Source organism: Lissotriton vulgaris, chromosome 4_1 (genome assembly GCF_964263255.1).
Source record: "Lissotriton vulgaris chromosome 4_1, aLisVul1.2, whole genome shotgun sequence".
NCBI classification, from domain to species: Eukaryota; Metazoa; Chordata; class Amphibia; order Caudata; family Salamandridae; genus Lissotriton; species Lissotriton vulgaris.
The window spans coordinates 946850526-946994704 of NC_141691.1; positions in this window are offsets into that span (position 1 = coordinate 946850526).

Below are 144179 nucleotides of genomic sequence, written 5' to 3' on the forward strand. Positions count from 1 at the left end.
ACTGAAGAGCCAAATCTCTAAGTCCAATCTCCTCCAATCGCCTACAAGACAGTTTCTCTCTGTCTGGTAGCTAAAGACCTCTTGAGGACCTTTACAAAAACTTACACTGGACTTAGTCCCACCCATTGTTTTCCATTGATTGGATGTATTGTCACTCTCATATTCGTACTGCATTTATGATAGCTTGCCTACCTTGTCTTGATTGTACCTCCCCTGTGCACAGTTACTTTACAATCTTTTGATTGGATAGCCTGCATATTTTCACTGCCCTCCTTCATGGAACTACTTTTTTCTTTTTTCCAAGCTCTCCATGAGAGTTCACATGTTTTCTTGATTTGTCTCTCATGTGCTGTAACCCTCTTTAAATGTACACCCCCAGCCTCTGTGTTTCACCCCCTCTCCTCTCTGCTTTCCTGTTGAAGTACAAGTATAGTATTCCCAAGGTATAACTGAAGAACGCATTTTAAGGATTGCTTTTGCTTTATTTCCTTCATTTTACATATTGCATGAAAGCACAGGTGCCGGAGGAGGTGCTGGCTTCTGGACTCAGCTAGAGTTTCAATCAGAAACTATGCCTAGCTTGACTAAAAAGGAGACATTTCTACTCTTGGATGCCCGAAGATCTTCTCCCTGGGCTAAAAAGAATTTATCAAATGGTAAAAGGTCAATAATTTGATATACAGATAAAGTTAATTAAAAAATAATTAGGTCTGCAGGTATATAAAAAATACATTGACAAGTGACTCACCAGAACCTAAATACACCTATCCAAAATCAATATAGATTTGAACTATTTTTGAATTAACTTTATCTGTATATCAAATTATTGACCTTTTACTATTTGATAAATTCTTTTTTCAATACACCTCTGTGTTTGTTATTTATGTTTTGTGTATGTGTTTTCTTAATCAATGACTATATATATATATATATTATTAATTATTTTATTTCTGATGAATTAATTTCACAAAAGGATCATTTATTCATCCTATTAAGTCCGTCCAAGCCTCCAATTGTCATTTAAACAAACTCCCTTGACGGCACTTTTACCCTTTCACTTAATCACCCAAGCCCTCAAGGGTGTTTTGGGTTGCTCACTGTTTCTCAAGCATTTACAATGTGGCGCAATGATTGACTGATTCATGACGCATCTGTTGGCGTAAAGGCAACGCTTTTCTGGAGTCATGTCGCAAGCACGACTCCAGCAATGCTCAAGAATGCCTATTCCTATTATGATGTGTCACTTCTTATGCCTGTTTCAAGCAGGTGTAAGGTTTTGACGCAGTTGAGTCGTAGACATGACGCAGTGAAATCTGGTAGATTTTACTACGTTTCTTGCATCGGAAACCCACTCTGCATACATTATACCTGACACAGGTATAATGTGACGCAGGGCTTTACAAAGTGACACATCTCCCTGGATGCATCACGTTGTATATGTGTCGCAGGGTGGTGCATTGTTTACAATGCTGCTACGTCACAAAAGTGATGCAAACGTGGTGTAAAAGTGTTGCAAGGGGCTTGTAAATCTACCCGAAAGAATATAACATACAGTCCTGTCCTGGTGCTGGAGAAGTTTCTCTGTTAGGCTTGCGGATAAGTGGCCCGAAAGCTAGCATTAAAGTACAGTGTCTCTTTTACACACGGAGCTCTGGAAGACAGGTTTGAATGATTACATTACCACCCTCTCATAAAAAGGGCATTTTCAGGCTTACCCTATTATCAAAAGTGGGAGCCCTAAACGCTGGGGAAATAATCACTTCTGCGCATTTATTTTTGTATGCCAGAGGACAGACATCTAGGGACTCTGATTTTGCTATTTATGCGGTGCAGGAGCGATCATTAATAAAATATGAACCGTTAAAGAATAATTAGACATATGTATTTATATAAGATATTAGTGCAATTCTGTCCCTCTGAGGACTGCTCAACGGGTGTGGGGCTAGGTAGCTAGAGCCTGCAGTAAAGTTCGGCTCAGGATCGATAAGTAAATAATCGTACGTCACTACATTCACAATTGTGCTTCCAAATGTTTGGATCACTTAATGAAGTCGACAAACTAATAAATTAATACATTTTACAAGTCAAAGATTTATTGAATGCACACTCTAAAAACAATGTAATCAAATATTCTAGCAAAGCTAAAGCAACATTTGTTGCTGATATATTTACTACCGTGCCAGATTTTCCGCTCTTCAGAAGCTGTCGGAAATAAATTATGTCACTAATAAAGCAAGCTTTCATTTATATTGCACTTACAATGTGCTAAGTGCTGTGCAAAGGGCGTATAACAAAGTCATGATTTCTGTCCGGAAGAATTTACTGGGTTGTATCCCCGCTCCTTTTCCTTTGGGTGATGTTAGAAGCATGGAGATATATTGTCGTGCTGAAAGTACAGACAGAATAATCAGTGCCACGAAAGAGGACTTCTGAAACAGGCTTTGTAGAGTCCGATAGCTAAAGTAAAAAGAGAAAACAAAAAAAAATTACATTAATCTCTTGACTACAAAGCTCCGACTCACCCCAGCCCCTCCTCCTGCCCAGGTGCTAAGTTCGCTCTTGATATTTAAGGCCTGATTAAAAGGGTGTTGTTATTTTTCGACCCCTGGATAAACCCCTGTTTGTGCAGAGGTTGGAATCACGAATTGAGTGTTATTTAACGCATCCGATAATTATTGCATGGGTTAATACCTCAACTTTCATTACATTTGGCAGGTCAAACCTGCCGAAATTTAACACGGGAAAAGCATTCAGTGTTTACTGTATCATGCGGATTTTGGTGCGTTAAACACCAAAGTTCATATGTTATTAACCAGAAACTTGTGCAATGTGTTATTTATTGAACGCAATAAATAAATTATGCCATGTTATAGCTATTTATCAGGTGCAATACATAGCCCCTATACTGGTAATTAGGTCCTTAGTGTAGTTCATGCTTAAACGTTCATACATTTTCTTCCATAAAAGGCATTATTAGACCTAACAGCATTGGGAAGGCTTCCATTAATTTTTTGTTTACCTCCTCCACTTTTCTTACCTCGTTTTTGCTGACTTTAAGGTTCTATGCACTTCACCACTGCTGACCAGTGCTAAAGTGCTTGCACTCTCTCCCATAAACATGGTAACATTGGTTCATCCCCAATTGGCATATTTAATTCACTTATAAGTCCCTAGTAATGTGGTACCCCCTGTACCCAGAGCCAGTGCTAGGCTACTGATGGGCCTGCAGCACTGATTGTGCCACCCTCTAAATGAGCCCATTAACCATGTCTCAGGCCTGCCTCTGCAGAACCTGTGTGTGGCATTTTACACTGCCATGTCAACATGGCAAAATAAAACATTTGCCATGCCCAAACCTTTCCTTCTCATACATATATTACCCCTAAAGTAGGTCTTGGATACTCCATAGGGCACGGTGCAATGTATTTTAAAAGCAGGGTATGCACTTGAAAGTTTTACATGCCCTAGTAGTGAAAAATTCCCTAAGTCATTTTTCACTACTGCAAGCCGTATCTCGCCCAAAGGATAGGATTGAGATTACCTTATTACATTTTATAAGGGCAATTTCTAATTGGGAAAAGAGAAGACCCCAAAGTCTGGTGTCTCTGCAATCCACATCTAAAATTCTAACTTATGGTGAAGTTAGATTTTAAATTACAATTCGGAACATGCTGCTTTTAGAAAGTTGGTGTTTCCTTACTTTTGCTATTTGGTCTCTGATGCCTGACTCTGATCATATGTCCGGGGTGAGTGACAACTGGGCTCTGTATTCCCTCTAGACAGCAACACACATGGGAGCTTAAGTTTGACTTGATTGTCCATCCTGAGATGATGGGAGGGAAGAAATGGACTTAGCCTCACTTACACCTGAATAGGTTGTGTCCTGTCCCCACGCAAAGGGCTGCATATCCCCATGTGCTGAGTCTGGAGCCAGGGGAGAACTTCTGTGCACTCGAAATAACTGTCTTTAAAATCTCTCCCACTTCAAAGGCCCAATTGCGTATAAGTACTGGGCCTCTGACACCACCATTTCATTACATTTCTGGACCTGTGATGACTTTGCCAGGGAGGTGGGCTGCTGTGCTGTTGAAGGACTGCCACTCTGCTGAACTGATGCTTTGCTGTACCCCTACCTTGATATGGTGTCCTGCTTGCTGCTGCTATCCTGCCTTGGTGAGAAGGAACGGGCCTGGATCACTAGAACTCAGAGTAACTCAAAGTGATAGCTGAGTTGGCTCCTGATCTGAAGTCTAAGAGACATAAAAGACTTCCAACCATCCTACTTCTGCATCTGGACTCAGCCATCTGTGAGTCTGCCCAGCCAAGTGGTGCCGCCCTAGTCCTGGACCCTTGGAAGTTTGTCTAAGGTGCTTTTTCTAGCCGAACTGATGCATCCACTGTCAAACAAATGTACTGCCACTTCTGTGCGGATCAGAACTGACGCATCACCTCTGCTGTGTGGATCAGAACCAGCACATTGCCTCTGCTGCTTGTATCAGCACTGATGTATCACAGCTGCTGTGTGGATCAGATCCAATAAATCCCCTTCTGAACCACCAGTGCATGATGCTTTTTCCGGCCCAAGGTCCTCACATCTCCGTAGACAGCAACCACTATACCAACATTGAACCTCTGCATCTCAGCTCACCGCTCATCAGAACTGATACATCGCCGCTGCTGCATGGTCAGGACCAGTGCATAGATGCTGATGCATGGATCGGCACGGACACATCGCCTCAACTGTACCAGGTACGTATGAAGGTGGTCGGAGTCTATTGCTTTCATAGACATCAAATGTCAACAAATATCACAAATCAAGATTATGTAACTTAAATCATAAGCAGTCCATAAGTGCAGTGCATAATTTATTTAAGCACATTGTAAGTAGGATACTTAGTATCAGTCATTGAGTATCAGAATTTAAGAAATCAAAACTTAAGACATATCAATTACTTCATTTGATCAAGGATACATTAGAAAAGACAAATTGGAAAAAACAGGTGTGCTCATCATATCAAGAGCCAATTACATTCTGGTGTATCAACGCGCTCTTTAGTGAACAGGAAAAAGAGGTAGTTAGAGGGGATGGGTGTGATGGGATAAAAGTGGGGACCGGGTAAAGGTGTTGTGACCATGAAACAATCACAGTAAAATTCAATGCAGCCTTTACAGTCTGGTTTAGATCAGTAATTCCATACTGCTCTTAAGCACAGGATCTGTATTAATCCATTGGTTCCTCCTATGCTCAGAGAAATGCCGTGGGCTAGTTGTCTACGTTTCGACCCCTGGTTATAAGGGTTGTTGGGAACCTCATGATGGGGTCTTCTTTAGGACACAAAAGGAGCTGGAGCGCCTACAAATAATACAGTTACAATGAATGTATCTACCCACTGAAGAGGAACAGTCGTGCACTGAGACTAGAATGAAAATAAAGAACATACTTTACGTGGGGCCAATTCAATGGCCGTTAAGATAGGACCTTCCTGGGTTCCTATGTTGTGGGATATAGCCTGCAATTATTTAAAAGGATCAAGATTACAATAGGATGTACAAGGGGGTTCCTTGACTCCCTAATGAGCGATGAAAATACCATGAGGGCACTTACTGGGACGTAGTTGCTTTCCAGATAGTTAATCTGTGTATTTCAAAGTCGTCGTCTGTCCACCGCTGGTCGTGGGGGTGCGTGGAAAGACTCACTGACCCGATGGTTCTAAAGAATGGAGTAATGACATGGGTCAGTCAGTTGTATTGTTAGAAATGAAAAAGGAATGGTCCTGCCCGCATTGTGCTTAGGACGAGGACCACGCCAGTAGTTAATATAAAGATTGAGAGGCCAAATTGCGAGGTAAAACGGGCATGGTCTGGAGCCCAATCATGTGTGTTAAATCTAGAAGCGCATGGAGGCTGTGGGTTGGAACGTGAGTGACTCAGAAAAAATCCAGTCTCTCGGCCAGTGTGGCTCGCGCTAATAATTTATGGCAATCTGACAGATATAGTTTTTGAAACACGGGGCATTAGGAGCTGGCTATTGCCGTTGGGAGCTGACTCGCTATGCGAATCGTATCGCGCCTAATAATGGAAACACTTTAAATGCTGAAGTTAAAAATCCTCGCGACAGTGGGAGTGAGATAGGGCGGCTGGTAGCTGAATCCGGAGGAACAAAGAGGATTCGTGTCTTACCTAATCTCCACCCAGAAGTGCACAAATGCATCTCACTCTGACGGCAGCCGATGGGTGTCTAAGCTGCCTCGAGGTGCAGACGCTGGATACTACTCGGAGGCTCGTCGCCAGACGGCCAATCACCAGAGAGTACTCGACTCGGTCTCAGGGAGTGAGGCAAAAGGTCCCGTGTACTAGGTGTTGGGCCTTGGGGAGCGTGTAAAACAATCTCATTTTGTTCAATAAGTAACGTCAAAGCTCAATTCTCAGAGAGGAAACCGCATTGCGTTCAGAGAAAGTAATGGGGGAGAGAGGTTCGTCTCTCTGCATCCCGATGACAAGTATACAGTTTCAATGTTTCAGAATCAAAGTTAGGAATATCCATTGCACAAGAATACATATATATACATAGGATCACAAAATAGTTGTAGATTATTACTGTATACATATCGATTGCATTTAGAAAGTGATTATAGTGGTCCATTGCGCACAAAGGCATACATATAAACAGGAACACATGGCAATTATGCATTAGTATTCTGTTCTGTATAGGTTATGGTGGTGTATACCTACGGATCAACACCTGTAATGTGGAAGTGATCATTCAGGGTCAATCAGGGTCAATCAAGGCCATCTGGGCAAATGTGGTCTCCAGTTCATTTAAACCATTCTGGGCAGAGTCAAAACACTGCATCCATTTGCATTCTCTTCAATTCAGAACTGAATTCAGATTCCCTCCTCGTGGGCCTAGTGTAATTTTCTCAATGACTACCCACTTCAAAGATTCTGGTGTGTGAGTGTTCGCTAAGAAATGTTCTACCAGAGGGGCCCCTGGTGTTTGGCATCTTATTCTACTGCAATGTTGCAGCAAACGGTTCTTGATTTTTTGCTTAGTTTGTCCTATGTAGATGAAACCGCAAGGACAGAAAATTGCATAAATGACTCCATGGCTATTACAGTTCGTAAATGATTTTAGGGTAACGTTTAGGTTGTTATGCGTGATTGTCTTAGTTTCTAGACATAATGCACAAGCTTTGCAGTTGCTGCATTTGTAGTTGCCGAGTGTGATGGGCAAGTTCCACATTGTTTGAATGGTAGGAGCCAGTGGGCTATCCAGCATGGAGCAGACTACGTAGTCTCTGACACTCTTCGCTTTTTTGAAAGCGTGCATTGGCAGATTGGGCATTTCAATTGCATCTGATACAACATTCCAATGTTTATTAACAATCTTGCGTATCTCATTGCTCTTAGTGCAATAGGTGGTGACACAGATCATTCTGTCTTCTGAGGACTGTCGATTCTTAGGTACAAGCAAGGTTTCTCTATTACTGAACCACGCCCTCTTGCGTGCCCTCTTTACGAGCCTTTTGGGATAGCCTCTTTCCAACAGTCGGGAGATGAGTTCATCTGATTTAGAAAAGTAATCCTCCTTCAAGGTGCAGTTCCTCCGAATCCTGAGGAACTGGCCAAAGGGTAAATTGTCCTGTAAGGCCCGGGTGTGGTGACTTGAGTACTTGAGCAGTGTATTTCTTTCGGTCGGTTTTCTTTACAGAGTGGTGTAGAGGATCCCTTCCCGTTCTTTAATGCTGATGTCCAAAAAGTCAATTGACTTGTTACTGCAATTACTGGTAAATTTAATGTCATGTGATTGGGTGTTGAGCCATTGAGTAAATGGTTCAAGTTCTTGTTGTTGTCCTGTCCATATGATGAAAATATCATCTATGTAATGGCGGTATTCAGAAATTTTGTTGAGGTAGGGATTCTTGGGGGAGAGAATGCAAAGTTGTTCGCACTCATTCATGTATAGGATTGCCAGGTCCGGGGCAAAAGCTGCCCCCATAGCTACTCCTTTACTTTGCATGAAAAAGTTATTCTGAAATATAAAAAAGTTCTTCGTCATCGCAATCTCTAATAGATCAATTAAGAACTCCATAGGGACTTCTGCGGGTTGTGGTCGTGAAGCCAAGACTCTTCGTATTGTTGCCTGTGCTGGTTCTTGAGGAATGCTTGTATAAAGGGACACAATGTCCATTGTAACCAGTAATTGGTTGTCTTTGTCAAAAGGTCGTTGGTCTACCAGATTAATCATCTGCATGGTGTCTCTCAGATAGGTGGGAGTCGCTTCGTCCAGCGGTTTCAAGAAGACATCAATGTACTTGCAGACGGGCTCCAAAAGGGACCCACACACCCCGATATAATCGGTCGTCCTGGAGGTTTTGTGGGGTTCTTATGGACCTTGGGTAGGACATAGATGGTCGGGATGCGTGGCTGATTAACATTCAGATATAGGTATTCTTTTTCTGTTAGAAAGCCAGCTTCTTTCCCTTTTTCCGTGATGGCAAGGATCTGGAGTCTGATCTCATTTGTCGGATTCGTTGCTATCGGCCGATAGCTAACGTCATCTCTCAATTGTGAATATATCTCTTGTTTGTAGTCATCAACATCCATAATGACTATTGCTCCCCCTTTGTCCGCTGGCTTGATGACCAGCGATTTGTTGTTCTTCAATCCATCAAGGGCGGCACGTTCGTTCTTTGAGATGTTATGCTTCACATAAGGTTTTTTCTCACACATCTTAAGTACATCCTTCAAGACAAGGCTCTCATAGGTTAAGATCCGATAGTTAATCATGGCGGTGTGGGGTGTGAAGGTAGAAGGTGGTCGTAGACTCGTCAATGCTCTAGTTGTATTAGGTGGTTTATGTAGGAAGAAGTTCTTCAGACGAATCTTGAGGAAGAATTTGGCTAGTTCAGTTTTGATATTGAACAAATTGCCTTGTGATGTAGGAACAAAAGAGAGGCCCTTACTCAGGACCCTGATTTCATCTTGTGATAGTGTCTGTTTGGATAAATTCATAATGGGACTCCCTCTGTTTACCAGCGATAAGTTTTCCTCCGGGTACTGATTTCTCCGTGGTTGTCCTGCTGGAATCTCACTTGCTTGTTGTTGTGGCCTTGCTGCCTCGTGTCGTCCCAATTCTGAGGGTTGTGACCTCTGGTCAGTTGTTTGGTCCATCCTCCACCTCTCCCCCGGGGGGGTCTCCACGTACTGTCCTCTAAAAAAGGCTGTTGTCGTCTTTTCGAAGGATCCTGTGGGGGTTGGTACCATTGATCTTGATTTTGGTAATTGCCACTGGGTCCAGCTGTCTCGTTGTCACTGCTCCCACTGTATGAAGAGTCCGAGAAGTTTGTGTATCTTCTTCCACCTCGTTGACCACCCCTGTAACCGCCTCTGCCTCTATAGAAGAACCGGCCCTGGTTATCTTGTTTGAAGTAGTCCTCCGCCAAGTATGGGTAGGTTTTTTTCTTGTTATAATATTGGATATCTTTCGCCAATTTCTCCAATTTTTTGTTTTGTGTTTCAACGTCAAAGTCTTTCAATGTTTTATTAAGACGTTCAAGGGTGTCCTTTGCACTTGCAAAGGCCGAATGGCTGGTAATTTCCACCTTAAATTCCTCTATCTCCTTGGTTAACTGCTCCACCTGGTCCCGTGCGGTCTCCACCCCAAGGACCATCCAATGGCGGGAACAGTTATTTGCCACAAAACTGAAGCCCTCCTTGAATTTAGGATTGTCCACAAATATGGCTGGCTCGTTGCGGACCTGTAGCCCTGTTGGTATGACGTTAGCCTTGAGGTACCCAGTTAGGAGATGGCCATGCAATTTGGTGCGTACTAATTTCTTTTCCAGCAGCTCTAATTTGTTGATCTTCTCATTGAGCGAAAAATCAACAGTGGTGATGTTTGTTGAGAGGAAAGCTGTCCCTGTCTCGCCCCCAATGAGCTCTCTAATGTGATCCTCAGTGTAAGAGAGGGTTTCAGATTCAACATGATAATGCCCTCAATATAATCATAGAGCGTGAATGCAGATCTATTAGTGAAAAACCCTCGCAAGACAGCTCTTGCACATAGAGTAATGAGTTATAACGGGGTAAACCCTAAGAAGTCTCTGACCTGGGTCAGTCAATCAGGTACGTATGAAGGTGGTCGGAGTCTATTGCTTTCATAGGCATCAAATGTCAACAAATATCACAAATCAAGATTATGTAACTTAAATCATAAGCTGTCCATAAGTGCAGTGCATAATTTATTTAAGCACATCGTAAGTAGGATACTTAGTATCAGTCATTGAGTATCAGAATTTAAGAAATCAAAACTTAAGACATATCAATTACTTCATTTGATCAAGGATAAATTAGAAAAGACAAATTGGAAAACACAGGTGTGCTCATCATATCAAGAGCCAATTACATTCTGGTGTATCAACGCGCTCTTTAGTGAACAGGAAAAAGAGGTAGTTAGAGGGGATGGGTGTGATGGGATAAAAGTGCAGGCCGGTTAAAGGTGTTGTGACCATGAAACAATCACAGTAAAATTCAATGCAGCCTTTACAGTCTGGTTTAGATCAGTAGTTCCATACTGCTCTTAAGCACAGAATCTGTATTAATCCATTGGTTCCTACTATGCTCAGAGAAATGCCGTGGGCTAGTTGTCTACGTTTCGACCCCTGGTTATAAGGGTTGTTGGGAACCTCATGATGGGGTCTTCTTCAGGACACAAAAGGAGCTGGAGCGCCTACAAATAATACAGTTACAATGAATGTATCTACCCACTGAAGAGGAACAGTCGTGCACTGGGACTAGAATGAAAATAAAGTACATACTTTAAGTGGGGCCAGTTCAATGGCCGTTAAGATAGGACCTTCCTGGGTTCCTGTGTTGTGGGATATAGCCTGCAATTATTTAAAAGGATCAAGATTACAATAGGATGTACAAGGGGGTTCCTTGACTCCCTAATGAGCGATGAAAATACCATGGGGGCACTTACTGGGACGTAGTTGCTTTCCAGATAGTTAATCTGTGTATTTCAAAGTCGTCGTCTGTCCACCTCTGGTCGTGGGGGTGCGTGGAAAGACTCACTGACCCGATGGTTCTTCGGAATGGAGTAATGACATGGGTCAGTCAGTTGTATTGTTAGAAATTAAAAAGGAATGGTCCTGCCCGCATTGTGCTTAGGACGAGGACCACGCCAGTAGTTAATATAAACATTGAGAGGCCAAATTGCGAGGTAAAACGGGCATGGTCTGGAGCCCAATCATGTGTGTTAAATCTAGAAGCGCATGGAGGCTGTGGGTTGGAACGTGAGTGACTCAGAAAAAATCCGGTCTCTCGGCCAGTGCGGCTCGCACTAATAATTTATGGCAATCTGACAGATATCGTTTTTGAAACACGGGGCATTAGGAGCTGGCTATTGCCGTTGGGAGCTGACTCGCTATGCGAAGCGTATCGCGCCTAATAATGGAAACACTTTAAATGCTGAAGTTAAAAATCTTCGCGACAGTGGGAGTGAGATAGGGCGGATGAGAGCTGAATCCGGAGGAACAAAGAGGATTCGTGTCTTACCTAATCTCCACCAAGAAGTGCACGAATGCATCTCACTCTGACGGCAGCCGATGGGTGTCTAAGCTGCCTCGAGGTGCAGACGCTGGATACTACTCGGAGGCTCATCGCTAGACAGCCAATCACCAGAGAGTACTCGACTCGGTCTCAGGGAGTGAGGCAAAAGGTCCCGTGTACTAGGTGTTGGGCCTTGGGGAGCGTGTAAAACAATCTCATTTTGTTCAATAAGTAACGTCAAAGCCCAATTCTCAGAGAGGAAACCGCATTTCGTTCAGAGAAAGTAATGGGGGAGAGAGGTTCGTCTCTCTGCATCCTGATGACAAGTATACAGTTTCAATGTTTCAGAATCAAAGTTAGGAATATCCATTGCACAAGAATACATATATATATACATAGGATCACAAAATAGTTGTAGATTATTACTGTATACATATCGATTGCATTTAGAAAGTGAATATAGTGGTCCATTGCGCACAAAGGCATACATATACACAGGAGCACATGGCAATTATGCATTAGTATTCTGTTCTGTATAGGTTATGGTGGTGTATACCTACGGATCAACACCTGTAATGTGGAAGTGATCATTCAGGGTCAATCAGGGTCAATCAAGGCCATCTGGGCAAATGTGGTCTCCAGTTCATTTAAACCATTCTGGACAGAGTCAAAAGACTGCATCCATTTGCATTCTCTTAAATTCAGAACAGAATTCAGATTCCCCCCTCGTGGGCCTAGTGTAATTTTCTCAATGACTACCCACTTCAAAGATTCTGGTGTGTGAGTGTTCGCTAAGAAATGTTCTACCAGAGGGGCCCCTGGTGTTTGGCATCTTATTCTACTGTAATGTTGCAGCACACGGTTCTTGATTTTTTGCTTAGTTTGTCCTATGTAGATGAATCCGCAAGGACAGAAAATTGCATAAATGACTCCATGGCTATTACAGTTCGTAAATGATTTTAGGGTAACGTTCAGATTGTTATGCGTGATTGTCTTAGTTTCTAGACATAATGCACAAGCTTTGCAGTTGCTGCATTTGTAGTTGCCGAGTGTGATGGGCAAGTTCCACATTGTTTGAATGGTAGGAGCCGGTGGGCTATCTAGCATGGAGCAGACTACGTAGTCTCTGACACTCTTCGCTTTTTTGAAAGCGTGCATTGGCAGATTGGGCATTTCAATTGCATCTGATACAACATTCCAATGTTTATTAACAATCTTGCGTATCTCATTGCTCTTACTGCAATAGGTGGTGACACAGATCATTCTGTCTTCTGAGGACTGTCGATTCTTAGGTACAAGCAAGGTTTCTCTATTACTGAACCACGCCCTCTTGCGTGCCCTCTTTACGAGCCTTTTGGGGTAGCCTCTTTCCAACAGTCGGGAGATGAGTTCATCTGATTTTGAAAAGTAATCCTCCTTCAAGGTGCAGTTCCTCCGAATCCTGAGGAACTGGCCAAAGGGTAAATTGTCCTGTAAGGCCCTGGTGTGGTGACTTGAGTACTTGAGCAGTGTATTTCTTTCGGTCGGTTTTCTATACAGAGTGGTGTAGAGGATCCCATCCCGTTCTTTAATGCTGATGTCCAAAAAGTCAATTGACTCGTTACTGCAATTACTGGTAAATTTAATGTCATGTGATTGGGTGTTGAGCCATTGAATAAATGGTTCAAGTTCTTGTTATTGTCCTGTCCATATGATGAAAATATTATCTATGTAACGGCGGTATTCAGAAATTTTGTTGAGGTAGGGATTCTGGGGGGAGAGAATGCAATGTTGTTCGTACTCATTCATGTATAGGATTGCCAGGTCCGGGGCAAAAGCTGCCCCCATAGCTACTCCTTTACTTTGCATGAAAAAGTTATTCTGAAATATAAAAAAGTTCTTCGTCATCGCAATCTCTAATAGATCAATTAAGAACTCCATAGGGACTTCTGCGGGTTGTGGTCGTGATGCCAAGCCTCTTAGTATTGTTGCCTGTGCTGGTTCTTGACGGAATGCTTGTGTAAAGGGACACAATGTCCATTGTAACCAGTAATTGGTTGTCTTTGTCAAAAGGTCGTTGGTCTACCAGATTAATCATCTGCATGGTGTCTCTCAGATAGGTGGGAGTCGCTTCTGCCAGCGGTTTCAAGAAGACATCAATGTACTTGCAGACGGGCTCCAAAAGGGACCCACACTCCATTATAATCGGTCGTCCTGGAGGTTTTGTGGGGTTCTTATGGACCTTGGGTAGGACATAGATGGTCGGGATGCGTGGCTGATTAACATTCAGATATAGGTATTCTATTTCTGTTAGAAAGCCAGCTTCTTTCCCTTTTTCCGTGATGGCAAGGATCTGGAGTCTGATCTCATTTGTCGGATTCGTTGCTATCGGCCGATAGCTAACGTCATCTCTCAATTGTGAACATGTCTCTTGTTTGTAGTCATCAACATCCATAATGACTATTGCTCCCCCTTTGTCCGCTGGCTTGATGACCTGCGATTTGTTGTTCTTCAATCCATCAAGGGCGGCACATTCGTTCTTTGAGATGTTATGCTTCACATAAGGTTTTTTCTCACACATCTTAAGTACATCCTTCAAGACAAGGCTCTCATAGGTTAAGATCCGATGGTTAATCATGGCGGCGTGGGGTGTGAAGGTAGAAGGTGGTTGTAGACTCTTGAATGCTCTAGTTGTATTAGGTGGTTTATGTAGGAAGAAGTTCTTCAGACGAATCTTGCGGAAGAATTTGGCTAGTTCAGTTTTGATATTGAACAAATTGCCTTGTGATGTAGGAACAAAAGAGTGGCCCTTATTCAGGACCCTGATTTCATCTTGTGATAGTGTCTGTTTGGATAAATTCATAATGGGACTCCCTCTGTTTACGAGCGATAAGTTTTCCTCCGGGTACTGATTTCTCCGTGGTTGTCCTGCTGGAATCTCACTTGCTTGTTGTTGTGGCCTTGCTGCCTCGTGTCGTCCCAATTCTGAGGGTTGTGACCTCTGGTCAGTTGTTTGGTCCATCCTCCAGCTCTCCTCCGGGGGGGTCTCCACGTACTGTCCTCTAAAAAAGGCTGTTGTTGTCTTTTCGGAGGATCCTGTGGGGGTTGATACCATTGATCTTGATTTTGGTAATTGCCACTGGGTCCGGCTGTCTCGTTGTCACTGCTCCCACTTTATTAAGAGTCCGAGAAGTTCGTGTATCTTCTTCCACCTCGTCGACCACCCCTGTAAACGCCTCTGCCTCTATAGAAGTACCGGCCCTGGTTATCTTGTTTGAAGTAGTCCTCCGCCAAGTACGGGTAGGTTTTTTTCTTGTTATTATATTGGATATCTTTCGCCAATTTCTCCAATTTTTTGTTTTGTGTTTCAACGTCAATGTCTTTCAATGTGTTAATAAGACGTTCAAGGGTGTCCTTTGCACTTGCAATGGCCGAATGGCTGGTAATTTCCGCCTTCAATTCCTCTATCTCCTTGGTTAACTGCTCCACCTGGTCCCGTGCGGTCTCCACCCCAAGGACCATCCAATGGCGGGAACAGTTATTTGCCACAAAACTGAAGCCCTCCTTGAATTTAGGATTGTCCACAAATATGGCTGGCTCGTTGCGGACCTGTAGCCCTGTTGGTATGACGTTAGCCTTGAGGTACCCAGTTAGGAGATGGCCATGCAATTTGGTGCGTACTAATTTCTTTTCCAGCCGCTCTAATTTGTTGATCTTCTCATTGAGCGAAAAATCAACAGTGGTGATGTTTGTTGAGAGGAAAGCTGTCCCTGTCTCGCCCCCAATGAGCTCTCTTATGTGATCCTCAGTGTAAGAGAGGGTTTCAGATTCAAACATGATAATGCCCTCAATATAATCATAGAGCGTGAATGCAGATCTATTAGTGAAAAACCCTCGCAAGACAGCTCTTGCACATAGAGTAATGAGTTATAACGGGGTAAACCCTAAGAAGTCTCTGACCTGGGTCAGTCAATCAGGTACGTATGAAGGTGGTCGGAGTCTATTGCTTTCATAGGCATCAAATGTCAACAAATATCACAAATCAAGATTATGTAACTTAAATCATAAGCAGTCCATAAGTGCAGTGTATAATTTATTTAAGCACATCGTAAGTAGGATACTTAGTATTAGTCATTGAGTATCAGAATTTAAGAAATCAAAACTTAAGACATATCAATTACTTCATTTGATCAAGGATAAATTAGAAAAGACAAATTGGAAAACACAGGTGTGCTCATCATATCAAGAGCCAATTACATTCTGGTGTATCAACGCGCTCTTTAGTGAACAGGAAAAAGAGGTAGTTAGAGGGGATGGGTGTGATGGGATAAAAGTGGGGACCGGGTAAAGGTGTTGTGACCATGAAACAATCACAGTAAAATTCAATGCAGCCTTTACAGTCTGGTTTAGATCAGTAGTTCCATACTGCTCTTAAGCGCAGGATGTGTATTAATCCATTGGTTCCTCCTATGCTCAGAGAAATGCCGTGGGCTAGTTGTCTACGTTTCGACCCCTGGTTATAAGGGTTGTTGGGAACCTCATGATGGGGTCTTCTTCAGGACACAAAAGGAGCTCGAGCGCCTACAAATAATACAGTTACAATGAATGTATCTACCCACTGAAGAGGAACAGTCGTGCACTGGGACTAGAATGAAAATAAAGTACATACTTTACGTGGGGCCAGTTCAATGGCCGTTAAGATAGGACCTTCCTGGGTTCCTGTGTTGTGGGATATAGCCTGCAATTATTTAAAAGGATCAAGATTACAATAGGATGTACAAGGGGGTTCCTTGACTCCCTAATGAGTGATGAAAATACCATGGGGGCACTTACTGGGACGTAGTTGCTTTCCAGATAGTTAATCTGTGTATTTCAAAGTCGTCGTCTGTCCACCGCTGGTCGTGGGGGTGCGTGGAAAGACTCACTGACCCGATGGTTCTAAAGAATGAAGTAATGACATGGGTCAGTCAGTTGTATTGTTAGAAATTAAAAAGGAATGGTCCTGCCCGCATTGTGCTTAGGACGAGGACCACGCCAGTAGTTAATATAAACATTGAGAGGCCAAATTGCGAGGTAAAACGGGCATGGTCTGGAGCCCAATCATGTGTGTTAAATCTAGAAGCGCATGGAGGCTGTGGGTTGGAACGTGAGTGACTCAGAAAAAATCCGGTCTCTCGGACAGTGCGGCTCGCACTAATAATTTATGGCAATCTGACAGATATCGTTTTTGAAACACGGGGCATTAGGAGCTGGCTATTGCCGTTGGGAGCTGACTCGCTATGCGAATCGTATCGCGCCTAATAATGGAAACACTTTAAATGCTGAAGTTAAAAATCCTCGCAACAGTGGGAGTGAGATAGGGCGGCTGGGAGCTGAATCTGGAGGAACAAAGAGGATTCGTGTCTTACCTAATCTCCACCAAGAAGTGCACAAATGCATCTCACTCTGACGGCAGCCGATGGGTGTTTAAGCTGCCTCGAGGTGCACACGCTGGATACTACTCGGAGGCTCATCGCTAGACAGCCAATCACCAGAGAGTACTCGACTCGGTTTCAGGGAGTGAGGCAAAAGGTCCCGTGTACTAGGTGTTGGGCCTTGGGGAGCGTGTAAAACGATCTCATTTTGTTCAATAAGTAACGTCAAAGCCCAATTCTCAGAGAGGAAACCGCATTGCGTTCAGAGAAACTAATGGGGGAGAGAGGTTCGTCTCTCTGCATCCCGATGACAAGTATACAGTTTCAATGTTTCAGAATCAAAGTTAGGAATATCCATTGCACAAGAATACATATATATACATAGGATCACAAAATAGTTGTAGATTATTACTGTATACATATCGATTGCATTTAGAAAGTGATTATAGTCGTCCATTGCGCACAAAGGCATACATATACACAGGAGCACATGGCAATTATGCATTAGTATTCTGTTCTGTATAGGTTATGGCGGTGTATACCTATGGATCAACACCTGTAATGTGGAAGTGATCATTCAGAGTCTATCAGGGTCAATCAAGGCATCTGGGCAAATGTGATCTCCAGTTCATTTAAACCATTCTGGACAGAGTCAAAATACTGTATCCATTTGCATTCTCTTAAATTCAGAACAGAATTCAGATTCCCCCCTCGTGAGCCTAGTGTAATTTTCTCAATGACTACCCACTTCAAAGATTCTGGTGTGTGAGTGTTCGCTAAGAAATGTTCTACCAGAGGGGCCCCTGGTTTTTGGCATCTTATTCTACTGCAATGTTGCAGCACACGGTTCTTGATTTTTTGCTTAGTTTGGCCTATGTAGATGAATCCACAAGGACAGAAAATTGCATAAATGACTCCATGGCTATTACAGTTCGTAAATGATTTTAGGGTAACGTTCAGGTTGTTATGCGTGATTGTCTTAGTTTCTAGACATAATGCACAAGCTTTGCAGTTGCTGCATTTGTAGTTGCCGAGTGTGATGGGCAAGTTCCACATTGTTTGAATGGTAGGAGCCGGTGGGCTATCCAGCATGGAGCAGACTACGTAGTCTCTGACACTCTACGCTTTTTTGAAAGCTTGCATTGGCAGATTGGGCATTTCAATTGCATCTGATACAACATTCCAATGTTTATTAACAATCTTGCGTATCTCATTGCTCTTACTGCAATAGGTGGTGACACAGATCATTCTGTCTTCTGAGAACTGTCGATTCTTAGGTACAAGCAAGGTTTCTCTATTACTGAACCACGCCCTCTTGCGTGCCCTCTTTACGAGCCTTTTGGGGTAGCCTCTTTCCAACAGTCGGGAGATGAGTTCATCTGATTCCGAAAAGTAATCCTCCTTCAAGGTGCAGTTCCTCCGAATCCTGAGGAACTGGCCAAAGGGTAAATTGTCCCGTAAGGCCCGGGTGTGGTGACTTGAGTACGTGAGCAGTGTATTTCTTTTGGTCGGTTTTCTATACAGAGTGGTGTAGAGGATCCCATCCCGTTCTTTAATGCTGATGTCCAAAAAGTCAATTGACTCGTTACTGCAATTACTGGTAAATTTAATGTCATGTGATTGGGTATTGAGCCATTGAGTAAATGCTTCAAGTTCTTGTTGTTGTCCTGTCCATATGATGAAAATATCATCTATGTAACGGCTGTATTCAGAAATTTTGTTGAGGTAGGGATTCTGGGGGGAGAGAATGCAATGTTGTTCGTACTCATTCATGTATAGGATTGCCAGGTCCGGGACAAAAGCTGCCCCCATAGCTACTCCTTTACTTTGCATGAAAAAGTTATTCTGAAATATAAAAAAGTTCTTCGTCATCGCAATCTCTAATAGATCAAGAATAAGGTACTTTTGTTTATTAGGCCTCACTGGGTCCCTGTATTCAGCCAGCGCTTCATCGTGGTCAGCCTGAATTTTTGACTTTGCCCTGGTCCGGTGTAATCAGATATCTTATTTAGCGTTTTTTGCTTCTAATTGCTATTTGTAACCAAAAACATTGAATTTAATATCTTTAGGTATTTTCCTTTTGTTTTTCTTTTATTTATTAGATGAAGTCCTATTGCTCTAAAACAGTGTGGAATCTTTTTGTATGGTGTTTTCACTGTTTTACTGTTTGAAGCGTTGCACAAATACTTTACACATTGACTTTAAGTCAAGGTTGACTGCTCAATTTTGGTATTGTCTGCTTCTTACACTGACTAGGATTGTGGTTGCTGCTTGATTAAGGCTCTGACCCCAGTCAACCTACAACTCAATTGCTAACTGCAAAATAGGAATCAAATCGAAAGGTGATTCAGTACAATAGATAAATCAATACATACCCCAACACACATCCACATGTCTACAATCACACTCATTTAGAAAACACCCATACAAGTCAAGCATATGCTTGACTTGTATGGGTGTTTTGTAAATGAGCATATGTTTGACTTGTATGGGTGCTTTCTAAATGGGTGTGATTGTTGCACAGGTTGATTGTAGACATGTGAGTGTGTGTTGGGGTATGTATTGATTTATCTATTGTACTGAATCACCTTTCGATTTGATTCCTCTGACAGGAAATTGCATACTAAAAATTGAATGTAAAAGAAATAAAAGAATGTTTATATTTTTCTAAATATGTGGTCTTGTTTCTGGTATGAATGAGCTCATCTTTGCACCTTGTGAAACCAGGACTCTAATTGAGCCTATATATTAAACAGAGGGGGCAGGCATTTTTTCCGTGTTTTTGAAGTATTTGAATTTTCCTCTGCTTGTCTGCCCCATATCATTAACTTCAGGGGACCCCTTTTCTTATTGACTGCTGTGGATATTGATCCTGGGCTTGGATGTCATCCGGACAAACGTACCCAACCCAGACATTTCTGAAAACCAGATCACAATAGGAGTACAGGTGGCATGCCCCCTTGTGTTTTTACAGTATCCATGGCATTTAGTGTACTTTCTGCCACCCGGTTGGCAACAGAATAGGTGCAAACCTCCTGATATGCCTCCCATGGAGGGCAGATAGACTGTATTACCCCCTTTGAGTTGAGGGCATGACCAATGCCATTGTGGCCCTCCCCTGCCTCTTTGTATTTTTCTAGAATTTCCATGGTGTCCAGTGGATTTTCTGTCCCTGGTTGATCGATTGTAGTGAAATCCCAATCTGCCTCCAGGCTGAGCAGAGACTGTATGACACCATTTTAGGGTGTGGCCATGGCCCTAGATCAGTGTGGCCGCCCCCACCTCTTTTCTTTTTTGGTGGAAATATATCCCTGGTATCTAGGAAGGTTCTGCCTCTGCCCGAGGGTCCGATTATAGGATACCCCCAATTTGCCTACTTAGGGGCACAAAGACTATTATGCCCCTTTTTGGTATGGGAACATAGTCTCAAGCATGGTGATATGACTCCACCCCATTGTTTTTAAGACATTCCTTAGAGTCTAGTCAAAAAATTGCTCTCCCCACAAGTGACAGAAACGCAATAACACCCCCTTTTGGAGTGGGGGCATGGATCCAAATATGGTATGCTGCCCCATCCCTTTTTTCATTTTATAATTTCACTGGTGTCTAGTGGGCTTTCAGCACCTACAGGACGGCAGAGTGATACGAAACAAACTCCTCTACCCCAAGAGGCAGAAACACTGACAATATTGTGTGTTGGGGAGAGCACAGGGACAAGCCCAAGGGAGTCACCCACAATCAGAAAATCCCTTTTGTCTAGTGGAAGCGCCAGGTTATTACATCGGAATGTGGTCTCCTGCCTTTTGCAGGCCAAGAAAAGAATTGCTTCAAAGCTGAGTTTTTCAGATATCTTGTGATATAACCCTTTTGGCACATTTCCCCACAATCATGAGCAATGGTGTTATTTTCAGCCCCTTTGGCAAAGCAGGGAAACTAAGAAGATATTCCTGGTGCAAGTCCTGAAAATCACAATTACTTATAACTGATGCTACTGCCTCCATTGCAAAACTATCGCCTCCCCTGGGCCAGAGCGACAGAATCTCCTGCTCCAACACTTGGGGGGTGACAAGATGGAGGGGCACCAAAGCAGCACATAACAACTGCTCCTCCAGCACCACGTGATTGGACTTGCCTCCACATTGAGAGCACTAGGCTTCTGAGCGCTATGGACAGGGAGGTCATGCCTATACCTCCTACAGTAGGGCTGAGTCCCAAAGCTTTCCTCAAGTGAATTGGCAAAGTTGGGATTTTATTTTGTGAAACAAACAAAATTATTGTGGAAATGATGCAAAATTATTAAATTTGCTTGATATGGACTTGGCAGTGTCTTACATCAATTTTGAGTGCACCCCTCACTTACAAAAGTCACACGAAATACAATCCAGTCTCGTACAATCATAAATTATGTGAAATGGTGTGAACGCATAGCAGCCAAAACATTTCTAAAATGTGCAATAATGCAAAATAAATATGTTTTATGATATTTTACTGGGGCCATAAAAAATTCACAAGGGCCTTTTGTAACTATGACTATATCTGGTAAAAGTTGCAATTCATACATGCATAATTTACACCCAATACATTGACTAGAGTACCACACATTGGGTGGTAGTTACAACTGTTATTAATAGTGTTAAGGACAGAAGAAGTGCAGCATGGTGTGTTATAGTATTACTTTTTTATTGGTTTTATTGTTACATCACAGATGCATACCTGTGCTACGGATGGTAGTAATGTATGACACTTGTGTGCACATTACAGAATTTTTTTAATTTTAACTTACACCAGAATAAGGGACATAGCCAACTTAGGAGCGTTCAGGAAACGCAATGTAATTTCAATGAAAACTGACAAAGTAGTTATTCTGTGGGTATTCACAAATGTTTTGAGCTTATTTCAGACAATTTTCTGTATCTAAATGGAAAAGGCAAAATTAAGTAAAAACAATTTGAAATAGTACACTGTTATTTTCACTTTTTGCTAACTTAGGGGCCCATTAGGATCGCGGACGGACTTGCGTCCGTCCGCGACCCCTGAGTAGGAGGGAACCTCCGCATGGCCTGCGGAGTTCCCTCCTGTAAAATTAGGATGTGACCCCCACCCTGGCGGTCACATCCTCTATTTTTACCATTGCGGCGGGTGCGGCTTGAAGCTGCACCCGCCGCAATGGTAAAAATGCATACATTGCATTTGTAAGCAGAAAGCAGCAGGCACCGTGCGGTGCCTGACGATTTCTGCATACAAATGCAGGGGGTACCATAGGTACCACCCATGTGCACCCCCCCCTCCTTCACACAGGGGGCCCGCAACGGGCCCCCGCAGTGAAGTTCCACATGCTTTTCCACGGAGGAAAACCTGCCCCGGAAAAGTATTTTTTTAGACACATCCTAATATGGCTGGTGGTGTCTGAGAGACACCGCCACCATATTAGAGCTTTTCCGCCGTGGTTGTAAGCCAACCGCGGTGGAAAAGCAACAGACTGAAACCAAGACCCACCAGCCATCCTAATGTGGCGGTGGGTCTTTGGTGGGACCGCAGCAGATTTTCCGCATTCTCCGGGCCGGCGGTGGCTTCCGCGGGCCCAGAGGATGCGGAAAATCCGCAATCCTAATGAGCCCCTACATGTGTGAATGATTAATTCTTAATACACACGCCATTGAAAATAAATTACTAATCAAATTCAACAAATTTCTTGTCCCTATGCCAGAGTTAGGTATACAGTGCATACATTGTGCTCCTGCAGTAACCGAAAACAGGCCTGTGTCAAAGTACTTACAAATAACATATTGTAGTCCCAGTATCTCTATAATGAGCTTCAGTAAACAGAGCCAGCACGTTGTGTTGATTTCAGATGAAAATGAATTTCAGAAACCAGGATGTGATAAGGGAAGTTTGTGGAACGTATTGTTCCTACATCACAAGAGAACACATTGTAGAGCAATATTTTATGTTGATAATTTGATATACAGGGGTATGAAGTCACATGCCCCATTTGTAGGCAAAGGCCTGAGCCTATATCAGATGTCAGGTACTGTATGATGTTCTTATGCACCAGCACTTCAAGGGTCACTGTGCTCCTGTTTTATTTTGCTGTCATGACTATGATGGCAGTGCATGCACTAACACACCAATATTGTATGTTAGATCATGCAGTGGAAACATTCAAACATTTGGGCCCTTTAAACCTATAAGGTAGTGCCTGCATCTAAGCCAGTTTTAGAACTGGGCTTCGTTGCAAAATCACATGGTTTGTGACCACAAAAACACTTATCATTATGTACAAAACCCTTTTTCTGAGTTGGAAATTTCTTTAGTCTTGTAAAAGGACTTTTGTGATTGTCTCTGAATTGCAAAGAGAAGGGCTCTTGAAAGGGATTTCCTTCCTCTACTTTTAATTTCAGAAAATAATTTACTGATAGTTTATGAATTGCAATTGCAAACCATCAGAGTTGTGATGGTAACTAATTTTCAAAGTGGATTTGGTCCCCTTGGGACAGGATGTTGGCAGCCTTGGGGGGGGGGGGGGTCCAAAACTACTGGACAAATAATGCAGAATCTCTATGATTTAGACAGCAACCGGATACAACGTGAAAATGTTCTGCTAACTGCACAGCTGCCAGCCAAACAGTGCTGAATGTCTACCATTTAGCCAGCAGGCGAGTGAACTGGGAAGTTTTTCTGACATTTGCACGGCTGCCAGCTGCACAGTGCAGAATCTCTACCGTTTCAGTGACCTGCGAAATAGTGACACTTTTCTGATAGTTGCACGACCGCTAGCCTAACAGTTCAGAATTTCTACTGTTTTACCAGTAGCTGGGGAAATAGTGAAGTTTTTTCACTATTTGCATGGGCACTGGCCAAACAGTGTTGAATCTCTACTATTTAGCAGACAGTGAGGTAAGGCTTGAAGCGTTTCTGCTATTTGCACAGCCACCTGCCATACAGTGCAGAAGCTCTACTATTTAGCTAGCGGAAGGTAAATAATCAAATATTTCTGCTACTTTTGTGGCCACCAGTCGTTTTGTGCAGAATCCCTACTACTTACCCAGTAGCCATATAAATAGTAAAGTTTGTCCACTATTTTCAAGGATGCCAGCCAAATAATAAATCATTTCTACTATTTATCCAGCGGCTAGGTAAATTGCAGAAAGAAAATTACTATTTACCTAGTGGCTGGGTCAATAGCCACTACCATTTTTTAATCATGAACTGGCTAGATAGTTGTAATAACTGTTAATATAAATAGGGCAAGTGGGGTCTTTTAACTGGGCTAGTTTCAACTGTAAGGAGTAAAACATTGTCTAATGATATGATCAGAACGTCTTATTTAGTAAAAATACCTAGGAAAACACCTAACATAGCACTTTTTCCATTTCCATTTGTTGTTAAGGTGATTCAAATGGCTCCATGTCACCATGTACCCCATTTTTATTTAATAACTTGGTGCATTCTGGGTGTTGTAAATAGTAGTCTCAGTGCCTTCCAGAAATAAGTTTAGAACGAGAATAGAATAGACTACACTACACTACATGGGACACAGATCTCTTTTTTATCTCAGTGCTGATGTGTCATCGATTGGAAAAAGTGCTCAACTAACCTGAATCTATGGGGAAAAATGAGATCACATCTCTCCTTACTTATTCTGCTGAAGGATAATTGCCAGTTCACCTATATGCTCCCAAAACTCATTATCATCTGATTAAACACAATAGACGCATTCCAGTGAATTTGGAAACAGCTCAATTATCGTTTTAACAAGCATTTGAAATCAGCATACACCGAGTCATTGAATTATAAATCAATCTCCAATTTTCTACTCATAATAACTAGTATAGAGGAAAATTGAGATAATTATCCTGGAGTCCATCTAGCAAATAACAACTCTGTTTTAACTGTACAAATAGAAGTCAGAGTTCTGCCTTATGGAGCGAATATGAGCTGCTTTGGCTCTCAAGTGGATATACCTAGGTAACTGAACATAAGGAACCACTGCTGTTACTTTTCCATCAAGGACTCTGAAACATTCCAAATCAGAGACCATTTTATGATTTCCGATTGTTGTCCCACCTTTCTGATTTTCTTACCCAGTGTTTTACATTTTTTATCCTTGCTCTGGGGTTAGGTGCAGGGTTTTACTAAGCAAAACATCCACCTACATTTTGCTGGATATACTTTTAAGATGCTACATTGCACTACTTTTGCCAAACAGATGCTCTAATTCAATATTTTTGCAAAATTCAGTTATGTGCACGTGGGCTTATAAAATAGTAAGTACATTGACTCTGTCTTTGCTATTGCGTTGCGCCAAGTGAATCGTGCACGTTTCCTGATAAATGAAGTCCAGAATGGCGACAACACTAGAAGTCTTCTTAAAATAGCCTCACCAATTCACTTCTGATAGTATCATTAGAAAAGCAAAGGGATTGATGTTGGCAGATATCTCAAAAAGCTACAGTGCATTTTTTACATTAAAATGTCTTAAACATACTGTTATGAATTACACTGTAATCTGTGTGTGCACACTATGACAACATTGCTTCTTTGGATCATCTATGAAATGAAATAGTTGTGTTCAGTTAAGAACAATGAAACTTGTGTGGTCTTTTTGTGTAAATGGTGTATATGATGAAGGAAGAGTTAATGTGCAAATATACATACCTACTCAAGGGCATATTTACAAAGGCATTCGGCAACCTGAGCGTCACTTTTATGACGATCCTAGGATGCAATGCGCTGCTCCATATTTACAATGCAGTGCTAAGCCGCTTTGCGTGGCTTAACACCTAATTTTACAGATTGTACCCATTCATGCAGTTTTCTGAGTCAAAGGGGTGTGCAATAGGTGTTGCTGTGGGTGTTCCACCGCACAACCCATTGTTTTTTTAAGCTGCTGCAGATTTACAAGGATCTGTAAATCAGAGGCAGTGTCAAGAACTAATGCCAATGAAAAGCAGGCATTAGCGTGGCACAATGAGGAGACACAGTTTTATTTCTCCTCATTTTTTGCTCTTTCTATATGTGCTGCACTGTGCATCACACATAAAGGGAGCAAATCCCTTTAACAAGTGTTTATGTGCAGGTAGGTGTCCCTTCCTTCACATAAACAATCATCCCTGGAACTCAAAATCCCTTGCACCATGGTGCCAGGGTGTCTGAGGTGGTGCTAGGCAGCTTTTATAGCACATGGGAAAACACAGGGGTGTCCCTATTCTTGTGAATACGGTTCATCCCTGCTTGTTTTTAGATTACGCAGTGCGCGCTGATAAACTGGTTGCATCTGCACATGGCATCATTTCTGTGTAAATATGCCTCCATGTTACCTAGAGGCACTTAGATCAAATAAAACTGTGTAGCTCTTCAATTTGTATAGATCACCACATCAAATTAAGGTGCATATTTACTTGAAGGGAAACAGCCTTTACACAGCATCCATTACAATGCATGCATTTACCCCGCAGACCGTTGCAACGAAAAAGATGTGTAGCAGTGGGTAGAAGGTGTTGGACTTAACTCTAACAGCTTCCCTACTGTTGCACACATTGGAGTTGGAATAGAAAATTAATTTATTCCAACTTCCAGCACTCCCCCAACAGCAAGTCGGGGTACAGTTTGGTGTTGCAACGGCATGCGGGGTAATAGCATGCCTTGTAACGTCACATAACCTTACATGAATGGTGGCGCAGGGCAGAAATGAGCTGTATTTATCCAATACTGTCCTTCCCTCCTTCGCAGGCGCTGTTTTGACAGCTTCCAGCTACAGCAGGCACATTTGCATCATGGTGCAAGGGTGCCTGTGTTGTAGGCAGGATTGTCGTTGTGCAGGAAGGGGTACCTTCCTGCACGAAAACAATCGGTAGAGGCGTTTTTTATCTTTCTAAAAGTGAAGAGAAATAAAAAATATTGCTCCTCGTTACCCCTCTGCTGGGAGGCGTAAGATTTTGATGCATTCCAAGGTTTACAAATCCTTGTAAATCTGAAATTTGTCAAAAGCTTTGGTAGTTGCACTAGAGCAGCCACCACAATGCCCATTGAACATCTCCCTTCTGCAGAGTAAGGCAACAAAGAGGGCCCGATTCACAGAACCAACTTAAGACAAAATGCATTTAGTAGTAGTAAAGTTTTGATTTTCTCTTAAGTCTGTCCTAAGTTTGTCTTAAATCTGTCTTAAGTCTGTCCTAAGTTTGTCTTAAGACTGTCTTAAGTCTGTCTTATGTCTGTCTTAAGTCTCAGTTCCTAGCATACATTCATTTTGTGAAAGGGTGCCTTGAGCAGATCAAATTCTCTTAACTGGTGCTGATCATTCTCCACTCACAGAAGTATGAGCAGTGCAGATTCAGGTGGAGAACTGTACTCTGCTGCTGGGACAGAAGGTTATGCCAGAGTGGTAGCTTAATTAGACAATGGATGCTCATGCCCAGGAGCTCTAGGAGAACCCTCTCCCAGCCCAATCTGCAATCACTAAGATGACCTGGGTTTGGTCATTCCAAATTTTATTCAGAACTCATGGCAGGAGAGGGAGTGATGGGAAGGCTTACACTGATCCCTTGTTCCATCTCAGCTGGACTGCTTCTCCTATTTGGTGTTCAATATAAAAAATCCTTGACACTGCACATTTGCGACAATGGTGAAAAGATCTACCCAGGTATCCTCTTACTGGTGGAAGAGGTCCTGGACCATCTTACCACTTGTGATCTGCTAGGCAACATCTGCTCAGTTTCCCCAGATCCCCCTAGATGGTTGGGGACCAGAGAGATGCACTGCTGCTCTATCCACCAGAAGTACAGAGCCTCCTGCTGCAGGACTCCACTATGCCCTACTTCTTCCTGAAGTACCACTAGGCAATAATGTTGCAAATGAGAACCTGTACCAGCATTTATTAGATGGACAGCAATAGGCCTTCAGAGTCAGACAAATGGCCCATAGCTCCAGAAGCTCTACTTGGGACAAGACCCTCTAAACTCTACCTCGACTAGCAGATCACTAGCATGAAAAGTGTACAAGACAACATTTCATTTTATCAACATTAAAAATGAAATGTATGTTAATAAAAAAGGAATTTATTATCTGTAAAAAAGTTTATTTATACACATACAATATTTATCACATATTAATATGTACTAACACTCCTCCCAACGTAGGGTACAATCTAAATAAATCAAAACATGTCGACCATAAAACACTGATTTAGCCCAATTCAAGGTTAAATAGCAGTGTTACCCCATTTTAATATACCAAACTAGGAGCAGAATAAATTGTTGAGGCCCACTAGAATGGTATTTTTAATCACACACCCACTCCACCACCACACCACTTCACACCATGCATAGCCTTTCACATAAACAGTGCTCCTGCGTAGTCCGCTAGTCGCAGCACGCCCCTTTTCGTAGAGAACTGGGATGGCCCCAATGATGAAGCATGTCACCGTGGGGAAACCCCGGTGAGTGAGGGGACTCTAGAAAGAAATTTTTCTTTCTCTTTTTGGTAAGCACTGACATAATTTATGCAGTAACCATACATACAAACTAGGTCTCTGGACCCATTACTGTGGGTTCTTGCATCACTGAAGAAACCTGCCCGCGGCTCAAGAAATCGCTGCACACCGCATTGAGTGTACTGATCTATGGAGTCCAAGATCACCATTCAGATTCTGACGCAGGCCCTGCTGGGAGTTTCAAAAAACAAATATCATGGGGCAGTGGCTGGAGATACCAATCCAGCACTGTTGCCGTCACTGCATCGAGAATTGGCGCATCCCTGATCCTCATGCATTGCACCAGGACACCAAGTCTACATCAATGCTGTGGCTGCAGTAAGAAACCAACACATCACGCATTACCTCCCCTGGAGTAAGGAACCATTGCATCACCTTACCTGACGGTGAGGAACCGACAAATCACCTTCCCTGTGGCTGTTTTTGTTCATGATTTTGACGAATCCAAGGTACTTTGTGTTGAAAATGTTGCATCTCTGTAGCTTGCTACGGACATAACTGTTTCCACCTTTTAAAAGGCATATTTATATTACTGTATTATGGATTTTTGTCTTGTTTGGTTTAGATAAAGATTACTTATTTTTCTAAACTGGTGTGTTTTCCATTTGTAGTGCTTTGACTGTATTGCTGTATGCATGCACACATTATTTACACACTGCCTTTGAGATAAGTCTTTCTGCTTGTGCCAAGCACCAACTGGTTGAGTAGGGATTATTTTAGAAGTGTATCCCCCTTACCCTGACTAGGAAGAGCGGTCCCTACTTGGACAAAGGTGCAAACCATTGCCAACTAGAGTTCCTAATTTCTAACAAAAGCCATTTAAAAGGAAATACAAATAGCCGACCATAATAAGGTAATAAACAATAAAACAAATTATACATAGTCATTTCATTTACCATAATTTGGCAAATACAGCTTGATATTGATCATGTTCAGAAAAACAATACAATCATAAAACACTCACTTTTGGTGGAAAACAAAATAAAACGTTAAAGTGCCTGACAATCTGCAGATATGTACCTGGTGTCACAAATTTAGATTTACACATATAGATTCACTCAAATGCTATTCTACTTCTGCACCAATAAGTAAATTTACAATTCATTGTTTTTCCCAATTTCTGAGTGTAAAGATAGTCCTGGGTGCAGACTTACATGCCTCCCCCCCTGATGGAGCACCCTAGAACATAATTTACAAGTGTGAAGTTACTATTAGTAACTTTTCACATTTGGCGGAGGTTCTTGACATCGGGGCAGAGATCTGCCAGTGGAAAGATAAAGGAAAATGTACTAAAGTTTATGAAACAAAAAAATAATTAATTAAGAAATGTTCCAGCACATTATCCTTAATGTGTATTAAAGAATTAAATATTTAAAACATTTTTATTCAATTAAAAATTATCACCCTGAAGAATTTTAATTTTTTTAAACAAATCCAACCAAAATTTTAATTTTTGTTAAAAGTTATATAAAGAAATTAAAAATACAAATAAGTAGTCACTCATATTTATTATAGTTTAAATTAAGGGTGGGTAGCAAACTCTGCTTCGCCAGCGGAGTTTGCAGGAGTTTGCAGACCTCTGCCAACTCCACGCTCAGCTGGGAGCATGAAGTTCAGCAAAGCAGTTCTGATTCCACCGCATGACGGAGTTTGACCTTGCTGCTGCCCACCCCTAGTTGTAAACACCCTTGGCGCACCTCAATCCTGCACTACAGATCTCACTCCTGGTGTGGTACGTGAATCTCTCAGATCTCTGCCCGCACATCTCAGTTCTGGGTTGTAAACGCCCCTGCTATTCCTATATTAGGACCTCAGTCCTCAGCATGCCTCTGAAGAACTAGTGAGGGCTCATTCTCATTTCTGGCGTGTAGCCGCTCGATTGTTGCAAGAATAGGAACTTAAGGTATCTGTCAGTCCTCCTCAGCCTTGCATTGCATGTTGTCCGGGTGCTGCTGTTACTAGAGTATCAGCCCCCATAGCAGCGAAAAGGCAAGCCATTAACCGTCGGAAAAAAAGTATTTTTAATACATCTGTTGGTGACTGTGGCTCATTTCCTAGAATCTTGAAATATATATTTCTTGGAATATTGAAACATGTTCCCTGACGCGGCTCAGTGCTGCTTTCTAATTGAGCATTTTATTATTGTCTCATATGAGAGGTATTGTTTCAAAGCTGGGTTACATCTCAAATCTAGTAATCAGCTCATATATCCGTAACATATAAGAATGTGATTGAAACCTGGTGAGGTTATTACATCAAAACGATATTTGTACGAGTGAATATGGTTTTTAACAATTGGAAAAGAACACTGATGGAGCAGCAGGAAAATACAGTGTAAGTGGTTTGTGGCCACAGAAATCCTATTTAAAGAATAGCGATGACAGAATGCATATCAGATGTCAGCAAATATTGGGTCGCTCACACTTGATGTGTATGTGAAATAGTAAGAGGTGTAGGTCTGTTTCCGCAGAAGCCTGTGGTGTCAGTGGGAGGAAATGAGGAGCAAATGATTAGGCAAGTTAATCCATGGAGAGGGTGCGTCCTTCTGAAACCAAACATGCAGAAACGGTGTGCAAGGGATTGTGTGTTTGCTTACAATAGGAGCAACATGCACAACAATACCCTTGATCTCCTTTATTGACAGTGTAAGTAATAGGAAATGATAATGGACAAACTTTGACCTCTAGTGGCCACTGAGAGGAACACTGCTGTTAATCAAACGGGTCTATTGCTCTTCACTCATCATTTCGTTACCTGCAGGTGGTAGTCTGGGGTCCGGAACCTTTCAGTTCGGCAGTCATAGGGCGGAGCGGAATTCCACAGATTTTTTTAGGGCAACTGCCACTCCACCAACTCTGCCCATCCTTAGTTTAAATATTAAAATGGGGGGGGGGGGGGGGGGGTATGTCCAAGAAGGCTGACGGATGAGGCATGACTCTAAGTCTCTCCATGACTCCACCACCTTAGCATGGCATTGCTGCCCTCCAACCCTTCTCTGCGTGGCTGGCAGACAGAGGTATGCATACATTGAAACCTCCGGCCTGTGGGGAAGTCAGTGGCAGAGGCGCAGGCTGACAGTGAGACCTCGCTAAGCTAGCGAAGGATTCCTAAGGTAGTGGTGCGGGCGTAGGAAGAACCCATGCCAGAGGCCGTTGCCTTTTAAAATTCGGAGAGCATGGTGAAGCAGGAGAGGAGCGTGCGGTTGCCGACACAAGGTGCGGAAGATGGTGGAGGCCCGGCTCGACCTGCAGTTGCTCCCTGAGGGCGGCAAAGTGGACCAGAGCTGTCACGGTTAATAAGACACAGGGCTCCTACATATAAACGGACACATGGTGAGAAGACCCTGGGGAGCGCTCTGACCACTAGGCCTACCGTGCATATGAAGGTGAGGAGAAAGGGCCCTGAACAGGGAGCAGGCTACCCCTGATGGTAAGCAGAGCAGTGCGTGGACAGAGAAGAAGGCCTCCCAAGGTGCCCTTGACGCTCTGCTAGTGCACAGGAGAGAAGAGATAACTAGGCTGTGACAAACTGTACCAGTGAGGAGCACCCTGGCCTTGTACACAGATGGCTGACACCTGGGGGCCTGGCTACCCGGTCGAGCCCCGCAAGTGTGCTGTCCCACTGGGTCCTGCACTGAGGTGGTCACCCGCAGGCTGCGAACCAATAAGCCTGGAGTCTAGAAAGGAGGAGAGGTGTTCTGGGGCTCCCCTCCCCCCAACACCCACCACTGCTGACATCTCCAAAAGGAAATAACAGGCTCAGCACACTGCAGGGGCTTTGAGACAATGAGGACAAACTCGCTTGTCCAGAAGAGGTGATGGCAGATTGACCCTTCAGTGGTGCTCAGCCTGGAGCACTAGAGAAACTCAGCTCTCCCCCCTACTGCAATGCGACAGGCTTGGCCCTCAGCCAGAAGAAGAGTGGCACGGACTATGGGGAGAGGGGAAAAATAGGCGACCGATCAGCAGATATCAGGGGCGTGGCAATGCAGTCGGCCCGGCAGAAGACAAAGACTCCTGGCCTCCACCCCAGTTGCACCCGCAGTTGCCTCCCAATACACAGCTGTCCCAAGGAGAGAACTAGAAATACAAATCCCTGACACACAAGCGCGGACCCTTGCAGTGGCTTCAGGACCTTGCTTGGTCAGCCGACTCCCAGAGAGGTAGCTTGTAGCTATGTGGCATTGAAGCTCCCCTGGCGGGCCTGTAAGGGAGGGCCTGGCACTTTGGCTCATTACTCTAAACCACGCCTGAGCTCCTGTGTGGAAGGTGACTCCCACTGGTTCATTAGGGCTGCTAGTCCTGAACCCTCTTATATATTTGCCTTCTTGATCAGTCGCTCCAGAAGCCTAGCGCCATGTCTGAGACCGCGCTACAAAGGACTGCTCTATTAAGGACATGTTCATGAAGCAAGGGGAAGCAGACCTTCAAACCATGAAGGCAGAGCTTTCAGCGGACCTTTGTGAGGTTTGCTGTGACCTGGAGGAGTTGGGAGGACACCATAGAGGACCGAGAAATGGGCTGAGAGGAGGAGATAGAGTTGCTGCAGGAAGAGGTCCTGCCCCTCAAGGAACAACATGTGGACCTGCAGACCCACAATAAAGATTTGGAAAATCCCTCCCGTAGGAGCAACATATGCATCCGAGGATTGACGACACATGCTGAAGGAACAAGCCTTCCGGACTTCATCATGGACCTCTTCCAGCACATCCTAGGCAGCTCAGGAGAGAGGAAACTGCAGCTTGATTGCGTACTCAGGGTGGGCCCCCAGAACTGAAAAAAACCCACCAGCTGACATCTTGGTATGCATAAATGATTTTCAAATAAAAGAAGACATTCTAAAGAAAGCCACTCCAAGTCCGGGTTCACTCCCCAGTTCGATACCGTACTCTAGGGGACATCCCTTCAGGATAATTTTTGACTGCGATGGAATGTTACTTTAACTGAGATCCCTCAAAGAAGCCTGCTCCATGTTTAATATCAATGATCAACTGGAGACGCAGGGGCAGGCCCTTTCCCTTGAACGCAGATGGCAGAAAAGGTCGGGCTGGTGACCTGTCAAGGGAGACCCCATCAGAAGGAAGTCAGACTCGGACACCATGAGCAAGGAACAGCAATCGGTATTCCAGGCTCTTTCCGGGGAATCCACCCTCTCAGAAGCAACCTGAAGCAGGATGGAACCACCTGAAACTGCTCATAGTTGCTGGGTTGAAAGAGGAGAAAGCTGAGGCTTTGGGGAGACCTTGTTGCTGCTGGACTTCCTTACTTCACCTGGGACTGCACATCTTCAGGGGCTATGCCCTGGCATTTATAGAGACCGAGTCTGGAAAATGTTCCTCAACAGTTATACTATATTGACAAACTTTGGTCAACTCATGTTTTTATCAGTGCACAGTCAAAATATCAATTCCAAATTATCGATCAACATTAATATCGAGTTAAAAATATCAAAGGTGAAGAATATCGAGGTCAAGAATATCGTTGGACAGAATATCGACCCAAAGGTAAGTAATATAGATTTTTTTTATATCGATGTAAGTAATATCGAAGTTAGTAATATCTAAATCAATTATATCGATGTTACTAATTTCGATGTTACTAATATCGATATTTGTTAGTTGGTATGTATTTTATTATGTATTTTATATGTATGTGTTATATGTTTTTTGTTAAGTTTTCTATTTGTTTTAAATTATATGTGTACTATTTTTTATACATTAAACATTTTATATTTAATTTAATTTTATATTTTAGTACTGAAGCGGGTTGTGGGTTTATGGGGGAATAGGGTGGGAAGTAATTTAATTATAGTAAATTAATTATTAATTTTTAGTAATTGTAAATTAATTTTAATTCATTTTTGCGTTTAAATTCTGTAGCGGGTTGTGGGTTTATAGGGGAATTGGGTGGGAAGTAATTTAATTGTAATTAAGTAATCATTAATTATTTTTTTTGATATTGATGAATATTTTATTTATAATTAAATATTAATTGGTAATTTATTATTTTAATTGCTAATTAATTTTTTTTAATTGGTAATTAAGGTTTGTTATTGGTAATTACATTTTTTAATTGGCAATTAATTTTTTTAATTGGTAATTAAGGTTTGGTATTGGTAATTACATTTATTAATTGGTAATTAAGGTTTGTAATAATTGGTTATTGATATTTGTAATTGTTAATTACTTTTTAATAATTGGAAATTCATTTTATTAATTGGTAAATCATTTTATTAATTGGTAAATAATTTTTCATTAAAAATATTTTTTGTAATTTTTGTTTACAATTTTTTAATTGTTAATCAATTTTTAATTGTTAATATGTTTTTTGTTTTGAAAAATATTTTAGTGTTCAATATTTAATATTTGGTAATTTATATTTCTTAAATAATATGTATTGGTATTTATTGTTAATTTATTGATAATTAATTATTCAATCGTAATTATGTTTTTAGTAATTATTAATGGGTATTTGCAAATGATGTAAAGTTGTTTAAAAATTACATTTTGAATTATTTTATTTAGAAAAATTATTTATAAGTATGTTATATTTAAATCCTACGCTGTCCAATGCTTTCCCTACTGTTGCACTATCAGGAGTTGGAATAGTAATCTTTACCCCTACGATATCCAACGCTTTCCCTACTGTTGCACTCTCTGGAGTTGGAATAGTCATTTTTTACCCCTACGCTATCCAATGCTTTCCCTACTGTTGCACTCTCTGGAGTTGGAATAGTAATTTTTACCCCTACGCTATCCAACGTTTTCCCTACTGTTGCACTCTCTGGAGTGGGAATAGTAATTTTTACCCCTACGCTATCCAACGCTTTCCATACTGTTGCACTCTCTGGAGTTGGAATAGAAATTTTTTACCCCTAGGCTATCCAATGTTTTTGCTACTGTTGCACTCACTGGAGTGGGAATAATCATGTTTACCCACCCGCTATCCAACACTTTCCCTACTGTTGTACTCTCTGGAGTTGGAATAGTAATTTTTTACCCCTACGCTATCCAATGTTTTCCCTACTGTTGCACTGTTTGGAGTTGTAATAGTAATTTTTTCCCCTACACTATCCATCGTTTTCTCTACTGTTGCACTCTCTGGAGTTGGAATAGTAATTTTTACCTCTACGCTATCCAACGTTTTCCCTACTGTTGCACTGTTTGGAGTGGGAATAGTAATTTTTACCCCTACGCTATCCAACGCTTTCCCTACTGTTGCACTCTCTGGAGTGGGAAAAGTAATTTTTACCCCTACGCTATCCAACGCTTTCCCTACTGTTGCACTCTCTGGAGTTGGAATAGTAATTTTTACCCCTATGCTATCCAATGTTTTCCCTACTGTTGCACTCTCTGAAGGTGGAATAGTAATTTTTACCTCTACACTTATACAACGGTTTCTCTACTATTGTGCTCTCTGGAGTGGGAATGATAATTTTAAGTTCTATGCTATCCAACATTTTTATTTATGTATTTTTTTTACTTATGGATTTTGAATAGTATTTTATTTATTTAGTTATTTAATTTTTTTTGTATAAATTTAGATAATGTAGTATATAAATAATTAAAAAAATATTAAAGGTATATATATATTTTTAATTTATTAAACATAATTCTTTACTTTTTATTTATGTTTATGTTTTATGTTTGTAAATGTATTTGTAATTAATAATACTTTTTATTAATTTATAAATTATTAAAATAATTATTACAACTTATTGTTAAGTGTTTATATATTATATATTTCTTTATATGTTTAATTAATTTATTTTTATATTTGTATTATTCATTAATTTTAAACATTATTAGATATTTTTACCTATGTTTATTTTATTTATTACTGTTATTTACTTTATTTTACATTTATATTTTTACAGAAATAAAAACGATATTTTTAACATCGATATTTTAAACATCTATATATATATTTTTATATTTTGTACTTACCTTGTTGTAGGATGTTGATATTCTTGCCTTCGATATTTCTGCATCGATATTCCTGTAGGTCGATATTTTCAACGTCGATATTTTGTCAGTGATCCGTTTTTATCATCGCTATTAATTTGGATTTTCCAGAGGTCTTTTCTATCTTCTTTTCTTATCACTACTCTGCACCGCCAATGTTACTTAGGCTTCTGCAACTGTGTCCTAATTAGGCTACCCGCTTTGCACCTGTCGCCCTGCATATAGGATCCTCAGGGGAAAGGTGCAATTGCCCTACACAAGTCCCATCCCATGACTTATGATCTCCGCATTGTTAGTCTCAATGTTCGGGGTTTTAAGAACCCAGCGAAGTGCCCAAGGGTGTTGTCTCTCCTAGAGCAGTCTGCTGGGGATATAGGCCTGTTACATGAGACCCACTTACTTGCCAAGGATACCCGTGTATGCAAATGCACTGGTTCCCCTAACAGAACTGGTCCTCTGGTCGCAAAAAAAGTATGGGATAGCTATTCTTCTTGCCTAGACGTTCCATGGTAAGCTAATATTTATGATGATGGAAATAAAAGGGAAGGTACTAGTAGTTAGACTACAATGGGGCACCTTTCATATTACCCTGGCTAATATATACACACCTAACGAGCGGCAGAGACCCGTTATCCTCTATGCGCTTGCGACTGATGTTGCTTCCCCTGATATGGCCATTTTGATTGAGGGAGACCTCAGTCTAGTGATGGACCCCAAACTGGATCACTCTAGTCAATTCTCCTCTCAAAAAGGGGCCTTTTCAGCTTCTGGCCTTATGTGGTTAGCAGATGGCACGCACTGCGATATTTGGAGACATCTCCACCCTGCCTCAAGGGATTACACCTTTTAATCTGCAGCCCACAAGTCATATGTCCATATTGGCCACTTTCTTACTTTGCCGGCCCTAAAAGCCTGTGTCATAGAGGTGAGCATAGAACCCCAATCACTGTTGGATCAAGGCCAATCATGTTAACTCTATGGCTCAACATTCTCCAACCCCATTCCTTCCAATGGCCCAGTGAGATTCATGCTTCAATCCCTTTCCATGATGGTGGCGATACGCACTGCACTAGGGGACTATCTCCGCAATAATGACCTCGAACGGGCCCGCCTCCCTTCATTGTTGGTGGTGCTAAAGCTCGTCCTTCAGCTAAGAACTGGCTGCATCGGGAAAAGCGCCAACAGTTCGAGCAAGTTGTCTCTGAGTTGGAGGCTGTCCACAAATGCACAGGGGCCCCAAGAGTTTGGTGGGAACTAGAGATGCAGAGCCTTAGTGGATAGGATGTCCACACAAACCCCGAACTAGCCAAGGCTTTTAAGGATTTCAATAGCGCCTTATACGCTTGTTTAGATGGCCAGCACGGGGACATTGAGATGAATGGGACCTATTTCCAAGTTGTCCCCTTGACATGTATCCCTTCAGAGCTTGCGTTCCAACTAGACCAACCAATTCGAGTAGAGGAGGCATTCAATGTTGTTGCCCACCTCAAACCTTTTAAGGCACTGGGACCGGACTATTATTCCCCCTATCTTATAAAACCTTTTGTCAAGAGTTTTCCCCTTTGCTGTACTGGCTATTTAATTATTTCTTTGACTTTGGATCCCTGACTCAATGCTGGAGGCACCCATCTCAGTGATTCTTAAGCCACAGAAAGATCCTAAGGACTGTGGGTCCTACAGGCCCATCTCCCTTCTCAACATTGATGCCCAACTCTTTGCAGGTACCTTAGCTGCGCAACTAAATCCCAACTTGCCGGGCCTTATCGACCCAATCAATCCGTCTTCATCCTGGCGCGACAATGCAGAAAGTGTCCCCTCCATCTCACTTTTCTTATTCAATGGTAGCAGAAGGAAGCCCTCTTCCTTTCTATTGTCACTGTGAAGACATTTGACTGGGTTCACTGGCCATACCTGCTCGCCACACTCTGCTGGTTTGGATTTAGGGATAGATTTATTGCATTGATACACTGCATCTTTAGTGGCCCCAGGGCCTTGCTTCGGGTCAATGGGACATCATTCTCTATGTTCCCTATAGAGCGGGGAACCCAGCAGGGCTGCCCCCTCTCCCCATTCCTTTTTGGACTCTACATGAAGCCTATGGTGCAGAGGGTCAGGGATAATCCGCAGGTCCCAGGGATTTGCTTCAGAGCTGACGAACATATGATGAGCCTATAGGCAGATGATATCATCCTGTCATTGACTGACCTGATGACCTGTTGAGGGTGCTGGGGGAGGTGTCAGGATTTAAAGTCCATCTCCAATAATCTCAGATTTGGAACCTCTAAGTAGCCCTGCCCCAGCTAGCCGTGGTGCATGCCCAGTTCCCCTTTAATTGGAGGTCGAGACTATGCCATACCTAGGCATCTTGCTGGCTCCAACATTGGCAAGGACATTGGCAGCCAACTATGCACCCCTTTTCACTCAGACCAATAAGACGCTTTCCACATGGAGCCAACAAAGGTAGTCCTGGACTGGGTACATTGCAGCAGTTAAAATGACAGTACTCCTGCACATTATTTTTTTGTATTTCAGACCATACCATTGACCCCGTTGTCCTCTGTCCTCAGCAACCTACAAACTGCTCTCAACAGGTTTATCTAGAATGGCAAGAAACTGCATCTCCGCCCAACAACAACTTACTCATTTCAAAGCGGAGGGAGGCTTTGGGCTCCCCTGATCCTGCGCTACTTTCAGCCCACACAATTAAGCTTCACTATAGAGGGGAACTGCCTGCTCTCTAAGAAGCACTGGTCCTTTATTTGCCAGATGATAACTGGAGCCAACATTTGGAGAGAGGCTTGGCTGCCTAGAAAACATAAAGCCTTGGGGTTATACTCCTCTCCAGTGATGGCCACGACCAGGAAAATATGGGATGCGGTCACTCTCAAGCACAGGCTAATGATGTTCCCTTCCCCAATGACGCCAACTATTGAGAATCCTTATTTCTCCTGTGGGATCAGCTAGTAGGTCTTTAACCTCTGGCATGAATGGGGCTGCAAACACTTTACGACTTCCTGGGGGTTATCCCTTTTTATTGCCTGCAACATGATTTTTCATTGCAGGTGGCAGACTTGTTCCACTATGCGTAGCCGAGACGCAGGGTGACCGCCTAGGCTATGAGCCTGTATCCCCCCACCCCCTCACCCACTTTGAGAAATGGCTGGTGAGTAAGGATAGAAATAAGCATCTTTTTTCGAAAATCTATGCTCTCCTCTCTGACAGGGGCTCCACTTTCAAGACCAAGGGCCAGTTATGCTGATAAGATGAACTAGGGTGTTCTCTCTCCAGCAAAGAATGGCAAGATATTAACTATAGGGAACCACACAGAGCTCATGACATGTCCGGTACAGAGTCAGTGTTGTACAGTGCTTAGCTCTTCTCTTGGGCTTGCACTCTAGATCATTGTGGATGTTCCTAGTTCTGGAGTTCTCCTTCGCCCTGTTGGCAGTTGGAGCTCTGGTCAGTGGAGGGATGGTCCTACCTGTTCTGTGCTGCAATAAAGCTGTTTCCTGGAGTACCTGTTTGTGGCATCTTATTCTTATTTACATCATTTGGCGACTTGGACTGGCGATACGTCTGGCCACAGCTTCCTTATTTGTTTATGCAGCACAAGAAGAATTTACGGAACAGTAGTCTCCAATTCCCTCACGAACCCCGTGTGGTGCACAGCGTAGTGTGGTACACAGCGTGGTGCGGCTCTTCTTCGCGGAGGTGATCGTAATCTTTGGATGATTTCCGGAATATTTTCTTTTCAGAAGTCTCCGATGTCGGGGTGAGTGACGTCAGCCCCTTTCATCGTCTCCTCAATGACGCTGAGCGCGATCTTCGCGATAGTTGGTGAGTCGCACAGCAACCACACAGGACACTGTACGCATCACTGAAGCGCATTCCTCTTCGTGCGCATCTACGCGGCGGTGCTGACGTCAGGAGCGTGACCAAGCTCACGTACGACGCAGTCGGCCATTTTGATCAATTTCTTTTACTGTGTGTCGGTGGTCGCCTAGGTGACGCGATCCACCGAGAACTTCACTGTTTGCTGTTTGGAGTCAGAAACAGCGTCGAGTATCAGCGAACCTTGGATATCCTGATTGATGTAAGCGCTTATTTCACATATCTAAAAAGTAATACAATAAGCGGACTGTTTTCCTTTTACTTCAGCTTTATACTGTGCCCTTATTTTTTCGTGTTACAACTGCCCTGTGCATTGTATTCTTCATTTTCTCTCGTGTCCACATAAGACTGACCTCATGGCTCAAGCAGTCAATGTTGCTCTTCCACCGCAATTCTTGAGTGAGCCAGGGAATCCGTCTTTATCGTGGGAAGACTGGATAGTTATGTTTAATAATTATATCCAGGCCCTAGATGGAGAAGACTTTTCACCTAAACGAAAGAAAGCTCTTTTAATGACCACTTTGGGCAAAGAAGGACAGCGTCTTTTCAAATATTTACCGCAAGCATTACCTTCTGGGTCACAAGCTGATTTTGACAAATTTAAAGAAGCGGTGGCGAGATTAGAAATCAGATTTGGTAAAGAGGAAAACCTTGTCCTACAAAGATATAAGTTCTATAAAAACAAACAGTTGGCAGATGAGAGCATTGATGAATTCGTTGCACGACTACGTGAACTATCTGTAAAATGCAACTTTGGTCAAATGGCGGATGAACTAATTAGAGACCAATTAATTGTTCAAGCCAACAACAGGAAGGTCCAAGAACGATTATGGGCAGCGAAGAATCCAACGTTGAAAGTTGCGATAGAATTGGCTAAAGTTGTGGAAAAAAGCGAAAAATGTATGAGAGAGTTACAGAAGAGTGGTGTGGAAACAAAAGTTGCAGAGGTTTCCAATAAGAGTATTGTTAGTGACATTAGTGATGATGAAACAATGGCTGTTGCTATTTTCAGGAAAAAGGGTTATATTCTTCAAAAAAAGAATGTGCAACAATCATCAAGTAATAAGAATACTCAAAAAATGTGTTCAAAGTGTGGGAGTTTTTCGCATGCCTCAGATGCTAAGTTCTGTTTTGCGAATAACAAAGAGTGTCTGCGTTGTGGAAAGATGGGGCATTTTGCAAAGATGTGCAAAAATAGAAATAGCTCAAGAGTTACCGTGGTCAATGAGTGTGGCGATTTGAAAGGTGATATGAACAAGATATTAGTTCTGCGTGACACAGTATGCTCTTGCAGGGATCGAAGGGGAAATGCTTTTAAAGCTGACTTTAAGATTGATGAGAAGGTTGTTATTCTCATGGTTGACACAGGTTCCAAGTGGACCATCATTCCACTATCTTTGATGAAGAGTGTGTGGGGTGAAAGAGTCTTGAAAGAGTGTGACATTTTTCCGTCTGGATATCAAGGCGAGAAAATTGACTTATTAGGCTATTTCGAGGCCAAGATTGAGTTTAAAAATAGATCAGCATCTGGAAAAATATACATTTCAACTGAGGGACCAGCCATATTAGGTCGTCACCATCCGTATGATTTGCACATTGTAGTTGATCCCAGGTCGGATGATCCAGTGTCTATTGTTGATAACCCATCAGTTGATGAGATACTGGACAAATTTGGAAATGTCTTTAAAGATCAGTTAGGGGAACTCGTAGGCTATTCCCATCACATAATTCTCAAGGAGGGTAGTTGTCCTGTCCAACATAAGGTGAGGAGAGTCCCTTTCGCATTGCGAAAAGAGGTTAAGGCTACTTTGGAGGAAATGCTTCAAGGTGGCATTATTGAACCTATTGAAGCGTCCCCGTGGATTTCGCCAGTGGTGATTTCACAAAAACCAGACAATAAAATTAGGTTCTGTGTAGACCTGCGTTCATTGAATAAATGTGTGGTTGCTGATGTGTTCCCTCTACCAAACATTAGTGAATTAGTCTCGACACTCAAAGGGGCCAGGTTTTTCAGCAAGTTGGATCTAAAGCATGCATACCATCAAATTTGCTTAGATGACAAGTCCAAACATTTGACTGCTTTCATTACCAGCGAAGGGACCTTTCAATTCACGAGGTTACCCTTCGGACTTGTCTCTGCCGCTAGTGTATTCCAAAGACTTGTTTCCGAGGTTTTTAAGGGTCTAGATAAAGTATTATACTTTCAAGATGACATCTTGATCTATGGAGATTCGTTAGAGGAGCACAATGGGATTTTGCAAAGTGTGTTACAGAGAGTGGATGATGCTGGCCTAACGTTGAGAAGGGAGAAGTGTGCGTTTCTTTTGAAGGAGATAGAGGACTTAGGTTTTTGCCTATCTGAGGATGGTATTAAACCTAAGAAGAACTTATTAGAGGCCATTGAACTAGTTCCCTTCCCCGTTGACAAGGATCAACTTCGGTCCTTCATGGGTTTGATCGAGTTTTACTCGAAATTCGTGAGGGATTTCTCTTCAAAGACTGCTCCTTCGAGATACTTGTTAAAAAAAGGTGTGAAATTTAATTGGACTGTTGAGCATGAGTCTTGCTTCAATATGATCAAAGGGGAGCTTAAGTCTGCTAATGTTCTTACCCCTTTTGATACTGCTCGGTCCTCTATTTTGATGGTTGACGCAAGTGCTGTGGGTCTTGGTGCAGTTCTTCTGCAAAAGCATGGAGGTGTAGAAAAGACCATAGCATTTGCGTCTAGGCCTTTGTCCATCTCGGAATCCAATTACTCAGTCATAGAGCGTGAAGCTCTTGCTGCTGCTTGGGGCACGAGCTACTTTAGGACCTATTTATGGGGTTACAAGTTTATTCTCCGTACGGACCATAAACCCCTTTTAAATGTCTTAGCTCCAGGTGGTGCTGGAAAAGGGTCCCCAAGATTGGCGAGATTGGCCTCTAGTCTACAGGACTACCAATGTGAGATTGAGTTTGTTCATGGTTGCGAAAACATCCAAGCAGATTGCTTGTCGCAACTTCCTGCGCGATCTACTAACTGTGATGGTTCTGTTAAGGATGATTTAGATGATCTAGCAGTTGCTATAGCTGAGGATGTCTTGTTTCTGGGAGGGGGTTCCTTTTCCCATGACGAGTGGGCAAAAAGTATGGAAGAGGATCAAGTCTTAAAGGCTGTAATTAATCTTGTCTCGAAGTGAGCAAGGAGGGAGAGCACTGTTGATCCTCGGGTTAGACCATTCTTGAAGGTCTTAGATGAACTTTCCTTGGAGGGAAAAGATGTTCTGATGCTGGGTGATCGCTTTGTTCCTCCTGGTTCGTTAAGGAGTAGGATTCTTGACTTAGCTCATGAGGGCCATTTGGGCCAAAGCCTCACACAACGTCGTGTTAAGGAGAACTTTTGGTGGCCCTCTGTCGATAGTGATGCTGTGGACTGTGTGCTGAGGTGTAGTTTCTGCAAAGAAGGGGAGAAGCGTCTGAAAATTCTGGGTTCACAGTCACCGCAGAAAATTGGATTTGAAAATGTGCCTTGGCACAGTGTCTGTTTGGACTTTATAGGCCCTATGAGTGAGTTATCTTTAAACCAACGCTATGCCATTGTTATGATTGATTGTTACTCGAAGTGGCTTTGTGTACAATTTGTGAGGGAGATAAACAGTGATACCACCATTAACTTTCTGAAGGGTGTTTTCTTGAATGAGGGATATCCTTCTGTCCTTATCTCGGATAATGGCACTCAATTGACATCTTCGAAAATGGCTTCGTTTATACGTGAGTATGGCATCAAGCATCAGAAGACAAGCCTTTACAATCCGCAAGGGAATGGTCTTTGTGAAAGGGTAAATCGTCTTGTGAAGGGAGTGATCCAAATGTTTGTGGAGGGTGGTTGTTTTTCGCACGAGCGTGTGCAGGAACTTGTCTGGGCGTACCGGTCAACACCTCATAAACATGGTGAAAAATCTCCTTTTGAATTAATGCGTGGGCGTGCTCCAGTGACAAGATTGACCCCTGCTTGGTTAAGATGCTTAGACGATGAAGTACTCCTATCCCATAGTAATGTTCCCTTGCCTATCTCTGTGGGTGATCTTGTTAAGGTAAAGCCGGGTAGGTGTACTAAGGGCCTTAGCAAGTTTAGAGGTCCCTACAGAGTTAAGAGAGTCTTTCCACATTTTGTTGTTCTGGCCAATGGAGAAAGTTGGAATTATAGGAGGGTAGCACTATACCAGAAAAAGAATGTTTTTTCTTCTGATGATGTAATGGCTAGTGAGTCAGGAGGGTGCAATGGATACTTGTTGACTTCTGGTGGTGGTTCTTTTTCCACTTCTCTGCCAACTGGAGGTGGATAGTGGTGATGCTTCGACTTCTTTGTGTGTTTCTGCCCCTACTAATTCTGTTCCCACCATTTCCTCTTCTTCCTCTTTGGAAGTCAGATTGAGGACCCCTCGTTCTCGTCGTCCACCCACCTATCTGAATGACTATGTACATTGACTTCCTTTTACTTTCTTTTGCATTTTGTTTTCCTTTGTTTTCCTTTCTTATTAAGGGGAGAAGATATGTTGTACAGTGCTTAGCTCTTCTCTTGGGCTAGCACTCTAGATCATTGTGGATGTTCCTAGTTCTGGAGTTCTCCTTTGCCCTGTTGGCAGTTGGAGCTCTGGTCAGTGGAGGGATGGTCCTACCTGTTCTGTGCTGCAATAAAGCTGTTTCCTGGAGTACCTGTTCATGGCATCTTATTCTTATTTACATCAGTCAGCTTATAAAATTGCCTCCTATTGGCACTTAACACCCACATGCATACATAGCTGGAATAAGTGGCGTTCTGAAAAATGCTTGGGGGGCTTCAGTTAAACAGGCTTGCTCCTTCGCCTCCTGTGGCATTGTCCCAAATTAGCCAGGTATTAGGACCAGGTTTTAAATGATACCGGCCAAGCATTTGACACGACAATACCCCGCTTCCCTGCATACATGATTTTAGGGCTCCCCAACTCATTGACCTTTCCCCAGCATTTGACATGGGGCAGGAATATGGCACTAGCACTGAATGTTGCTCGGCAAGGACTTTTTGTGCGATGTGGCACAGGGGAGATCCCAGACCACATAACATGGCTGCACAGACTATGGGTTACCCTGGCGAGAGCGTATCGCACTAATGGCGAAAAACAGGGCCGCTGTGTATCCAGAGCTCTGGGACTCTTTCATTAGTATCCTATCAGCAGAATTCCGGAAAGTGATCTGCCCGAAATACTTGCTCCCACGGGATGACAATGAGGGCACCTAGACCTTTACATGAGAGGTGGACCCAATCCAGACCCTCACTAAGTATATTTCGGAAGGAGATGTTGCGCTGGGTGCACTGGTGAGGAGGAGTTGGGGTGGGGGGAGCTGGTGGCTCAATGGGTTTTAGTATTGCCCCGGAATCTTTCGCTCTTTCTTTTTTCCTTGACTTTCCTCTTTAAACGTTCAAGACTCCTTATAGTGCTGCCGGCCTCCGGGTTGTTGGCTGAGAGCTGTGTATCATTTTCAAAATCTCATTAACACTGCTGGCTGCCGGTTGTAGGCTGAAACTGTGTTATTGATCAAAGAGCCTTAATAAAAAGAATTGTTCCATAAAGATTACAATTGCTATGCATATTCAAATAATATAATAATATATGTGTGTGCACATCTATTTATCAAAATAACAATATTTATATCTATTTAGTTTAAAAGCCGATATAGTTTTAGTTATTTTAAAAATAGTTCCTGTGCGGTGTTATTTTTAATTAATTTTCTCCTTTTTTTCCATGGAAGATTGGAGTCCAATTACATCTTTTGGGAATCTTTTGTGTTTTGTAGTTTGAAAATAGCAATGTTCTTACTTTTGTGTTGTAGCATGTTTTTTCCTAATGTATATCCTTTCTTAAATCCCTCCATACCGCATCTGAAGTTCCATGTAGAGTAAGTAGTCTCCATTTTCCAGAAAATCTCCGTGTCCATCCAACATTTGCCACTAAAACGTAGACCTATGTGTGCAGAGATAGTTGCATAGATAGGAGTGGCTGAGGTAGAGATCTGTGAATCATTCCGTTTCAAAGCACACCAATCGCAGGAAACACGGACTGACTGCCGGGAAAGAAGGAGCAGGGAGGCCGACTTAAAGACCGCTGAACGGACCGAATTGAGAACGGACCGCTTTGGAAGACATTGTCCAAGAAGTTATATCCGTCAAATAGATCTAATAGGTAAACTGACGGCAACCACGACTAATTAAACGGTGGCTCCTCCTGGCAGTCAAATACACAGCAAATCCATGCCATTAAGACAGTATCACTTGATGGGAACGAGAAAGATTGAATTGTGACGATTTAAAGGAACGTCGAAAATATTTCTCCCCCGAAAAGTGACATCGAAATTTTGCAAATTGAGCACAGAACCTTGGGATAGGTCCATCATTCCGAAACCCATAGGAGTTCTATGAGAAACATCATTGTCCAGTAGAGATAATAACTCCATCTGGAACAAGAATCAGTCCTGAAGAAGGTGTACTAGCAGAATACCGAAACGCCGCGTCGACTTGTTTGATTCTTTGTGTTTTTAAATATAACTTTTTTAATAAAATGTATAACATGTGTTTTTAATTTTTGTAACAATGAAGAAATGAAAAATGTTTTGTACCCAAATAAATTTCAACAGAGTTTTACCAAACATATAGTGTGGGGATTATCTCCTTTTTAATTTTTATTTTCAATTTTGGTGTCTATCGAACACAGCAGTATTTCAGAATAACGTGTTGTTGTCCAGTCTGAGCATATCGTTAGAAGTTGAACATAACACCTGTACCTTTACCTTTCCCGCCCAATTGATGGTATGCTGCCTTTCAGAAAATAGGTGTGCCCCAGGGAACACTCATTAGTATTGGACACACCTTCAGTTTGTCCATTTTTGTGGGGAGCTTTGTCTCTTTTCAAAAAATATCTTCCCCCCAGTCCCCTATAAGTCTATGTGGGGTCCTCCTTCCTTTTTTGTACTAATGTAGTACTACAGTATTACTTCCATTTGTTTACTTGAATTTCAAAAAATATGTGATCCACAATATACAACTGTTCTGTGACGCCAATCTACACCTCACCACATACTCCAATTACTTTCAGATATCATCATATGAAGCTGTTTCTTTGGTGCTAAGTTGTATGTACAAAGATATGATAGACATACGGACAGACCATGTATCATAGAGGTTTAGGGCCTCATTAGGATGGCGGGCGGACTTTGCCCACCCGCCATCCTCGTGGTAATAGGGACCGCCCACCTTAGGGGCGGGGTCCCATCGCCAGCATTAGGATGTGCCCGCCACTGCTCCGAGTGCATCCCGCATTCCTACCATTGTGGCGGGCGGTGCACTCAGCACCACCCGCCGCAGTGGCAGGAAAGCATGCTGTGCACTTCCATGCTCAGCATGGCAGGCACCGCGCGGTACATGCCATGCTGTGCATTGAACTGCTGGGGGTACCATTGATACCCCCCATGTGTACCCCCCACCCCCGGAGTCCCTGGGGGCCCACAACGGGGCCCTGCGGGGATTCTCCACATGCCTTTCTGTGGAGGCATTGCCACCACGGAAAGGCAATCCACAATTTCCCATCCTAATTTGGCTGGCGGTGTCTGATAGACACCGCCACCATAATATTCCTTTTCCGCCCCCGCCGCAAGGCGACCGGGGCGGAAAAGCGGCAGACAGTCTTTCCGACCGTCGTGGTCCCCCCGCCATACTAATATGGTGGGGGGGGAACCGAGTGTGGATGTCAGGCAGATTGCCCCCGCCAGGCTGGCGGCGGCTACCGCCAGCCTGGCGGGGGCAATCCGCCCAACATCGTAATGGGCCCCTTAGTGATGATGCAGAGGGTGACCACAAGTGTACAACACTGTAGATGGTGTAATACAAGTGCTGATGCCTTTATTTTATTTATACAAAACTGAGGATGAGGTTCTTTCATGATTGAAGATGAGGGGGCCTCAAATAATGAAATCCGAGTGATTACTTCAGTCGGCTATCAATCTATTATAACTTCCTTGAAAGCATCAAATACATGGACTTGTTTTTAGTGCTTTGCAAAACGAATTTAATTATTACTTTTTTGTTTGTTTATTAAACACAACACCACCCAGCCATAATATGCTGATGTTAATAGAGTTCCATTACCACTGTGCTTCCCATTGTGTTCCATCTGTACAATAAAACCATATTTAACTTATTCAGATGAAGTTTTATAGCTCACTAGTTCATCAGAAAAAGTTCTTCCCAGTCCTTCTGAAATTATTTTCCTATAAATTCAATAAATATATACTAAATCTTATCCCACAAGAGGGTAATAAAGGGGATTTACCGCTGATCATTTCTGTATCCCAGTCTATTTCTCATATGGGTTCAATTCCAAGGAACATTTTTCATGCTCTTTATTTTGCCCGCGTCATCATAATATGTTGACACCTTGTATTTCAATCACCTGGTTGGGATCAAGATTAGAATCCTTTCCTCAGAATTGTCCGTCTCAAGAAATTTGCCTCGGTTTATCTTGCTCAATAATGTGTCTAAACGAAGGACGTTTTAGTCCTACTGTTACAATGTTTCATGGGGTGTGCTCCTTCAAAAGTGTTTCACTGAAGAGGAGAAATGCGCTCTTTGTGGAGACACTCTCATATGCCTTTCCTCACACTGGAGTCACCTATATGTGCCTATATTTAAGATATATTTTTGTGTCCCTATCACTGCTAATTGTTTCAATGATCATATTGACATACTTCCCTCGCCTAAGCAAATTATTCCTTTCAAGAGGCAAATTGGGCCCTGTGCTGCCTGTAATGTTGGAGTGCATTCTAGTAGCTGGGTGTGGGCGGAGCTAGGGGGCTAGAGGAAGGGGAGGAGTGGACACAGGAAGGGGACAGTTAGAGTAGGGACAGGGATGAGCATGGATGCATGTAAATAAAGCTCCAGTTGCAACTACAAGTAAGTGTCTGTCATCATTAGTACCAGGATGCTACAACTGGCGACGAGGGTGGGATGGGCATGATCACTGCCCACAGAACCCCATGAGAGTGCCCTGTCCCGTGCAGCGTCAAAGAGAGGAAAACGCTATTGAGTGAAGCGGAGCTGCCGCCTGAAAAGAGAGGCCAGCAGCAGGTGACCCTGTCTCCCCAGCGACTAGGAGGGAGCCGAGGAGCCGAAGCAACAAGCGCTGAAACGTTTGAGGAAAAAGGAAGCTGTTCGCACCAAAACGCGACTCACACTGGAAGCGTGCAAGTTTGGTGAGCGCCGAGAGAACAGAAGTCGGGAGCCCACTCCGACTCTGCCCGATACCCCAAACCGAAAGAAAGGTGCCTCGACGTGGAAGACTCTGCCCCACGAAGGTCTATTGGCGAGCGCTGCCAAGCGCGCTGAAATCGGAGCTCAAGTGATCTCCGATGTCGGATACCTCACGCTTGATGCGTGAGTTGTGGCACGCGGTCACCGGAGAAACGCGGGACCTGACAAAGTAAGGCGGGAGCCGACCCCAACCTCACCTGATTGTTGAGGACGCTGTGGAGAGCTGAACCCGAGGTGTGCCGCCCCTGGGATCGCCTGCCGGGGAGTCCCGAGTGAGGGAACTGGGGTCGAGTAGACAGAGAAGAAGTAGTGCATGCCAGCAACTATGGAGGCCATCTTGGAGTCAGGCCGTTTCTGGGACATCTTCTATGTGCAAACTGCAGGCGGCCATTTTAAAGTCAGGCATGGTAAATAGTAGAAAACAGACTGGCAGATAGGATAAAGACAAGCATTGGCGACTGTGGAAAACAAGCATAGGCAGATGGAAGCAAACAAACACTGACAAGTACAAAGTTGTAGCAATCCAACAAGCATTAGCAAATGCAAGAGACAAATAAAGGCAATAGTAAAACCACAACAGTGCAACAAGCACAAGCAAGTGCAAGGGCCATAATAAATAATCACGAGCAAGTAGAAAGAGAAAACAAGCATGAGCCAATGCAAGAACCTGAACAAATAAATAAGCACGAGTAAACGCAAGAAGTGCAATATGAAGACAAGCACAAGCAGATGCTGGAAACACTAATGAAACAAGCATTAGTACGGGAAATGAAACGAGCAGTGATACCCGCGAGTGAACAATAAGGGACCAGCCTTGGCAAGTTAGAGGAACAAGCACTGGCAAATCCAAATGAACAGATATTGGCAAACGTGAAGGAGTAAACATTGATACACGCAAGCGAACAAGCCGTGGCAAAAGTAATAAAAGGGTACCCGTCAGCCAGATGAAATGGGCCTCAGCAAATGTCAGAGACCAGCAAAGTAAATGGTGGACACAAACACGCATTAATAAAGGTGACAAGAAAAGGAATGGACAGAAGTAACTGTTAGCAACGAACACTGGCACATACACGATTCGCAGCGCGTCAAGCATAAGCAAATGTCGGAAATAAGCGAAGACTGCACTGCGTATAACCAAGCACGGACGACCACAAGCTCCGAAGTCAGCGAATGTAACGAGCACAAGCAAAGACAAGCGCCAAAATACACATTCAGCACCATATGAAGACAAACAATTAAAAGCAAAGGGTGCTAAGGAAATAAATGATCCAGAGGCACGTGTGGAGGAATGTCAAGGAAGCCCTCTCTAATCAACGAAGTGATTGCATAACCTACACTAATCCAGAAAAGACATATGAGTGAACAGGATGCCAAATGTACCAAACACCATCGTGGAAGAGACACCAACCATCTGCCGCTGCCATGCAACTCTAAAGAAAGCGAGCCATGAGTCACGCATAGTGTGGCTGAGTGGGGGCCATTCGGACCTCAGGAAGTCCAAGCTTTATTAACTGGTGCCTATCGAGATAATTGCGAAACTTACCAACCTCAGAGGAAACAACCAGATGAAAGATCTCGGCAGAAGGTGGTCAGCAAATAAGACGGGAAGCTAAGTGAACAATCCGGCGATGGTAGCAGACTAAAACTTTCCTCCCTCATGGTGGTGGGTACAGCAACCCGTCAGTCCAATCCCTGCCTTGATGTACCGCCCCCAGTGACACAGACTGACAGTCAGAGTTTGGGCACCAGATGGAACCGGTGGCTGGAATCATTGGACGATTTCCTCGATGCAATTGGTGAACGAAGAGATAGAAAATGTCTGACACTACTCCTCCAGCTGGTAGGCCATGAGGGTCGACAAATAGTCAGAACATTCCCTGAAAAGGACACAGAGACCTATGAGAGACTCCAAAAGAAGCTACGTACCCATTTCCATGCACCGATAGACGTGGATCATGCTCGCATCGCCTTCACCACAGCACGGCACGAACCAGGAGAACCATTGCCAAAATTCATCTCCCGATTGCAAAGCCTAGTACCCGGCTGCTACTTCAATACCTTTACAAATAAAGAAGCTGTTCGACTTCGGATAATTGAAGGCTGTTCAAATGCAGACACGAAGCGCAAGATCCTTCAGGGGCAGTGGTCGCTGAGGAGAATTATCAGAGGGGGCGAGGTCGGAGTGCGGGTCGAAGTAAGAGACATATCAAACAAAACCAAAAAAAGGGAAGGTGAAAGCAGATCAGAGCAAAGACAATAGAAGAAACAAAGCGTCATGAACTACTCTGAGTCACCAACCCGAAAGAACAGGATGAGTTCGGATTGCGATAGCGACACTGATATAACCTCAAGGAGTTATTCAATCTCCAGGAGTCAGTCAACAGATGGTGCAAACGGTTCTGAAACAGAGGAAGGGTCAAGTGGCTCAGATCGCACCAGTGGACCAAATGACAGCCTGTCCAACAAACGCGCAAGAAAGGCAAAACATAGAAGACTGAACCAATCAAGTCACCACTGGAAATCGGTACACAACCACACACAAGCATCTCACTGGTCGAGAGACGAGTCCGAGGAGAGGCCAAACAGGAAAACACACCACACCGGTAACACAGGTGTCAGTACACCAAACAAGGGTGGAGAGGAAGTGAACCGCATAAGATGGACTGATTCATCCAGACAACGAAAGGAGGAAGACAAACGCGTGCATGACACTCAAACTAATGAAGAAACGGAGAGGAGGTCATTATCATCATGCGAGAGGGACAGAACCTCTCCAGTGAATTGACAACAAAGACGCCTCGAGAAAGATACCCGGAGAAACACCTCAAAGACAGCTCTGGCGTGCAAAGCAGCTCGTCATGGACTACCCAGTTCCAAAGTCCACCCGTTAAGACATCCTCAAAGGAACGTTCTCAGAGGGAATTGACAGAGAACTCCTCTGATTCAGAAAGCATGTTGGTCCGATCCTTTGAGTCGACAGAGTCGTGGTCCCGACAACGGCCACGCGCGACATTCTCAAAGGAACGTTCTCAGAGGGAATTGACAGAGAACTCCTCTGATTCAGAAACCATGTCGGTCCGATCCTTTGAGTCGACAGAGTCGTGGTCCCGACAACGGCCACGGTGCCAATCACCCGAGCACATCAGAGAACCAAGAGCCATTCTTCCCGTCAAGAGCGACACGTCTCACACCAACGTCAATGCACTCTAGATCACTCCACCAGACAACCTGTCATATCAATCACAGGTGCATCAAGACACAAATACTACACCGTCACCCCGGATAGGGGCAGCGAGGTTGACTCGAAGGTCCTATAAAAGGAAAACAGATATTGTGGCCATTAGCACCCAGATAAAAACGGACCAACCAGTCGATCTGCAAGGGAAGCCAGACATGTCAATAGAGACAGGTCATCATCGGATGAGAACGAAACACACAAATACCCAGCCGGTCCCAGGGTTCACCTGTTCCAGGTGCGAGCAGGAGTGGGTGAGACAACCAGAGACAGCAAATCAGTCTCCAAGCCATACCAAGATGATCTCCGCAGTTCTTACCCCACCGGCTGGTATCCAGGACTCGGAACAGGAAGACAGTGTTGTTCTCGACCGGACAAGGCAAAAGGAAGTAAAAATACATGCAGGCACTCGGAAGGGAACCAGAACAACATCCCCTCAGAAAAGAGGTCGAGCGTCACTTGAACAAGAGTAACAAAGGAGGACAGACTGCCGATATTAAACTGAGCTCTCCGTAGGCACCTCAGACACTGAAGGTGAGTGGATCACTCAGAAGTTGAGTAAAAAACCACCATGAATCTGAACATATGCACATCACACGAGAAGTCGTGCAAGTGCAAAGATGCACTCTTGTAATAAAAGATGCTCTTGTCGAGGAGGCAGAAGGCCACACAACGCAAGCTGAGATGCGTCTACATATCTCAAGCGAACAGCCCGCGGACTCATATGGCTGACCCAGGAACTCTAAATATGTTAGACGCTAAGTTGATTTCGTTAACAAGGGGGGAGATGCAATGTTGGAGTGCATTCTAGTAGCTGGGTGTGGGCGGAGCTAGGGGGCTAGAGGAAGGGGAGGAGTGGACACAGGAAGGGGACAGTTAGAGTAGGGACAGGGGCGAGTATGGATGCATGTAAATAAAGCTCCAGTTGTAACTACAAGTAAGTGTCTGTCATCATTAGTAGCAGGATGCTACACTGCCCTCCCTCTTTTAGTGGGTGGTAGTGTCCTAAGGCATGATATGGCACAGGGATCCTTGAAAGTATTCACATATCACACGTAAGACTCCCATTTATCACCGCACTGCTTAGATAAGGCCCATGCATTGTCAAAATTAATGACCATGAAAGTGAACTTTTTGATGTGCATATTCATTCTCAAATGATATGCAAATAGTTGTGTTTGGAACCTGATGAACCCCGATCATATTGCTATTTGTTTCACTCATGGTACTATTTAAAATCAATAAATCAATCAAGGCATTTATTGAGCGCGCTACTCACCCATAAGAGTCTCAAGGCGCTGGGGGGGGGGGGGCTGCTACTGCTCAAATAGCCAGTTCTTGAGTATCCTCCTGAATGTCAGGGGGTCTTCAGTCTGCCGTAGTCGGATGGTGAGGGAGTTCCAGGACTTGGCGGTGAGGTAGGAGAACGATCTGCCGCTGGTGGTCTTTCTTCGGATGCAGGGGACAGTGGCGAAGTCTGCGGAGCGGAGCTGGCGGTTTGGGGTGTAGAAGGTGAGTCGTCTCTTGAGGTATGTTGGTCTGGTGTTGTGGAGTGCCTTGTGTGCATGTGCTTGTGTTTGTTGAAGGGAAGCCAGTGTAGGTCTCTAGGTGGGGTGTGATGGGGCTGTGGAATCAGGCGTGCGGAGGCGTTCTTTATGCGTTGCAGTTATTTCAGCAGTTTGGCCGGGGCTCCTGCTTAGAGGGCGTTTCCGTAGTCCAGTCTACTGGTGACAAGAGCCTGGGTGACGATTCTTCTTGTGTCAGTGGGGATCCATCTGTAGATCTTTTGGAGCATGCAGAGGGTGTTGAAACAGGAGAATGAGAGGGGGTTGACTTGCTTCGTCAGGAGAGTGTTGAGTCGAGGATGAATCCCAGGTTGAGTGCGTGGTTGGTGGGTGTCGGTGCTGCACCCAGTGCAGTTGGCCACCAGGAGTCGTCCCAGGCTGAGGGGGTGTAGTCAAGGATGAGGATCTCCATCTTGTCTGAGTTCAGTTTCAGACGGCTGTTCTTCATCCATTCAGCGACTGCTTTTATTCCTTTGTGGAGGTTGGTTTTGGCAGTGCGAGGGTCTTTGGTGAGAGAGAGGATTAGCTGTGTGTTGTCGGCATAGGATATGATGTTGGGGTTGTGCAGTCTGGTGACGGAGGCGAGGGGGCCATGTAGATGTTAAACAGGGCCAGGCTGAGGGATTATCATTGGGGTACGCCACAGATGATTTTGGATACTTTGGATCTGAAGGGGGGAGGCGGACTCTCTAGGTTCTGTGGGAGAGGAAGGAGGTGGTCCAGTCTAGTGCTTTGCCGTGGATTCCTGCATCATGGAGGTGAGTGCGTAGGGTGCGGTGGCAGACCGTGTCGAAAGCGGCTGAGAGGTCCAGGAGGATGAAGGCTGCGGTCTCACTGTTGTCCAGCAGGGCCCTGATGTTGTCGGTGGCGACGATGAGGGCAGTTTCGGTGCGGTAGTTGCTGTGGAACCCAGACTGGGTCAGGTCCAGGATGCTGTTCTTCTCGAGGTAGTGGGTTAGCTGTTTGTTGACAGTCTTCTTGATGACCTTCACCGGGAACGGGAGCAGGGAGATGAGCCGGAAGTTCTTGAGGTCCCTTGGGTCAGCCTTAAGTTTCTTGAGCAAGGCCTTAATTCCAGTGTGCTTCCTGGTTCTCTGCGAAGGTTGCGGTCTCGAAGGAGACATTGTGAGGCCTTGCGGAGGTGGGGTGCGATGGTGGCTCTGGCTTTGTTGAAGATGTGGCAAGGGCATGGGTCTGACGGGGAGCCGGAGTGGATGCTTCTCATGATTTTGATGGTCTCTTCATCATTGATGTTAGTCCATGCAAGCAGGGGGTCGCTGTGGGTGGTGGCCGTGGAGTCCAAGGTGTTGCTGGCTGCCGTGGTGGTCTGGGTGTCGAAGCTGTCGTGGATGTCTGCGATCTTGTGGTGGTAGAAGGAGGCAAGGGAGTTGCAAAGGCCTTGCGATGGTGGGATGTCTTTGCTTTTGGAACTGGGGTTGGAGTGTTCTTTCCCAATGTTGAAGAGCTCTTTGCTGTTGTGTGCATTGCTGTTGAGGTGGTCTTTGAGGGCGGTCTTTTTTGACAGATATGACTAGGTGATGGTGTTGGCGCATGGCGTTCTTGTGGGATGCTTAGTTCACCAGTGTCTGTTCATGGCGCCATTTCTTCTCCAATTTTCGGCAGTTTTGTTTGGAGGTCTGGAGGTCCGCGGTGAACCAGCTGGCATTCCTGCTGGTGCATCTGTTGGAGGGGTTCTTGACCGGAGCGAGGGTATAGGTACAGTCGTCGATCCAGCGTCTGAGGTTGCTGGCGGCAGCGTCTGGGTTGGTGGGGTCGGTGGGTGGGCTACGGGCGAGGGTGGTGGTTAGTTGATCTTCAGTAACTTTGCTCCAGCAGCGCCAGGGGATCTGTTGGGTGCGGTGGTGCGTGGTGGGTTTCCGTAAGGTGAAGTGGATGCAGCGATGGTTGGTCCAGAAGTGTTCTGAGGTGTGGCTGAAACAGACGTGGGTGCTTGCGGAGAAGATGGGATCAAGCATGTGGCCGACAGAGTGGGTGGGCATTGTCATGAGTTGTCTGAGTCCGAGGTTGGCGAGGTTGGCGATCAGGGTGGTGGAGTTGGTTTTGTTGTTGTTTTCGAGGTGGAAGTTCAGGTCTTCTAGGAGGATGTAGTCCATGGAGGTAAGGGTGTGCGTGCTGACGAAGTCGGCGATGGAGTAGCTGAACTGTGGTCGGGGTCCGGGTGGTCTGTAGATCAGGGTTCCTCTGAGGGTGGGGTTGGGTCAGTGTTGATCTGGAAGTGCAGGTGTTCGGCAGTGTTGAGGGTGTCGTCGGAGTTGGTAGAGACCTTGAGGGTGAACTTGTGGACAATGGCAATTCCTCCTCCCACTCCATTGGTGCGGTCTCTGCGAGTGATCTTGCAGCCATCCGGGATGGCTATGGCGATGTCGGGTGCCAATGAATCATTCATCCAGGTCTCTGTCAGGAAGGCGACGTCTGGGGAGGATGTGTCGAGCAGGTCCCAGAGTTCGACGGCGTGTTTGTGTGCAGAGTGGGTGTTCAGGAGTATGCAACGGAGGTGGTTGGGTCCTGTACTGGTGAATGGATTGGCAGCTCCGGTGCTGGTGATGCTGCAGTTCCTGCAGGAGAAGGGTTCATGGGTGCATTTCTTTGGGGTGGCCTGAAAGCAGATGTGTTCTCGTCTGGTGTTGAGTGCATGGAGGATGCTGGCATCGTACTGGAGTCAGGCATCGTGGCATTTGTGGGGGCCAGGGGTTCTGGTGCTGGGCACGGTCCAGGTACAGACGGGCTTGCCTTAGGCGCACCTTCGGCGCACCAGCGGCGTGGCTGCGCAGCGGCCTCCTTAAGAAGGGGAGGTGAGAGGGAAGAGTATCTGGGGAGGGGAGCGGGTGAATGGGTGAGTGGGGGGCGGGGCCACAGGGGATGCAGTGGCGGAAAATGGGAGGGAAGAACGGTGAAAGGGAAACACAAGGCAAAAGGGGCACAAAGGAAGGGGAATGAAAAAAACGATCACAGAAACCAATTACCAAAATACAGTGCAATTAGCAGAAAATAACAGAAGAGCAATAAAACAAAATACAGTGCAGATATCAGAAGCAAACCTACGGCCTGCCACTGGCCAACTAGGATGAGGCGCAGGTGGTAGCCTGCGGTTGGAGGCGAGCCTCGAACTTCAGTCAGCAGGAGCGGCAGGCTGGGCACAGACAGGTGGAGCTGCGCGGCGTGGGGAGCGGCCTGCCTGGAAACAGGTTCAAGGTCACTGGTGATCACCGAATGATCACTATTGTGATTCACATAAGGGTACATAAGGCGCAGCCTTCCCTGTTTATGTATGGCATCATATAGAACCTGAGCCAACCTATACTGAGTTGGGGAGTCATCATCATGCAGGGGCAGTGGGAGGCAACAATTGCAGTGGGAGGTTAAAAATAGGGTTATTAATATGCCATTTAGCCTCCGCTAAACACACAGCCATGGCCTCTCTGCATATCTCTACTACCTTTGCACACAGAATTAATAACTAAGAGACATTGACCATATCTATCTTAATGAACAGAGGAACTGGATCTGTGCTCCTGCAACAGCCGACAGTTAATGAATGATTGATCACTAACTGGTGATGGCACTATGCACTTTATGTGTTTGTGTGCTAAGTAATGTTGGATATCATTTCATGTGACTTGTTATATAATTCTGTGTATGTTAATTATAGTGATGTGGAATTTGTCATAACCGATTCTGTACAAATGAATTTTTGGATAATACATTAAAAGAACTTTCTTATGATCAATTTAATAGTGCCTTGGTCACTTATGGATTTGAATGATTGCTTTTAGTGATTTTTACAAAAGGTCCTTCCTTTGGTTCATATTTTTTGAGTGGCCCATCCTCTCGTGTCATAAAGATCGACCCACTCCTACCAGAAATGTTTTTACACTGCACTGTGTTGGGAGTCACCTAAGATGGAAAATTTGTTTGAAAGAGAAGCCATAAAAGAGTGCCTCTGGATCAATCAATCAATCAGGGTTCTTGTATAGTGCAGCTAATCACCCAAGAGGGTCTCGAGGTGCTGATCAGCACTAATGATATGCCCTGGTGCTCATCTTATTGGTGGCTGGTAGCTTAGTGGACTAATGCGTCCACTGTAGAGGCTTGTGTTCAACCTCATGGTCACAGGTTCAAAATCCAGTAAGTCCACTCAGCCTTTCATTCTTCTGAGATCGATAAAATGAGTACTGCTGGGTAACGATAAACAATTGGTATTCAGCACCTTGATACCCTTGGGTGATGCGTGCTCTTTACAAATATACATGTTATTTGACGTGTATTACTTTTCCAGCAAGGCTGTAGCTTGAGGTTTGACTCCAATCCACTATAGAGAAAAATAAATCAACACTACACAAGAGAGAAGAATGTTAAAATCTAAAAATTACACATGGCCTTCCCCACAATAGAGTTGTCTGTGAGATCTGATAGAGATGTTCGTTACCATTGAAAACAAAAAAGATACCTGCATGAAGAAGTTAGCCACAGCAAAAGAGCAGCATAACATACTTCTAGGACGGATGTAAAGTGCATACAATAACCAATTCAAGAGTATGTGCTGCAGTTTATTTGATAAAGAAAGCAATTGAAAAAATAGAACAGGGTAAGATCATATAAAGTTACCACTGGGAAAAATGTAGTCATGCCAGTGAATAAGCTAGGCCTCAGTTATCAACAGAAGCAGAACGCACTGAAAATCAAGTGAAAGGGTAGTGGCCACACCCTCTTCTTTTGTAGCTCTCATGGATACAGATGGTGACATTATGATGTTCAGGATTTGCATACAAAGTGACCTCTTTGTACTTAGACTCAATGCAGTAGTTCCCTATGCACAACTTAGACAGACACATAGCTGGTCATAAGTCTTGGTTGAAAGAGGTCGAAAAAAGTCAACGCCTGTTGTTTGGTGTTCCATTATCTCCAATATAGGGATGTGAATCGCATCATGCATTGCCTTATTTTCCATGCTGACCCTTTAAATTTCAAATTTGAATGAAGACACACTTTAAAAGTGCTTATTGTCAAAACCTAGAGACATATATAGCAAAGAGATTGTTCAGTTGTATATAATTAATTTGACCAGACCTGTTATGCAAATCCTGCTTGCCCAGGCCTCTGAGAGTAGTACAGATAACATCATAAGGAAGGATTATCAATAGAAATGATAACATGTATCCACCTAATTATGAAATACCAGCCATTACAGAAATAACTTCAGACAACAACAAAACAAAATAATTCTCTCTAGGAATCTTCACTGTTAAATTATGAAGTATGGATGAAGCTTCGCGTTGCATCTGTGCTGTGGCTGGCCTCACATGAATTAAACAAGCATTGGTATAGGCAATAGGTCTCGCCTTTTAGACCTTATAAGTGTTCAACCAGACCTGTTGGCTTTGAGAATGTGTTTAAGCTATGTTATAGAGCAGTGTGAATGCTCTGCAGCAAGTTGAAAAGCTATATTAAAAAAGTGTTTTGAGCACTTTTGTTACCTTATATATAACCAAGAAGACATTATGCATAATTGATCAACCCTTTTAACTGCTTCACCGTGGCCCACATTCTGCCGCGGTGCAGGCGAATTTCATACGTGCGCAGATCCCACGCCCCCTGGCCATCAACGCAACGCCCACCGTGACATCAGACGACCGGGGGCTGTCCGACGAATGGAAGTGGTTAAAAAAAGAATTAACATAAAAAGGTCTTCTAGATTTTTGTCCTTGCAATTCCTTCCTGTTCTAATGCAAAAGTGTTATAACTTTTTTTTGTTATGAGGGTGGAGGTTGGGAAATAGTACCTGAAATACAACACAAGCAGCTGAGAGATATTAGCGGAGAATCAACAGGTGGCAGATTCAGTGGGCAGACTGAGATGGTGGTGAGTGCTGCTGAGGTGTTTTTATGCTTGTGTGGAAGTGATGCTCAGGTGAAGCTGAGCGATACTGAGGAATTGCTGAGTGATGGTGAGGTGGTAATGAGAGATGGTGTGGTGTTGAGTCATGCTGAGGTGGTGGTGCTGTACTGGTGCTTAGGTGATGCTGAGTCATGCTGAGTTGGTGCTGTGCTGAGGTGATGCAAAAACAACAAGTGATGGACTGAATGTGGATCAATGTCACACACTCCCCCAGTCAAAAGATCTGGGCCCAAATCCATCGTTTTTTTGCACTCCACACCACCCTGGGTTAGACAATGGTGATATGCAAATCAGCTCTGACCCTGTTGCCCCATGGGAACAGTCCAGTCCGAACTACAAAAGCCATGTCCTTCCCAGAACGGAATCAAGCATCCGAGGACCGGACTGGTTTCGAGGTAACACCTCTCATCAGCCCAGCTAGCTTGACTCCAAGTGGTGTGGAGTGCCTGGGACCCATGTCTGGGCATCCCCAGCGCACTTAGGGCGGCAATTGCAAAAACAACAAGTGATGGACTGAATGTGGATCAATGTCACACACTCCCCCAGTCAAAAGATCTGGGCCCAAATCCATCGTTTTTTTGCACTCCACACCACCCTGGGTTAGACAATGGCGATATGCAAATCAGCTCTGACCCTGTTGCCCCATGGGAACAGTCCAGTCCGAACTACAAAAGCCATGTCCTTCCCAGAACGGAATCAAGCATCCGAGGACCGGACCGGTTTCGAGGTAACACCTCTCCTCAGCCCGGCTAGCTTGACTCCAAGTGGTGTGGAGTGCCTGGGACCCACGTCTGGGCATCCCCAGCGCACTTAGGTCGGCAATTGCAAAAACAACAAGTGATGGACTGAATGTGGATCAATATCACACACTCCCCCAGTCAAAAGATCTGGGCCCAAATCCATCGTTTTTTTGCACTCCACACCACCCTGGGTTAGACAATGGCGATATGCAAATCAGCTCTGACCCTGTTGCCCCATGGGAACAGTCCAGTCCAAACTACAAAAGCCATGTCCTTCCCAGAACGGAATCAAGCATCCGAGGACCGGACCGGTTTCGAGGTAACACCTCTCATCAGCCCGGCTAGCTTGACTCCAAGTGGTGTGGAGTGCCTGGGACCCACGTCTGGGCATCCCCAGCGCACTTAGGGCGGCAATTGCAAAAACAACAAGTGATGGACTGAATGTGGATCAATGTCACACACTCCCCCAGTCAAAAGATCTGGGCCCAAATCCATCGTTTTTTTGCACTCCACACCACCCTGGGTTAGACAGTGGCGATATGCAAATCAGCTCTGACCCTGTTGCCCCATGGGAACAGTCCAGTCCGAACTACAAAAGCCATGTCCTTCCCAGAACGGAATCAAGCATCCGAGGACCGGACCGGTTTCGAGGTAACACCTCTCAACAGCCCGGCTAGCTTGACTCCAAGTGGTGTGGAGTGCCTGGGACCCACGTCTGGGCATCCCCAGCGCACTTAGGGCGGCAATTGCAAAAACAACAAGTGATGGACTGAATGTGGATCAATGTCACACACTCCCCCAGTCAAAAGATCTGGGCCCAAATCCATCGTTTTTTTGCACTCCACACCACCCTGGGTTAGACAATGGCGATATGCAAATCAGCTCTGACCCTGTTGCCCCATGGAAACAGTCCAGTCCGAACTACAAAAGCCATGTCCTTCCCAGAACGGAATCAAGCATCCGAGGACCGGACCGGTTTCGAGGTAACACCTCTCAACAGCCCGGCTAGCTTGACTCCAAGTGGTGTGGAGTGCCTGGGACCCACGTCTGGGCATCCCCAGCGCACTTAGGGCGGCAATTGCAAAAACAACAAGTGATGGACTGAATGTGGATCAATGTCACACACTCCCCCAGTCAAAAGATCTGGGCCCAAATCCATCGTTTTTTTGCACTCCACACCACCCTGGGTTAGACAATGGCGATATGCAAATCAGCTCTGACCCTGTTGCCCAATGGGAACAGTCCAGTCCGAACTACAAAAGCCATGTCCTTCCCAGAACGGAATCAAGCATCCGAGGACCGGACCGGTTTCGAGGTAACACCTCTCATCAGCCCGGCTAGCTTGACTCCAAGTGGTGTGGAGTGCCTGGGACCCACGTCTGGGCATCCCCAGCGCACTTAGGGCGGCAATTGCAAAAACAACAAGTGATGGACTGAATGTGGATCAATGTCACACACTCCCCCAGTCAAAAGATCTGGGCCCAAATCCATCGTTTTTTTGCTCTCCACACCACCCTGGGTTAGACAATGGCGAAGTGCAAATCAGCTCTGACCCTGTTGCCCCATGGGAACAGTCCAGTCCGAACTACAAATGCCATGTCCTTCCCAGAACGGAATCAAGCATCCGAGGACCGGACCGGTTTCGAGGTAACACCTCTCATCAGCCCGGCTAGCTTGACTCCAAGTGGTGTGGAGTGCCTGGGACCCACGTCTGGGCATCCCCAGCGCATTTAGGGCGGCAATTGCAAAAACAACAAGTGATGGACTGAATGTGGATCAATGTCACACACTCCCCCAGTCAAAAGATCTGGGCCCAAATCCATCGTTTTTTTGCACTCCACACCACCCTGGGTTAGACAATGGCGATATGCAAATCAGCTCTGACCCTGTTGCCCCATGGGAACAGTCCAGTCCGAACTACAAAAGCCATGTCCTTCCCAGAAAGGAATCAAGCATCCGAGGACCGGACCGGTTTCGAGGTAACACCTCTCATCAGCCCGGCTAGCTTGACTCCAAGTGGTGTGGAGTGCCTAGGACCCACGTCTGGGCATCCCCAGCGCACTTAGGGCGGCAATTGCAAAAACAACAAGTGATGGACTGAATGTGGATCAATGTCACACACTCCCCCAGTCAAAAGATCTGGGCCCAAATCCATCGTTTTTTTGCACTCCACACCACCCTGGGTTAGACAATGGCGATATGCAAATCAGCTCTGACCCTGTTGCCCCATGGGAACAGTCCAGTCGGAACTACAAAAGCCATGTCCTTCCCAGAACGGAATCAAGCATCCGAGGACCGGACCGGTTTCGAGGTAACACCTCTCATCAGCCCGGCTAGCTTGACTCCAAGTGGTGTGGAGTGCCTGGGACCCACGTCTGGGCATCCCCAGTGCACTTAGGGCGGCAATTGCAAAAACAACAAGTGATGGACTGATGGTGGATCAATGTCACACACTCCCCCAGTCAAAAGATCTGGGCCCAAATCCATCATTTTTGTGCACTCCACACCACCCTGGGTTAGACAATGGCGATATGCAAATCAGCTCTGACCCTGTTGCCCCATGGGAACAGTCCAGTCCGAACTACAAAAGCCATGTCCTTCCCAGAACAGAATCAAGCATCCGAGGACCGGACCGGTTTCGAGGTAACACCTCTCATCAGCCCGGCTAGCTTGACTCCAAGTGGTGTGGAGTGCCTGGGACCCACGTCTGGGCATCCCCAGCGCACTTAGGGCGGCAATTGCAAAAACAACAAGTGATGGACTGAATGTGGATCAATGTCACACACTCCCCCAGTCAAAAGATCTGGGCCCAAATCCATCGTTTTTTTGCCCTCCACACCACCCTGGGTTAGACAATGGCGATATGCAAATCAGCTCTGACCCTGTTGCCCCATGGGAACAGTCCAGTCCGAACTACAAAAGCCATGTCCTTCCCAGAACGGAATCAAGCATCCGAGGACTGGACCGGTTTCGAGGTAACACCTCTCATCAGCCCGGCTAGCTTGACTCCAAGTGGTGTGGAATGCCTGGGACCCACGTCTGGGCATCCCCAGCGCACTTAGGGCGGCAATTGCAAAAACAACAAGTGATGGACTGAATGTGGATCAATGTCACACACTCCCCCAGTCAAAAGATCCGGGCCCAAATCCATCGTTTTTTTGCACTCCACACCACCCTGGGTTAGACAATGGCGATATGCAAATCAGCTCTGACCCTGTTGCCCCATGGGAACAGTCCAGTCCGAACTACAAAAGCCATGTCCTTCCCAGAACGGAATCAAGCATCCGAGGACCGGACCGGTTTCGAGGTAACACCTCTCATCAGCCCGGCTAGCTTGACTCCAAGTGGTGTGGAGTGCCTGGGACCCACGTCTGGGCATCCCCAGCGCACTTAGGGCGGCAATTGCAAAAACAACAAGTGATGGACTGAATGTGGATCAATGTCACACACTCCCCCAGTCAAAAGATCTGGGCCCAAATCCATCGTTTTTTTGCACTCCACACCACCCTGGGTTAGACAATGGCGATATGCAAATCAGCTCTGACCCTGTTGCCCCATGGGAACAGTCCAGTCCGAACTACAAAAGCCATGTCCTTCCCAGAACGGAATCAAGCATCCGAGGACCGGACCGGTTTCGAGGTAACACCTCTCATCAGCCCGGCTAGCTTGACTCCAAGTGGTGTGGAGTGCCTGGGACCCACGTCTGGGCATCCCCAGCGCACTTAGGGCGGCAATTGCAAAAACAACAAGCGATGGACTGAATGTGGATCAATGTCACACACTCCCCCAGTCAAAAGATCTGGGCCCAAATCCATCGTTTTTTTGCACTCGTGATGCTGCACTGATGCTGAGGTGATGCTGCATTGGTGTTCAGTTGCTGGTGAGGTAGGGCTGCACTGGTGCTGAGGTGGGGCTGTGCTGGTAGTGGTGCACTGACGCAGAGGTGGTGCTGTGCTGATGCTAGGATGGTGCTGTACTCATGCTGAGATGGTGCTGTGCTGATGTTGAAGTGGTGCTACACTGGTGCTGAAGTGATGAGGCGCTGGTGCTGAGGTGGTGCTGCACCAATGCTAAGTTAGTACTGAATTGGCAGTGGTGCACTGATGAGGAGGTGGTGGCGTGTTCTTTCTGAGATGGTGCTGTGCTGATGCTGAGGTGATGCTACAGTGGTCCTCTGGTGATGCTGAGTGATACTAAAGTGGTGCTGAGTGATGTTGAGGTGATGCTGAGTCATGCTGAGGTAGTGGTGCTGCACTGGTACTCACGTGGTGCCGAGTGATGCTGAGCTCATGCTATGCTGAAGTGATACCACACTGATGCTGAGGTGGTGCTGCACTGATGCTGAAGTGCTATTCCCTTGGTGCTGAATTGCTGCAGAGATGTGACTGTGCTGGTGCTGAGGTAGGGCTGCGCTGTTGCTGAGGTGGGGCTGAGATAATGGTGGTGTACTGATGCGGATATGGTGCTGTGCTGATGCTGAGGTGATGCTGTTGTGATGCTGAGGAGATGCTACACTGGTGCTAAGCTTATGCTGCACTAATGCTGAATTGGTGCTGCATAGGTGCTAAGTTGCTGCTGAGGTGGTGATGTACTGGTATTGAGGTGGTGCTGTGCTGAAGCTGTGATGGGGCTGCACTGGCTGTTTTGTTGATGCCACGCTGGTGGTGGTGCACTGATGTAGATGTGGTGCTGAGTGATGCTGAGAAGATGTGGTGCTTGTGCTGAGTGATGCAGTGGTAGTGCTGAGTGATACTGTGGTGGTGCTTGGTGATGCTGTGGTGGTGCTCTGTCAAGTCAGGTGGTGGTGGTGGTGCTGTGCTAGCACTCAGGTTGTGCTGAGCTGGTGCTCAGGTGTTGATGAGTGATGCTAAGTTGGTGTTGTGCTAAGGTAATGCTGCACTGAGGCTAAGATGCTGCTGTCCTAATGCTGAAGTGGTGCTGTGGTGGTGCTCAGGTAGTGGTTTGCTGCACTACAGCAGGTGGTTGTGTGCTGATACTGGGTGATGCTAAGGTGGTGGTGAGTGATGCTGTGGTGGTGCTGAGTCATGCCAAGTCATGCTGAGGTGGTGAAACTGCACAGGTGCTTAGGTGGTGCTGAGCTGGTGCTAAGGTGGTGCTGAGTGATGCTGAGTTGGTGCTGTGCTGAGGACTTGTTGCACTGATGATGAGGTGGTGCTGCACTGAAGCTGAAGTGGTGCTGCATTGGTGCTGAGTTGCTGCTGAAGTGGGGCTGTGATTATGCTGAGATGGGACTATGCTGGTGGTGGTGCACTGATGCAGAGGTGGTGCTGTGCTGATGCTGAGATGGTGGTGCACTGATACTTCACTGGTGGTGGTACACTGACGAGGAGGTGGTGCTGTGCTGATGCTGAGAGGGTACTGTGCTGATGCTGAGGTGGTGCTGTGGTGGTGCTCAGGTGATTCTAAGGTGGTTTTGAGAGATGCTGAGATGGTTTTGAGTGATGCTGAGGGGGTGTTGCTACGCTGGTGCTCAGATGGTGCTGGATGATACTGAGTTGATGTTGTGCTGGGGTGAATCTGTGCTGATGCTGAAGTGGTGCTGCACTGATGCAGAAGTGGTGCTGCATTGGTGCTGAATTTCTACTGAGGTAGGATTGCGCTAGTGCTGAGGTGGGGCTGCATTAGTGCTGAGGTGGTGGTGTGCTGATGCATGGTGCTGTGCTGAAGTTGAAGTGGTGCGGTGCTGGTGCTGAGGCAGTGCTGTGCTGGTGCTGAGGTGGTGTTGTGCTGATGCTAAGTTGGTGCAGCACTTGTGGTGGAGCAATGATGAGGGGTAGGTGCTGTGCTGATGAAAAATGAAAAATAATTTTCATAAATTGTACTGGTAACGATTATAACCATTCAGCATGCACCATTAGATGAGGCCTTTTCCTGCAAGTTCACATGCTCTGCATCTGATATCTTAGGTGAAGGAAATCTTTGGATCCTTTGTATCATTGTGGGAAGTGAAGCCCAAAAAATGATTGGATTATGTGACACTTACTCCGTTTCCACTCTGAGGAAGCAAGGATATGTTCAGGTGAAACAGGTGTTAGAAGAAGCACGCCCATAATATATATTTTTATTACCTGACAGTTCCGGCCTATCATGAATGTTGTACCTAGTCATTTGTGGGTTTGTAACAAATTACAATGAAGGGGGTATGAAACCACACGTCATATTTATGTTTTTGTCAAAAAATCAAAGGACTGTCATTGTGTCCCCAATCATTGATTTAAAATTCACTACAAAACAAATCCAACCGTTTACATTGTGCCATCGTACAAGAATCCTCTCTTATTACTAGTGGTTGTGGTCAATCTTTTGGGAGGCCCGAAACCTTAGCAGGATGTCGTAAAACAATAATGTGCACATGTGGTGGTTTCATAGTATACTTGTAGTGTCATCTAGAAAATAATCTACTTGGTGCATATGCACTGAGCAGAAATACTTGCTGTCCATCCAAGACACAGTGTGATGTAAGAAACTTCCCAACCCATCTCTGTGTACATGTTGCATTCTGAGCGGCACCAAAGGGAGACCAAAACAAGAACTCACCTGGCACTCTTTGTAATATTATTGGGAAAAATCACTTTCCGTCAGGACTTCTTAACTGTGCACATTCATCTGTCCTGAGGGAACTTGCATGTAAATGGCTTCCTGCACATTCCTGACTCATTGCCTTTTAACAAGCTTTCCAGTATTCCCTAAATTCGCCTTCAATGTAATAAAAACGTCCATTTTTCCTCTTATAACTTTTTGGGTAATCTGCTGGAATATCTCCCTGATTTAAATTGTTCTGTCAGTAACCAGTGACTGAAACAGTGGCTGAAACGTTACACTGGCCGATGACCTCAGGTGTCACGAAATAATCCCAGCGTCCCTGTATGCACTGAGAGGGCATATCCTAATATTGTAAAGCCTCAAGGTGTCATGTTTGATCACTGACACCAATGCACAGTTTAATATGTATGGGATACTCAGTACATGGCCTTTTTTTCGGATACTTGTTGGGGGTAATATTATTGTCTCATAATTATTGCTTCTAGCTGTTTGAGTGCTCTCTTTGCTATCTAAGAGTATCCCATCCCTTTGCTCTATTATGGTATTCACTTTCTAGTTTTTGTTTTTTAGATTTGGCAATGTTCATTTTTTAGAATTGTGAGTAATTTGTCAACTAACTGTAGGTCTTACTTGATTCTTTATTCTTAATATAAAGTTCTCTTTGTACTTATCTTTCGAAGATTTCCATTACACGTGTCCATAACCTATCCATATATGGATATGTATTCCTTAAAACTCCTGACATAGCTAGAGTGATATAACGTAACTTTGACTACTGGCAGGTCCTCTTAATGGGATCAAGGGCTACAGCCCTCTTCATTTCAGGCCCGTTTTTTAAAATATACCAAGAGTAAATAATAGCCTATTGTTTACTCTTGTTATAATAGAAAACACCGAACGCCATTCTCTTTCTGATAGATGGTGAAGGCGGAGAGGTGTGGTGCAGCGGCCAGGACAGCTGATGTCAGAGCACAGGATTCACGGTTAGATCTCCGGAGGCATCTCAGCTCAGCACCATTTGATTCTGGCCAACAGCTCACCTAATTTCTAGGGCGGCCCCCAGCGTCTTGAGACCCATAAGTGTGAGTAGTTTGCGCTTTACAAATGTGGATCAATCAATCAATCAATCAATCAAGTATTTGTAAAGCGCACTACTCACCAGTGAGGGTCTCAAGGCGCTAAGGGGGTGGGGGAAGCAGCTGCTGGTCGAACAGCCAGGTCTTGAGAAATCTGCTGAAGGTTAGTAGGTCCTGGGTCTGCCGAAGGAGGATGGGGATGGTGGTCCATGTCTTTGCAGCGAGGTGAGAGAATGATCTGCCGCCGGTGGTCATTCGAGAGATGCGTGGGACGGTGGCGAGGGCGAGGTCGGCGGAGCGAATCTGGTGGTTCGGGGTGTAGAAGGACAGTCGTTTGTTGAGGTATGCAGGCCTGGCGTTGTGGAGTGCTTTGTGTGCGTGAGTGAGGAGTTTAAAGATGATCTTCTTGTTAATTGGGAGCCAGTGCAGGTCTCTTAGGTGGGTGGTGATGTGGCTGTGGCGAGGGAGTCCGAGGATGAGGCATGCGGAGGCGTTCTGTATTCGTTGGAGTCTCTTCTAGAGTGTGGTCATGGTTCCTGCATAGAGGGCGTTGCCATAGTCCAGCCTGCTGCTGACGAGTGCTTGGGTGACCGTTCTCCTGGTTTCAGTGGGGATCCATCTGTAGATCTTGCGGAGCATTCAGAGGATGTTGAAGCAGGAGGAGGAAACAGTGTTGACTTGCTGGGTCATAGAGAGCTTTGAGTCCAGGATGAAACCCAGATTGTGTGCTGGTTTGTGGGTGTCGGGGTGTGCTCCCAGCGCGGTAGGCCACCAGGAGTCATCTTATGCGGAGGGGGTGGCGCCGAGGATGAGGACCTCCATTTTGTCTGCGTTCAGTTTCAGTCGGCTGGTCTTCATCCAATCTGCGACGGCCTTCATTCCCTGGTGGAGGTTGGATTTGGTGATGTTTGGGTCTTTGGTGAGGGAGACGATCAGCTGTGCGTCCTCAGCATATGAGATTGTGTTGATGGGGTGCGCTCGGACGATGTTGGTGAGCAGTGCCATGTAGATGTTGAACAGGGTCGGGCTGAGGGATGATCCTTGGGGTACGCCGCAGGTGATCGTGGTGGCTTCGGATCGGAAGGGGGAAGGCGGACTCTTTGACTTCTGCTGGTGAGGAAGGAGGTGATCCAGTCCAGGGTTTTGCCTCGGATCCCTGCGTCATGGAGGCGTGTGTGCAGGGTGGGGTGGCAGATGGTGTTGAAGGCGACTGAGAGGTCCAGGAGGATGAGGGCCGCGGTTTCACCCTTGTCCAGTATGTTCCTGATGTCGTCGGTGGTGGAGATGAGGGCGGTCTCAGTGCTTTGGTTCCTGCGGAAGCCGGATTGGGAGGAGTCCAGGACGTTGTTCTCCTACAGGAAGTGGGTCAGTTGTCTGTTGGCGGTCTTCTCAATTACTTTTCCCGGGAGCAGGGAGATGGGTCGAAACTTCTTGAGGTCCTTTGGATCCGCCTTAGGTTTCTTGAGGAGAGCGTTGATCTTGGCGAATTCCAGCTTTCTGGGAAGGTGGCGGTCTCAAAGGAGCTGTTGATGATCTTTTGAAGCTAGGGTGCAATGATGGAGCTGGTCTTATTGAAGATGTGGTGGGGGCAGGGGTCGGAAGGTGAGCAGAAGTGGATGGTGTTCATTATTTTTATGGTGTCTTCGTCATTGACATTGTTCCAGGAGAGCAGGAGGTCGGTGCCTTTGGTGGGTGTTGGGTTGGGGGTTTCGGCGTCTGTCATCGGTGCCTGAGTGTCGAAGCTGTTGTGGATGTCTGCAATCTTGCTGTGGAAGAAGGTAGCCAAGGAATCACAGAGTTCTTGTGACAGAAGTACGTCTTTGAAGCTGGAGCTGGGGGTAGTGAGTTCTTTCCTGATGTTGAATAGCTCTTTGCTGTTGTGTGTTTTGTTGTCGATGCCTTCCTTGAAGAAGGTTCTTTTGGCGGATCGGATGAGTTGGTGGTGTTTGCGTCTGACGTTTATGAGGGCTGCGTGGTTGTCTGGTGTCTGTTCATTGCGCCATTGCTTCTTGAGTCTTCTGCAGGTGTGCTTGGAGTTCTGGAGGTTGGCACTGAACCAGATGGCTCTCATGTTGGTGCACCTGTTGGAGGGTTTCTTGATCGGGGCGAGGGTGTTGGCGCAGTCGGCGATCCATTGTGGGCTGCTGCGTTGGTCTCAGAGGGCTCAGGTGGAGAGTCACAGGCAAGCATGGTGGTGAGCTGTTATTCAGTGACTCATTTCCAGTTGCGCTGTGGGATACGTTGCGGTTGGTTGTGCGTGGTGTGTTTCTCACAGGAGAAGTGGATGCAGTGGTGGTCCGTCCAGTGGAGTTGGGTGGTGTGGCTGAAGGTGACGTGGTTGCTGGCGGAGAAGATGGGGTCGAGTGTGTGTCCAGCTGAGTGGGTGGGTGTCGTGACGAGTTGTTTGAGTCCGAGGTTGGCGAGGTTGTCGATCAGTGATGTGGAGTTGCTGTCGTTGGTGTTCTCTAGGTGGAAATTCAGGTCTCCGAAGAGGATGTAGTCTGTGGAGGCGATGGCATGCATGCTGATGAGGTTGGCGATGGATTCGCTGAACTGTAATCAGGGTCCTGTAGGTCTGTATACGAGGGTTCCTCCGAGGGTGGTGTTGTTATTCACGTGGATCTGGAAGTGTAGGTGTTCGGCCAGGCTGAGGGAGTCCTCTGTGCTGGTTGAGATTCTGATGGTGTTCTTGTGGATGATGGCGAATCCACCTCCTGGTTTGTTATTGTTCAGGTCCCTGCGTGTGATCTTGTAGCCATCCAGGCTGGCTATGGCTATGTCTGTGGCTGAGGAGGTGTTTATCCAGGTCTCCGTCAGGAAGACGACGTCCGGGGCGGAGAAGGCGAGCAGGTCCCAGAGTTCGACGGTGTGCTTGTGGACTGAGCGGGTGTTGAGCAATATGCAGCTGAGATGGTTGTGGTCTGCAGTGTAGGGATTGGCGGGACGTACTGGTGTGCTCTGGCTTGTATAGCTGCAGTTTTGGCAGGTGAAGGGTCCGTGGGAGCGCCTTATGAAGGCCGGGAGGCAGGTGGAATTTTGGCCGGCGTTGAGTGCATGGAGGGTGTTTGAGTTGTAGCGGCGTCGGGTTGTGTGGTGGTAGCGGGAGCCAGGGGTCTGGTGCTGGGTGCGGGCCAGGCATAGATGCAGATGGGCTTGCCTTGGGCACACCTTCAGCATGCAAATGACGCGCCAACTGGGCGCGTCAGCTGCGTGACAGTGCAGCAGTCGGCATTAGTAGGGATGGGGGAGTAAGGAGCGGCTGGGAGGGGGGAGCGGGACAGGAGGAGTCAAGGAAAGCAGCTGGAAATCGGAGGGAAAACAACTAGAGAGTGAGGGGCACAAATGGAAAAGATAGACAAAATCAGTTCGTTTGATGCCGCGACTGCGCCAGGATTCGCTATAAACCGCACTAGAGACCGGCGGAGCTGGGGGACTGAGTAAACCAGTGCTAAAGCCCTACCTCAGACGCCGCAACCTTGCCTCATTATATTTGGTACCACGCCGCCACCGCCAGGAGTCACAGGGGTGCAGAAGCAGCGCCGCCGCCCGGGACTACGATTCCCGGCAGCCTCAGCGGTGGCGCGCCCGTTTGACGCCGCGACTGCGCCAGGAGGCTCTATAAACCTCCCTAGAGACCCGCTTAGCGGGACACGCCGGGCTAAGCCCGGGCCAAGGGCGGGCCCGTTTAAGCCCGTTCAAGACCGTACAAGGACGGGATGGGCCACTCCACTAACACCTGGTGCTTTAGAACAAGGTTAGTGCTCCATTACACATCATTGGGCAGATATATATTTTGTGCAGTAACACTAGATTTCCACCTGTTGTATTTAAACATGGCTGCCATGCCTGAAGAGGGGATAGTCGGAAGGAAATCTTCTGGAGGCACACTAATGGGCACCTTGGACAACTTTTTGATTATAGTGTCATCAGCCCTGGCTAAGGACATAGAACTCACCGAGAAAAGGCTCTCCCTGGATATTGCCTTTGATAAAAGATCTTCCCTGGGCACCCTGGCAAGGAGCAAATCACCACTGAGTCATCATGCTGATATTGAGGGGATGCTTCCTCCATCCGGAGTGGAGGTGAGAACCCTATCACCCCAGCCTGTAGTGTAGTTCCTAGTTTCCCACTAGGCCCTGCGCATTGGAATAACATAAACAGTAGTATCGACGTGGAACTGGCTATATTCCAGGCCTCCACTGACTATGCTAAACTTAATTGGGTTGTGTTACCAACTAGCTCAGAGGTCACTGGAAACTTTCTTCTCTGCATAGGAAGTGATCAGCTTCCTTGGCACAGACAAGAAGGGATTCAGCTTTCCAACAACCGTGCAACATGACAACTTTGCTCCTCAGATCAAGAGTCGATCTCTAGGGTCGTGTGAAACAATAGACATAGATTTCACTCAGTCAGTCTGGTGCAGTTTACTTTCACAGATGTAGAGAATAGAGAGACGGGCGTGTATCAATAAAGGTTAACATTTATTGAACAGTCTTTCTTCTCGTACAAGAGAAATGTATTGCCACAATTGCAATAACTGTTATTATGAAAAGTACGTACAGTAAGATAAGAATAGCGAAATAGAACTGTAAAAGCATTGATATGGTTTCTTAGCCATACAATGGTTTAAAAGTAATAAAACATTTATACAGTCATATATACATTAGGCTAACATACTCAACTGGTGCTTCTAACTAAGCCTACCCCAGTGTGCCTGACCTAGGCCTAACACGTGAGAAGGGGGAGTAAGTAAGTAGCTTAAGTTAAGTTGGTTTTGCCAAGGTTTGTTTCAAGAATTCTCTTCTAAGGGTTTAGTCAACACCATACCTCTGAATAGAATGATGGAGGATTGGTATCTCCTTCAGGGGTCTCTCTCGATATCCCAGTCACCCGCGAGGGTAAACTGGAAGCGCCGGGACTGGATTTCTCTGCACGAGAAAGGCAGCGGCTTCTCTCAGCGCGTCTGGAGGAAGGAGGGGTGACAGCGTCCGCGGGCAGCTGGGCTGGATGTCTTCGCAGAGGACGGCTGCACGGCTCCTCAAGCGTACTGCACCATAGGTCGCGCTGTAGCGGCGATAATGGTAATCAGTAGCTTCACCACCACAGGATAGCAGGCTGCAGCGACAGAGTGCTAGTTTTTACCAACACGGGGTCATGCAGGCAGCTGGCATCAGCAACATGTTCGCTCATTGCTTAAGGCAACGTTGGTAATATTTATACCTGACAGGTGCCGGGTTTGACGCAAGTTTGCTGGACATAAGACGTCAATTAAAGATGTCACTAGGAAGTGATAGTTATCAGTTGCTCATTAGAGTTCCATTACTAATCAAAACATAGCAAGCGGGGATTTCCAGGTTTGCTAAGTTTTTATCTTGTTGAAGAACTCGGAGTGTTATCTAGGAATATCAGATAGTGACTGCTGCTCTGTCATTGCACTAATTGGTCGCAAAGGAAGTAGCAGAGAGTCATGCTGGAATGTGGCTCTGTGGCTCTGCTCGTGTGAGGCCAGAGATGACTTTACAGAAAATCGTACTTGAACGGTTATGCCAATATAGGGAACAAAGGGCTTTATAGCCGAATAGGGGCATAAGGTCACAGTATCGATCAGGAACCTAGATAAGCACATGACACCCACTCCACGAATTCATGTCCATCAAAATTACTAAAACTAAGCAATTAGATGCATGTGTAACATTGTATAACATAGCCCACCCCAAAATACATAAATGCATTCGAAATAGGCGTACTTGTAATACATGGAATTTAGGTACTGTACGTTTTTTAAAGCATAGTAATCATTCAAAAAGTATTGCATATGAAATCAATGAACGATTATGCATAAAGAATTACACATGAAGTATCTCTGACAGAAGAAATGCGAGATAAATCATCACATAAAAATGCATTGTAATAACATGTGTGCTAGAGGCTGGTGTAATGTTGTTATGTCTCTAGATGTGTTTAGAAATAGAAGTGTGAAGCTTCTGTTCTCTAAGAATAGTTTTTACGTTAAGCAAAGAATTGTTCGTGCCAAAAAAGAAAAGGGTCAATATTTGAAAAATTGTCCAATTCAAAGAAAAATCAGTTTACCAAAGCTCCTGGCAGTTTTTGTTGATCAAAACTGAAGGCCGAATTCAGAGTTCATGGGAACGCTGTGTGTCGGAAAGCTTCTCAAAAAGTTATTGTTTCTCTATGGGTGAGAACATCGTATCAGACAGGCTCGCAAAGAATTGGTCTACAAAATCAGGTGATAGTTCAACCAAATTAGATAGCGCTGAAACTTGGCAGGTGTGAGAATGATTGCTGTCATCGAAGACAGTACCAGTCCCGCTCACAGAACGTTGTACCTGGATGATGTTGCTTTTGTCACTCGCTCCACTGTTACCACTTGGCTGTAGTACAGGAGTCTCCACGAATGCCGTCATCAGGATTGGTAGCCGCTGGGGACAACACAATGCGTGAGCCGTTATTGGACTTAGCAAAGTATCGACGTCCATTGGTACTGCTGATGGAAGTGAAAGACAGATGTCCAACACGCATTCCTCGCCGCAAAGCATACACCGTAGCACAGGTAAAATGCAATTTTGCCATATTGGTCTGAATGAAAGGAACCAGGTCATATTTAGATCTCTTAGCCTGGCCAATCCGAGGACGTTAGTTATCCTGTCCCTGTAGCGCATTGCTAGGATTGTTTCTTCCATTCCCATGGGAGCTATGTCTGAGCCGAGGCTTGCCATAACGTAGCAGGATGGTCAAAAATAGAATCCCTGCGATGAGTCCAAAAAATAGCGGAATACCACCAAAGATGGAGTGCACAAAATTAGGAAAGATTCCCAAAATTGCCTGGAAGGGTGTTAGCAGTCCCGTAAAGACTGTCTTAAATATGCCTGGGATGCTCGTGGCACTAGACATGTTAAAGAGTTGCTCGAGCATTTGTACGAAATGCACGGGGCAATTTGTTGATAAAAGGTCATGGACCTCAGTAGCCGTCCTTGCGACTAGAAGATCATACGTCTCTTTAGATGACGTTATAGGCACTGTTGTCTGTAAAAGCACAGATTTCATTTTGCTTAATGTATCAATTCGTATAGAATAGAGATTCAGACGAGGCCAGAGGGGAGTCACTGTGTCTGGAGGCCCGCTCGGAAACAATGCTTGCATACAACATTTGACCATGGACGTTACTTCTACTAGATAACTTAGTCCGGGCGCGAGGCCACAGCACCTGTGATCCGTTCTTAGAATGTAACTCCCGTTTGCGAGTTGCATAAAGAAGGGCTCTATCTGAGTTGCAGGTGTGACTAGCTGGTGGCATGAAAGGTTGTTTGAATTGCCATCACATGCTCCGTGTAAATTAATACCCTGACACAAAAGTATACCGCTTAGTGAGTGTTTACAGTTGTCACCACTAAGAAATACATTTTTGTCGCTGTCACTATAGCAAGAATGAGTGTATGGTAATTTCCATTCGGATTTAACATATCCCTTACCCAATTGTTCATATTGGCCAGCAGGTATGTATTCAAGGCATTTATGAAATCGGAAAGTTGTTATCGGAATTGTGATAATTCCGTGTATTATCCATTCAATGACAGGGCTCTCTGACATTGTCAATGGTAATCTCTCGAGTTTCTCGATGCTCAAGATTGTATAGTCTGCTCCTTTCTGTGCCAAACTGATCTGTTTATCAGTAAGGTTAAAAATGGAAAATAATGACGTTGTGTTGATTAAACGCCAAGGCACATAGCCTGAACGAAGATTTTGCAGCGTCCAGCCTAATTCTATAATAGAGCGTAATTGAGACTGGCCATGTTGTAACATTAGCAAATCTCTGTCTATCACATCAAAGGCAGAGGATACAATATTGTCCAAAGAATATATTCTGGAAGACAGAGTCATTAACCCATTGTCTACTACAGAAAGTGATTTTTCCAAATTAATACGATCAATTTCTCGTATTTTTTCAGCAGTTTCAATTTGCTTTACTTTCCAAGCCTCGTTGTAAGCAGCATAGATGCTGGTCGCTATGAAACGCTTTTGACGCTGTTTGCGTGGTCCCAGAATGAAATCGCGCAAATCAGCACCATCTTTTAATAAAGACAAGTGTTGCTTAATTTCAGCCAGTGTGGATGTAGTTAGCCATTCTAGGCAGAGTTTGCCTACACTGTATGTGGTTATAATTCCTGGATGTTGTCTCTGGGAATATCTTGAGTCTAATCTGGTCATTTTTAAACCCTGTGTTTTGTTCAGGAATCTATCTTGACAGCTATTTGTGTCTGTAGGCCAGATTAACCACTTTTTCCAATCAGGATGTGTTCTGTTGAAATTTAAAATGTGTGACACGTCTAACTCATTATCTGCAGTTGTATTCTCAGCTATTGGCTTTGGTATAGACGGTGTTTTCATTTCTTTTTTTTTGGCTAGGCCAAGACAAGATGTTTGGTGTACAGTGTCATTTAAAAATAACATTTGTTCTGGTATCATGCAGGTTCTAAAAAGTGCTTCTATGCCTTGCACCTGCCAATCTTTTGTACCCCAAATTGATTTCGTTTCAATATTATTTTTCCAATAATCAAAACCAAATGTCATCATTTTGTCATAAAATGCTTCTGAATATATCAATTTAGAATTTGTCAGCATTGTTTTCATTCCTGTTTTATCTAACAGTTTATAATAAAACGTTTCTGCATCACTGGTGTTAAACCCTGAAAAATATTTGAATTTCTCAAAAAATGCTTTAGAACTGCTTTTAGGTGGTGTACTACAATGTTCCCATTGATTATACATAAAAACATTTCTAGGCTGTGCAGATTTATGCAAGTAATGATCCCCATAGTGGGTGTAACAGAATAACTGCTCATAACTAGATGAACCTTGTAAATAATCATGATCTGTGAATCTAGCTGACATTACTAAATCAGACATCATGTCATTAATACTGTTAAAGTCCCAATCATCAGAGAATGTACTTGGTGTCACAAAGTCACTTAAGGAAACCTTTAGTTGATGAGGATACTTCAGGATTTCGACCGGACCATAGATCTCATAGTCTGTTTTCTCCCATACTACCCCACCAGGTATTGGAATTGCTGTGACATTTACTGTTGACAGTTCTCTTTTCTTCACGTGGGATGATCTGTGTGGTTTCAGGACTAGGTTGATGTTCTGACTTGCTGTGTCCATTGTAATATATTTTCCTTCAATGAATTTTCCCAAACACAGTACCATGATGAGCCAAAGCAGGAGGAAAAATACACCTAGACCGAACCAGAACTCTAGCCAAGGGGAAATAAGGTAGATTTCCTTCAGTTGATGAAAGAGTTCCGTTGCTTTTTCTTTAAAAGACTTTTTTGTTTCTGGCATCACTTCGGGGTCATTTTGATCTTCAGAGAAGTTGTCGAAGTTGATGAAATAACCAGAGGCAGTTCTGTCAATTGATGGGATTGTTCTTTCAATCTGTCTCTCGGTAGCACTTTCTGATGCCACATCATTGTAGACTGGTGTTGTTTCTTGACGAACTGTTTCAATCTGTGTTTCAAGAGGCACGAGTTCCATGGCATTATTGCATAGTCCTTCATTGTGCACTGCAGGCTGATCGAATGTGATTAGTCTTTCAGTTTGAACCTCTTGGATTGTTGCAAGTTTGGGTATTCTGTTGTTTCTTGGGAGTCCACTGGGCCTACTGTTGATTATAGGCCACATGCTTGTGGTTTTACCAGATCGATGGACACGATTCTGTTCTCCTTTTTACCAGCAAGGGGCGGTAGCACAACTGATCTTGTTCCGGTAACTGCTAAGACAGGTACTGCTTTTCTGTAAGAAGGCCCAAATTCCTTCTTAACCGCGATCTTTTCTCTGACTAGATCCCCAATCTTTGGAATCCAGACAGGCCTTGCTGGGGCTGTTGCGGGTGGTGCCTCGTCAGTGGTACTTGGCTGTTGCTTTAACTTTATGTTGCTTAATGATTTTCTTGTTTCATTCAGTTCCTGTAAAACAGCCAAACGGTCTTTTACTTCAAACTGCTTTGTTTCTGCTTGTACCACTGACATCTGACTATCGAGGTCCTGAACGCGCATTCTTATTCCGAACAATAGTTCGTATGGGCTGAAACCTTTTAGAGAATTTCTTGGCATGTTGTTAAGACTAGTCTGGACACTTATTAAATGTTTGACCCACCCAGCGCCTGAACCTAATACCTTCGCTGTTATAGATTGCTTTATGCCCCGGTTTTTTCTTTCTATCACACTATTGTATGACTGACAAGAATACCACAACCCAATTCCCATGCTGGCCATGGCCTCCTTATAGGCTCGAGAGCTGAAAGCAGGACCCTGGTCAGAATGGAACGTGGTAATTGCGTATATGCCGATATGGACTCGCGAATCTTTTATAACCGTTCTAGCGTCAGCCGAGCGCTGGTGGCCTCATTATTTTAAGTGCATTTCGTCTTAAACGTTGTTCACTGGGACGCGCTTCTCTTCTTTGATTGCGCAGATAGACCGCCTTATGCTGTCTAGAAGGGATCCTGAAACTACACTGGCCTGTTCATTACTGCGATCTCTATTGCAGTCTTCACAATTTTGAGCAAAACATTGAATATCTATACTCATTCCTGGCCACCAGTACTCTGATTGCAATTCTTTCAGAGAGGCTTTGATTGTTTGGTGTTTCAGACCCAACCCCATGTGTGCTTCCAGTAAGAGGAAGCCCCTCCTGCTCCTGTTTGGAATTACTCTGTCCCCCACTCCAGGGATTCGAGCAAAAGGAACGGAGTTTGCATCGATTATGTATGCATAATTGAGTGGATAGTTTACGGGTAGTGCTGCACAGTCGCCTTTTACGGTCGTTTTTACTGCTAGCATAGTTTCCCCGTCTATATACTTATCTGTACGCTTTTTTGTGGCTACGGAAGCCGGTTTAGTTGCTTCCGTGGTGGCTATATTAGCCAATGAATTCCCTGCAACGTGAACGCCATCACGTTGAAGACTCTGTGCGTGAATCACGTGAGTCTTTTGTAGTTCTTTGTGTAAAAGAGCTACTTGTTCCCAAAGCAATTTATGCTTTATTGTGGCACCTGTGTCATCTTTGTAGTCGTTTTCGATCCAACTCTGCAGTTTGTTGTTGTAAGAATTGACGCAAAAATGAGAATCGCACACGATAAGTGTGGGGAATTCGCGTTCTGCATTTTCGAGCGCCATCTTTAAAGATCTGATTTCAGTTCTCTGAACCGAACAGTTTCTTACAGATTCAGTTTTTGTTACTTTCGGTCTGAATTTACCGCACAGCCAACGACCTTTAATAATCGCACATGCTGCATCGTAGGATTTTCTCTCTACGTTGAAATGCTGTACAAAGCTATCTGTATAGATTATACATGCGTATTGTGGGAGAGGCAGGATTTCGATTGGCAGAGGATATTCTTCTTCATATTCTAAATCATTCAGTTCTTCAAATTGCGGAGCAAAATAGTATTTCACATCTTCCGCTCCTAGATAATCTATGCACTGTATCCATTTCGGATCCAGTGACACTGTAGGCAGGTTTACTGGGCTGAATAGCGCTTCGAAGGCGGATTCCGCTGTAAGGATATTAATCCGTTTGCCGTGTGCTAGTTCTCTTTCATTTGCTAATGCGATTTGCACTGCGTTCACAGTTTTATCTGTGCGACTGAATGTTTTTTCTGCTTGTGTGTACAAGTGAGATTTAATTGAAATTGGTACCTTTTCTCCCTCATTAGAGGTTAGGTACGTGAATCCGCATCGTCCTGGGATGACTCGGATTACAAGATCGATCGTGTTGTCACGTGTATCTAATTTTGTTTTTGCTAACATGTCTGTTTGCAGTGATCTCAAAATTTCTGTGTGTTTTTGAGTCCAATTGATTTGTTTTAAATCAGGTTTTATTAGTTCGTAGAGAGGTTTAACCCTCTCTGCGTAATTTAGTATGTAAGTTCTTCCGAAATTCAGAAAACCTAGTATGGATTGTAAATTCTTCAGCGTTTTTGGAGCTTGGAGTACAGCGCACTTCTCTAAGAAGTTGTCCGCTAGGCTTTTTCCTTCACTTGATAATTCGTACCCTAAGAATAGTACTGTCAGATGGGCAATTCGAGACTTTTTAAAGTTGAATTTGTAACCCTCTGCTGCGAACCCAAGTATAATGGTGTTCACTCTTTTCAAGTGAGTATCCAAGTCGTCGTCTGTGAGATAAATATCATCTACGTAAGATAATGCTTCATCATCATAGATTTGTAGTAACTCTGTTACCCTGGCTGAGAATAGTCCTGGGCTGTTCTTGAACCCCTGTGGGAGTCGACAGAATTTTTTCTGTGACCCAAATGCGGAGAAAACGGTCAAGTATCTGCTTTCTGGTGCAATAGTTTGACAAAAGAAACCATTAGAAATGTCTAATGTCGTTTTGTATTTTTTCCTAACTATATTATTCATTAGGGCTGCACTATGCGAGTTTTGTACTGCAAAAGTTTTGCAACATGTATTAAGGTGTCTGTAGTCCAAAACTAGACGATATGAATTGTCTGGCTTGGAGACAGGAAACAAAGGATTGTTCATTTGAGAGGTGCATGTTTCAATCACCCCCTGGTACTCAAGTTGATCTAAGATCTCCCTGACCTGTTTTTTAGCTTCTTGCTTTATGGGATACTGCCGTTGGGCAGTTGGTTCACTTTTTAGTTGGATTTTGTGAGGCGTAGAATCCTCATCCCATCCTACGTGATTTTTATACAATGCAGGTGCCTGGGCTACAGCCCATTTCCTTGCATATGTGTATTTTTTGTGAATCGGTATGTGATTCGAGAAGGCAGGCATAATTACCTCTTCGCCACGAGGGCACTCCCTGACAAACTCTGGGGGCCAATCTTTTTCAGCTAACAGAATATCATAGCCTTTTGAGAGCTTATCCCAAAATAGACCCTTAATTTTCCTAGTCTTATCACCCTCTATACGCAATGTTATTTCGTATATTTTATGGGGCTTGCTAAGCCTGGCGTCGGCAGTTTCAACCTGAATGTATTCATTCGTGTCCACTGTCTCCAGATGACTCATCAAGTTCTTGCGTGCTATACTGATTTCTGCTGCACTGTCCAACATTGTCAATGCCCACTCCCCGTTTTTCAACTGTGTCCTCAGTATTCTCGGCATGGTTGATTACTCTAATACTGGCTACCTTCTTTTTAGGAAATTGAGATTTCTTATTTTGAGCAGGTTCCTTGTCTTTGGACTTGGTGTGCTCTCCTGGGTCTGACCGTCCTCTTCTTTCCGAATTCTGTGGAAAAGATCGAGAGGGACGTGTATCAATACTTTGATATCTATCAGGTTTTTTTATATTATCCCTATTTCTAAGGTTATATCTTTTCTCAGAGGGCTCCCGTTGGGGAGACTGGCGTTCTCGAGTCGGAGTTCTTTCCCTCCGTCGAGGAGACCTTCCTCTGGACTGGAAAACTTTTTCCTTGGGAGTGGATTGTTTATTTCCATCCCAGCTCTTTTTAGGAGTGTTTAAATTATTTTTAATAAATAATTTTTCAGGATTTTCGAGCAGTTGGGGCTTAACTGGTTTCCCACCCAAGCTGTCTCTACCTAATTCTTCATAGCATTTTTCTATGATTTTTGCAAGCTCAACAGGATCTTTTATATCTGTTTCCCTCAACTTCTGGCGAATCGCCACAGATGCTGCTTCTCCCTTTACATTGGCTAATAATATAGCCGTGACCTGCTTGAAATCTTTCAGTAATTTCATACCTAGATTTAAAGCTGGTTCTGGACCGAATTCATTTTGAATCTGTTTTAGCACGTCTGGTATTACCGCCATAGACGGAACACCGTGTGTTTTTGTGTAAATGGAAGCAAAGACTGTACCCCAAGTGTCGCAGTCCTCCACGTGTGGTGCGATTCCCATAGGAAGGCAGATGGTCAAGATTCTGTGTTTCTCAATAGGGGTAGTATCAGGAAATACTGCCTCTATTTGAGTGATTTTCTGGGCTAACCAGAAAGGAATTTGTTCCCGTTTTACGGGTGTTTTACCAAGACATGACTGTATGTTCTGTGGTGTAATTTTATTTGTGTTCCCCTGATGAGGGGTCAGCTGGTGTGAATTAACAGCTGGCTGGACTGTTGCAGTCCGTATTACATATTGGACTAATTGCCTATGTATTTTTATTAATGTGTTTAGCTGTGCTAACAGCTCTTCTCTAGACATTTTTATAATGTCAGGATGTGGTGTGTAGCTGGCTAGAACCGGCCACGTGGCTCCTGGTCTACCTAGTGGACCGAGCCTGGTAATGTGATCATTGTGTTTTAGGGCGCCATTAAACCAGAGCAGGTGCTCTTGAAATTTAAGTGGAATTTCAACCTCCTCGAAAGGGGCGTACTCATCCGGAGGTTCCTCTATTTTGTAATAGTGAAACTCTTGTGTTATAGCGTTTACCGCTGGAAAGTTTATCCATGAATAGAATACCTCTGTCTGCCGATACTCGTGAGCCTCTATCACGAAAATTACTGTACCACCTTGAGGTGTCAGTCCATGTTCTATAAGTTTTAAAGTTATAGATCTTCTTAACTGGACCGGGATGATTATAGCATCCGGGTCTGTTTGTAGGAGACTCGAGTCCTCCTCTATTAGCATGGAAGCCAGCCTAGCTGTTTCCCTTTCTTCTTCACTGTCTGTCATTTTAAAAATGCAGGTTTTGCAGAGTAGGTCTCCAAGGAGACAAAGATTAGATGCACAATATTTTGGAACACTGTATCCTTCAACGTTGAATAAACCAGAGCTTTACATAGGAATCTCTTCCTACTAAGGTCGGGCGGATTTTAACCTTTCACCCACTCCAGACGTCTATTGGAGTATTTACGGGAGAAAGGGGTGTGAAATATGCACGACTGAGTTACTCTATAAGTCTTGCGTTAGTTTATCGCCTTACCAAACGTTAGGGCGCCATGTAGTGTAGTTCCTAGTTTCCCACTAGGCCCTGCGCATTGGAATAACATAAACAGTAGTATCGACGTGGAACTGGCTATATTCCAGGCCTCCACTGACTATGCTAAACTTAATTGGGTTGTGTTACCAACTAGCTCAGAGGTCACTGGAAACTTTCTTCTCTGCATAGGAAGTGATCAGCTTCCTTGGCACAGACAAGAAGGGATTCAGCTTTCCAACAACCGTGCAACATGACAACTTTGCTCCTCAGATCAAGAGTCGATCTCTAGGGTCGTGTGAAACAATAGACATAGATTTCACTCAGTCAGTCTGGTGCAGTTTACTTTCACAGATGTAGAGAATAGAGAGACGGGCGTGTATCAATAAAGGTTAACATTTATTGAACAGTCTTTCTTCTCGTACAAGAGAAATGTATTGCCACAATTGCAATAACTGTTATTATGAAAAGTACGTACAGTAAGATAAGAATAGCGAAATAGAACTGTAAAAGCATTGATATGGTTTCTTAGCCATACAATGGTTTAAAAGTAATAAAACATTTATACAGTCATATATACATTAGGCTAACATACTCAACTGGTGCTTCTAACTAAGCCTACCCCAGTGTGCCTGACCTAGGCCTAACACGTGAGAAGGGGGAGTAAGTAAGTAGCTTAAGTTAAGTTGGTTTTGCCAAGGTTTGTTTCAAGAATTCTCTTCTAAGGGTTTAGTCAACACCATACCTCTGAATAGAATGATGGAGGATTGGTATCTCCTTCAGGGGTCTCTCTCGATATCCCAGTCACCCGCGAGGGTAAACTGGAAGCGCCGGGACTGGATTTCTCTGCACGAGAAAGGCAGCGGCTTCTCTCAGCGCGTCTGGAGGAAGGAGGGGTGACAGCGTCCGCGGGCAGCTGGGCTGGATGTCTTCGCAGAGGACGGCTGCACGGCTCCTCAAGCGTACTGCACCATAGGTCGCGCTGTAGCGGCGATAATGGTAATCAGTAGCTTCACCACCACAGGATAGCAGGCTGCAGCGACAGAGTGCTAGTTTTTACCAACACGGGGTCATGCAGGCAGCTGGCATCAGCAACATGTTCGCTCATTGCTTAAGGCAACGTTGGTAATATTTATACCTGACAGGTGCCGGGTTTGACGCAAGTTTGCTGGACATAAGACGTCAATTAAAGATGTCACTAGGAAGTGATAGTTATCAGTTGCTCATTAGAGTTCCATTACTAATCAAAACATAGCAAGCGGGGATTTCCAGGTTTGCTAAGTTTTTATCTTGTTGAAGAACTCGGAGTGTTATCTAGGAATATCAGATAGTGACTGCTGCTCTGTCATTGCACTAATTGGTCGCAAAGGAAGTAGCAGAGAGTCATGCTGGAATGTGGCTCTGTGGCTCTGCTCGTGTGAGGCCAGAGATGACTTTACAGAAAATCGTACTTGAACGGTTATGCCAATATAGGGAACAAAGGGCTTTATAGCCGAATAGGGGCATAAGGTCACAGTATCGATCAGGAACCTAGATAAGCACATGACAAGCCAATAATTATCCTGAACACATGTGAGGCCTCGATTAATAGTATGGGTTCCAATGGGGATGTAGACAGAGCCCCAACACCTAATATAAGAACACGGTCAGCATGCCAAGCTAAACAAGGAATGGCATGGCAGATTGTGGGTGTGCCAGCAAAAAGAAAGCTACCAGGGGCACAATCACATACAGGGGGAAGGAAAGCAAAAAGTGCAAAAAACTCTGCTACCAAAGAGGACTCGGTGGTAATTCCACCATCCAGCCCTAAGCAGCCTGGACCACATGGTAAAGATGGCCATAATAATAATCCGGATTTCTTGGGGGTGGAAGCTTACCCAGACTTGGGTCCTCTGTTTTGGAAAAAACGGGAGGACACTATAAAGAAGATATGCCATCCAATCCATGATCGGTTAGATTCAATCGAATATAGACTGGTGTGTCTCTAACTTTCACTCTCAAAGGCCCAAAAGCAGGCAGGACTGAGGAATAGTATCACTGTTGCTCGCCCGATAACACCATCTGTGGATATTATAACTGATCTTAGCTCCAGTGGTAAGACGACTGAGGGGGGCAAAGTAAACCAGCTTAGTAAAGGGGTGCCCCCTTCTATCCCTCAGCCTCAAGTGTTGGTAGGAGATGGGAGTATAGCACTTACCAATAGATGTCCCCAGGCTAAGAATTAACTAAAGCCTTACCCCCGGTTCAAAATAAAGTAGGGGCTGGGTCATCATCGCTAGGGAATAATGGAATAACTCAGGGCAATGGTAGAAAGAGGGAAGTTAGACAACCAAATTTGCCCCCCCCTACCTCCGGTATATGAGGACGCCCCACTACCCTATATTGATCTCCCTCCCCAATCAGCCCCTCTTGTAGTAGTTTTGGTTGGGGTTCCACCAGTTGCTCAGGGGAAGCAGGAAACCTATCTTTATCTCAAACATAAGTGTATTTTTTGGCTTAATAAGTTTCGCCCACTGCCAATTAGTATGCGAGCAGAGATCATGGGTGTTAGAAGAGTCAACTGGATAGGAAGAAGATGTAAGACTGTGGCGGGGGATTGTATTATTATTAATTTTAGAGACCACAGATGTGTTAATCACATTTGTAACTAGCCTTGTAATGATCATTCCCCTGGGATTCAGGCTCTTCCGCTGGCTTACTTCTATGACCCTCCAGTTCCCTTTGAGACGGATATCTTTCAACAGGGTACTACACCAAACTTCTGCCCATTGGGGAATGTAAGGCTGTTTAACAGATTTGAGGTTCTCTCTGGGCTGGCGGATTGCAACTGACATCATGCATATCAAAGTCCCGTCTTATGTAGTACAGTAGAGAGGAACAGGGAGGAGGGAGAATTGAACCCGAGCCCAAACTTAGTGCCTACTCAGGGTAAAAGCGTAGTGAGGGAGGGTAATGTTGGTTATAATGTTACAGCCACTGTTAATACTGTGGGGAAGGGCGATGCCGGTTATAATGTTACAGCCACTGTTAATTCTGTGTTAGACAATGAATCTTGTTCCCTGGAATGCCAGAGCATTGTATGTCATAGGTGAAGTGATTATCTTACAGGGAGCGACTTGATTCCAGTTTCCAATGGGACAGTATGCCACACCTCCCTCGTTTCATGGAATGTGGCAAGAGTAGGGACTAAACTAATTTCGCTTGTTTGGCAGGAATTTATTGATCATTTTGACATATGCTTGTTTAAGAAGGTATGGGCAATTGATGCCGTATATAAATTGGGATATCTAAATTTTTTTGTTGTCCCTGCTACCAAAAAACGTCAGGGTCGCCCCATGGAGGGTCTGGTCATATCGGTTAGACAGAGTCTCAAATGTCATATTCAATTGCTTCCTGTGATGAGTAGTGACATCCTAGCTATCAGACTTAGCTTCCCAAATAACTTAAAAATTGATATCTATAATGTATATGCAAGGGGGCTCCCAGGCGGCAAGAAATCTGATGTAGTTGCAGAGTTAGATACATTGTTGCAGGCTACTCCCCCCCAATATACTGCCATTAATCGTGGGGGACTTTAATACTAGGTTTGAGCCCCTCGGTTTGGATGATACTTACTTAACAGAGGAGGAGGACGGCAGGTAGGGAATTCCACAAATGGGTATTATTCCTATAAAAAAATGGACAGAGGCCGCGATACAGATGAAGGGCCTCTGTATGGGGAACCAGCCAAGGGCAGCCAATGGGCGCACATTGTCAGACAAAATGGGAAAGGAAACTTTTGACAATTGTGTAAGGACAAGCAACATCGATTATTTACTTGTCCCGCTTAAGCTGTGGATTACTCTCCTAGATATGGAGGTAGTTGCTCGTGTTGAGAGTGACCACAACCCTCTTACTGCATTGTTTAATTTGGGACTGCATAAAATGAATGAGGCTACTGGAGGATTAATTTTGCCTGATTTGGTACTGTCAAACGACAAGCGCCACCTTAAGTGGTGCCAGGTGGTGGGGCATCAGGAAATTATTTCTGATATTAGAGTGGATTTGGAAGGAGCATTAGCAGCTGGGGAGGAGGCCACTCTATCTGGCCTTTTCCATCAACCCTTGATGGAGATTCATAATAGACTGTTTGCTAAACTAAAAAAATGCTTTTGTAAACCTAATCTAGGCAGCAGATCCCAGACTAGAAAAGAAGAAAGCTGGTACAATGGTTCCTGCCGCCAGGCTAGGGGAGAATTAGGCCATGCTCCAAAGAGTAAAGACCTAAGGAAAATAAAGTTGGCCCGCACAAACTATAGACAAAAGCAATATGTAGCAAAGAAGGAATGGGAATGTAACTGGTGGCAAGATCTTAAAATTGCATGCAAGACTAAAAACCCCCAATTTTTGGGGAATATTTTTAAATGGGACAGGGGAGGGCATAGAGAGAGCCCTCAAAATAACGTTAACCAAAACTCATGGGTCGAGTATTTTAGCCCCCAATATGCTTGCAGTGCAGATGATAGTAGTGAGGGGGTGTTTGTCCATGCCTTTTATAAAGAAGCCACTTTCACTCTAGGAGAAGTGGATAGGGCACTAGACCTAGTTAATGAGGGCCGTGCTACAGGCATGGACTGTGTGCCCGGAGACGTATTCTTGAATAACAGAGCCCGTTGGAGGATTTATATCCTGCATGTGGCAAATGCCATAGCACAAGGGATGGAGGTACCCCAATCATGGAAAGGTGCAGAGATAGTGCCAGTGTATAAAAAAGGGGATAAGTTGTCAGCAGCTAATTATAGACCGATAAGTCTGATCGACTTGATCCAAAAGATTGTGGGCCGGCTTGTATTGGGCAAAATCCAGTCCTGGATGGATGATGATAACATCTTAAGTCACCTCCAGGCTGGCTTTCGCCCGAAAACAAGCACAATAGACCAGGTCTTCAGGTTTATTATGTTATACTGGCGTACGGTGATTTTGGAGAAAGACACCCTGTATGCCGTCTTTGTCGATCTAAGGGCGGCCTTCGATCTTGTTCTGCGAAAAATTCTGTGGCAAGTTCTTGCAGGGTTGGAGATGGCGACTGAGCTGTTGAGCCTAATCGTCCGCCTGCATGAGGATACGTTTGCCCGGGTTCGGTGGGGTCGTCAGGGAGAGGTAACGGAACCCTTCCTGTTTGAGCGGGGTGTGAGGCAAGGTTGTGTTATGGCACCGACCTGTTTCCCGCTCTTCGTGAATGGGGTGGCTCAGTTCCTCTCCCTGATCCCGACTGATGCCCCGGCTATGTGTGGTGAGCGGGTCCCGATCCTCATGTTCGCCGACGATACACTGATTATGTAAAAAAAGCCAACTGGACTCCAGCGTGCTTTAAAGCGCTTTGAAACTTTTTGTCTGATGAGAGGTCTTGAAATAAACACAGCAAAAACAAAGTTTATGGTCCTTATTGGCCGTACACCATCTGGGCCTGCTAAACCTTACAGAGGAGTGATGTATATGAATGGTGCCCCATTGGAGCGGGTTGACGCCTTCACCTATCTGGGGGTCACACTCCAGAGAGATTTGGGGTGGATTAGCCAATTAGATATTGCAGTATTGAAACACCGCCAACAGGCTGGCATTCTTCTGAAAAAGTTTAGCTTATCAACAACAAAGCCCATTAGCCCACTATTGGCAATCTATGGGATGAAAGTGCTAAGCTCGACATTGTATGGTGCCGAGCTATGGGGTTTCCAGAATTTGAGAAATTTGACGCTAGCAGAAAACAAATTCTTGCGTAAAGCAACTAGCGTCCCTATAAGTACCCCTCTAACACCTCTAATGTGGGATCTCGGAAAAAAAGTGGTCCAGGACCTTGCCTCTCTACGACCTTTGCTGCATTGGCGATCACTGTGGACCACAGAGGAACTCCAACACTATGCACAGGGACTAAGGGAGATTATGACCAAAGATGGCGGCCAAAAAAGACACTGGCTGAAGTCTACTCGGTCCCTACTTTTTAGGTTGGGATTGAGAGAGCTATGGGACAACCCGATAAATGCTGCATTCCCTTCCAAGAAAATTGGGAGATGGTAAATGCTGAAGCATGTATAAGGGGTTCTTCCTCACACCCAACAGGTCGTTTTCTAGAGTTTAAGGCCCAACCGAAACTGGAAATATATTGGGATGCCATTGAGAAGAATCAGGATCGCAAACTCTATTTCCAATTTAGAGTAGGCTCCCTTCCAGTTAGGTCTTTTACAGCTAAATGGGCAGGGGAAAACGGTAAGGATAAATGCCCTAAGTGCGGGGAAGAACGAGAGACAATAAGCCATCTCTTCTTTTGCCCCTCATATTCCGCACCCAGAGCCTTGTGGGTTAAGCCTATTTGCAGAGCAATTGGCATACGTAGGCATGCAGAGGCCTTAAGAATTTTATGTACTGACCCCAGCCCTTCAATTGCTATTGCGATGGCTAAATTTCTGAAATGGGCTTGGGTAATCCGTATGCGCCTTGTTGCGGCAGGGCTATGATTATTAATTAATTGTTACTGTTGATCATGTGTAAATATGTGGGCCTACTCATTTTATGTAACCCATGTGCAATATCTCCTGTTCTGTTAAAAATGATGGACTTTGTTTTATGATTTTAGATTTTATGAAACTGAAATAATTGATATTTGGCAATAGTCCATAGTAGTTTAATCTATTCTTAGATATTTATTGAATTGTTTTATTGGATTTTTTATATTGAAAAACTGTGATTTTATGTATGTCTTATGAATGCTTTTATGACGTAATTGTCGAAAAAAGTTTATGAGTGAGTCAGTGAGTGACAATGAGTGATATGAATAGTGGGTATGAGCTTAAATGGAGGATAGTGAGTGAGGTAGAAAGACAGTGAGTTACTCTGTGTAAGACTGAGTGAGTCAAAATGAGTGAGATAGAGTGAGAATCAGTGAGACTGCTTGTATCACAGTGAGTCTGAATGAGTGGTAAAGAGTAGGACTAAGTGAGAATGAATAGTCAATGAGACTTAATGAATCAGAGTAAGATTTATTGACTGAGAATGAGTGCAAATGCAGTAGGACTAAGTGAGATTGACTGAAAATGAGTGACAGACAGTGTGTGAGTCCAGTCTGAGTGAGTCAGAGAATTGGGATTGGGTGAGAGAGTGAGTCAAAGAATGAATGAGACAGTGAGTTGGAATGAGTGTGGACACCGTGGAAATGAATGAGAATGAGTGAATCTAACGGAGTCAGAGTTAGATTGAGTGATAGGTGAGACAAAGTGAGATTGATTGATGGAGAATGAGTAGGGATGAGGGAGCATGAATGAGCATGAGTGATTCTGAGTTAGACTAAGTGAGAAGGAGGGAGACTAAGTGAGTGAGTCAGAGTGAAAATGAGACATATTGAGAGTGAGCGAGTCAGAGTCGGACTGAGTGAGCCCCCTAAACCCACTGAGGATTTAGGCTTGTTTATAGAAATTCGAGTCACATATTATGCCATACCGCTTTTAAAGGTGTCCAGCCGCCACTGAGTTTCAAACCTAATACCTCAACACAATTCACACCACTTTCCACTCTGTGCTCCTGGATAGACTCCTACTTGATAGTTAAGGGGAACGACAAAGGAGTGGAACCTAGGAAAAGTAAACATAGCTGTTAGACTCATGTTTACTTTCCCTGATCACCACCTTCATCACCTGAGACAGGGGTAGTAAAGGCAATTGAGGTGCAACAACCAGCAAGCAAGTGATAGCGGTTGCTACAGCGGACAACCCTAAATGAAGTCTATCAATCTTTAAAACATCTATTGAGGCTTACATGCAGCTTTTCTAGAAATAAGGGATAGAGAATACAGAAACATTTGTTATTTCTCTCCTTTTGAGATGATCCCCTTACTTTGTAAGTCATTATACTGAAGTTGACCTAGCAAAATATTGCATCCCCTACACCACCTAACACTCTATCATAGGGGAAGTAAATAATTACTATTACTAAGTCATGTACCTAATTAGACTTGTCATGGAATTTAGTGGTTGGGGTGATGTAGTTATTGAGCTATTTTTGTCATTTAATATATAGCATGCAGTGCAGTGACCATGTACCTTCCAATATACTCTGGAATGAATTTGAACCCATTTACAGTGTTATTTAAACAAGAGAAGACAATTGGTTAAATTAATCCACAGAGCAAATTTTAAATCTTTCATTCAGAATAAAATCATGTTTACATATTGGAAATGTAGATACATCACAAAAGAACCACGTTTAGGCATAACAAAAATAATGGATGAACAGCAGGCAAATAATTGTAACTCAAAACAATGCAAATTAGGAGGTGTGTGAATATTTATATGGCCTCGCATATTGTATACTGATTGATATCAATCAATCAATCAATCAGTGACACTTATAAAGCGCGCTACATACCCGTAGGGTCTCAAGGTGCTGGGGGTGGGGGGGGGGGGGGGGTGGGGGTGCAGCTACTGCTCGAACAGCCAGGTCTTCAGCTTCTTCCTGAAGGAGAGGTGGTCTTGGGTCAGGCGCAGGTCGGTCGGGAGGGAGTTCCGGGTCTTGGCGGCCAGGTAGGAGAAGGACCTTCCTCCTGTAGTCGCTCTTCGGATGCGGGGGACGGCGGCGAGGGCGTGGTTGGCTGATCGGAGGTGGCGTTTGGGAGCGTAGAAGTTGACTCGGCTGTTGAGGTAGCTCGGGCCTTGGTCGTGTAGGGCTTTGTGTGCGTGGGTGAGGAGGCGGAAGGTGATTCTTTTGTTGACGGGGAGCCAGTGAAGGTCTCTCAGATGTCCGGAGATGTGGCTGGTTCGTGGGATGTCGAGGATGAGTCTGGCTGAGGCGTTCTGGATCCGCTGGAGTCACCTCTGGAGCTTGGCGGTGGTACCGGCGTAGAGGTCGTTGCCGTAGTCCAGTCGGCTGGTGACGAGGGCCTGGGTGACGGTCTTCCTGGTCTCGGTGGGGATCCACCAGAAGATCTTCCGTAGCATGCGTAGGATGTTGAAGCACGCCGAGGAGACGTTGTTGACTTACCTGGTCATGGAGAGGGAGGGGTCCAGGATGAAGCCCAGGTTGCGTGCATGGTCTGTCGGTTTGGGTGCGGTGCCCAGGGCGGGAGGCCACCAGGAGTCGTCCCAGGCGGAGGGAGAGGAGCCCAGGATGAGGACCTCCGTCTTGTCCGAGTTCAGTTTCAGGCGGCTGGTCGTCATCCACTCGGCTACCTCTTTCATCCCTTCGTGCAGGTTGGCTCTGGCGGCGGCGGGGTCGTTGGTCAGGGAGAGGATCAGCTGGGTGTCGTCGGCGTAGGAGATTATGCTGAGGTTGTGTTTGCGTACGATGGTCCGCGAGGGGGCTCATGTAGACGTTGAAGAGGGTGGGGCTCAGAGATGATCCTTGGGGGACGCCGCAGATGACTTCGGAGGCCTCTGACTTGTACGGTGGTAGGCGGACTCTCTGTGTTCTTCCGTCGAGGAAGGAGATGATCCATTCCAGCGCCTTGTCCTGGATTCCGATGTTGCTGAGGCGCCGTACTAGGGTGCGGTGGCAGACCGTGTCGAATGCCGCGGAGAGGTCTAGGAGGATGAGGGCCGCTGTTTCTCCATTGTCCATCAGGGCTCGGATGTCATCGGTGGCGGCGATGAGGGCGGTCTCGGTGCTGTGGTTGGCTCGGAAGCCGGACTGTGAGGGGTCGAGGGATCCGTTCGTCTCGAGGAAAGCGGCCATCTGCTTGTTGACGGTCTTCTCGATGACTTTGGCTGGAAACGGGAGGAGCGAGATGGGGCGGTAATTCTTGAGGTCGGTGGGGTCCGCTGTTGGTTTCTTGAGTAGAGCGCTGAGTTCGGCGTGTTTCCAGCTCTCAGGGAAGATGGTGGTGTCGAAGGATGTGTTGATGATGTCTCGCAGGTGGGGTGCGATGACAGCGTCGGCCTTGTTGAAGACGTGGTGAGGGCAGGGGTCGGTCGGTGATCCGGAGTGGATGGAGTTCATCGTGCGGATGGTGTCTTCGGTGCTGATCGGGGTCCAGGCGTGGAGGGTGGTGGTGGGGGGTGGTTGCTCGGTCATGGTGTGCGTTGGTTGGTTGTTGAAGCTGTTGTGTATGTCCGCGATCTTGTTGTGGAAGTATGAAGCGAGGGAGTTGCAGAGGTCTTGCGATGGGGTGATGTCGTTGTTTCCTGCGCTGGGGTTGGAAAGCTCTTTCACGATGTTGAAGAGTTCCTTGCAGTTGTGTGCGTTGTTGTCCAACCGGTCCTTGAATGCTGTTTTCTTGGCGGCGCGGATCAGCTGGTGGTGTTTCCGGGTGGCAAGTTTGAAGGAGGTCCTGTTGTCCGGTGTCGGTTCCCTTCTCCAGACTTTCTCGAGGGCTCGGCAGTTCTTCTTGGAGCTCTTGAGTTCGTCGGTGAACCATGGGGCTTTCTTGCTGCCGGGTCTGCTAGGTGGGGTCCTCAGTGGGGCGAGTTCGTCCGCGCAGTTGCTGATCCACTTCGTGAGGTTGTCGGCGGCCTGGCTGGGGTTCGCTGAGCTGGCAGGAGGGTGCTGGCTCAGGGAGGTGGCGAGCTGGTCTGCTGTGATCTTGTTCCAGCTTCTGCGGGCGGCCTGTTGCTGGTGTTGGTGGGTCGTCGTTCTCTTGAAGGTGAAGTGGACGCAGCTGTGGTCCGTCCATTGAAGCTCCGTGGCGTGGCTGAAGTCGATGTCTGTGCTGGAAGAGAAGACTGCGTCGAGTGTGTGTCCGGCGAGGTGGGTGGGGGTGGACACCAGTTGCTTGAGTCCCAGGTTGGCGAGGTTGTCGAGCAGGGTGCTGGTGTTGCGGTCGTTGTTGTTCTCCAGATGGAAGTTGAGGTCTCCCAGGAGGATGTAGTCAGCGGAGGGGAGGGCATGCGGGCTGACGAAGTCGGCGATGTCCTCGCTGAATTGCGTGCGTGGTCCAGGGGGTCGGTAGATCAGGGTGCCTCTGAGGGTGGTGTTCGGGTTGGTGTGGATCTGGAAATGCAGGTGTTCGGCGCTGGTCAGGGTGTTGTCGGTGCTGGTCGTGAGACGGATGGTGCTCCTGTGGATGATGGCGATGCCTCCTCCCATCTGGTTGGCGTTTCGGTCCCTCCGGACAATCTTGTAGCCCTCTGGGATGGCGATGGCGATGTCGGGAGCTGAAGAGGCATTCATCCAGGTCTCCGTGAGGAAGGCAACATCAGGGGCTGTGGCGTCTAGGAGGTTCCAGAGTTCGATGGCGTGTCTGTGGACGGAGCGGGTGTTGAGCAGGATGCACTTGAGGTGGGTGCTGCTGGTGTTCGGCTTGGTGGGTGCTGGTGCGAGGCTGGTCCGGATGCAGGTGAACTTGCAGGCGTGGCAGCTGAAAGGTCCGTGGGTATGTCGTGGAGTGGCTTGATGGCATTCTGGGAGTCGGCCGGTGTTGAGAGCGGTGAGGGTGGCGGCGGAGTACGTCAGGCGGGTCGGTCGGGGTCCTCGAGGGCCAGGGGTCCTGGCACTGGGCGCGGTCCAGGCACGGACGGGCGTAGACGGGCTTACCTTTGGCGCGCCTTCGGCGCACAATCGGCGCACCCGCTGCGCGTGACCGCTGCGCGTTCGCACGGTCGCCATTTAAGGCGAAGTGCGCGGAGCAGCTGGGAGGCGGGAGCGGGGAGGGTACAGAATAGAAAAAGGGGCGGGGAAAAGCGGCGGTGGCGGGAAGGGAGGGCGGAGGGCGGCGAGGTAGGCGGACAACAAGGAAGGAAAACCAAAACACGGGGAAAATGAAAATTAAACAAAACAGGCACAAATTCTCGACAAAACAAGGGCAAAATGAAAATTAAACAAAACAGGCACAAATTCTCGACAAAACAAGGGCAAAAACAACCGCAGCGGAGGCAGCCGGCAACCGGCAAACGAGGCAGCAGCGAGGCAGAGGGCAGGCAAGGGGCACACGCAGCAGCTGGTGGCCGTGCGGCGCGGGGGTGTCCCACAAGTGGGTCACACTCACCTGCGTCGCACGGTCGCCATTTAAGGCCAAGTGCGCGGGTGGGCGGAGCAGCTGGGAGGCGGGAGCGGGGAGGGTACAGAATAGAAAAAGGGGCGGGGAAAAGCGGCGGTGGCGGGAAGGGAGGGCGGAGGGCGGCGAGGTAGGCGGACAACAAGGAAGGAAAACCAAAACACGGGGAAAATGAAAATTAAACAAAACAGGCACAAATTCTCGACAAAACAAGGGCAAAATGAAAATTAAACAAAACAGGCACACATTCTCGACAAAACAAGGGCAAAAACAACCGCAGCGGAGGCAGCCGGCAACCGGCAAACGAGGCAGCAGCGAGGCAGAGGGCAGGCAAGGGGCACACGCAGCAGCTGGTGGCCGTGCGGCGCGGGGGTGTCCCACAAGTGGGTCCTGTAACTTTTATTTTAAATTGTGTCTTTTAAGCTGATGAACTTACAAAAAGGCCTTAGATTGACCTCAATTGAAATTGATTTCACTGGACTGTAAATCCTTTTTGTTTTTGATGCTTTGTGTAAATGCAAAACGTCAGTCTAATTCTATTCATTATTTGATAATATTGTTCCTCTTTTCAGACAATATAGGTGGCATGGCTTTATTTTGCTTACAATCGGATATTGTTAATAACAGACTGCACAAATCACACAGAAAGGGGGTTAACCTCCAATAGGTTCACCAGAATGCATCACCAAGGCTGTCACCAAATTTCATAATTTCTTCACAGAATTTTACAGACTTTCATGGCTTCCAGCTGAACAGCAAAATAATTAATGTTACCGTTCATTATCCACAAGGCTTTCTGTGGCAGCAAGCCAAATATCTCGGGAACAGGCATCACCTTTTTCATTCACCTATAATTATTTATCTCTTGTCCCACAACGATACTAGTAGCTTCAAAATGTTATAACCCGGAGCAGAAGAAAAGACCCTGAGTACGAGGCGCACCTTACAGTCAGCATAGACCTCAGTTCAAAGAGAACCTAACGTAGTATTATGGATTATGTTGCACAACAATTAATTCAGGCATGCATTTTTTAAGTGCCTGGTGCTCTACAAAAGTTTCTATTTAGAGTTTCCAAAACAAGATAATGGTACACTAGTAGGGGTACGATATGTATAATGCATTCCCAAATTTAGGGCCCGATTCATAAAAGTAAACTTAGACCTGAAGTCTAAGTTTAGAGCTGAAGTCTCAGTTCAGACCTGAAGTCAAAATTTAGACATGAAAACAAACTTTAGACTTGAAGTCCAACTTTAGAACTGAAGGTATAAACTTAGGGCTTGATTCACAAAGGTAAAGTTAGACGAAAGTCTAACTTTACGATGTTCGGTATTCACAAATGGCATTTACTACTCGTAAATGTCCTTTGTGAATACCGAAAGTCTAACTTTATGACTTTCAGTATTCACAATGGCCATTTACGAGTATTAAATGCCCTTTGTGAATACTGAAAGTCGTAAAGTTAGACTTTCATCTAACTTTCCCTTTGTGAATTGGGCCCCTTAAACTTCAGGTCTAGACTTAGACTTCATGTCTAAGTTTACCTTTGTTAATCAGGCCTAAAGTTTAGACCTAAAGTCTAGGTTTGGACCTGAAGTCTAGCTTTAGACCTGAAGTTTAACTTTAAGAACTGAAGTCTAAACTTACAGGTAGATTCATCAAGCATTTTTGCGAGCGCAAACGATGCGAAACGCAAAAATCGGCCGTTTGCCCCACGTAAAAATTGCATTTGGAATTCATCAATGTTTCATGCTCTCGCAATATAAGAATTCGCAAATAATTGAGAGTTCTGATATTGCGGTTGCATTTTATGTAATCGCAATTTGCGATTCCTTATATGTAATGCATGAACCATTTTAAAATTGCGATTCCGCAATCCGGGGCCGCTATTTACCGCGAAGTCTGACTACGTGGTAAATAGCAAAAACTTAGATAAATGCACTTTAGTGCATTTATCTAAGTTGCATGTTACACACACACATGTCCTTTGGACATGTGTGTGCGCAAAATCAGTGTACATTTCCATTTCAGGGGTGCTACAGGGTGTCCTTTGGACACCCTGGCACCCTTAAAATCGCATCCTTATTTGCGATTCGCTAATTGCTAATCGCAAATAAGGATTGACTCCCCATTCATTCCTATGGGACTTTAGGACCATAGGAATGAATGGGAAATCGATTCCCATTGCGATTAGCAATTTGCGATTCGCAAATAAGGAAGCAGTAGAACTCGCAAAAAATATTGCGATTTCTACATGCATCCCGTTTTGCGAGTCTGTAATAGCGATTCCTTAATATTCGCTAATACAGACTCGCAAAAGGACGTTGATGAATCTGGGGGTTAGACTTCAGGTGTAAATGTAGACTTCAGGTCTAGACTAATACTTCAGGTTTAAGTTTACCTTTGTGAATCAGGCCTAAAGTTTAGACCTGAAGTCTAGCTTTTGACCTGAAGTTTAACTTTAGACCTGAAGTCTAAACTTAGACTTCAGGTGCAAAGTTAGACTTCTGGTCTAAAGTTAGACTTCCAGTCTAAAGTTAGACTTCCAGTCTAACTTTCCCTTTGTGAATCAGGTCCAAAGTTTAGACCTAGAGTCTAGTTTAACACCTGATGACACATTTTAGACCTCAATTCTAAACTTACATTTCAGGTGTAAAGTTAGACTTCAGTCTAAAGTTAGAATCCATGTATAAGTTTACCTGTGTAACTCAGGCACATTGGTTTTAATTATGAATTGCCTGGAACTGGTGTCATATTATAGCACCTGGTAATTATTGGGTGTAATAGGTCTGACGAACTTGTAATTGAGACCACTGGGCAAATAGATGCCTTTTTAGGGGCGAAAATTGCCAGAGCACAAGTAATATGGGAAACCGAGTAATATATCTGTAAGGCAAAGCTATTGTAGCGATCTGGTTATCTTTTGTAATGCACTGCACAGGCACTTCTTGCACCTATCACACATGGAGCACCTTGTGTATGAAATTAATTAATTGCCATTTTTTCTAAAATACCACAGCATTTTATTAAATGCTTGCTGTGGGCAGGATGACATTTATAAGAAAATGTGTTCAGTATGTACACTAAAGCAATATGAATATTTTCATCTGAAGCCTTTTAAATCCGACAGGACCATTGTTGCATATGCAATATCGCATCACAGCTTGGAAAACATGTACTTATTTATTACCCAAGGATTGGCCTGTCTTTTAAGGAATTTATAAGTTGACTAGGCATAAAAATATTAAGTACTTTAGGGGCAGCAGGGGGAAAAGGGGTCTGAATAAAATGCTGGGCTTCCTGAGTGCAGAAAATGGAGTTGTGTTTTAGGAATGAGAATCATTTTTGGAAGAACCAGGGACCCCTCCAATGAAAGAGGAATAAGGTCATGTGGATGGAAATAGCTTACAGAAACAGCCCAGGACAAGAGTTGAGGGACATGCCTGATAATCAGAGTTGAGTTAGCCTAATTAATTCAGTTGAGGCAAACTGACACTACAAAACACAGAATGCATTATGCTGTATTGTCTCTCGAAAGTCCAGGAGTGGAACAACAGCATCTATGATGACAAGTCACTTGCATCAGTACTACAAACATAGAATTGTATCGACTGTTCAAGGCTCTTTAAAATAAAAACAATATTGAAGATGCCAACACATCACAAAGATTAAATTCAGTGTACAGCACAAGTGCTGATAGTATTTGTTAGACCTGACAGTCTTAGGGTGGTCTTTTCCCAATTTGTGCCTGCCTCCCTTCATTTTCTGACCTAGTTTATGCTGGTTTTAGGACTCTGAACACTTTACCACTGCTAGCCAGTGCTAAAGTGCATGTGCTCTGTCCCGTAAGCATGTTCTGATTGACTTACACCTGTTTGGTATTTTAATTTATCTGTAAGTCCCTTGTAATGTGCTATACCATATACCCAGGGCAGGTGGCTATTTAAGTAAAAAGTAGAACATGTACTTTCATGTTTTACATGTTCTGGTTATGACAAACAGCCTATTTACTTTTTGACTACTGTGAGGCCTACTCCTCTCAGAGGCTATCATTGGGAATTCCTTAAACACTTTAAACTGCAATTCCTGATCAAAGAAGAGTAGCTTTTGAATGTCATATGTTTGGAATGGTCTTAATACATCCTCTTTACTGGTGAAGTTGCATTTACCATTTCTGTTTTAGAAATGCCACTTTTAAAAAGGATAGTCATTCGTTGAAAATGGAACAGATAATTTGAATTACTATTTGATAAGAACTGATTACGTATTGAGACTTGGAAATTGATTGAAACGAAAAATCTTTGGAACTTATTTGAATGGGTAGTGTTCTCTTGGCAGTGCATCCTGTGTTGGGACCTGATGAGGTTCCACTACCACGGAGTCACTTTGTGCGTACGGATGAAACACACTTCAGGGTTGCACGGCACTACAATTTGAAAACTTTAAGCATGTTTGAAATTTCGAGGGAACTTTGGAGTGCATCCTACCACCTTTACAGCAATTAATCAATTTTTCCATCCAAACTAGTTTGCACCCATGGACAAAGATGCATTGTTATGGAAGGATGGTTAAAAGAGTAATTCATGAATTATCCAACACTGGAGGGTCATCTTTCCAGCATGGTTTGACATACAATGATTATCAGTCCTCTGTATTTGGAACCCCATGATAAATTGTTAAAAACATCATCAGCGACTGGAGTGACTACAATTTTGTGAATGATCAATTTGTTTATTTTTTTCATTTGATTATATTTATGTATACGTTGGCTTTGGAGTATTCATGTTACGGGCTGGGACTACACAGGGTCAGTTATAGTATTGATCCAGCGGGTCTAAAGAAATTCAGTCTCATATGTTCAAACTCTACACCACGATACTCACCGTTATTTATAAAAATAACACTAGGCCCATTCTCGACTGAGACTTGTATTTTGACCTACTGAATCATATGACCTAATTAATCAAATATAGCAAACACTTTAATTAAGTCACATAAATAGGCAATGGATTAACTAATGGTAACTCAAAGAAACGATCAAAGCCAGCTTGTCATTTCAAAATCTATTTTATCAATTTTATTTCAAAAGCAGAAGCATTTCTCTTTTATTAGCAATTTTATTTCAGCAATTTAATTCATTATAGGCACAACAGTCTAGCAAGTTCGAACCAACATCAGCATGAGTAAAAAGCTCAAACAGTTATTTATTTATTTCTCCATAACCTATTTCCCTATTTCCCTAACTTAGCTAAAAGAAAAACCCTGTAAGTAAAGAAAAATCTCTAAGTCTTACGTGAAAGGGAAATCTGGCAGCGTCTCTGGAGCACAGGATCGATTGAACAGTGCTCTTAGCAAGGGGGCAATTCTTATATTATTTTCCTATCTAAAACTAACTATAAGAATACAAATATTCGAGCGGGACAAGATTTCATTGGTCAACGAATGTCTTCCGATGCGGTCATCCGACTCTCCCTTAGCCAGAGTCACGTTTTTTCAAAAGTGCCATTGTCTATTAGTTAATGTCACCGGCAGCTTCCGAGGAAAGTTACATTTGACAAATACCAATACATCCTTCGTCCGCTCAAGCTTTTTCCGCTGCCGAACGACAAGTACGGCCTTGACCATGAAGCAATCTAAACCAAATGTCCTAAGCTTCCACACAGCCTTTGTTTGCAAGCCTTTATCCAAGAATTAATGTAGAAAAACATTTTCACATTCCATTGTAGCTTCGCAAGGCCCACTTTGGCTAAGATTTTCGGACGTCCATTTTAGAAGTAGGCCACAAGCCTTTTTGCGTGAGGGTGAGTCTAGTATGCAAGGAAACACAAGACAATAATTAATTCAAGAAATGATAATTATTCTGTTACCCACCCCCTCTACTAAAATTAACCCATTAGCTATGTTACCTAGTTTTGCATACAAACAAATAAACAAACACGGACACATGAGACGACAATACGTATACAAAAGCACATTTAAAAGAATGCACGTGCTATTATTTTCAAAACAGCCGCAGTTAATAAATAACAAAACAAGAGACAAAGTAAATATATTATTCGAAGCAAAATGACAAACATGACAAGAGCACAAATGGTTATACCCGGTTGTTGATGATGGTGTATACTACTCTAGGTTGAGTCAGTAAACGTGCAAATCATGTGACACACATTAGTAAAAATGAAAATCATGAGAGTTTCATTTGTCACAAACTTTTCAGAAATAAATCTGAAAGTCCGCGCCATCAGTATTTTGCTTAGTTCTTTGGGACGTGAGTTAGATGGCGTGGTTTCACCACGTGACAGGATTTAAAAAACCCTTGTAAGGTTTATGTTTACTTTACTTTATAATCTTTATTTCGATCGTTTTAGATCATAAAAGATATACCACAATAAAAACATCTAAAATCAACTTGACATTGACATAAAATAAGCACATAACAGTTTGGGCAGTTGCAAAAAATTACTGGATATTACGAAATACAATTCATTCAATAATTCTACTGTCCCCAACGTCAATCTGCCTTATATGTCGTGCTCGAGTGTGCCACATTGCAGTTAAAAATTTAGCTACCGCAAACACAACTGGGGGCGAGAGGTCTGTTTTTAGTAATCTATATGCGTGTAGATAGTGCCTGAGACCCAGATTCTTGAGGAGGGGGACAAGCCAATAATTACTGGGTCTACAATATGCTTTGCAAAAAAACATCATATGTAGATCATCCTCCCGGGCTTGGGTGCATGCTGGACACTGCTCTAATGAAGGGGAATTAGACCACTGCTTCGTGAATGACCTGAGGGGGAGTGTACCATGTCTTCACTGAAGGAATAATTTCCTAGTCAGAACTGGACTAATATTATCAAGCACACTCTCTTGATAGTACATGTCTTTAAAATTTAAGAAATCTGTTTGTAAGGGACCCCTCCTTTACACTCCCTATAAGTTTTGATAATTTGAATTCATAAAATTCCTTTAGCAGGAGTTTCCGGGGGATCCTACAACATGCATTCTCTGGATCTAACCATAGGTCTGACCTTCCCAGGTTCTCAAATGTCTTTCTTATGTTAGTCAACCAGGGGATAAGAGCAGCATTCGGCAAAGTTAAAATCTCTTGCAGTTCATACCTGTAATTTGCGAGTTCTGGCCTTGACCACAGGCGGTGCCAAAAGGTCAGTGGTTTAAGTGCCAGTTCTTCGCTAATAGATCTTAATCCCAAGTCCAACCTCAGCGGCAGGAGAGGTGTACTTTTGGGAAGGGCTGCCACGTGCCTAATAAAGTTGTTTTCAGTAACCAGTTAGTTCTAGGTTGAGATGTGGCCCCACAGTTCCCCACCATATACTACTGCCCCTTGCGCTTGCATTTTGTAGATTTGTAGGGCTGGGGTCAGGGGTTTATAGGATGAAGTGTTCCTCAGCCTACAGATACCACCAGTTAGCTGGACAAGTCGCATTTTGGCCTTATTGCGATGGGTGTCCCAGGACATAGTTTGATTAATAGTGACACCCAAATACTCAAATGTAGATACCCTCTCCAACCTCTGTGTACCTATGATGGGATTAGGCCGAGTGGAGGGAGGGGGATTGAGAATCATATATTTTGTCTTCATTGCATTGATCTCAAGTCCCCGCTCCGTGCAAAAGGTTGAAAATCCATCGAGAATTCGCTGGATTCCCATGGGGGACTTAAACAGCAGCAGGGTGTCATCCGCAAACTTAATTGCGGGCACCCTGCTGCCATTGAGTTTAGGTGCATCAGTGTCGGCCACCCTGGACAAGTGGTTGATGACCCCGTTGACAAAGAGGCAGAACAGGGTCGGTGCGAGGACACAACCCTGTCTCAACGGGGAATCTCCCTGTAAGTACCCCATTCCTGCCGCACCTCACACGTGCAAAGTTCCCCATATGAAGTCTTATCAGAATGGAAAGGATGTCTTCTGGTATGGCCAACTCCGCCAGCATGGACCAAAGTTTGGATCTTGGGACCAAATCGAAGGCCGCACGCAAGTCCACGAAAACCGTGTACAAGGAGCCGCCCTCGATTATTGCGGTCTTCCAGTAAATAAGGTTCAAACGAAAGACCTGGTCCGTGGTCGAAACCCCCTTCCTAAAACCCGCCTGATAGGGGCTAAGGATGTCAAAATCATCGATCCAATTTTGCAGGCGATCGAGGATCAGCCTGCCAAACAACTTCTGGGAGACATCTATGAGGCTAATGGGCCTGTAGTTGGCTGGGAGCAGAGGTGAACCCTTTTTAAAGATCGGCACAATCTCTGCGCCCAGCCAAGTACTAGGCACCTTCATGCCCCCCAGAATAGCATTGAACATGATCGCTAGGTAGGGTGCCCAGACATCTGGTTCCTGTTTAAAAAGATCCCCGGGGAGGCCGTCCAGACCCGGAGCCTTACCAAGGGGTAAGCCAGCGATCGCTGCTCTTACCTCGGTCTCCGTAAAAAGGTCTCCAGGAGGGCGTGATGTTACAGTGGGTGTCAATTCGCCAGAGGCCCCGTACTCCACTCTATAAAGAGACCAAAAATGCTCTTTCCAGGCTTCGGCTGAGATGTTGGGTTCTATGGCCGATGGAAGATCTTCTGAACCTGTATTTACAATCCTCCAGAATTTGCGAGAGTCCCTATTAGCTAGAGATTTAGTGAGGTCCTCCCATCTCTCCTGATTCCACTTAGACTTAGCATTTATAACCAAGCGCTTGTACTCCCTTCTCCTTTCCTTAATCACGGGTCCACTGTTACCTTTCTTAATGGCGGTTAAGAGGTCTGATTTCGCCTTGCGGCAAACAGTGTTATACCAGGACAGATGATTTGAGCAGGCCCCCCCTTTTTGGGTGTAGAAAAGAGGACTTCTGCCAGAGTCTTTATCAAGTCATCATGGGCAAAGCGCTATAGCTCATGACGGTTTTGGCTGATGGAATTCCCCATTATCGTACTCACCCTATCAAATATGGGAATTACCCTGGAGTATAGGTCTGCAACTTTCTCTATGTTAGTAGAAAGCTTTTCCCATCTAACTCTCCTTCTGTTGGACGAAAGGACCAACCCCGAGGACCCCAAGCCTGTAGTGGCCCTTCTTCCCACTAAACCCGGAATCTTATATTGTAACTGAAGCGCATTATGGTCGCTGTCCTCCCTCAAGATTACACTAAAGTCGATAATTAACGACCACTGGGAGAGGTGGACAAAAATATAATCTACTCTTGATTCCCTACCCTGTTGTTATACGTCCACTTGGGGGGGATGTCAGAATTCACACGGCCATTACACGCCCGAATACCGTGTTTAAGAGTTAGGGCAGTGATCTGGACCGCGAGAGGTGTCCAAGCTCTAGGTGGAGCTCCTTGCGTGGGGGGAACTAACCAGACGGCATCCTCATCTAGTGAGGGTCCATCCACTAAGCCCGGTAGAGGCTCGAAATGAGAATTCAGGTCTCCTCCCACCAAGAAAGGTATATCCGAGGAAATGCTATCAAGAAAGGCTGAGAGTTCCTCTATCGTCTTGGATTCTTGGGAGACATTGACCGGCCTTGAGTAAACATTTACCATGGCGAGTCTGGAAGAATTTGACCATTCCAGTAACACGTCGAGAATATCCTCAGACTGGGTGAGGATTCTTGTAGCCGAGCACCCCAAATACGGTGCCACCCAGATGGTAAGACCTCCCGATGGGCGTCCACGACCCCCCCACCTAGCTTATGTTTACTCAAAGAGCAGATTCACTTTGTTGACTGAGACAGCCTGATGTTCACGAAGGTAAATACAACTAGTGGGAGAAGAGGAGGTTGGAGGCACATTTTAAATTAGGTTGCTTGAACACAATTTAGAATTCATTTATTAATTTCCTTCGGGGATATTGTTGTGTGGGGGCACGTTTATGTTCAGCACAGGTATGAGTTAGTTTGACGCGTTAATTTTGGGTTTCTTAATAATTGATTTTGTAACATTTGATGCAGTTCACTCTTTTATGCTGTATGCATAATTTTCATTATTTTCGAGTTATACAGGAATGTGGGGCAGATTGTATCCAATAAGTATATTATTTTGAAAATATACTACGACTATGAGTGAGATGTACTGGTAATGCATGTATTATTTGTTTCCTTGCAGTTATCCCTGATGAAGGAGATACATTGCTTGAAATGCATTGGGTCTCCTGACTAATTTAATGTCACGTTATTCGGAGGGGTGAATCCCCATGTGTTGTTAATGAAAGGCCTGGATAGGCATTTGTTGAACATAGAGCAGAGAATTTAAATTACTATTGGGTAAGAACTGATTCCCTATTGAGACTTGTATAACTATTGGATTAAAATTAAAAAGCTTTGTAAATTTGAATGGGAAGTGTTCTCTTGGCAGAGCATCCTGTATTGGGACCTGATGAGGTTCCACTACCACTGAGTCACTTTGTGCATATGGATGGAAAGTACTTCGGGGTTGCACGCTGCAAAAATCTGAAAACCTTAGGCTTGTTCGAAATATCTAGGGAACTTTGGATTGCATCCTACCACCTTTAGAATGAAAAAAGCTACCTCGAGACCTATCTTTCCTTTATCATAAGGATTAAATCCCTTGCTGGGCTCAAAAAGCAATTATATCAATTCAATGACTAATTTTATTATCAATGTTTATTTCATTTCTTTATACATTTTATAAAATTTCATTTTTCATCTTTAAAACTTCTTTCATAAGGTGTATACATCACAAAAAATGTCCATCCTGTTATTACAATAAATACAAACACCACATATATTATATCATTCAACGAAGAAAACTCCTGGAAAAAACACAAAAATACAACAATTTCACACAACTCATTCAAACACATACAGACTCGTACCACTATCATCCAAACTGCATCTGGGAAAGAAAGAGACAATAGATAGTAAAATTTCAGCGACCAGATGAAATAAATATGTTAAAAAAAGGGTATGAACATAGGGTCATCCTACATCCTTAGCAACAACTTTTAAAAAGTGGACATATCTCTGCTCTTAGCTCTTCTGTGTCTTTCAGCCTGTCCAGTGCTCCATTGTGGTTGGCCCTAACTTTGACTTTGCCCTGGTTCAGCACGACTTAAAGTGACCTTTTTAACACTATCAGCCTGTTAGAAATGGGGGTCTCTAGTTGACAGAGGTAGGTATCTTTGTCCAAATAGTGACCCTTGCTTCTAGTCAGTGTAAGGTAATAAACACTTTAGATAACCCCTGGTCACCCCTTGGGTAGCTTAGCACGAGCAGACATGCTCATCCCAAATGAAATGAGTAAAGTATTTGTACTCAAAACACACAGTAATACAGTGATAACACTACAAATGGAAACCTCACCAGTATAGAAAAATAAAGTATCTTTATCTAAACTCTAAAAGATAAAAACAACAAAAATCCAACATACATATAATATGAATATGACTTTTCAAAGGTTTCAAGCAACTTAATCCATAGAAAACAATGATTCTACACAAAGTACCTGTAGATGCGTGAAAATTCACAAGGCCAAACAGTCGCCGAGAAGGGAAGTGTAGCAAAACAAAGGGATGCGTCAGTTCCTGAGTCCTTGGGGAGGTGATGCAAAAGTTCTGCTGCAAGCAGGAGAAGGGATGCGTCATATCCGGGCTGTATGGGGAAGTGATGCATCGACTCCAAGATGGTTCTGGTCTGCGGGTATTGCATCAGGAAAACTTGCTGCACAGTTGTGATGAGTGGAATTCCGGGATGCGTGGCGATCAATGCAGCCGCAACAATCAGCACAGTGTCGGTTTCTCAGCTGTAATCCTACGATGTGTTGGTTCTTGCAGCAGCGACAGTCGCTGCATCATCTGCAGCAACGTGGAGATTCTTCTCATACTGCGGTGCTGCATCAGGAAAACAGTCGCAAGAAGGATGATGCATCGATTTTCTCAGTTCTTCAAGTTTATTCCAACTCCCAACATCAGGAACAACCTCCAGAGGCCCAGAACTGGAATAGGCACCTCCTGACAAGTCAAAACTCTAAACAGCTGTATTCAGGGGAGCTGGGGGTGAAGTCTATGTGTCCATGAGACTTCAGAACAGGAGGCCAGCACCCACAGGCCCTTGGGGATTCTTCTTCAAGCAGGTTCACAGCAAAAGTCCAGTCTTTGTCCTTTCATTGGCAGAGACTGCAACTGCAGGCCAACCCCACACAGCACACAGCAAAGAGGCAGTACTCCTCCTCACAGAGCTTCAGCTTTTTTTCCTTGGCAAAGGTTCCTCTTGAGTCCAGGAGTGATCTAAACTTCTAGAGTTTAAGGTCTACTACTTATACCCAATGTTGTCTTTGTTCCCTTCATGCAAGGGTCTTTAAACCCAGTCCGAGAACCGTCAGGGTCTCTGATATAAGTGTAAAAACACATATGTTATAATATATTAATATACAATTTAATTCAAGCCTTGGTTGCTGTGTTAAATTTCATGGTGAGGTATGCTTCTCTTTTGATAAGATTGGCCTCCACATTGCCTCCTCTAAAATTGGGCTGAATGACGCCTAGTACAATACAACAGAAACCTTTTTCTGAGTGTTTCATCTCACAAAAATGGTTTACCATTGAGGTAAATAGTATTTTGGTCTGTGTGCGAGATTTATGTTAGACAATACATTGCTTAATTTCTTGATTTGTTTTGCCAATTTAGATCTTATCACAAGTGCAAATAATTGGGTAGACCACATTTTTTGTCCGACAGTTTGAAAATACATTGTGTTTCCACCGGACCGTTCTGTTAATGAATATTGTACCTTCAATTGTTTGACTTAACACAATGCAGTTAGCACATTTGTGGTGACCTTGCACCCGTTTCATGTTCCATCTTGACATGGGGACGCGTTACTGGATCAACCTCTACTTGTCTGGATTTCCCTACCTGGAACTCTTGCCACTCTGCCCGAGGGGGTTTCTGCTGTATGCTGAGGGGGAACTTGGCTCGCTTTTCCTGCTGCCTCCTCCATCTCGCGGACTGCGCGCTGCCCAGGACTCGACATCCCGGAGGGCAGCCCGGTCTTGCGTGAGGCGTCTGACACTTCCTCCGCCCCCGGGCCTTTAAAATGCAGCGCGGGACACGCACGGGCTTGCCTGGGCAATGCCAGGGCCAAGGGCGGGCTCGTCCGCGCCTGTCAGCGGCTGATTGAGGCTGGGCTGGGCCAGCCCTCTAACACCCATACCCGGCCTTGGACTCGGACATAAAGTAAGCGGAATTACTATTTTATAACTCTGGCCAGGGGCTATTATTATTTTTCATCGTTACCTAAGTACGAGTTGGAGGATTCTTTTTTGTAACATATTGTTGCTACATAACAATTGCTATTTGGTGGAATTTGCCGTCTAAAAAGTGTTGTTGTTTTACAAAAGGGATTGTTTATAGTCAGGCAATAAGTAAGATTACACGCAAAGGGGGCAATGGGGCAGGAGTAGTAGGCACATTAGATGGAATGCAAGTTCCCGGTAGCTTGTTTCCTTTCTGGTGAAGAATTGGCTTGGTAGTTTAGTCTGCCCTGTTCCCATGATGCACTGGGCCAGGGACAGACTGATTTGCATATAGCCAGGTTCTGAGCTGGGATGGGGCAGTGAGATAAATAACGGTGATGGATCAAGCCCTGATCTTTGGACTGGGTAAGAGTGGTCTGTTTAACTCAGACACTCTGTTCATCACCACCCCCTTTTTGTAAATCGTTTCTATCTAGGGCAGAGTCCGTGCTAATGCATGAGATACAGATTACAGAGTGGAGGCTCTCTTTAGAACCAGTTAATCCATCTATATCACATGCTCTTTTGATTGATCAAAACCCCGCTGTAGCTGTGAGCCCTAGGGTGCCACAAAATATGGCAATACGTCCCCGGCAGGGTATATCTGAGAATGTAACAACAATTAACTCTCCCTGTTCAACTTTACCTCCCTCTGTAATGTAATGTAATGGTACTTGTATAGCGCACGAATCACCATGAGGCATCTCGGCGCTTGTACGAATACCGCTGAGGAACTCTTCCTGGCCTTTCCCTGTGAAGTGGCCACTCCTGGGCACCCCCAAGGTGAAGCCAGGCATCCTAGCGTTGTTGGGGCCATTGTGGAGATTAAGCAAGCTATTGCCCAGAGTTGTAGAGTGGGACCCATGATTAGAATAGGCACCGAGGCGAGAATTATCAGGTCCGGGGAAATTGAGCCCAAGAGCCGTCGAAGGCGGGAATTGAACCCTGATCCCGGGCCAGACCTCTGCATCAGGGTCTGCCACTTTAACCATTGAGCCACACTTCTCCACACCTCTCCACCATATACTCGCACTAGGCAATCAAAGCATACACAAGCCTTCAAAGGGAAAGCCCAGACAAAGAAGAGAAAAGCATGCAGCGGCCCCAAAACGATCTATCAGATCACTAAGCAGGCAAAGAATGGGAATACAGCTTCAGAGCAGGGTGGGTCCGTAAAGACACTGATGGCCTTAGATAGCTCAAGGGGGGGCGCGAACAGCCCTAGTTTACCTGTGATAGTGCAGAATGCTGAATGTACACATATGACATTGGATCTAGTGAAACTATTTGCAGAAAAGGTTTCTGCATTGATTAACCCTGTTACAATTAAATTGGACGCAATTGCTCAAAAGTTAAGTACAATAGAGAAACACCTATTTAAAGATCCGTTAGCCATTCCAGGTAGCAGTCAAGTTAATGAGCCTAAGGACAGTGAACCAGGATTACCATCCAGCTCCCAGGGAAGAGATATGGCAAGTCTCTCTCCTAAACTAAAATTGATGCCACAAAATCATTTAATACCGTCACACCAAAACGGGAATGATGGGGCACGGGGTGCAATTGGGAGTATTAGGGATCAGGGTAATCCGTTGCAATTGGGAGCCTCTTTACATCTCCCCCCGAGGCGACCCCTTTTACTCTCATCCTAGCAAATGTACCGAAACTCCCACCCCAAGAAGATGAGCATTGGTCATCTCTTAAAAATAAGGCTCTTAATTTCCTGAATCACAGAACAGGGTTAGGAAATCACCTTTTTCGAGAATTTATGATGGTTAGAAGGGTACCATGGGTTGGGCATTCTCAAAAAGACTTAGAGGTAGATTGCGTTGTTCTTAGCTTTAGATCACCAACCCTGGTTCGGGACACATTGGAACAGACAGTGTACTCTAGACCAAATTACGTGAGTATTAACGTTCTTCCGTTCGGTTGTTTTTATCGACCTGACACACACCAACGACTAATTACTAATAGGCAAGCAACTAACATGCCAATAGATCCATACAGGGCAATTTTGGTGTCTAATTGGTTTGATGCGTTGAGCACATTGGACACAAACGATTGACTGCCCCCCTTGAAAGACCCTGGGATCCCTGTAGTAGGCGTGGCATCAGGGTTAGATACTGGTGAAATTATAAGCTCTATCACCAGAGATGAAGTTACTGTTCCACCTTCTTAAGACCCATATGAGTGTAATAATGGCTTAGTTGAAAATAGAGCAGACTATTTAGGTACTAGTAACCCTTTGTATTTGTTAAAGCAACCAATAGGTCAAAGTTTAGGCCCAGTAATTTCTAACGCTGTCCCTCTGGATATTGAGTCCTGGTTGGGTGCACAACTTAGTACTAATAGTATAGTACAATCATTGGTTTCTTGGGACATAGCAGGGCTAAAGAACAAATTAGCGTCCCATGACTGGTTGTCATTTATAGACAACCACGATGTCCTGCCATTCCAGAAAACCTGGCAAAAGGATCCCCAGTACCACCTAGGATATCTTAACTTTTATAACCCAGCTACCCCAAGTCTTATGGGCAGACCTATGGGGGGCTTACCATCTGGATCAGACAGGGCGATAGCTATCAAGTTAGTCAGATGGATTCTAAGTGTAGTGACATTTTAATTGTCAAAATACAAAGCCCCAAATCAAGAGATCTGTACATTTTTTATATTTATGCTAGAGGGAAAACTGGGGGAAAAGCCTCGGAGACCATTTCTATGTTAGATTCATATCTTGATAAGTATAGGGGTAAGGGGAATACACTTATAGCAGGAGATTTCAATTGCAGCTTTGAACCACTAGACAATATTGATATTGAACTTACAGTGGCGGAAGACCTTGTTTGGGATATCCCACAATTGACTATACCTCCTATTAAAAAGTGGTCAGAAGCTGCTCTACAGCTTAAAGATTTATGTTTGGAACAGGGGCTTAGGGCGGTAAACGGACGAACCAAGTCAGACAAGAACGGTGAGCCCACTTTTAATAATGGGAAATGTAGTTGTATAGACTACATTCTCTGCAATAGAGTATTGGCCCTCCATAAAGGATATGGTTGTACTAAATCGCGTGGAAAGTGACTACAATCCACTTATACTATCTGCTGAGTTGTATGGTGGTAAACTGCCACAACCTAGTCCCAACACAATTGATATTTATCCCTCAAATGATACTACTAGGGTAAAATGGACTGACTGTATTCTTAAGGAGGACCATATAGCAGCAATGGGTGGGCTTGCGGTAGAGGCCACATTAGAGCTTCAGGACTGTGTCACTGAGCAGGATGTGATGCAGAGGGTTATCTCAATACATACCACTCTTTTTAACAGGCTTAGGGCTTTTTTTATCACGGAGGTCAAAATTTTGCAGCATAGGCCTAAACCCAGGATGGCAACTTGGTATGGAAAAACATGCAGGGAGGCTTATAAAACTTTGGCCCAAGCAATAAGATCAAAAGGTAGGGACCGGATTCGAACTGCTAGAGCTATGTACAAGAAAATTAGACACGATACAAAGCGGACTTGGGACGAACAGTACTGGATAGAGCTGTATGATGCCAGTAGAGCTAGGAACATGGGTGTAATCTGGGACCTGGTGAAATAGGGGAATGGGCGCCCTAGGGAAGAGCCACAAAACTATGTCTCCCCAGAATTGTGGGTCACGCATTTCATGACCCAGTTTGCCTGTTAGTATCCTGATAAGGAGCTGTGTTTTGATATCCCAAACATACCCCCCCAGAAACCTCTCCGTTACACTTCAGCCTAAACGAGGTAGATGGAACACTTAAATCTGTCCCAAAGGGAAGAGCGCCCGGGTTGGACAGTGTTCCTGCTGATTTGTTTATACAAGGGAGGGGAGTCTGGGCACCTTATATCCAGTCCCTTGCAAATGCCATCGCAAAAGGCCCCCCCATACCAGACACCTGGAAGGGGGCCGAGATAATCCCGATTTATAAGAAAGGAGATCACTTGGATCCAGCTAATTACAGTCCAATAAGTTTGTTAGATTGTATTCAGAAAGTAATAGCCAGACTTGTGTTGTCAAGGATCCAAGCATGGTGTGAGGAGGTAAATATCCTGTCACCACTTCAGGCAGGGTTCCGAAGCCAGACGAGCACCATAGATCAGGTTTTTAGATTTGTTTTAATATACTGGCGGGTAGTAATTTTAAGCGGGGGCACTCTTTACGCGGCATTCATCGACCTTAAGTCGGCTTTGGTCCCGCGTTCTAAGTTGTGGAGAGTCCTAGCAGAACAATGTATGCCACCGGATTTAATCGCTTTTTTATTTAAACTCCATGATGCCAATTTTGCGCAAGTTCGGTGGGGACAGCAAGGCAAGGTCACAGACAGGTTCCCCATAGGCAGAGGGGTACGTCAAGGGTGCGTACTAGCTCCAACACTGTTTTTGTTGTACATCAACAGGGTCATTGAGTATTTTACGAACCACCCTACTGATGCCCCCAAATTAAATGGAACATCAATCCCCCTGCTAATGTTTGCAGAGGATACTCTGTTAATATCTAAAATGCAGCAAGCCTACAGAAGGCTATTGCGCGTTTTGAAGAGTTCTGCAAAGATCAATGTGTCTAAGACCAAGTTTATGGTAATGCATAAGCTTAAGCAGGTGAGAGGGAGGGTTGTTATGAACGGTGAAGTGTTAGAACATACTCAACTCTTCTCTTACCTTGGTATTACATTGGGTTCCAAGTTAGAGGGGAAATGCACATTAATCAGCTGGCTAGCAAACATGGTCAGTTAGCAGGCGCCTTGATAAGAGAACTGCGTCTTTCTGCGACCAAACCTATTGCCACAGCAATGAAGATATACAGAACTAAAATATGTAATTGCGGTCGCAAAATTTTTACATTGGATGTGGGCGATTCGGAAGCGAAAGCTTCGCCAGAACTGAAAGGGTGCTTTGTTTACATTCTGTATATAATCAATTCTGTGTGTTAATCGCTTTTTGACCTCGGACTTTCTTTTTAAAAATTAATTTTTGTATAGGTTCTTATTGGTATTTTAAAATGTATTTATTATATATTGTATGGAGTGACCTTTGGGATTAATAATTTTCTTGGTGGCAATGTCCCGTTGCTGATGAACTGTCTAAGATTATTTTAATATATATATAAAATAATATACTTTTTAATGTGCTGTCTTTTATGATATGTTTATCAATTAAAGACTATTTTGAATTGAAATTGACATGGGATCTGCCCTTTTGATGAGCTATCTGCGCTAATACTGGCATTTTTCTACATGCCAAAGAGTGGTAGATACCTACATTCAGAGTTCTGAATTAGAAGGCTCTTTTTAAAATGTTTTTTATTTAAGTTGTTTGTTTGGGAGCAAAAGGTTGACACACAAACCTGTTTTGTCAAAGAGACTTCTGATTTTTATTCAGTAATTCTTCTTGTGTTGTGAACCATGCCCATTTCATTGAATGTTTCAATAATTTATGAGGGTAACCTCTTTCTTCTAGTTTTTCTCGCAGGAACTCTGCATGGGAAAAATAGTCCTCTTTCCTATTTATTTATTTAGTTGTGCAATTTATATAGCGCACAAATACCCGAAAGTGTCTTGGCGCTGAAAGACAGAAAGCAAAGCTGATGGAATAATTAATTACTGGTTGAAAAGCCATGTTTTTACTAGCTTCCTGAAAGTAAGAAGGGAGGGGCTGGCCCTGATGTAAGGGGGCAAGGTGTTCCACAATCTGGCCATGGCAACTGAGAAACATCTGTCTCCCCATGATGATTTCTTTGTCCGTAAGACAGTTAGAAGTCAGTTTGAGGAGGAACGCAGTGGTCTTTTGGGGGTATACAGGCATAATGATTTTCTTAAGAATGCAGGGCCGGAGTTGTATATTGCCCTGTATGCAATGCACGGCGCCTTGAATTTAATTTGATTCCTGATTGACAACTAATGGAGCTGGCGTATTACAGGGGAAATAGATTTGAACTTGGGTGTGCCTGACAATATTCTGGCTGCTGCATTTTGGGCTGACTGCAACTTGTTCAAAACTTTCTCCTGGGCATTTAGAAGGAGGCAATTCCAGTAATCGATCTTGGATAAGACCAGTGTACACATGAGAGTTTTTCCTGTGCTCAGAGGAAGGAAAGAGAGAAGTTTGTTAATCATTCCGAGGGCAAAAAAAGATGATGATTACCGCATTTGCATGGTGAACAAAAGAGAGCTTATCGTCAAACATCACTCCCAAATTCCTAACCTTAGTAACAGACTGCGGAGGGGCTCCCATCTCAGTTGGCCACCAAGTTGGGGACCACCTGGGGGATAAGCTACCGAAGGTCATTACTTCCATTTTGTCAAAATGTAACTTCAAGCAGTTGCGTGACATCCAGCGGCTGATATCTTGCATGCCCTCTTGAAAATTTGCTGCCACTTCTAGTCCATCATTGTGGACTGCCAGCACAAGTTGGGTGTCGTTGACATACGATGTTAACCTCATCCCATGGGTTTTGATGGTCCTTGCCAAGTCCGACATATAGATATTAAATAAGGTCAGACTTAGGTAAGATCCCTGAGGCATTCCACATGGGAGGGAAAAAACAGGGAGTAAAATTCACCCAGCTTGGCCGACTAAGTGCGGTTGGGAAGATGGTATGGTCGACCGTGTCAAAAGCCGCAGACAAATCCAACAGGATAAGGACAGCCGCTCCACCTCTATCCAAGATCATCCTGATCTCGTCCGAGGCCTTGATGAGGGCTGTCTCAGTCCCATGACCCTTCCTGAACCCAAATTGAGTATCATCGAGCAGCCTAATATTGTCGATGAATTGAGCTAGTTGCCTATTCATGAATTTTTCAATGATCTTTGATGGAAATGGAAGACAAGCTATAGGTCTGTAATTTTTGGGTTCTAGCGGATCAAGGTTGGATTTCTTGAGTTCCGGTTCCTTTAAATGATTGAGTATTTGAAAGTATGATAGAAAAGGTTAATGCTTCGCAGACTGGGGAGTTGAAGGTTTCGGATTTGATTGTGTATTTATCACGATAAATGATTGCTAAACCTCCACCTTTCATTAATGTCCTATCCTGTCTAAGTACACAGTAGCCTTCCGGTGTGGCTACGCAAAAATCAGAGCCCGAGGAAGGATCCCCCCAGGTTTCAGTAAGGACTAGGAAATCCAAGTTCTGATTGATGAGAAAATCTCATATTTCAAGCTTATGCTTAGGCAGGGAGCGGACATTTATAAGTGCGAAATTGATAGTATCTGGTTTAATTAGGGAGATGTGTGTGCTAGAAGAGCGTAAAACCCTTGTCAGCTCTATGCAGAACCTGCAGTTGGGACATTTGGAAAGTTGCTTATTGCATAAAGTATCTTCTTTAAAGACGGGGCAGTGATGATTATTGACAGTATTGTTTAAGTCGAGTAGCTGGGAGCTAAAGTAGGATAAAACTATTCAACTTGGAGTTATGTTTCGACAGCCAGGGGGACAGGCCCTGGGCCGAGTCGGCACGCACGTCCGCTGCACATAAGCGGTATTTGCCGCCTTTGTAGTTATCTGGCTGGCTAATTGGGTGAAAAGTTATACCGCTAACCTCTCCAAGATGACCATCCCCCAGGGCGAGGTCTTGTTTCCAAAAAGAGTTCAAGAGCCTCCAAACCTTTCATCTTGTGGTATTTGTGTATACAGAGACACTACATCAAATGTCACCCCTCATTGGTTATGTGCATTAAATTGGTACTTGTGAGGAGTTCAGCCATGACACCTGCAAGTATCGCAACACCTTCAAAAATGGAGGCGAATACACGCCAACCCGGAAATGAGGGATGCTGTCTAATCCACCAGTTACGTCCTGAAATTGTAACTGCCATCAAGGAGAAACAAGAAGGAGGAGGGGAGACAATGGCATTGGTTTCCGGATGGAGTGTGGGGAAGAGAAATAGTGGCATGAGAGAAGAACAGCAGAGGGGGATGCGAGAACCCAGACCGACAAGGAGAGAGAAGAAGAGTCTCTGAAGGACGTTGAAGACCCGCGAAACTAGGAGGAGACTCCCAAAGATGAGGGATGCTCTCAGAGCAAGACCAGTACTCCCAGGGGGGACAAGGAGGCTGGCTCTCCCATCATCACGACTCGGAGGGTCGTAGACTCAGACAAGTGCCAGCTACACATTCATTTTCTTTAAGGGGTTGGTAGTCGGGATTATGGGCCATGCCGACTTAAGCACCAAAATCCCCACTCCTAGGCACCTCATGGACAGGGCACTTTTGGAGGAACACAAACCCCAAAGACCATATGATACAGAAAGGCAATAGCCTGAACTTATTTAGTTTTAGTTTTAGTTTCTTTTGGTTTCATCATCGTTTCATGTAAGACAGCCTTAAACTCCCCTGACATGTATCAAAAAGTTGTGAAAACTCATCTCCACACGTTGGTGACAAGTATTGCCCAATAAAAGAGCAAATCCTTAAGAGGACTACAGCTATTTGTGTTTGAGGGACGGTTCTGAGACCTCCATCCAGGAACACACTAGGACAGTGGTGTCAGAAGTGGGATACCGATCTAGCCTTAAATACCCAACCCATCACGATGGAGGCAATTATAACCCAATTTGCAGAGGGCCAGTGCCACTTACAACTGGTATTCAAACAGCAGACTCAATAAGCCCAAAAAGAGCGAGTGGCCTTACACACAGCCTTAAAGGACCAAGTATCCCTCGTGACTACAAATCAGCAGGTACAGGATACAGCAATCTTAACCTTGTCCCAGGCCTAAACCTTGCATTCTAAGTCTTAGGAGTCACCCCTGAGTTGCACCCTACAAGCTCACAGGCAGGGTGCATGCGTTTAAATAGTTGGATACATGTGTTTACATTGTACATGTGCTGGCAGTGCAAAACTTCTTAATCAGTTTTCACTGTTGTAAGGCCTTTCTCTTCCATTGGCCAGCACAGGGTTACCTTATTTCAATTGATAAGTGCTAATTTCAGATTAGGAGTAGATAGAGAAATTATGTTTACACTCAATTTAAATTTGAAATCCTGTTTTATTGTAAATTCGAATTTTATATTACAGTTATGAAAATGGCACATTTAAAATGTTGGAATTTTCATCCCCAAATTTTCTGGGGCCTTTCTATGAGTTTCCAGCTGACTGGGGCTGTTAAAGGTTTCCTCATCAAGAATCTGTATTGGGATTAGACATAGAAAAATGTGGAACACTTAGGCACCTTCTTAAGAACACTTTGGACCTTTGAAATAACAACAGATGTACTGAACCTGCTTTGTGAGACCTGTGAAGAGAACCTGAAGGGCTGGACCTGCTCCCATTTGTACTCAGGGCAAAGAAGTGGACTCCAGAGGTCTGCTGGATGACTGTCTGTGTAAGCTACAGGGCCACAACAAGCTGCAAGAGGCCTTTTCCTGAAGTGGCCAGCTGACCATTACCAACAGAACCTGACTTGGACTGTGTTGGAGGCCTCTGAAAGAGTGAGGCTTGACCCTTAATTTCAGTTATCTAGGTCATGGGACCCTAAGCTGTGGCTAACTGGAATTCTCGTATCACCTATACTAACCTGGGGATTAAAATGTTTTATGATTTAAAGACCTTCAAAGGACCAGGATAAACCTGCCAAGCCGATCCACACAAGTTGTGGATAAGCCTGGGCTGAAGAACAGGTTTCCCTGCTCTGAGCCTCTTTGCATCAGCAAATCCATTTGAGTGAGGCTTCAAAGAGAAGGCATTGGACCTTGTGGAGCCCTCCTCAGAGAGAGCATCCATTCTTGCCCCTCTGGAGGATTTCAAGCTCTGAAAAAGAGACTTGGTTCCCAATATGTAATCTAGCAGAGGGGTTGTTGTTCCACCAGTGTGATGGAGTAAATTATTCCATCACCCTGAAGGAGGGACTGGTTGCCGGATTTATAAGTGACCACCAACTTGGCATTCATTTATGAAGTATTGCCAGGAACTACCATTGTAGTTCCTGACAATGTTTTTAACAGTTTGGTGCAATGCTCCATCAACATAACGGAGCCTTGCACCAAACTGTTTTCTTTTTCAAAAGTAAAATCCCAATATGGAATTTTGTTTAAGTAAAAATAAATGCTACCCTAGCCATGGGGCTCACAGTCTATAAAGGAGTCAGCCATATTATTCCCACATCTACAAGACTTAAATTCAAGATTACCCCTCGTCTTGCAATTGTCCTAAATACACTTAAATAACAAAGCCAAAAATGCCTCAACAGTTACATTGTAGGAATATTGCTCTATTGAATATGAACAGATTAAGGACTTTTGGTGCATAAATGGATATATGAGGGAGAGTAAATAGTTGTTCTGAAAGTAGCGCCATCTATAGGCTACCTTTATTAGTGGACTATGTGGGAATTACAAAACACAGACACTTTTGATTAGTTAACTGGAAGAACAAGAGGCAATAATAGATGTATGGTACATGTTTTATGTATGCATATAGTCAAGTATATTCTACATGTAATTTTGTTATCTTTTACTATGTATATAATTGGTTGGTGCAACACTAGGCAAATTTTACAAATTATGTGGAAGAAGTTAATTGTAACCCTGATTGGAATATTCTAAATAAATATGCTGATAGTATGTGAAAGCGTCTATGATGAATTACTGTAATCTAAGAGGTAAAATACTTTTAGAAATGTGTTCCTTCATCACTATATATTTTGTTGATCATCTCATATGGCAAGAGAGACATGATTTATTTTTTACTGTACCTCAGCACCAGGGTTTGCCTGCCAGTGATGGGCCACTATATGTCTGTCCATGCTAATTGAAAATATAGCCTATTCTCAGATGGCCTGACATAGCATGTTTGGCTATGTGAAGATAGAGTAGTCACCAACAGCCAAACATAAGGTCTCCAGCATCTAAATTAGGCCGGAGGGCCACTATGTTGGCAGGGAGGGAATTCCATCGCTGTTGTGATAGAGTTCCATCTAAGCTGGGGGTGAATGTTTGCATTGTTTAGCATTCCGTCCATCATTTGTTCCTTTTGCTTTTGTTGCCCTAAGTGGGAAGGATATGCCCAGACGTGGGTCCCATATGCACTGTTCCACTGGGTTCAATATAGCCTGGCTGATGAGAGGTGATGTCCAAAAACCGGTCACAGGATGCTTGTTTCCGGGCCAAGGAAGTTCTTGCTTAGCAATTCAGGCTGGACTATTCCCATTAGGAACAAGCTCAAGCCTGGATTGCATATGGCTGGCTCCACACAGTGGTGGCGTGGTGAGCAAAAGATTGATGGATTAATCCCAGATCTTTGTGACTTGTGGTAAATGTTTGCGTTGATCAGCATTACGTCCATCATTTGTTCCTATTGCTTTTGTCACCTTAACTGGGTAGGGTATGCCAAGACTTGGGTCCTGAGCTCACTGCACCACTGGATTCAAGCTAGTCTGGCTGATGAGAGGTGATGCATGAAAACGGTCCCAGGATGCTTGTTTCCGGTCCAAGAAGGACCTGGCCTGGCAATTCAGGCTGGAATGTTCCCATGAGAAACAGGCTCCAGACTGATTTGCATATGGCTGAGTCCAAGTTGAGGTGGCATGGTGAGCAAAAGAATGATGGATTAAACCTAGATATTTGTGACTAGGGGTGAATGGTTGCATTGTTCAGAAGTCTGTCTATCATTTGTTCCTTTTCCAACATATAAATAAGACCCTAAAACTGAAGATAAACATCTTGACTACACAAAAGCACCAAAAATATCCGTCCAGTGGGAGGACTTCCCTGGTTGCAAAATTCAAATTTCCTCACTCAGTTTTTTCCCACCAAAAATAGCACCTTCAACAGGACCCCGCCAATACCAAACGAAAGTCATGGAGCCCTCTGAAATACAGCCTATTGCTTTGCCCAGCTGAAGGATAAATAAAACATTAAAATAAATTTGGTCTTCCAGAAAAAAGGTAAAAGCTCTCACTCAATTAAACCAGGTTGGTGGATCCACCACATGCTTCATCGTGGTCAGCCAGAATTCGCGCCTAAGTCCTAGTCATCCAAAACCCGTGGACCCACACTGGCACTTAATGCTCTTTGATGCTATTTTTACTTAACCCCATATATCCAGTTCCAAGAATTGAATTTGTGTTGTTTTGGTGACATCTTGCACATTATATTACATTCTTTTCTTATAAATTGTAGTGGGGATTTGTTGGATGCTGGTTTATTAGTAGTGATAAGTAGCGCCCCCCACTAGTAATAAGGTCACAAGCATAATAAAAGGTTCAGTCAAAGTCTCAACAAATTATTCCCTTGCTCATCTCTTGGTAGCTGGCAAAAAGCAGGCATTCTTAATTGATGAGACAGTCGTGTAAAGCATTTAAAAACACAATAAATAAGTAAGATACAATACACAATAAAAATCCAACACCAATTTATAAAAATAGAATCAGTTCAATATGTATTAAAGATCTGGAACTCCAAAGAGGTCCACAGTATAATACATACAAATTATTACATAATTAGAATAAAACAAAAAAAACTAATTTCTCGGACCAACAAAAATTTAAATAAACCTACATAGCCGGTCCAGATTTTTACTTACAAATCATTAGTAGAAGTTGACATTTACCCTAGTAGGAGAAATAACTAAGATTTTCAACAATATTATCATTTAGCTCATAGGGAAGAACAGAAGCCCGAGAGACCTCAACCAAAGCAAAAGACATCTGTATAAGACCATACTTAAAAACCACAACTTCATGTAAATTTAGAATATTATGGATCACGTCAGGGCAAGTTAAGCTGTTTCAAACATTTAAGGGAGGCTGCACATAACCACTTTGACAGAAGACTGGGATATATTTTTGGACAGACAGACACCAAAATGACAAAACTTCAATGTAGGGAACAGGACATATGAGTTTTTAAATATAAAACTCTTTCTAGTGCTTAAAAACCAATAGCACCAGAAGGGGACACCTGGTCGCGCTTCACTTAGGCAAAGCAAAAGTTTGAAACCAACCGCGAAGGAGCCCTAGTTGGATATATGAAGCGTGTGGCCTCAGTCAAACGTTTATCTTCCCACTTAAAAACTTTTCTGGAGGTTTTTCCCTCTACATTGAACTGGCCTCTCCAGCAGGCCATATTCTCAGTCACTCCTGGAAGTCTTGAGCTCTGGAACTTTCAGTGGAACGAACCTGAAATACAGGTCGGGTCGTGGTTCGACATCGCTGCTTGCCTCTCTACATCAGGTCAGTCATCACATGTAGCTTTTTCCAAAAGTTCCTCCAACTTCTAGAAATTCTTCCTGAAGTTCTTCTTGCGGGTTCAAAGTGTCCAAAACACCAATCCAAGGGTCTAGAAGGTTTGAAATGGTCCTTGGGATGTTGGAATTACAATTCCCACAATGCCCCTGCCCAAATCCTTAAAAGTCCACTGGGCACACTCCAGGATGGGGACTTCTTGATGGAGGTGGTGCATGTGGGTACTCGTAGATACAAATGCCGCTAGTGGGCCTGCAGAGCTGATTGCGCCACCCACCAAAGCGGCCTCGTAAAAGATATCTCGGTCCGCCATTGCAGACCCTGCGTACAGTCTGGCACTGTCACGCTGACTGTGCAAGTGCCCACACTTGCCAGTCCCTAAACCTTTCCTAACTTTCAAATCAGTCACCCCTATGGTAGGCCCAATGGCAGGGTGCATTGTAAGCGTAAGGTAGGACAAGCCCTGATGTGTGTGGCATGTCCTAGTAGGGAATTATCGCCCTTTTTCCTTCTTCACTATTGAAGGGCTGCCTGTTCTCTTAAGCCAAGGTGAGCGGCTGGAACTATTGCACGCTATAGTCCCAGCCAGCTCAGGGAACACGGTGGCATTTCGAGTTTCGTATGCCTGAACTCAGAATAATAAAATACTTCCTTTAGCAAGGTTTATTTTAATATCCTGTGTTTGCAACTGCTACTTTTAGAAAGTTAGCATTTGCTCGCCTGACTATTTCAGCCCGCCTCTGCCAGGATGTGTATCTGCTGTCTGGGTTTGTGTGAGTGACAGGGCTGGGGAATTCCCGGGGACAGTCGGGGTGACCAGGTGGTGAATAGAGTGCTTACACCAGGATGGGTGGGCGGAGTAGTCCTTGACTCTGAATAGGGTTGTGCTCCACCACCACAATGCTGGCTCCACCTCCTGCGGAGCGTCTGATGTCCCTGCCCTGCACCCTGAAAGAAGACGGCAGCGTCCTGTCAACAGAATACTCCAAAACCGGGTTGAACCAGGCTCAGGCCCCCTGGCCTGCCAAGACAAAAGAAACCGAGTATAAAGGTAGGAGCCCTGCTCCTAAGAAATTAGATCCAGTTTTGACCACTTCAAACCTCTGCCCGACTAGAAGGACAAGAGAAGCTGAGGAGAAGGAAACCTGCAGTGGTGCCTTGCTGAGGACGGAGAGGAAAAGACCAGAAAGGACTTTGAAGACTTGTGCCTGAAACTATCTCCAAGGGCTTGATCACAAGCTTGCCCCCTGAACGGAACCCCTGGACCATTGAGTTCTATTCTGCCTGTGCCCGTTTGCTGTTGGGCCTTTAGTTCTTATTCCCTCGCCAGAGTTGTGACTCAGGTGCCTTCGCCCTCCAAGGTCGTGACAGCTCGGAGCCTGGTCGCCCCCCAGCAGAGAGCCCCGCTCAAGCTTGTGTCGCTCTCCGCTTCAGTGCCGGGCCGCCCACTCTCCTGTTACCTCGCCTGCTACGGAGTACGCTGTGTGCCTCTCATCTTCTCCCGCCGGAATCTGCACAGAGCGCTGATCTGATAGCCTCGGACGGTCCGTACGTCGTAACGTACTCGACTGTCTCGCTTTGCCCTCCTGCATACCAAGGCCGTGCCGCAACTCAAGAAGACCTTCCATACGGTGGTACCGAAGGTCCGGTGCTGCACCCGTCTGCCCGAGAATGCGACGCCCCACACAGATTCACATGTACGAACTGGTGTGCTAAGAAGTAGTATGCCCCGCAGGCCTGAACGGCGCCTCACCCCGTGAGCTGCATCAGATCTCGGATCGCCACAACCCTCCACACCGTTCCGCTCACCCGCCTCGCACCTCGAGGGGGCTCCGAGCCAGATAGATCCTTTGGAGAACCGTTGGCCTCGTTCAGGGTCTGCCCTCTCCAGTAGCGGCCCCTGAAACTCCTCGGACACTCATCGCAAGGTACATTGGAACTCTATCCCGAGTTCGCATCGGATCCAGGGTCCGCAACGTTTGTTTTCCCTGTCATCGTACCTTGCTAGCCAAGAACACTTAAGAACAATTGCCTATTTAAATCTGGTGGCCTTCATTTGCTAAACTTTATATGGTCTTGTGATAATTCTGCATATATTTTTACATAAAGTCTACGTATTTTTGATACAATCCTCCGACTGGTGTCCGTTTGTGGTGGGTCAGTGGGTTTCCTGTATGGGATCATAAATGCTTAACTAACTATCGCCCTGAAGATTAGCCTTGTCTGCTCACGCCACACTACTTAGAGGGTGAGCAAGGGTTATTTCTAAAGGAGTAGTTCTCTTACCCTGACTAGAGTAGAGGGTCCCTGTTTGTCACAAGTGCATACCTGTGCCAACCAGAGACCCCCGATTCTAACAGTCAAACGTTTATCTTCACACTTAAAAACTTTTCTGGAGGTGTTTCCCTCTACATTGAACTGGCCTCTCCAGCAGGCCATATTCTCAGTGACTCCTGGAAGTCTTGAGCTCCGGAACTTTCAGTGGAACAAACCTGAAGTACAGGTTGGGTCGTGGTTCGACATCGACGCTTGCCTATCTACATCAGGTCAGTCATCACATGTAGCTTTTTCCAAAAGTTCCTCCAACTTCTAGAACTTCTTCCTGAAGTTTTTCTTGCGGGTTCAAAGTGTCCAAAACACCAATCCAAGGGTCTAGAAGGTTTGAAATGGTCCTTGGGATGTTGGAATTACAATTCCCACAATGCCCCTGCCCAAATCCTTAAAAGTCCACTGGGCACACTCCAGAATGGGGACTTCTTGACGGAGGTGGTGCATGTGGGTTCTGTTAATCTGGAGCTTGCAGGGAGTTCACTGTAGGACCAGATTGTGCAGCGGTGAAATCCTTCGGAGTGCAGTCCTTTGGGTGAAGATCAGCGTTCTAGCAGATCAGTCCTTCTTCTAGTTGTTTCAGGCAGTAAATCTGAGTTGCTTGGCAACTCTTCCATATTTAGCCAGTGTTCCTGGGTGTAAAGCAAGGGGTCACCGCTGACCAATGACATGCAGGGAGCCACCATCTTACACAAAAAACGTCTTGCAAAGTGTGGCATATTTGTGTTTGAGAAAGCACTATTATTCTAAAATCCAAAATGGAGAAACTTTCTCCTAGAGGGTTAGATCTGGCTAAGCCGACCCACTGACCTGGCTAAGATTCTCTGACACTCCCATTCCAGCCCCTTTACTAGTCTAATTACAGGGGCCCCTGTGTGGCTGGGATGCAGACTGTGGATGTAAGCCTGTGCTGCCCTAAAGTGTTATTATCCCTTTGAAGACTAGTCTGACTACTCCACTCCCATCCTGACTTTGGCTTCTGCGATAGAAGTTCGCCACTCACATGAGCTCTTTGTATATTTAGCAGGCCACTTTGCACCTCATTAAGACAGCTTGGCTCAGCCTGGCAGAGGCTGGCTAATCAGGAGAGGGCAGCTGGGCCGCTGGATCTTGGGTTGCAGAAAGAAAAGTTCTAGAACTTCTTTTCTGTCATAGTTATAACAAATCTGACAATAACAAGTTACTGGATTTATTCTATCTATTAATTTTAGTATTTGAATGACATTTCAAGTTCGTGCCTGTCAATATTGATACTTCAATAAAATGTTCGCATGCTAGCCTATAAAGCTAGTTTTCTGCAATGGGTCAAAATTAAATTGACAGTGTTCCCTCAACAGTGCTTATAAAACATCTTTTAAAATGTCCCTTCTTATATTTACTAGGCACCCTTCATTTAGGGAACCTAGGGGAGACATTAGGGTTGACATATGTAAAAATAAGGAAGTTTGAATCTTCTAAAGTACCTTTACATCTAAAGTTGTATTTGCATATAAACTGATTGTAAAGGCAGCCTGAAAAGCAGCGTTGCATTTAAAATGACAGCAGGAACCACAGCGGTGCACACTGAAGTGCATTAAGTCTACCAGACCTCTAAACCTACATGCCCTATTATATACTAGGGACTTACAGAGAGGCTGTCAGTACCAATTGTAATTACACCTATTTTCAATATACTTTTATTCAGAACACAGGCCCTGTGTCTAGTTAACAGAGCCCAGGGTAGTCAGAGTCAGAAAACCTGCACCTAGAAGTTAAACGAGGGCAAAAAGTCCTGGAACACTGAAAACAGGTCCTGATTTCTCCCAGAGTTTTATTGGGGTGTGTTTTTGACTGTTAACTTTTTTGGTATTGCTGAATGATGTACACCTTTCTTTAAGCGTGTCTACTTCATGCCAAAGCTACCTCATGCCAAAGCTACCAAGGCATTACATTCTGTTTTGACTGTTTTGTTGTAATGTACCCTGTTATTTTTTAATTGGGTTGTTGTGATTCTTTACATATACTATTGCTTTAGGTCCTGCAGTAAACTTTAGATATATCAACAAATGCTTCCACATTTGCAGTGAAAAGCAGCACATCTAAAAAGGTACTGTGACAAACAAACATTTACCACTACCTGAGGAGACACAATTGTGCTGTTCCAGCTCTTCAACTACTTAACCGCATCGCTGCTGCGGTGATTTTTGCGCTGTGCTGCAAATTGCCATTTTGCTGTTTCCATGACGAGCTCAGCTCGTCATCAGCACACAACACCCGTGGGTGATGACGAGCTGAGCTCGTCATCAGCATCGAAAGGGTTAAGATACCAGTCAGGCCAAGACCGTAGCAGAAACTGAGACCCAGATTTACAAACATGTTGTGCAATGTTTGCATCACAACTGTGACCAAACCTGCGCAAAATGTTTTTGTGGGGTTTACTTTCCAAATTTGCATTTTTCTATGTCAAGGGGGTGTGCCAGGGGTGTACGTGGACATTTCTATGTTACTGACCATGGTTTCTGATTGAAAGCCATGTCTACTAAGAGTAAAAGGCAGGGTTTTGCATCAAAAAATGATGCCACTTTGAAGAAGGTGTAAAACAAAGATATGCAGTCATTTCTCATACCTTTTCCCACTTTCCATGCTTGTTGCACTGTACAGCACATATCCAAAGAGAGAAATGTTTTAAAGTTAGTACAAGCATAGTATTCTGTACAGGATGCTTACCCTTCCAGTACAAATACCTAGACTAGACAATTGCACAAAAAACAAGACTAACTATCACCACTGGGACAAAGCGGAATACAAACATCATGCATATATATTCTTCTCACACAATACCAAATCTCCTTTCTTAATGCACCAAAGACAGCTAATAGTGGCACCCAAAACTGTCTGTGCTACCAACTAAGGTGTTTCACAGTCAGGTGAAGCGAGATCATGACCTGAATAAGTACTTCGTTTAATTGTTTTTCCTTGTTTGTCGACATGTTTAGCTCAAGTATAATTCGCAAGTTTTCCCAATTCAGAATCTTTCCTTGTGTTTGGTTGGCCTGCTTTTGCATGAAGCGAACCACTATTCATTTAATTTCTCCATTTATTGTTGCCATGACAATGCCTACACTCTCTGAATACGCAATTATTTCCCCTTCCTTCCAACCCTCGCCAGCCACAGGTTAGTGTCATCGTCCATTAATTGTTGCCTTCACATCACAGAGTTCGTCAGCAGTATTTCACTTCACTCGAGAACGTGATATATCCATTGGTCCATAAAACAACGATTATTAAATGCATGCATCTAACCCTGATCAGTGAGTTGATACATCATGCAGTTGACTGTGATTTTCTTGTTCCTAAAAGAGGTTACCCTGCAGTATTTTCAGTTTACCCTTATGTCTTTGGTATTCGAGTTATCACTTTACAACTTGATACTCTCACACTGTTTGAACAGGTGTATCCGTCCCCTTCAATTCTGTCATAGATATACTTGGCAAATACCCCATCTTATAAACAAAGATCTGTATGTTTGTCTATAAGGTGGGGTGTTTGCCAAGTACCAAAGATCCTCTTTCCACGTTTAAGGCTTTTTGTTCTGCACTAAATTGGCGCTATTTTCAAGCTGATGGTAGATAGTGTTAACAGATTTTGAACAATTGGGACCAGATGACGTGTATTGCAATTTGTGTGGGTGTGATTTTGCACACACATTTCTGTTTCAAGTAACTGGTGCTCAACAAAAGCGCTGGTGGTGAAGTGCCGGTGCTGAGCATCGGAAACCACTGGCTCAAATTAAGCACTGCCAGAACAGTAACTCTGTACGTTGGTGTGAGCTTAATATGTCACAACATGAAACAAACAAATTTTTACTGCATTCCAATGTAGCAAAAAAGTGCTACTCCAGCACCATAAGACATGAGTCAGTCTGTCCAAAATATGAGACTGTGTCCTCACTTAAAGCTTCCAGTGCTTAATTTATATGAAATGGCCCATCTAGTATTTAACGTGTACTTGGCCGAAGGACATTAGAGTGCTTTACATGGGCACCAGAATACTTTCCACATCATTCAGTTGCGTGGCGCAAGGGCGACGCAGCTACTAAGGCAGATTTTTTAAGCCATGCAAGGCCACCTTCATTGGTCCTGCATGGCTTGATACACCTAGAGTAATGCAACACAACACAATAGCTGCATTGCATTACTCTGTCCCAGGGAGGCGTTCCATGGGTGGAGCTTGGGTGTTCCCACACCTCCATCCATGGATTTTGGCGCATTCCTAGATGTACCATTACAGGTAGACTTGGGAATGCGTCAAAATGCTATACCTCCTCAAGTTAGGTGTAATGAAAAAAAATCTTAATTTCTCCTACTATTTTCCTCTTTCTATATCTGCTGTAGAAATCCTCAGAGGATTGTTTTTTGTGTTGGAAGCTGTTCCTTCCTGTACAAAAACAATCCTGTCTGCAATGCAGGCACCCCTGCACCATAGCAAAATGGCGCATGCATTGGCGCTAAGCAGCACATTGCGCATCAGCACAAGGAAAGGACAAGAATGCGTTGTTTGATGTTAAATACGGCTCATTGCTGCCCTTTCGCACAGCACAGCGCAATGTGGCCGCGTGAAATAATGATAAATATGCCCCTAAGTAGATCCTCTGCAGGTATCATGATTTAAATGAAACAATCTAAATCCACCCCTTTGCACGTTGGCTTTGCCGCAGAACAGGAGCGTGATGCGAACCCTTATCTTTATTTCACTTCCTGCATAGCTATCTTAAGACTATTAAAGAGGAAATGACTTCAAAGCTGGGAGCTGGAAAAAGTGCCAGTGCCGCTTTGCACCAACAATTGCACAGCATCACAACACTAAAAATGACATTTGAAGTGAATGACCTCTAAAGATACAATATTATGCACAATGGTCAGTCAACTGCTAGTCCAAAACTGTACCGTTAGCAGAACACATCTGACATTTTTTGGTGCAAAACTAAAACAGCATTGAAGAAAACCATATAACCAGGCACTGGCATCCATATGTAATCTCATCCTGAATCCACCTCCCTTGGTGGTGTTTGACTGAAGTTCTTTGTCATAAGCAACAATCACAGGTCCACGTTTCATGTTGTGACATATTAAGCTCACACCAACGTACGGAGTTACTGTTCTGGCAGTGCTTAATTTGAGCCAGTGGTTTCCGATGCTCAGCACCGGCACTTCACCACCAGCGCTTTTGTTGAGCACCAGTTATGGTAGTAGGCATGGGTAGATTATGTGATTTTCCCAGAAACACAGGATGTTGAGTCAACGCCGAAATTCGAACATGGCTCCCCAGCTCCAAAGTCGACAGCTCTTGACATTAAGCCACATCCTCCCCCACTTTCATGGTTCATGGTTCTGTTTCAGGTGGTGCCAACATGTGAAATGGGCTGGTGCAAGGTGCCTCCGAAAGATAGCCCCAGCACTTATTATTTTACAAATTAACCACTGCGTTCTGAAACATTTTTGACCTTCAATATTTCATGTCCTTGTTGAAAAGGTAAGGGAAGTAAGTGCTTGCTCCAAACATCTTTTGCACTCTATTATAAAAACAGGTTATGTAGGATGGCATTGTGTGGCAAGAGCATCTGTGCACATTTGTTCTGTGGAATTTTGTTGTGGTGGTAATGTATTATTTTGTTATTTGTGCTACTGTGTTTTTGTGCCACATTATTGCAATGTGATTTTGTTGTGTTGTTCTGCAGTTTTTGGGTTTAATGCTGCTTTATCTATTTTGTTGTGTTATGCTATTTTATTCTTTAATGGTGTTGCTATGCTGCTTTGCATATGTTGTGTTATGTTCAGTTTTGTAGATTAGCTATCTCAACAACAGTGCTACATTTCGAGGCAAAAGCAGCGCATCCCTTAAAACTTCCTGTGACAAACAAATTTTTACTGCATTCCAATGTAGCAAAAAAGTGCTACTCCAGCACCATAAGACATGAGTCAGTCTGTCCAAAATATGAGACTGTGTCCTCACTTAAAGCTTCCAGTGCTTAATTTATATGAAATGGCCCATCTAGTATTTAACGTGTACTTGGCCGAAGGACATTAGAGTGCTTTACATGGGCACCAGAATACTTTCCACATCATTCAGTTGCGTGGCGCAAGGGCGACGCAGCTACTAAGGCAGATTTATTAAGCCATGCAAGGCCACCTTCATTGGTCCTGCATGGCTTGATACACCTAGAGTAATGCAACACAACACAATAGCTGCATTGCATTACTCTGTCCCAGGGAGGCGTTCCATGGGTGGAGCTTGGGTGTTCCCACACCTCCATCCATGGATTTTGGCGCATTCCTAGATGTACCATTACAGGTAGACTTGGGAATGCGTCAAAATGCTATACCTCCTCAAGTTAGGTGTAATGAAAAAAAATCTTAATTTCTCCTACTATTTTCCTCTTTCTATATCTGCTGTAGAAATCCTCAGAGGATTGTTTTTTGTGTTGGAAGCTGTTCCTTCCTGTACAAAAACAATCCTGTCTGCAATGCAGGCACCCCTGCACCATAGCAAAATGGCGCATGCATTGGCGCTAAGCAGCACATTGCGCATCAGCACAAGGAAAGGACAAGAATGCGTTGTTTGATGTTAAATACGGCTCATTGCTGCCCTTTCGCACAGCACAGCGCAATGTGGCCGCGTGAAATAATGATAAATATGCCCCTAAGTAGATCCTCTGCAGGTATCATGATTTAAATGAAACAATCTAAATTCACCCCTTTGCGCGTTGGCTTTGCCGCAGAACAGGAGCGTGATGCGAACCCTTATCTTTATTTCACTTCCTGCATAGCTATCTTAAGACTATTAAAGAGGAAATGACTTCAAAGCTGGGAGCTGGGAGTTGCCAAATGGCACGTGAATGTGCAAATGAGAGCCGTGTTTAATGCTGCCAACCGCAAGTGGTAAAACATCTGTCCTGTCAAGGAGCACGCGATGTGCTTCACTCACCCATCAGATCCCATCTGCTATTAAACATGCTCATGTGGCTGCCATTTCCCATTACTGCAGCTGAAGGAGAAAAGCTGACGTTTTATGAGCAGCACATTCGTGACGCTCGTTTCTCGCCGCATTTAAACACCGATTTACATTCCAGGCAGGATTCGAGACTTACGTTCACCTGCCTGCATCCATGCTGTAACCATAGCTAACAAGCCCTGGCAGAGCTAATGGGACTCACCTTTATAATTGATGCGCCCAGATGCCGGCGTTGCGGTTTGTTTGCGAAGTGTTGTTTTAAAGAAGTAAAATAAAAATTCCAATCACAATACTTGAGCAACACATATCTTATGGTATCTGAAAACGACACCGAATTCTATGATTTCAGTCTTTATAACTGGCATGTTTTTTTTTATTATCTTTCACTCAGGAAAATCGGAACACACTTTAAAAATAAGGACTTGTCGGAATGTAAATGTAAATTAGCCTAATTAATTGTTCACAGGATTCAGCCGTTTGGTCCTCTGAAGTGGAAAAGGGAGCAGATTCAAGGACATGAAAGTCGTCTTGTCATATGATGTTTTTTTTGGGGGGGGGGGGGATAAGTTTTGAATGTTAACCTAACATTGCACTGTATGCGTTTAATTGTGTAATTTTATTTTTAATAAGTTGTTTTTATATGCAACTTCAGCAAGAGAGAGTTGAAGGTGTCTGTCCTTATGCTGGGCTCTGGCTTCTGTGAGGCATAAAGTACAGGAATAAAGGGGTATATTAGCAAGACCCCTGTTAAAATTATCGGCATTTTAGCGTCAGGAAACTGCAGCTAAAACGGCGATAATGGGCTTGCTAATATGCGTTATAGAATTCCAATAGATACCCAGGTTAGATGTGCAGGACATCTAACCTAAGTTCTATTGGAATTCTATAAAGCATATTAGCAAGCCCATTATCGCCGTTTTAGCGGCAGTTTCCTTACGCTAAAACGGCGATAATTTTAACGAGGTTCCTGCAAATATGCCCCAAAGTTCCCAGCACTAACAATGGAAGTGCTCTCTCACACTCTACCGCCCCCTACGTTTCTGCTGACATATTTATCTACCCAAGCCTGCAGTGCCTATGCACCATTTTTGTTAAAAGGAAATGCTCTCATTTCCCCAAAAACATTTGTACCACCATGTCTGTATGTACACCTCCACATCTGCAACAGGAAAAAACAGACTGAAATTCGATCTAATGAAGTTAGGCCTCCTCTCTTCCCAGGTAAATAAGTCTCTGTACTCATAAACAAAGTTAGAAGCGCTGCATACTTGGGAATAGATGTGCATATATCAATGATGCCAGAAATGTCTTTATTACATGTTGTGAGCATTTATGGTCATATTTTGAGGGCAGCAGAAAAACAGAGCTGACTTACTGTATGTAGAAATCTCACCAAGGTAGTTCTGCAGCAGAAATCCTGCACTGGTGAGATGGCCGATGTAAAGTCATTCCAAACACAGGCCTGGGCAGGAGACAGGGTTTTTTTCAAATGTAGCTGCAGTTGACTCTTGTTGAGACATGGACCTTAGAGCCTGGAGCAGTCTAACGTAGTTGAAGAGGTATTCCACCAATGAGAATGCTGATATTGCGGCGAGGTTTGTGGTGCTGCACGCTGAGCTCACAGTTTAGCCTTTCTTTAAAAGGAAGATAGGTTGTGGTAGTATGTCAGCAACAAGGTGCATGCTCTGTTGATGGAGTTGCACACATGGGAGGATAAAGAAGAGATGACCAAATCAGAAGAAGTGGAACAATGAAAAGGTTAGAACGATGCAAATGGCAGAAGCATACCTAGAGGTGACCAGCAGACCCACCGTGGCAGGGAAACATGTGTAGATCCCTATATCCAAACAGTAATCTAACACTGGCACTATGCATTAGTTAATCACCCACCTGGAAGCAAGTACTATACCAACCGCTTATGAAGTGGTTGGCATTATATGGACAATTCAAATATATATGCATTAAGCACAGCCAGGCATGGCCAAGCACTGACTCGTTTCTCATTTTGTTCTTGGTAATTCATATGTCTACCTAACTGTCTTCCAAAACATGTCCCCCACAGATCCTGTTGGAACCATACCTAAAACACTCAAGCAATATCCACCAGTGGTAGTCAAGTGGCTACTGGAAGAACAATGTCCCAGGGAGCTGCAGGCTGTCGTGATCATGCAAAATCACACAGGGTACGGGAAGAAAGAGCTGTAGATGACAATCAAATGCCAGAACACAATAGCCTATCCTAGGATAGACATAATGTTTCATCATTCAATATTCTGCCACAAACATCTTTTGGTGCAAATGGTGCGAAGGACTGTGAGACTTGTGACAAAACTAATGACCAGTTTGATGACATCTTATTTTGCTTTTCTTTTGTAGAGAGCACCTACAAATACATGATAATATGCTATTAGGTTATCTCCAGGCAAACTATGACCACGCTTTTTCAACCATCCGCAGTTCCAGCCTGACCTTTTCTACCACCCCTGCAACACCTCCCTGCACCATCCTGGTGTGGGTAGCCATGAAGGTGTTTTTGTATGGCTACGACCAGTGGCATTCTGTGGGAGCAATAGGGGACTCTACCCCACCATTCCAAGCATTGCAGCATGGAGTTTATGTATGAAGCCTTTCTGGTTGTTATGGCGGATGCACAGTAGTACACCAAACTTCTGAGGTCTATACTCTCCGAGTTCAGCTCACTGATGAGTCCAATCCTGAAAACCTAACATAAGCTATTAACATAGTGAAAGAGTATTTGCAGTGGTCTGGGATTGTATGGGCTTTCCTAGAAAAGCAAATTCATAGAATAGCAATTCTCTGAAATCATTTGTTGGTAATGACTATGGGGCATATGTATCAATATCCCGTTTTGCAAATCTCAAATTGCAAGATTTTGCGATTTGCAGTTTTAGATTCGCAAAACTGGATGTATTTAAAAAATCGCTAATGATTCGCGATTTCTTAAACATTGCAAATAATTCTCGGGATCATGATTTGCAATTCCTTAATTGCGAAATTCGCTAATTAAGAAATCGCAAAATCGGGAATCTGCAATGAAGGTGCAGCTTGATGACATCACAACCAGGAAGTGGGAGTGATTTGTTGCACCTGTTTGCCTGAGCCACAGTCAGAGGCAGTCTGGAGAGTGTGAGGAGGCAGCACAGCAGAGAAAGAACCCCAATGGAGTCCCAGAGGCAACATGAGGGCAAGGAAAGTGAAAAGAGGAAGAGAAAGCATACATTCTCTGACAAGGAGCAGGAGGTGCTCATAGAGGAGATGGTTTGCAGCCATGAGCTCCTCTTTGGGTAAAAGGCACTGAAAGTGCCTGAAGCAAGGAAAAGAAAGATTTGGCTGGAAATTCAAGAGGAAGTCAATGCTGTGGGTGTGACTCATCGCACTGTGGATGAACTGCGCAAGAGGTGGTACGATATGCGGCAAGGGTCGAAGGAGATGGTGGCAGCCAGACTAAAGGACTCAAACAAGACCGGGGGAGGAACATGCACAGAAGCAGAGCTAACACCCCATGAGGAGCTTGTGGAGTATTCCCTCCTACCTGAGAGCATCAGTGGTGTAGCTGACATTGACAGCTCCTACCCTGCATCCAGCAGCCAAGGTAAGATGCATGCCAAATATATCTGCACACATCCCCATCCAATGCACACTGTCTAGAATGTGCAAAATATAAACAACAGATGTCACCCCGGTCCACTTCTTACAGCACACCCAGCAATGCATCATGGGAGTTGTAGTAGGATGTAGGATAGTGTGTCCATGACACATAGGAAATCAATTCCAAAATGTGGGTTAGTGATAAGGGAATAAGACAGTGTCAGAAGGTAGCCAACACAAAATTTAGAAACTTTATTGAGTGCAAAATGCAGAAAATGACAGAAACTCATGTGTCCCCCTTTACATCCACTAGAAAAAATGGTTAGGGGTTCTGAATACCTCACCCTCCCGTACCTGAGCAGGAGACATCCAAGGATGGAAAAGTAGAAACAAATGGCACTGAAGGGATCAATCCACTTTTAATTTTCAAACAAGAAACAATTAATTATCTTGTGATTGATGAATTATACACAGGAAAAGTATATATTAATTCATATACACATATATGAGCGGACATCCAGGGAGGCACAACAAATAACAATCTATATACAACACAACACATGTACATTATATACAAATATACAAAAACACACTTCTCTGTACCCTAAATATAAGAAATATATAAAAATATATATACACACCAATTTACATATGTACCTCCTCTTAATTTAGAGTGGAGTGTACGACAAAATGGTAGTCCCAAAAGCAAAGCACCCAGGGGGTTAACAAATCAACCCAATCTACATTTGTGTCGGTGCACCTAAGAAAAAATCAAATCTTTCTTAAATTTTTACAGGGGACTCTGTTCAAAGCAAGAGATGTCGACGCAGTCGCGGTCGTGTTTCAGCCAGATGATATAGGCTTCATCAGGACATGGGTACTCTAATCTTCAAGACCCTGGCAAAACCTAGGGCAGATATCGTCGGGCAACCCACACAACCACCCAAGAGGGTGGGGTAGGAACCACCTTCTCGGCTCTAGTCTCGAGAAATCTTATGTATTAGCTGTGTCCGCTCGGGTAGCGATAAAGTCAAACAGAAATGGCCCAAGTCTCACGATCTTCCTTAAAGTTCCAAAAGGAATGGCGACACGTTAATGAAGTGTTCGCCGCAGCGTCTCTCAAGTCGATCCCCTTTACATCCACAGCACAATCCAGGGCAGTTGATGACAGTGCAGAGGGAGATGACTTTCCAATTCCTGAGGACCAGGCTGATGATGGGTACTCCAGTGAAGAGTCAGAGCACACAACCATCATGCGCACACATGTGCCCCCAGTGCCTCAATTGGAGGATGACTTAGATGCCACAGAGGTGGCGAGTGAGCACAGAGAGGCAAGGCAGGGTGTGCCACACATCCGTAGGCAGGAAACCTCACAAATCAGTGTGGCAACAGTGGAAACACGCAGGTCAAGGCCCAGGAGCAGCACTGCCACCAATGAGGAGCATACAGTATTTGCAGGTCTGGAAAACAACATGCTTCAGGTACGGCGCCTGCAACAGAAATCATTGCACTCCATTAATAGGAAGTTGAGCACACTCAACAGGAATCAGAGCTACATGGGGGAGGGCATCATGGCCATGGCATGTGCCATACGTGACCTCAGTGACATACTGAAGCAAAACCAAGACGCCAGAGACAGGGCTGCTCAAAGTGCCAATTCTTTTTAGGGGAAACAAGGGGAACCCAATGAATGGCCTGGGACCTTGGGTATCAAGTATTTTGAGGGAAACAGGTGGTCCCTAGCATAAACAGATAGAATTAAGCAAAGATAATATATAGACCACAATGGGCTGCTATATAGTACAAAAATCCCTTGTCCAGCCGGGCAGGGAATGTTTATTCAAGTAATAGGTTGTCTCAATGCATAAATAAGACAAGTAACCAAAGACATAAAGGTTACTGTAAGACACAGTCCTGTGCCGTACGTGAAGAAGGAAGTGAAGAAGACAGTAAGTGCAAACAATATCAGGCAAACAAAGTGAGCTAACAGGCCACTGACACAAATTCAAGTTAACAGTGTGTCCTGGAGTGAATCAGCCATACATTAATACAATACATTTTAAGTATGGGACACTCTAAAAGCAGTCGGCGGACGTTTCGATCCCAAGCTCAATTATAGGGGGATCATCTTCAGGACTTTTGTAATCAAAACTTTTGCCTGAATATAACCTTTTAACATAAAACCGCCAGACTTTTGTCTGTTAATGAGGTTTTAATCCTGTTGGATGTCTTCACTGGTTAGGGTAATAGCCCGACATCCATGTTAGAAATTGAATTCCGAGCAGGACTTCAAATTTATGCAGCAAGGATGAGGTTCAAGTTGTGGCGCAATACTTTATCAGATCTGGTCGGACTTGGAATTTACCCTTCGGGACTTATAATGATTGTTCCAATGCCATGCGCTTTGGAGAAATTTTCTGCACCGAAATTACTTCTATAAAGTGGTCTGGATTGAAGTATGGTCGGTAATTTCTAGTGTCCCCGTTCCGTGAAACCAGGTTTCCGTTTTTAATTGTGGAGTTTCAATATGAATTTAGCTGCAGTAGACGTGGTTCGTACTGCGGTTAGATAATTGGCGCTAGTAGCCTTCATTAGGGCCAGGAAATTAAAGGTCCGCTAGAGGTACCGGTGGCTGTCGGTGAGCCGATGGCGCGTTGAGATCAACAGGATCGGTCCAGTTGATCTCAACGCGCCATCGGCTCACCGACAGCCACCGGTACCTCTAGCGGACCTTTAATTTCCTGGCCCTAACTAAGGCTACCAGCGCCAATTATCTAACCGCAGTACGAACCACGTCTACTGCAGCTAAATTCATATTGAAACTCCACAATTAAAAACGGAAACCTGGTTTCACGGAACGGGGACACTAGAAATTACCGACCATACTTCAATCCAGACCACTTTATAGAAGTAATTTCGGTGCAGAAAATTTCTCCAAAGCGCATGGCATTGGAACAATCATTATAAGTCCCGAAGGGTAAATTCCAAGTCCGACCAGATCTGATAAAGTATTGCGCCACAACTTGAACCTCATCCTTGCTGCATAAATTTGAAGTCCTGCTCGGAATTCAATTTCTAACATGGATGTCGGGCTATTACCCTAACCAGTGAAGACATCCAACAGGATTAAAACCTCATTAACAGACAAAAGTCTGGCGGTTTTATGTTAAAAGGTTATATTCAGGCAAAAGTTTTGATTACAAAAGTCCTGAAGATGATCCCCCTATAATTGAGCTGGGGATCGAAACGTCCGTCGACTGCTTTTAGAGTGTCCCATACTTAGAATTTATTGTATTAATGTATGGGTGATTCACTCCAGGACACACTGTTAACTTGAATTTGTGTCAGTGGCCTGTTAGCTCACTTTGTTTGCCTGATATTGTTTGTACTCACTGTCTTCTTCACTTCCTTCTTCACGTACGGCACAGGACTGTGTCTTACAGTAACCTTTATGTCTTTGGTTACTTGTCTTATTTATGCATTGAGACAACCTATTACTTGAATAAACATTCCCTGCCCGGCTGGACAAGGGAATTTTGTACTATATGGCAGCCCATTGTGGTCTATATATTATCTTTGCTTAATTCTATCTGTTTATGCTAGGGACCACCTGTTTCCCTCAAAATGCTCAAAGTGCCAACTCACGGCTTGATAACTATACAAAGGCGGTAAACGGTCTGTGCACCACCACCAGCAACTTGACCCATCACACCATTACCATGCAGGTGTAAATGTCCCACTGCTGCAAGGACATTGCAAGAGGGCTGGAACAGATCACCAGTGCAGTGGAGCAAATGCAAACCGCCAACTCAGGTGGCACCACACTCATGGCCTCTGGGGAGAGTGAAGAGACCTCAAGTAGGAGTAGCAACACACCTACATTGACTGAAGCAAGACGATGCAGTGACAGACAGGGTGCAGTACTTAGGCACCCAACGGAGGGCACTCAGCCTGGGGACCGACCAGCACCAATCCGTCTCTGGAGGAAGTGAACTGTACAGTGATACATTTGTGTCAATGTGTGATGCAGCCCAGCAATACAGATTGAACACTTTCTTGGGAAGTACCTGCACTGTGTGCATAACATGTGCTGGTTACAGCAACAGTTAATGTTTGTGAAGTGTGAATAAACACATCACAGATTTCAAACATAATTTTGACTCATTGTCATCATTACTCACCTAGAAGTAGTTTTGTGTGTCCCGATCCATCTCTGACGTCCGGCAGCTGCCCCAACGCCTGCTGCTGCCCTGCCAGGGGGAGGTGGGCAATCGTCATCCGATGTGTCTGTATTGGTCACATCAATTGTGGTGCCTTTCCTCATAGCCATGTTATGGAGCATTGCGCAGCGTGCCACGATTTTACAGCATGTCTCAGGGCTGTATTGCAGTGCTCCTCCACTCTTATGCAGGCACCGGAATCGGCTCTTTAGGATTCCAAATGTATGCTCTATGACGCAGCGCGTAGATCTGTGTGCTCTGTTGTATCTCCTCTCCCTTGCATTGGCTGGATCCAGGTATGAGGTCAGGATGAAGTCCCTAACTGCATAGGCACTGCCACCTGCAGGGATAGAAACAATAGGTAAGTCAATGTACCCCCCCTCAGGAGATGTAGTGGATGTATGGATGTGTGCCATGCATTTACCTAGCAGGTATCCCTCTCCAAACTCTCCAGCACTCAGATGTCTGTGTATCCCACTATGTCTAAAGATGAAAGAGTTGTGTGTACTGCCAGAGTATTTTGGTACAATGTCATTGATGATATACTTAGCATTGCACACAATCTGCACATTCAGGCAATGGTAGCATTTACGGTTTCTGTAGACATATTCAGTTGCTGCTGGGGGTGTGATGGCCACATGGGTCGCATTAATGCAGCCAATGATGTGGGGGAAACGTGCAATCTGGTAAAAGTCAAGTTTGGTTTGCTGTAATGCCTGTTGGATGCTGGGGAAGTATATATGATGTGATAGGCTCTGTAGCATTGCATCTAGAAAGCCATGGAAAAAGTGTGACAGGGCACTCTGTGGCACCTCGCCAACCTCTATGACCCCTTGAAAACTCTCTGAGGCCAGGAGGTGCAGTGAGCACAGGACCTGCACATGGGTGGGAATTATTTGGGTCCTGGGTGTTGGGTGTTCCAAATAGGGTTTCAGCTCCTCAATCAGGTCCAAGATGGTCTGTGGGTGCAGCCTGTACTTGTCATGGATCTCCTCTTCAGTCTGCTGGTATGGAGTGATGCGCAGCCTGAAGATATGTTCCTGTCTCATTATCCTCTGTGCAAGAGCCCGAATACGCAGCCTCCTGGCTGATGAGTACAGGCCTCAGCAAGGCCTGGGAGTGCAAAGGGTTCGCCCTTCTGTGCACGAATTCCTCAGACTACACTAATAATTTGGCACAGAAACTGAAAATACAAAGACATAGTTTAATAAACCTTTAAAGGTGGTACTACAGCCCACACAACACTCTACAGTATTGTACTGGGTAGCAAAAAAAACTCGAGCACACAGTCCCCTTTTATACACAAAGAAGGGGCTCATAAGTAGGCGGATACAACTCAAGACATGAATTACAACCATATATGGACATTTCTTGAACATGATCAATACATGGGTGGAGTTTAAAGGTTCTTGAGACCAGCGGAAATACACATTCCTATCTACACTAATCAAAGACAGATGTGACTCCTCCTGAGCATGCGCTAGACGCACAAAGAACTATTTATAGCTTGTTGTTGGGCAAACTTCAGGGGTGACTAGCAGAGAGTTAGGACTCGACACATGTCGGGCACATGGCAATATGTAGCAGACAAGATGGAGGCCAGAAAAAAAAATGGAGTCTGGCCGTATTTGGAATACGAGCGGGAAAAACGGACAAACAGACACAATATCATGTCTTTAGCTAATGCTTAACATTATCGCTGTTTTATTTACAACACTGGCTATCACATATAGTGCTGCCATTGTGGAAGGTACAGTCGCATTGTGGGTTGGTTTAAATACTTTGTACCTGGTTACCACCTGCATGCTCTTGGTGGTAATTGCGATTTCTTAATTTGCGAATTTGACCAAATCGCAAATTGCTATATTTTCTTACATTTCTGTGCGATTTCTTTAATTGTGATTTCCTTTTTGCAATTTTCGCTTACTGAGAAAATTAAAAATTAGGAATTCGCAAGGATATTCGCAGATTTTACTTTTTGCAACATAAGAAATCGCTATTTTTGTGATTTCTTACTTTGCACTGTGATTGTGCCTCATACATCTCAAATTGCGATTTTTTAATCGCAAACTCTGTTTTTTTTGCGATTTGCAGTGTTTGCGACAAAAAAAATGTTTTGTACATATGCCCCCAAATTTTGTGTGGTTTTGTTGGCTTTATGCACCGCTTATACCCTCACATATTACTCATGACATGTTCAATGACTGCATTGATAACATCCCTAATGAGATCAGAAATTACTGAATATTCTTTGCTTCAACCTTTTCCTATCCCACATCTTGTTACTTGGTGACATTTCGCTTTTTCTTAAACTGCTCTCATGTGTGATGTTCTTTATGTCATGTGCTCCTTCCCTCTTTCCACTGTTTATTCACTTCATATTCCTTCCCCTCCCACCTCCTCCTCATTATCTTTTCTTTCTTTCTCTTTTCTCAGGGACTGGCGCCAAACACCCGTCACCTATTATTAAAGCTAATTTATCATCCTTCTCACCTATGATGCTACTTTCTTTGTGTGTGCTTCTGTACCCTTTTTTTGCTTAAGCCTTTCTTTACCTTATCTCCCTCTATGTTGGACTCTGCCACTCTTTTTTACTTTTTGATATTAAACCTATACTTGCTAGGCACAATTTGCAATTGAGTGTAATAATATTTTGTTTTAAGAATATTTTTTTAGTAATTTGATACATATTTGTTAAGTTTAACTGAGGAGTTTTTCCAAGACTTTCAGCTCATTTCAAACTCTAATTATAGCAATTTTTGGAAAATGTCATTTCTAAAGAAGGAGGTTCTATTATTTATTTTACGTTTCCATAAATTTGCAATTGACAGCTGTTTGGCACTCCATGCAGAATATGGAAATACAAGTTAATAGCACCATATTTGATGTGTCTGTCTAGGTGCAGCCCTGCTTCCAGGTGTAACTACTGTAATGCCAACCTCCCCAAAACATCATATGATGTGCATCTAACTGAGCCACCAGAACCCCTGAATAGAATCGTCCTAAAGAGTCACTGATGATGCTTGAGGGAAATTCACCATTTCTGTAATGTTCCTTTTTTCGGGCCCTGTTTTTCTAGAATTAAGACTCTGTACACTGTGATGCTGCTATTCAGTGACACAAATTGTGGACTCTGGCTCTTAAATGTTTTTGTCAAAATTGATGCCATTATATTGGTCTATTTACCTTCCCTGTAAGGCTATAGTAAGTGGTGCAGCAAGTGCACCTGTAATATGGGAATTGAAATAAATGCCATATGTGGACTGCAATGTGAATTTATACTACCCACCTATACTATAAAAATATTTGTCTTGCCGGAGCACCACTTTGCTCTGCCTGGGCGGATGTTTAAAGGCACTACATTCACCCCGGGCTAGGCAAAATGAATTCACCTTGTAAGAAATCTTATTTTTAATATGTAACTATGGTTATGATAATTTGTTGAGTGCACATTTCACACATGAGGGCATCTTGGCTCTCAAAATCAAGGGTGGTGTGGGCCGAGCCTTGACCCAAATGAGATGACGATGTATGCATCCAGATTCTTCTGAAGTTCAAGAACTGAGGAATCTGCTCTGATTTGCAAACAAAGGTCATTCATGGCTTTGGGAGCAAGGTAGAAGGCATTTGCCATCGCTCCTGGCTCTGTGTATGCCGAGAATGTGTACAAGTGGGAGTCCAGCTGAGCAGAGGTGTTGTGTAGGTACGTGGAACTTAATGCAATTGTTGAGGTAGGTGCATGTGATGTTGTGTGCATATTTCGATCTGTAGAGCCCCACCCCCATCGCCTTGAGACCCTCACAGGTATGTAGCGCCCTCTACAAATGTTGTTGATTGATTGATTGATTGATTGAATATTCCCACTCCAAACAGTGCAACAGTAGGGAAAGTGTTGGATAGCGAAGTACTAAAAATGACTGTTCCCAATCCAACTACTGCAACAGTAGGGAAAGTGTTGGATAGCGGAGGAGTAACAATTACAATGTTCACTCCAGTTAGTGCAACAGTAGGGAAAGTGTTGAATATTGGAGGGTAAAATGTAGGTTGTATGTCAGTACAATGCATGCTTTTACGCCGCATGCCATTACAACATGGGGATTACAACGCAAGTCGTTACAACGACTTGCGTTGGGGGCGCTGGATAGTGGAATAGTTTAATTTTCTATTCCAACTCCAGTCACTCTGGATAGTAGGGAAGGTGTTGGATAGAAAATTAAACTATTCCCTATCCAACAGCACCCTCCAGAGAAAGTCGTTGTAAAAAATTTGGTTGTAATCCCCGCGTGGTAAAGGTAGTGCGGGGTAATAGTTGTGTCGTAAAAGATGTTCCCCAAAAATGTACTATTCCCACTCCAGTGAGGGCAACAGTAGGGAAAGTATTGGTTAGCCGAAGGGTAAAAATTACTATTCCCACTCCAGTGAGTGCAACAGTTGGGAAAGTGTTGAATAACAGAGAGTCAAAAATAACTATTCCCACTTCAGTGAGTGCAACAGTAGGAAAAGTGTTGGATAGCGGGGAGCTAAAGTTTACTATTCACACTCCAACTACTGCAACAGTAGGTAAAATGTTGGATAACAGAGGGGTAAAAATTACTATTCCCACTCAAGTGAGTGCAACAGTAGGGAAAGTGTAGTATTGCGGACAGGTTCAAATAACTATTCTCACTCCAAAGAGAGGAACAGTAGGTAAAGTGCTGGATAGGGGAGGGCTAAAAATTACTATTCCCGCTCCAGTGAGTGCAACAGTAGAGAAAGTATTGGATAGCTGAGGGGTAAAAATTACTATTCCGACTCCAGCGAGTGCACCAGGAGGGAAAGTGTTGGATAGCAGAGGGGTAAAAATGACTATTCCCACTCCAGTGAGTGAACATTACTATTCCCACTCCAACCAGTGCAACTGTAGGGAAAATGTTGGATAGTGGAGAGCTGAAAATTACTATTCCCACTCCAACTATTGCAAAAGTAGTGAAATTGTTGGATAGTGGAGGGGT